Below are 137,570 nucleotides of genomic sequence, written 5' to 3'. Positions count from 1 at the left end.
GCGCGCTGCAGGGGGGGGAGGGGGACGGAGATGGTGGGCGGGGTGGGGGGCCGGCGCTGGGGCTCACCCGGGCCCGTGTGCAGGCTGAACGGGGACTGTGTGTACGTGACCATCGTCTGCGAGAAGACAGAGAAGAGCGGGGAATACACCCTGGCCTGTAAGTGGACGCTCCCGCCCTCGGGCCTCCGCCGGTTTAGGGGGTCTTATGGGGCCCTGACAGCTTGAGGCCCCAGCCTAGCACGTAACCCGGCGGAGGCCCCGTGGGAGGCGAGCGCTGGTGGGCCCGAGGCTGGGCCACCCGAGCGGGCGCCGTGTGCTCCCACCGCCCACCCAGCCAAGACCTCCTGGCCCAGCGCCCAGCCCCTCGCCACGCGGCACCCCAGTGCCTAGCTTGTGGGTGCCGGTGACGGCAGGGCCAGGGCCGCTCTGAGCCTCATCTCCACGCAGACGAGGGAGACAACAGGGTCCTGATCTCGGAGACCGACTACCAGCTGTACATCACCTTCTACCTCCTCAACGTCAGGAACGGCACCCGGACCCAAGTGCTGGCTCTTTACGGTACCGCCCGAGGCCTGCCGACCGCCTGGGGACCCGGCGGGGCTCCCTCGGACCCCCCACCCCGGGGACAGGCCCCCCCGGGGGGGTCATTCCAAAACCCCCACTCACGGCCAGACCCCATCTCAGGGGCAGGGCGGCCGGGCCGGCAGCCACACCCCGCGGCCTCCCCGTGGCCAAGGCCCCTGAGACGCTCCCACAAGGACAGTGAGGGAGCCCTCCCTGCCGCTCTGTCCTCAGGACGGATACAGGACCTGTCCCAGAGCTTCCTGGACCGGTTTAAAAGGGTCTGCAGAAGATACGGACTTGGCCCACAAAACATGGTCGAAATGAGATACCTAGGTAGGCCGTGGCTTCCCGGGACGCCCGCTCGGCCAGGCCCTGACGGGGAGCCAGAGGGCCTGGGGGGTGTAGACCCCAGGAGGCTCCTCTGAGAGCCGCTCTGTCTCCCCAGATCGGTGTTACAAATAACAGAGGCCGAGGAGACCCCGGCTGTCGGCCGGCAGTGGGTGAGCTCTACTGGGGGTGCAGGTGCCGGGCAGTGGGAGGCTGGCGGACGGTGGGGATGCTTCTCCCAGCCCAGCCCTCAGGGACCTGTGGGTGTCCTATGGGTGGCAGGGGCTGAGCAAACATGGACCCCGCCCTGTGTCACTGTCCTGGGGCTGCTGTCACCAGTGGCCACAATCTGGGTGACCTATAACCACAGATTCGTTGTCCTGCATCTCTGGACGCCAGACATCTGACATCAAGGGGTCCCAGGGCCACGGTCCCTCCGGAGTCTCCGGGGCGGGTCCTTCCTGCCTCTCCCAGCTCCCGGCGGCTCAGGGGCCCCTGGGCTTGTGGCCATGTCCCTCTGCCTCTGCGGTGACGCGCCTTCTCCCGTGTCTGTGCCTCTCCTGTCTCTTACAAGGACACCTGTCATCGGATGCAGGGCTGGGTGATCTGGGGTGATCTCGGGATCCTTACATCACACCTGTGAAGACCCTTTTCCAAGTACAGCCCTGTCCACAGTTCCTGACGCTGGGGTTTGAACACAGACACATCTGGGGGCACATGCAGGTGCCAACATGGGGGGGCTGAAGGGTGCCGGGGATCTCTATTGTCCTCACAACCTCGTGTGAACCTACAGTTATCTCAGAATAAAAGGTGAAACGAGTGTGCGTCCCTCCTTCAGGGCTCGTCCCCGACGTGCTAACAGGCTCCTTGCCCATCCCTCTCCTGCCTCGTCCGACGGGGCCCCTCCCCGCTGCCCCCGGCCTCCCCGCTGCCAGGCACAAACTCGGCCCAGTGCCCACCTCCGTCAGTGCCCGGGCTCCTGGGCCCTCTGCCCCCACCCAGGGCTCCCTCCACCGCCCTGCTTCCCCTCGGAGCAGGGACCAAGCTTCCCGCTCGCTCATGCTCCTGTGCTGCTGGGTGGGGCGCAGCCGGAGAGGGTGAGGAGGGGGCTCTGCTGGCCCTCGGCGCCCCCAGTCTCAGGAGCAGCTGGCCTTGCCCCTCCCTCCGAAAGTGGGCACAGCCTGAGACCCTCCCCACCGCCTGCTGCCCCAGAAACCCCCAGGATGGGGACACGGTCTGGACAGCCCTGGCCGGCGTCAGCCCCAACCCCAGGGGCTTCTCCCTCATGGTTCACACTTTCAGGGTGCCAGGGGGAGCTCGCCCCCCCAGCACCAGGGTCTGCCGGTCGTAGCTGAGTCAGGCTGCTTCTGGACCAGGGCTCCAGCTCTGGGCTGTGGCGGGTAGAGCGGTTTGCACCCCTTCCAAGGACAGAGCAGCTCCGTGTGGATGGGTGAACCGGGGGCGCCGGGCACTCCCACGTCCGGCCCGCCTCCAGCTCCCTGTCCGGAACCTCGGTCCAGCCTGCTGGGCTGTGGCCAGGGACACGTAGGAAGCTGCCCACTCAGCTGGGGCTGCCGGTGCGGAAAGCGGGCATTTGGGGGGTAGGCCGGGTCTGTCCGGGTGGACGCTCGGGAGGTGGTGGCTGAAAGTGCGCGAGGACACCCGGGACCACAGAGATGCACTGCGCTGCCCACAGGAGGTGCAGAGGGGGGCTGGGCCCGAGCTGGAGGGGTCCCCAGGCCCCGCCATCTGAGCCAGGCTGTGGTGCTCACATGGGGCTGGGGCTGACCTGTGGGCTCCTGCAGCCCAACCCGACCCGGACACCCCGGTGGACAGGTGACAGGTGGGCAGGGCAGCTGAGCCCCAGGGCCCGGGGTTCAGGGCAGAGCAAGACTCGTCCAGTGGAGCCCGAGGGCACCACCGAGACACCGTCATCACTGTTGGCATTTGGGGCAGCTGAGGTCAAACCTCAGTGAATGATTCCGACAAGAGCCGTGAGTCGGCCCTGGCCGGTGGCCCCGCGGGCTGGCGTGTCACCCCAGACACCAAGAGGTTGCGGGTTCGATTCCCGGTCAGGGCACACGGGGGAGGCGACTGATCACTATTTCTCTCACACTGATGCTTCTCCCTCTCTCCCTTCCTCGCTAAAATCAGTAACAGCATATCCTCTGGCGATGACGGACTCAGCGCGCTTGTGCGAGGACAGGACATGGGAAAGACGCTCGGCCACTCCGCTCCTTCCTGTCCAACCTCGCCCCGCTTTCTACCATCAAAAGTGCTGTTGTTTTCAGGTGACGAGGGCGTTGGTCACCCCACTCGCCAGCCCGTCATGTCCCTGCCAGTTAATCGAGACGCACAGGGGACAGCTGCGGTGGCCTCGCCTCGGATCCGCTGCCGAGGAAGCAGGTGGAGCAGGGCGCCGGGGGCACCGGAGGGGGTGCCAGCAGCATTTTCGGAGGCTGGGTCCGGCAGGGGTGGGGGCTTTGAAGTCCCGAATTTCCTGGCTGACCCGAGGGCCCCACCTCAGGGCATGAATTCCCACGGGGCCAGACTCCCCCAGTCTAGCCAGAGGGTGGGAAGGCCGGGGGGGCGGGGGGACAGGAAGGACAGGCCCCTGCCTTCCCACCCCAGCTGGACGAGAGGGCGGGAGGTGCCCACGCGTGTGGCCGCTTCCTTCCAGAAGGTGCTTCCTTCTCTTTGGCCTTAGATGACAGAGGCAGGAGGAGGTCCCCTGGTGGGTTTTATCCGGAGCAGCGACAGGCATGAGCACCCACCGATGTGATTCCTGGCCCAGAATGCCTGGGCCGGAGATGGGTCCCCACTCGGGGGTCTGAGAGCAGAGGAGGCTCCAGGCGTGCTGTCCCCCCACCCGTCTCATGTTCCCTCCCTTCAGTCCCAAAGCCCTGGGTGGGGATGGCCCAGGGCTGCCTGGGAAGCTGGTGGCACCCATGGGTGCAGCTGACTCTGCTGCTTCCAGGTCTGCACAGGTGCTGCTGCACAGAGACGGCCCAGGAGGAGGAAAGCACAGCCCGGCCACAGACCCCACAGGCCAACGGTGCAGGTCCAGGAGGAAGCGGGTGTAGGGACAAGGGGCGCCGAGAAAAGGGGTCTCGCAAGGTCCCGCACCCCAGTGCGCGGCAAGGCTGGTTTCCGTCCAGTTGCAGCAGGCGGGCAGTGCTGGGGGCTTGTTTGGGGGATGGCAGAGAGCTGGGCGAGGACAGCTCAGAGGAAGGTCCCTTCCTGTACCAGCCAGTGCCACCCCTTGTCCTGGCATTGTCTCTGCATCAGGCAGGCAGACCATCAGCTGGCTTTAGGATCCAGGACACCTTGGGTGCACATCCCCTCCCTGAACCTGGCCTCAAGGAATGTGGCCTACACCTGCACCTGTGCACACCTGCACCTGTGCACACCTGTCCCCTGTGCACACCTGTCCCCTGTGCACACCTGCACCTGTGCACACCTGCACCTGTGCACACCTGTCCCGTGCACACCTGTCCCCTGTGCACACCTGCACCTGTGCACACCTGTCCCCTGTGCACACCTGTCCCCTGTGCACACCTGTCTCTTGTGCACACCTGTCCCCTGTGCACACCTGTCCCCTGTGCACACCTGTCTCTTGTGCACACCTGTCCCCTGTGCACACCTGTCTATGACATGGGTGAGTCCCTGTTCCTCCTCTGGGGGCTGTCCCTTCAGACCCTTTGCCCATTTTTTATTCATTTTATTTTATTTTATTATTTTATTTTATTTTTTGGTTAACCCCCACCCAAGGATATTTTTCCATTGAGTTTTTTAGAGAGAGTGTGGGGGGAGATAAACATCCATGTGACAGAGACACATCGACTGATTGGCTGCTTGCCTCCCACAGGTGCTCTGACTGTGCCTGGGGATCAAACCTGCAACCCAGCTACATGCCCCTGACCGGGAATCGAACCCGGGACCCTTCGGTGCTGGGGCCGACGCGCTAACCGCCGAGCACACAGGCCAGGGCATTTGCCCATTTTTTAGTTTGTTTCCCTTCTCTTCCTTGGTGATTTTTAATTCCCCTTTTGCATATTGATTTGATACCCCCCTTCCCCACCCCTAACGCCAGGCATCCTCCTGGTCACTGCATCTTTGTCTTCTCACTCGGAAATACAAGACCTTCACTCTCGCCCAGTCCTGGCTCTCCAGCCGCCTGCGCCCCCTCTCCGCGGCCTCGTGCATCTGCAGGACTCTGCTGACTCTGCCTCCAACCAGCTGTGTGACCTTGGTCATGGCTCTTGACCTCTCTGTGCTTCGGGTTCCACACCTGCAAATTGTGGATAAGAGCAGCTACGCCACGAAGCTGTCATCATGAGGAACAGGTGAGTGTAAGGTACTTAAGACAGGGCCGCTCATCGGAACCAGCTCGGGGCTGTCGCAGCTGTCGCCAAGGTGGAGCGTGAGCCCTGGGAGTCCACCGGTGGCTATCGCCGGATTCTCAGCACCCAACAACGAGTCTGGCCCATAAACACCCGAATTAAATCATCGGTTGGGGTGCCTGTGCTCTGGGCCAGGAGCAAGGACACAGGGTGTCCTCCCTCGAGGTCGGGATGTCGGGACTGAGCTCGAGTCCAGGATGGGCAGAGTGACATTTCAAAGCCAGAAGCATGGGGTTTGGAGAGTGGGACGGAGGTGACCTTGGCCATGCCTGGGCACTTGGCCAGAGGAGTGTCATCGCCTCTGGAGGAGTCAGGACGGTTCCAGAATGTTCTGGAAAGAAGAGTAGCGGGAGGGACTCGTGGCAGGGACTTGCGGCAGGCCCTGGAGGTGACCCAGCACAGCACTCACAAGTGACACCTGGCTCCTGGATGAGGTGTGAACTCCAGCGCTGACCCCTCCACGGGAGGGCCTATCGAAGTGGCAGGGCCTGTCCTACCCAGATATCAGGTACGACCCTGAAGAAAACTGATGGGCAAGGCAGCCCCACTTCAGGGGTCAAGGGCGGGCCTGGGCATGGCTGCCTGGGGGTCACCTTCATGCCAGGGGTGCCCCACTGTGCTCGGGTGACAGCTGGGCACCTGCTGGGGGCAGGCATGTAACAGCCGAGAATGCGGGTTCCAGGGCAGATGGGGCCTGTGCCCTGCCCAGGCCCTGCAGGGCGGGATCTGGCACAGGGGGAACAGTGTGGGCTGGATGGTCAGGCCAGGGTCTGGGGAGGGTCTCCTCTCAGTGAACACCTGGGATGGGAGATGGAGAGGTGGGCACGTCCCTGGCAGTAGGGCAGGGGCCCCACAGTCACACCCTCCTCCCCAGCAGGGGTCCCCAGCCCAACACAGGTGGGTGGGAGGCTCCGGGGCAGGATCTCTGTGGCCAGAGGCTGGAAGAGCGTGCTGAGCAGCACCGAGTGCCGCCTCCACCACGTAATGACTCATGGTCCAAGGAGCAGGTGGATGGGGGAAGCGTGGACAAAGGGTGGGGGGCGGAGCAGCTGGCCAGCTCCCAGACTGAGGCTGGCTGTCACCATCGCCCAGCCAAAGACACGGTCCTCCCCGAATGTCCCAGCTGAGGGGGGTGGCCTGGCAGTGCCGGGGTCCTGCTGGGCCCTGTGTTGCAACCAGGACCCTCAGTGGGGCAGGAGGCAGGGGAAGGGGTGGCCAGGAAGCTGGGGAGGGGATGGAAGCTCCACCCCCAACCTGACTCCCCCCCAACCTGACTCCCCCAAATAAGCCGGCAACCGTGCATTAGAACTCTCCAAACCGCCCCTGAGCGCCACTGCCTCCAACAAGAGCTGTAATTTGGTTCACAAAGGGCCTGAGGAGAGAAGAGGAGAGGAGAGGAGGGGGCGGGAGGAAAGCTGCTCCCGGGAGCCCCATGGCTCCTTTCAGCTCCTGCCCAGCCCAGCCTAGCCCCCCACAGGCCCCTTCTTCCTCCAGCTCACCTGGGGCTCAGCTTCAGAAAAAGGGCCATCACTCCCCCGGCTGTCACGGCCCCACAGCCATCACTCGCCTGCTGTCACGGGCAGGAAGGCGGCCAGGCCCACGTCCAGGCCCACCTCCAGCCCAGGCGCAGGCACCCACACTCCTGACCGTTCCCAACACTGCCCCCCATTCGTGGGTGTGAGGCAGCACCAAGGAGCTCTGCCTGCCGCCTGCGTTGGGGCTCGCCTCTCACCTTCCGTGGGCAGCCTGGGGGAGGGTGTGGTCCCATCTCTCTGTCCCCTTTGGGCCTGAGTTGGGCTCTGAGGAAGTTGAAGTCTGGCTTCCAGACCTTCCTCCCTGGGTGCTGGGGGGAGGTCAGCACTGGGGGGGGGACGGCAGACCCCCGGGGCTCAGGGCAGGGCTCTTCCGGGTCAGCCTGGCTGGAGACACCAGGGGCTTGGCTGTCAGAGCCCCGCACCTGACCCCAGGGAGGCAGGCCCGCTCCCACGTGGGTGGGGCCCAGACAGCCCCGGAACTTGGCTCTGAGTCTCCTCCTGGGTCATGGGACCCGGACTCACGGTGTACGGCCAGGCGCTGGCCTCAGCCTGCGCCGTGCACTCGGTCGCCTCCAGCGAGCTCGTGGCACTGGGCCGGTGTCGGGGCCTGCAGCGTCCCACCCACCGAGGAGAGGCAATCGCCTGCATTGGACAACACGTGTGTGTAAACCCACAGGACTGCACGTAGGCCCGCACACACGGGCTCACGTGTGCACACATATATGTGGTCTTTTAGAAAACACTCTTCAGACCAGGGGCTGTGGGAGCTGACGTGACTACCGAGGAGCCAGGACAGTGTGGCCTGACCAGAGCCCGGCCCAGCCCCGCATGCTCTTGGGGTCTGAACGTTTCTGGACACTGGCAGCCAGGCCCATGGAGGCCCTTCCAAAGCCAGGGCTCCTGGGTGTGGGCTGCTGCCCACTGGCCACGGCTGTGCTCAGAATCTCCAGGAAGGCCACAGGGGCGTGGGGTCCTGTGGATGGTGGGCTGGGGGGCGATAGCCACCCGTGGAACCCACCTGGACCTGGGCCTCCCCGTGCCCCTCCGGTTGCACCCAGGGCCTGGGTTTGTCACGATGTTCTCGAAGCTGCAATTTCTCCCACGCCAGCTGCTCCTCACCTTGGTCTCTATGACTCACGTGGAATGAGTGGAACTTTCTGCTTTGGGGGTGGAGGGGATGCAGGCGTGGGGCAGGGCCTCAGGCAGGGGGCTCTGAGGTCATCCTCTGCAGGGAGGGAGACCCCCCTGGCCTGGAGCACTGACTGGCCTGGGGGTCATGGGAGCCTGGAGCCAAGTGTCTCTGTATGGGGAAGAGCAGGGTGAGCCCCTGGCTGGCCCGGAGACGGGTGCCTGGCTTCACTGTGGCTGGAAAGAGGTGGGGCTCAGAGCCCAGCGACCACGGCCAGACTCAGGGCCTTAGCCACCCCTCGCTGTAACCCATCCCTTCCCCTGATCCTGGGGCTCAGGAGCAGCTGGGACTGAAGCTGTGTCCACCAGTGGAGGAGGGGCCCAAAAATGGAAGCCAGGTGGCCTTTACCCCAGGCCCCCCACCATGGCCTCCTGATGGACCCTCTGGGGACCCTCAGACCAGCCTCATGGGCAAGAGGAATGGGTCCCACTCATACCCCTCCAGGGAGCAGACAGGAACACAGAACGCTCAGTCCGGGGACCCCCTCCCCGAGTTCCAGAGCTGGGTTATTCTGGGTTCCACGAGACCAACACGGCACAGAGACATAAGCCCGGGCAGGCAATGCCTGGGCTCTGAACGGAAGTGGTGCCCCCTGAATTGCATTAATCACACAGAGAAGTCTGCTTCCTCCAGGAAATTGGATCTCCCCTTTAATGCCCATCCTCTGCTTGGCACAGCTCAGCAGCCTCTCGAATTAGAGCACAGATGTGGCACAGACCCAAAATAAAACGCCTGAGTGTGCACGCGCTGCTCAGAGACCCCACTCCCCAGCTGCCTAGTAGGCAAAGAAGTCGAGGAAGATGCTGTCCACCTCGTCCCGAAAGGCCAGGCCCGGGCAGCCTATATCCCAGCCCCATGGCTCCAGAGGGCCGTCCGGGAACTCCTGGGAGCTGGGCCCTGGGTCCACCAGCAAGTCCGGTTCTGTCGTGTCCATCGGGCTGCTCCTGACCGGGGCTCCAGAGTGGACACTGCTACTTCTGCCCTCTAGTGACCCTGGAAGTAGACAGGACATGTCAGCAGAGCAGCAGGTACCCTTGGCTGGGCATGTAGGTGCAGGGTGGGTCAGTGTGCAGGAGAGGCCCATCCCTGCCCATCTGCCCCTGCTCTCCTCCCAGAAGCTCTCTGCTCCTCTGTGAAATGGGGCCACGAGGTGCCAGGACTGATGGGGCCCACGCTTACCGGTCTTGCTCAGGACACAGGAGGACGCTTCAGGCCAGAATCAGGCAACACTAAATTCTACAGACACTTGACTCACACTTGTCCTGACGCCCTTGTGGGGACACAGTCTAGACAAAGGACACTGAGGTCGACTCAGACTGACACACAACCAGCCCCACATGCTCTCTCTCGCAGACACTCCCACGTCCCTTTCCCCTGCCCTTGTGGTGACAGCTCAGCACAGGAGAAATAGCTCAAACACAGGGACGGTGTCACACAGCAAGCTGGGCCGGTCTCATCTCCCCCCAGTCCCAGCCCCGAGTCAGGGTAGCTGAGGCTCCAGAGCCCGCCCCCGATCAGGTGACCTGCGGAGCGTCCCCCACTCACCCGGCCACCACTCAGGACCGGCAGTCAGCAGGGAGGATGGTGCGGCCTCCACATCACATCCTGGCATGGACCTGGACAGGCAAGAAGACCCCACCTGAGCGCTCCCAGGTAAACCAAGAGGAAGGTGCGGCTTCCGGTTCAGGGACACCGGTGGCTCCCTCCCGCCCGCCCCGCGCACCCAGCAGATGCAACCCACTGGTTCCTGTGGGGCCTCCACCAGCTCCCGTCCCACGCCCCAGCTGGTGCTCACCAAGCACCAACTCATTTACCATCAGCCAAAACAGGAAAATTAGCAAAACAAAGTGTTTTCAAAAACACACATTAGAAAGCCACAGGGCCGGGCTTGGTTGATCTGGGCCTGGGTGGTGCAGACACAGGGAGGAAGGAGGGAGGGAGGCACAGAACCTTTCCTGGGGAGGAGGGGCTGGAAGGTGCACACTTGGCAGGCAAGTACATGCACACGCCCGCCGAGGGCCGGCCCACCTGGTGCCCCACGTCACCGCCTGGCTTGTCTCCTCAGTCAGGGGCCCGTGTGGCCCAGGCAGCTCTGAGTCTCTTCGCTCACCAGAGGGGAGGCTGGCTGCCAAGAGCAGGGAGGCCAGGCTAGGGGCGGCCTCAGGACCTGGGAGGGACTCAGGCCTGGGGTCCAGGCAGCCAGATTAGAAGGCCCTATGAGAGAAGCGAGGTGTAGGTCAGCCTTCCCACCTGAGGAGTGGCCCCCCCCATGACCTCAGCCCCTGCCCACTGAGCCCCCGGTCATGGGTCAGGACACACGGACGCAGAGGCAGACAAGCAACCAGGAGAAGGTGACTGCCCAGAGGCGAGGCGCCTGACACCTGGGGCCAGGGAGGCTTCCGGAAGGCGGTGCCCACTTGGCCTCCGGTCAACCACTGGGGCTCGGACCTGGGGGTCCTCGAGCTGCTGCGTGCCTCCTCCCTCCAAGCGCCTGTCAGCCCTGACCTCGGGCACCACCCTCAGACCAGCGCACTGCAGTGTGGCCTCTGCACCCGCGGGTCCTGTGTGTGGATCCTGAGTTTCCTGGTGGCCCCAGTCTGTCAACAGCCCTGCTTTGTCCACAGCAAGACCCAGCTCCTCCTCAGTGGGCACACTTGGGGAGTGGGAAAGCACAATCTCGCCTCCCATGGCACTTGGGGACAATGACACATGGCAAACACATGCAGGCAGCTTAAATGCTGTCGCCACAAAGAGTGGTCCAAAGAGTGACAAACAGCTGAGCAGGGGTCCAGTGTGAGGGCGACGCAGGCATCAGGGGCACCTTGTGGGCTTGTCTGGGGGTGGCATCAGGGAACAAAGGTCCCCAGGTGGAGAAGGGAACAGCCTGGGGTCCATGACTCACCCCAATACAAAACAGAAAGGCCAGGCTCACTGTCACCTAGGAACTGGCACAGGGGGACCTGCAGAGTGGGGGCTGCTCTCGGGGAGCCAGACAGCAGTGGCCACAGGGGTGAGGGGAGAGAGTGAGTCTGTGTTCCCACACTTCCTGGGGAACTGGGGACCATGCTTGTACCCAGTCACACTCACCAGGGAGGGCGACTGGCCTGTCCAGCACCTTGGCCACCCCCATGGGGGCCTCACCCTGGTTCACACCTGTGGTCGCACAGTTCGGGGGTCCGGCTGCCTGGACGGTGCAAAGGCAGAAAGAGACTCTGAACCGTTTGCAACCGTAGCCCCTGTGAGTCCCCAGCTTGGCCAGGACACTAACATGGTCACGGATGCTCCTGTCCCGGGGTCTGGTGCACCTGCTGGGGTTTCACTCGTCAGGGGCAGCTGCAAAACATCCTTCGGCCACTTGTGCCACCCCTCCTCGGAGGGGGTGACGGCCTAAAATGGAAATACAAAAATTGGACACGGTCGCCAGGAGACCCATAGGAATTGTAGGCTGTGGTTGGCCCCTAGCTGCCACGCCTGGGGTCCTGGAGACCACTCTGAGCTCAGACCCTGGTCTTCTGGCCGGGGGCTGGGAGGGTGAAGGCTGTGACCGCCAGGGGCCTCCTGGCAATGGGACTTTTACCCCACTCTGGCACAGTGGGTGAAGACACAGGGCTGGAGACAGAGGACACAGTGTCGCTCCCCAGGAGGTGCGATGACTGGTATTTGCATGAATGGAGAAGTGGCTGTGCAGATGGGAGGGAGCGGTCGGAGCTGCCCGCAGCTCGCTGACCAGGGCCCGCACACACTCACGGTCTGCTGTTCCCCACTGGGCACCATGGTGCCCGCAATCTGGAGGAACTGCACTGGCATCTCCAGGACCGAGGCCATGTCCTCCCATCGGCCATCGAACCAGGGCAGGAGGGCCCGCAGGCGCTCACAGCTCACCGAGATCCGCTTCCCGCATCTGAACAAGCAACAAGCGTCCATGATGAGCCTGTCTGGCCTCGGCCAGGAGAAAGGACTGCAGCCACCAGAAGCCCCCTTACAGCAGCCCCCGGGGGGTACTCAGGTGGAAGGACCACAGGCTGGTCAGCTCTCAAGCGGCCTGAGTCCAGGTCCACCTCAGGGCACAGCCAGCCCGGCCTGGGCCAGCACTGCGTGCAGGGGTGCAGGGGTGCAGGGGAGCTGGGTCCCAGCACAGCCTGGGGTCTCGAGGCCCCAAATGCACCACCTCAGGATGCCCAGGCCTTCAGGTCAGAGAGGGGGCTGCCCTGCCCTGAGTTTTCCTGTCTACCCTAGGGACGTGCCAGCCGTTCAAGCTGCCTGCAGTTTGGCTGCACCCACCCCACCCCTTCTAGGAGCCTGTCCGCCAGCCTCCCCCTGCGCCCACCTGTCCCTCCCGCTGGGCACGTTACAGGGCGGCTGGGCGGGACCCTCGGGCACGGGGCCTTGAGGGGCCTGGAGCCCCCGGGGGTCCTGGGGTGGAGTCGGGGCCAGGCGGGCGGACCTGCTGCTGAGACGTCGGGGACCCGGGAACTGCCGCCAGGGCCCAGGTGCGTGTCTTTAGGGGGCGGCCGGGGCGGTGCAGGACAGGGCGCGGGTGGCCGGACCGCGGCCCACGCTCCCCTCCCCCCGGGGCAGCGGGGAGGTCGGCCCGGGAGCCGCGCGGGGTGGGCCGGGGTCGCGTCCATTTGAGTTGGCGGAAGCGCCCGGCGGCGGCAGCGGGTCAGGAACCCCGGGCACCCTGGGCGAGACCCCAGTTCCCCAGCAGCGCCCCGCGGAGACGGCGCTCGGGACCCGCAGCGTCGGGCGGCCCGAGGCCGAGAGCGCACGGCTGCGGGAGGCCCGCGCGCCCTGCCAGCCCCGCCCACCCACGTGCGCGCCGCCCACGCGCCGCCCAGGTGCTGCCCACGTGCGCCTGCCCCACGCCGAGCTCGGGCCCTGGCCTGTGGACCAACGTTCCTCCCGCGGAGTTGTCGCTGCGTCGGCCCCGGAGCCCTGAGCGGTGCGCGAGAAGGGGGGGAGGGAGCGGGGGAGACGGGGGGGCGGGGGGGCGGGGGGAGGGGGAGACGGGGGGAGGGGGAGACGGGGGGCGGGGGGAGGGGGAGGGAGACGGGGGGCAGCCCGGGTGGTCCGCCTCCTCCGCACCCCGGAGCCAGCCCAGCTCCCCTCGGGCGCGGTCTCCCTGCACCCCCCCACGGGCGCCCCGGGGACAGCCCCGAGCCGGGTGCTGCCCTCAAGCAGTTACCAGCCTGTGCAGGGCTGGGGGGCACACAGAGGGCGCCCTCAGGGTGGCACGGAGACTTCCAGCGCCGAGCTGGGCAGCATGCCAAGCTGGTGCCCACCCGGAGCCCCGGCGGCCGGGGGCCTGTTGCCCAGGGGCCCAGAGGGGGGCGGGTGGGACCCCCTTTGGGGGAAGGAACCGGCGCTATCTAGGGGGGCGGGCTCGTGGGGAGGGCGCGGGGGGAGGGCTGCGGGCAAGCCTGCGGGACCGAGGGCCTGCGAGGGGCGGAGTGGGGGCCCCGCGGACCCGCCCGCCGCCATTCCCCGCGCGGCCGGCAGGGGGCGCCCGGCCCGGCCCCGAGGCTCCGCGCGCCCGTCGGCGGGACAGGGGCGCGTCGGGGGCCGGCCGGGCAGCAGCCGCCCTCGCTGCCCACGCGCGGGGCCCGCGTGTCCCGCCCGAGCGCCGCCGGCCGCGCGCGATGTCCGACCGGGGTCGCAGCCCGGGGGGCGTCCGCGGCGGGGCGCGGGCGGGGGCGCGTGGCGGGGGCCACGCCAACCGGAGCTTCGTGTTCGATGACGGCCCGGGCGCCCCCAGGTACGGTCGGCCGCGCCCTCCCCGCGCGGGGCTCCCGGGTCTGGGCTGGCGCCGCGGGACCCTCACCCCCGCACCCCGCTTCCTGGGCCGGACCCGCGAGCGCCCCCCCGACCACCGTGGGGAACGGGCGCCCCTCGGACCTGGCCGGCGGCCGGCACTCAGGCCAGAGACCAGCAGGTGCGGGGCGGCCGCCGGCCTGTGCCCTTCACGCGAAGGTGCCGGCGCGGCCTTTAGATGCGGGGCTGAGCGTCGCGGGGGCGGGGCGGACCCTCCGGAGCCTGTGCTGCGCCCGCGCCCCCCCCCCCGCCCGGGGCAGAGCCTGGGGGGCCACCCGCGTGGGGGCGGCAGGGCTGTGCCCAGGCCCGGGGCAGGGGTACCCCAGGTAGAAGCGGGTTTTCAAGGGCTCTCTTCCCAGGAGGAGCCCCGATTGAGGGGGGTCCCCATCTCCAGCCGCTGGTTGTCATCTTGGGACCCCGCTTCCCTGGTGTCCGTTTGCCCACCCTGTGCGGGAGGGTTAGCTGACCAGGGCTTCCAGGTGGCCTGGGAGCCGGCCGCGGTCGGCCACCCTTCTCTGTCCCAGGACATCAGGGGGGTCCTGCCTCTCCAGGTGACAGGCCCAGAGGGCACAGCACTCTGGAGGGGCCGGGAAGAGGGGTGACAACCCTCGGGGGGCGTTGCCTCTCCCCCATCTGCTGGGCCCCAGAGGACAGGCGCACAGGTCTGCCTCTCACCCTGTGCCAGGACCTAGGCTCCGGGCGACCCACAGGCTGCCCCTGCCCGGTGTGGCCACCCCAGCTGGGCGGAGCCCTGTCGTCCGGTCCTGTCTGGCTGGGTGGTTCTGAGGCCAGAAGTGGGTGGACAAGGAGACCTGAAAGGCGGGCAGCCTGGTTCTGAGGCTGGGTGCTGCTGCCACCCATTTTCCCTGTGGGATGTGTAAAGTGAGGGGTGGGGTGGATGGTCTTTGAGGGTTGTTTCTGGTGGGGACCAGGCTCAGGAGGGAAAGTCTCTAGCCACATGCCAGGGATTGGAGTGGTCCCTCTGCAGGACGGCCCTGGCCTGGCCAGGGTGTGGGGGCACTGGGAGTACAGCTAGGGGAGGAGTGTGTGCTCTGAGAGCGGGCTGTCCTTGTGGGTTACCCTTCCTGCTCAGCGCAAGGGTACCCCACATAGAAGCGGGCCCCCATGCCATGGGACAGTGCCCCTGTCCATAGGACAGCTTTTCTTCTCGGGGTGCAGCCCCCACACCCTGCTGTGGCAGAGGGAGCCGAGTGTCTCCACCTCAGGCTCTGTCCTGGCAGACTCTCTAGGGCGCCCCCAGAATGCCGGCCCTGACTTTAGCCTAGTTTGGTCAGTAGGCACCTCTGAGTGGCTATTGTGTGTCTGGCCAGGGGGTGGGTGCAGCCAGAGGACAGGATGCAGCCTCAGGACAGGACAGGACAGGACAGGACAGGAGGAGGGTCCTGGGCACCCCGGGGATGAGTGCTGGGCCCTGTGATCTGGGCATGAACCTGCCACCTGACCCTGAGTGATCCTCTCGGGAGTGTGGTGGGGACTCTGCACAGAGGCTGGCACAGGCAGGTGGGTGGGCGGAGCTGCTAGAAGTGTCAGTTGTGATGACTCCAGTTTGAATCCAGCTCAGTGGTGTGTCTGAGCTTCCCCCTGGGACTTGTTGCATATCTGAGGTGTGGCGAGTGCCAAACCCCTTCCCCAGAGACGCCCTTACCCCAGCCATCGCTCTTTAATTATCGTGGAGAGGAAGTGCCTCGCTCTTTGCTGTGGTCAGAGGGACATTTGGCAGCTTTTGGCTTGCCTGGGCACCAAGCCCAGCACTCCACTGCCCCCACCCGTGACACTGCAGTGTCCTTGGGACTCTCCTGGATGCTGGGCAGGGATGGGTGAGCTGTGTACACATGCATGTACACACATACATACATGTGCACATGCACATGTGAGTGCACAGGGCCACATATGCCCACTGCACATGCACACCCACACAGATGCACACATGCACACGGGTGTGAACAGGCACCCCACCCCCAGTTCCTCTGTCAATCATGGCTCTCCAGTCTCCTCAGAACATTTGACCCGAGAACGAATGATTGAAGAATGCATCTTAGGAGAGGGACCGAGTCTCTCAGCCAAAGGGGGTGTCCCTCAGTCACACTCTGGGTCCTGGATGGTCAGTCTGAACATTACACACAATGTGGGCTGCTAGAAGGAGCCGGGTGGGGGGCACTTTCTCAGGACTTCACATGCCAGGCTGAGGAACAGGCCCCTTCCCCGAGGCCTGCCCAAGGACAGGTGACACTTGGCGGGGAGAAGGCTGGTGGTCTCTTGGCTTCCTTATGTCCAGTAACACAAGTCACACACCACCAGTCTCCTCGTGGCACTGTGGATGAGACATGGCCTTTAACCCCCCACTGCCCTCCGAGCTGAGGTCACTGAGAGGTGGGGACAGTCTGTGCATCATCTGCAAGCTGGTCACTCAGAGAAACCTCCACTGACTGGCCTTTTGGAGTGGAGTTGTGTTTGGTGTTTTATATCAACAGGATCCGTGGGACACAGCTGTCCTTGCATGTGTAGACGTGTCCATGTGGGCCACGGGGATCTGCTGTTTCATGGTTCGGCACTTCCCGAGTTAACAGGCATTGGGGCGGGTGTGACGTTACCCCGAGCTGCACCAGGGTCATGCTCTCATGCCACCCCGACCACCTCAACTTTTGGAGGGACAGACCACACCCGACATCCAAGTGCCCCAAAACTTCCAGTGACACAGGCCTTCAGGCTCGGGGAGAGGTCTCAACCAGACCCCAGGGACAAGGCCAGTGAGCAGCTGCTCCCAGTCCTGCCACACGGGCACCTTCCCAGGAGGCCCAGGGCCCTTGCCCTTGGCCATCACAACAAAAGGTCAGGTTTACTTGGACTGTCAGCTCCGGGGTGGGGAGGGACGAGGCAGGAGACCAGGAGGTCTGCTCCCACCCGAGCTCATTCAGATATTCAGTGTCACAGCTGTACCCAGAGGGCGGAGGGGCAGCATACCCTGTCACCTCCCCAGGCCACATTCTGGGGGTGGGGGCCAGGCCTCCAACTTCCAGATCCCCCCCTTCCCTGTCTCCCTGAAGCAAACAGAGGTCCCACCCTCCGAGGTCTCCCACCAGGCCTGCCAAGTCTGGGCCTCAAGGCTGAGAGAGAAAACCCAAAGCAGCTCCGAGAGGCGTGGGGGCAGCAGCCATACCTGGGGGGCTCTGCCATTGAAAGGAGCTTTCAGTGAGAAGGGGGCAAAACCAGAAAAGCACAGCCCCTACCTCTGGCCGTGAGGCTCCCCGCGGCCCAGCCAGCTTGTGACTAAGGAAAAACACAATCGCGCTGATGCAATTAGGAAAATGTTATTTTTCGAATGCTGCCAGCTCCTCGGGGTTGGACCTGTGACCTGGGAAAGCAGCTCCGGGCTGGGACGGTCCTCGAGCAGCTCCGGGCAGCTGTGGGATGGGGTTGCCGACACCTGTGTGCAGCTGGTCTGGGGAGCGGGGAGCCTGGGACAGGTCCTGGGTGGGGGCTCAGGGAACGTGCCTGCCCTTCCCCACTTGAGGAGAGAGGAGGGTTTCCAAGAGCCCGCCGGCCCCTCGTGCTCCAGGTGAGTGGCCCTGGGCACAGCCTGCCCTCAATTTTCCACCCCGGGCACTGAATGTGGTCAGCAGACCCCTGCACCTGCTGGGAGGCTGAGATGGCTCCTTGGTCCCCTGCTGCCCCTGGCCTTAGGGGACGGGCCTGACAGGGTGGAAAATCCCCTCTCCCACGGCTGGTTCTACCTCCCTGGAGGGACAGAGAAAAGCCCAGGAGGCCCCACCAGGGTCACCCATACTGAAGACGTGCTTCCCCCCCAAGGGCCCTGCCTCCTCTCAGCACCGGCTGGGCTACCTGAGGGGCAGCACCGAGGGGTGGCCTGGGTTGGGCTCACCTGGATGGTCAGCTGATGCCAGAGGACCGGGAGTCCAGGGTGCTGGTTGGGGTGAGGAACCCTGGCATCTGACCTGAATCTCCCACTTGTGCTGATGGCCTGGCCTCCAATTGCCCATCTTGCTGTGGAGACGAGTGTCCCCAGGGCACTGTTAATGGACGTGCAGCTGCCTTGGTGCCGCCCACTCTAATGGGGCTTGTAGCAATCCTCTGATTTGGGGGGCAGAGGGCTTTGGGGGTGGGGAGACCGGGGCTCTGCTGGCCCCTGTTCCCACCTGCTTTGGGTGGGTAACTTTAGTGAAAACTCACTTTGATGTGGGGAGGGGGACAGGAAAGGCGCAGGAGCCCCCTGGAGACAGAGACTTGCACCCCAAGGGCTGCAGACCACAAGGGCCCTCCTGGGACCTGGTCTGGCCCCATCCTCCTGCCCCACCACTGCCAGGTCTCAACTCAGGTGACAGGTGGGCGGGGTCTCTGCTCCCGAGTCCGAGGCGGGGTGACACTGGCCCAGAGGAGCCCACCCTCCCCCTGCCGCCCCTCCCAGGTTCTAACCTGCCCGGAGCTGCTTGGCCCCAGGGAGTTTCCCGGAGGGTGCCTCCCGCTTCCTAGTCCCTCCCAGTCCCCGCCGCCGAGGGTGGGGAGGAGGCCTCTGGGGTAGAGGCGGGTGCTCTGGACCCTGAGGAACGCTGAGCAGGAAGCCTTGGCAAAGGCTGGGGGGGCGGGGAGGGCTTGCTTGGCCTGGGGGGGCCCAGGGGTGGTGTGAGCACCTGCCCCTGAGTTGGTGGTGACAAGCCTCACCCAAGCCCTTGGAGTGAGCCCAGCAAGTGTGGTGGGCACAGTGTCAGGGCAGCTCCTGGGGCTGGATGCTTGGCCAGGTGGGCAGGTGGGTGGGGGGCAGGCTACAGGGGCAGGAGGGGCAGGGCTGGGGTCTGCTGGGCTGGGTCTTCCCTGCAGCCGGGAGGATGTGCCGAGGGGGCTGGGCCGGGGGCCACGTGGGTGGTGGGTGTCTGCGCGGGTGTGGGTATCTGCGCGGGTGGTGGGTGTCTTCGTGGGTGTGGGTGTCTGCGCGGGTGGTGGGTGTCTTCGTGGGTGTGGGTGTCTGCGTGGGCGTGGGTATCTGCGCGGGTGGTGGGTGTCTTCGTGGGTGTGGGTATCTGCGCGGGTGGTGGGTGTCTTCGTGGGTGTGGGTGTCTGCGTGGGCGTGGGTGTCTGCGCGGGTGGTGGGTGTCTGCGTGGGGCGGGGGCTGCGCAGGCGTGGGTGTCTGCGTGGGCGTGGGTGTCTGCGCGGGTGGTGGGTGTCTGCGTGGGGCGGGGGCTGCGTGGGTGTGGGTGTCTGCGCGGGTGGTGGGTGTCTGCGTGGGGCGGGGGCTGCGTGGGTGGTGGGTGTCTGCGCGGGTGTGGGTGTCTGCGCGGGTGGTGGGTGTCTGCGTGGGGCGGGGGCTGCGCAGGCGTGGGTGTCTGCGTGGGCGTGGGTGTCTGCGCGGGTGGTGGGTGTCTGCGTGGGGCGGGGGCTGCGTGGGTGTGGGTGTCTGCGCGGGTGGTGGGTGTCTGCGTGGGGCGGGGGCTGCGTGGGCGTGGGTGTCTGCGCGGGTGGTGGGTGTCTGCGTGGGGCGGGGGCTGCGTGGGCGTGGGTGTCTGCGCGGGTGGTGGGTGTCTGCGTGGGGCGGGGGCTGCGTGGGCGTGGGTGTCTGCGCGGGTGGTGGGTGTCTTCGTGGGTGTGGGTATCTGCGCGGGTGGTGGGTGTCTTCGTGGGTGTGGGTGTCTGCGTGGGCGTGGGTGTCTGCGCGGGTGGTGGGTGTCTGCGTGGGGCGGGGGCTGCGCAGGCGTGGGTGTCTGCGTGGGCGTGGGTGTCTGCGCGGGTGGTGGGTGTCTGCGTGGGGCGGGGGCTGCGTGGGTGTGGGTGTCTGCGCGGGTGGTGGGTGTCTGCGTGGGGCGGGGGCTGCGTGGGTGGTGGGTGTCTGCGCGGGTGTGGGTGTCTGCGCGGGTGGTGGGTGTCTGCGTGGGGCGGGGGCTGCGCAGGCGTGGGTGTCTGCGTGGGCGTGGGTGTCTGCGCGGGTGGTGGGTGTCTGCGTGGGGCGGGGGCTGCGTGGGTGTGGGTGTCTGCGCGGGTGGTGGGTGTCTGCGGGGGCGACCGGGGCTGCGGGGGCGGGTGGGGGCTCCCGGGACGCGGGGCAGCGGCGGGGGGCGGGGGCGGGGGCGGGCGCGCGGCTGAGGCAGCGCCGTGTCCCGCAGGCGGCCGGGCGCCGGGGACGGTGGCCGCGGGGACAGCGCGCTGCGGGACGCCGGCGGCCTGGAGATGAGCGACCTGGACTCGGAGGTGCTGCCGCTGCCGCCCCGGTACCGCTTCCGCGACCTGCTGCTGGGCGACGCGTCCTTCCCGAGCGACGACAGGTAGGGCGGCCGGCGCCCCCGCGGTGCGGAGGCGCCCCAACTCCCGCCGGCGAAGTTCCCGGGGCGGGCGCGGGGCGTCTGTGTGGGCGCGCTCGCAGCTCTGCGCCTTTGGGGGACATGCCAGGGCCGGGAGCACCCCCGGTGGCCCAGGGCCAGTGGTCATTTATTATTAATTGAGGGATTGTGTCCTTCAGGCTCACACCGTGGTCACTCTTGGCCAGAAACAAGCAAAATGCACTTGAGTCTTTGGTAAAAGACCCAGCAGGAGCCTGGGGATGACCCCCAGGGAGGGCCTGGCAGGAGGCTGGGCATGACCCCCAGGGAGGGCCGGGCAGGAGGCTGGGGATGACCCCCAGGGAGGGCCCAGCAGGAGGCTGGGGATGACCCCCGGGGAGGGCCGGGCAGGAGGCTGGGGATGACCCCCGGGGAGGGCCGGGCAGGAGCCTGGGGATGACCCCCGGGGAGGGCCGGGCAGGAGCCTGGGGATGACCCCCAGGGAGGGCCGGGCAGGAGGCTGGGCATGACCCCCAGGGAGGGCCGGGCAGGAGGCTGGGGATGACCCCCAGGGAGGGCCGGGCAGGAGCCTGGGGATGACCCCCAGGGAGGGCCGGGCAGGAGGCTGGGGATGACCCCCGGGGAGGGCCGGGCAGGAGGCTGGGGATGACCCCCGGGGAGGGCCGGGCAGGAGGCTGGGGATGACCCCCGGGGAGGGCCGGGCAGGAGGCTGGGGATGACCCCCGGGGAGGGCCGGGCAGGAGGCTGGGGAAGTGCTGGTTCTCTGCCTCTTCCCCGAATAGCCGACTCGGGTAAACACCCGCGCTTCCGAGCTGCCAGCCTGGCGGAGGCGCCAGGAGACGCAGCGCCAAGGACTCCGGGCTGGAGCCTGCAGGTTCCGATGGGAACACTTTCCTCGCAGGGTGTTGGGGGCGGGGTGCCAGCGTCTGCGCCCGCAGTTTCCCCAGCAGTGCAGTCATTCCAGCCAGAGCACCGAGCGCATGGGGTTCAGACAAAGCTGAACTCTCAGAAAGGTCCCGGTGGCAGTGCAGCTGGGAAAACATGTCAGCGAGGAAGGTCAGCCGTGAGGACGGGGCACACGGGGAGCTGCTAATGCCATGGAGACGGGCGCCCTAGCCGACCTCACGTGACAGGCAGCCACGTCCTCCAAGTAGGTCAGGAGAAGAGCTGGAGCCCAGCATCTTCACCACCAAGGATCAAGGAGTTGGGGTCCAGCGAGGGGCTCGATGTTTTATCCTGTTGGAGTGAGCGTCGTAGCCATAGGTAGACCCTCCCCGCACCCTGGCTGGGTGCTCAGTGACTGGAGCGTCCTCTCGTGCACCAGAGGGTTGCAGGTTCGATTCCCAGTCGGCACATACAGGAGGCAACTGACCGGCGTTTCTCTTGCACATCAATGTTTCCATCTCTCTTCCTTTCTCTCTAAAATCAATTTAAAGATACTAAATAAATAGGACCCAGGACCACGGGACGACCCAGGGGAGAGTTTAGTCTGACTCCCCTTGTGGGGACGGGTGGGGTGGCTGCAGGCTCTCCTGCCTCCTGGGACTCGGGGCAGGGCTGGGGCTTCCCGAGGCCGAGCTGGGTGCTCAGCACCTTCCTGAGTCAGCACAGCCCCTCGGTGGCTGCCCCACTGGGACTCGGTCAATTAGTGAAAATAGCTGCCCAGAGATTCTTCTGGTGTCGGGCAGGGAACGGGCGGCCTCCCCACGTGGGCCAGGGCCTCGGGGGCCTCGATAAGTGCCAGTGGCGGTGGGTGACGCAGTCAGTCACGCAGCCCTCGGTTTTCAGGAACCGGCGCCCAGGGCTCTGCGGTCAGCCATAGGGGGTGGCGTTGTCTGCCTGGAGGGAGCTCCCCCGACCCTGGGGAGCGCAAAGCTGGTGCCGAATCCTCCACGGTGCCCGAGACCCTGGGGTTTGGGATTTTTATTGTGGTGAAATATACAGAATGTGGAATGTACCGCGAGGGACGTTTAGTGCATTCACTGCATCAGGCACCACCGTCTAGCTCCAGGGTATTCCATCAGCCCGGACAGACCTCTGCCCACTAGTGTTCCCTCCCCCAGCCAGCCTCAAGAGGGGTGCTGCCCCCTGACCTCAGCTCCTCAGGCTGGGATCAGGGGGGCAGGACCGTGGGCTCGCTGTTTTCCAGGGAAATAAAGCTACAGCCGTGAGTCACCACAGTCTCACACAAATGGCCTTCGGGGAGGGAGAGCTTTGCCCACGTGGGCGAAGGAGGCTGTTTGGCCTCTGGCCTCTCCCAGGAGCCAGGCGGGGAGGTGGGCAGAGCTGGAGCCCGCCCACCTTCCAGGGCCGCTGAAGGCCTGGAGCAGCCTCACTGCTGCCTGTGGGCCAGATCTCGGGGTGCCCCATTCCGACAGCTCACTGCCCCTTCACCCAGGAGCCAAGGAGCAGCTCAGGCCCCTCTGGTCAGTGCTGACCCTCCCGTGTGCCTGGAAACCTGGGCATGCAGCACCGTGGTCCTGGGGACAAACTCAGGGTCACAGGGTCTCCACAGCTCAGGGGCTGCAGACCCAGCCAGGCTGTGAAACCTTCTGCAGGAGATGATGACAGCCCCCCCAAGGGGGGGCTCTGATGAGGCGGAGGAGATGGGAAAGAGCTTTGATCATTATGAGGGTCCCTCACCTGCCCCTGCTTTGTAACATGGGCACCAGGCTTCAGCCCCCTCCCACTCCCCCTGTCTCCCCAGACCCCCCCCAGGAGATGCCATAGGGGGCAGGGGCCAGCTCTGTGCAATGAGGTGCAGGGATGTGGCTGCCACACCACAGGCTCGTCCCCCACAAGGAATAGAATGACCAGAAGGCTGGGGTGGGGGAGCCACAGGTGAGGAGAAAACCTGCCAGCTGGCACCTCCTGGCCAGCATCCTGGGCGCTCTGCTTCCCACAGCTGCCTGCCCAGCTAGCACCCGGCTCAGCTGTCCCAAAGGTCCCAGAGCCACAGCCCGAAGCCACATCAGGGGCTAGGGGGCGGTGAGAAGCATCGGGGGCCAGGGCTCTAGGCTCTGAGGGGCCTGGAGGACGGGGCTCCTGAAGGACACGAGGCCAGGGGTCCAACAGTGCCCTGAGGGCCCCCTTCGCCTGCGTCCGGAGCTCCTCCAAGAGCACAGGATGGGGTTGATGTGTTTCTCTGGAGTTGAGCAACACCGAACATTGTTTCACACAGCAAGCCGAGCAGGGGGAGGACAGGCCGGCCAGCGCTGCCAGGAGCCTGGGGGGCCTGAGGACAGACCCCTGCTGGCCCAGCGGGAGCAACTGTTGAAAGCAGTGGCCCCAGGCAGGGCCTTCTCACCTCCAGGTCCTTCCGGCCTGGGCTCAGAGAGGCTGGGGTCTTTGCAGGATGCGTAACCGAACCCCTCCTGCCCCCTCCTTCCACTGAGAAAAGTGGATCAGGTCCTGGCCGGTGTGGATCAGTGGTTAGAGCGCCAGCCCTCAAACCAAAGGGTCATGGGTTCAGTTCCCGGCCCAGGACGAGGCAAGTGTGGGAGGCAACCAGCCGATGTGCCTCTCAGCCATGTTCCCCCTCTCCCCCCGCTCTCTAAAAATCAGTGGGAAAAATATTCTCCGGTGAAGATTAACAACGAAAGAGGCAGATCGGGCTGCCCCTGGGTTCCCGGCGGGTGGGAGCAAAGCCAGCTCCTCCCATGGGGTGCAGGCCCTCAGCGAGGGGGTGGCATCTGCAGGAACAGCCTGTGCCCAGAGCCGCTCACCTGTAGTTGCTGATCCTGAACTCGGCAGGAGAGCTCCCCGCTAGGCCCCACGTGACTGGCGGGAGTTAGAACCACCCCTCGGTCAGGAAGTGCGCTGGGTTGCCCCTGCTTCCCTCCTGCCCCCTCGGGGCCTGCCTGCCCGGGTTTGTTCTCCCTGTCCTGGCACCGTCCACATCTTGTGACCCCCCAACCCTCCATCCCACCTGGGGCAGCCTGGCGGTAGTGGGAGGGGCCGGCAGTCTGGATTCTGAGGGTGGGCACGTCTGCTCACTGGTGCAGGACCCAGGACCCCCCCCAGGGCCAGAAGGTGGAAGACCTTCGGGGGGGTGTCTCAGCTGGGAGGGGCTGTTGAAGGAGGAGCTGGGCTGTGGAGGAGCCAAGAGGCACAGGCGGGAGAGAGGCCTGACGGGGGCGAGGGGAACGGCCCAGGGAGGGTGGGGGCTGGAGAACACGCCCAGCTGAGAGTTGGGGATGGTGGTGCTTTAGGGTGTTTAGAGAAGGGACAGGGAGCTGCTGGGGGTGGGGGGTGAGGGCTGCAAGGGGGTGAGGCAGGAGCTCAGGATTTGGGGAAGTGTGTCTCCCTGGTGGGGCTGGGGACCCCACACTTGACCCTGGCCTGAGCCATGAGGCCAGCCTAAGCCTTGCATGTGTGACACGGGAGGACACTGTCACAGTGGAGGGTGGCTGAGGGCCAGAACGTGCCCCCGACCCTTGCCGACCAGGCTGAAGGGGGACTGGCATTGGAGCAGCCCAAGCCCCACCTTGGGCCCCTGTGCCTGCTCCACCCTGGGTTCTGCCCGAGCAGGGCTGCTGAGCCCTGGGTGACTAATGGGGTGGTGGGTCCAGGTGGAATCCCCGCTCCATCCCGGGCCCTTCTCCTTCCCCCACTGTGGCTGGGGGCTGCATCCATCACAAACCTGTAGCCCTCGGAGGACACAGCCGGCTGGGAAATGGCCATGGCCCAGGCTGGTGGGGCGCAGGCAAGATTGGGGGTCTCTTGCCACCTTGGCCTCCATGCAGAACAGGACTGGATGGTGCCCCTGAGAAGTACATGTCTTCCAGCACCCAGGACTGCACCTGGCTAAAGCCAAACCCCCTCATCTCTTCCTGCAGAACCGCCCCCCCCCCAGCCCAGAGCAGCCACCTGGGTGGACAGGCCCGAGCCTAGGGTCCTCCTGGACGCCTTTCCCTGCATCCAGCCGGCTACCCCTGCCCCCAACAGCTGCCCACCATCACACCAGCCTCTCCAATGGGCCCAACACTGCTGACTCCCTCCCTCACCCAGGCCCCTCCTGCCTGAGGCCCAGGGTCCCTGTCCTCCCCCTGCTCTGGGTGAAGTCCCACGTGGGCCAAGGGCCACGTCCTCCTCCCCTAGTTCCCGGCTCTGGACCATCCACAGCAGTGGCGAGGGCCCTGGCATGTGGGCACCAGGAGCTGACCCTGGCACCAGCAGGCTGCCTCCTCAGTGTCCCTGTGTCTTGGGGGCTCATTTTTTCTCTGCCTACACGATCGAATCACAGGAAGGCCTGGGGTGAACAGCTCCTGCGGGTTCCGTGATGAGAGGCAGGCAGATTGGTGTCTTGGTTTTTCATCCTCTGGGTCCAGGGCTCATTTGCCTGGATCCTGAGATGGTGAAGCTGGTGTCCCCCACAGACTGTGTCCCCTCCCGCCCCCTGGGCCCTGAGGTGAGGAGGCGGCTTTTCCCCGGAGCCCTGGGCTGTGTGTCTCTGTGCGTCTCCTGCCTCTAAGCCAGCATCCCTGGGACTCGTGGGCATGACTCAGAATTGAATTCCTCCTGAATTAGTGCAAAGCAGAACCCAGATGCCCAGTGAGGGGGCGGCATCCTCCAGTGTCACGAAAACCTCAGGCAGTTTGGGGTTCAAATTGAGATCCCGCTCAGTCCTGACCCGCTCCCCACGACGGGTCATCTCTGTAAGTGTGGTGTCCATGTAGCTCAGCCCCGCAGACCGGGGCCTGAAGAACAGAGACTGTGCCTCAGTCTGGGGGCTGGATGCTGAGTTGGGTGCAGCGGGGGTGTCTGGTGACTCTCTCTGGCTGTGTCCTTGAAAGGTGGGGTTGGGGGGGCAGAGAGAGCTCTAGTTTCCTCATAAGGACACTAATCACAGGCCCACCCTCGTGACCTCATCTAAACCTGATCACCTCCTGAGGCCCCACCTCCCAACACCATCCTGGGGGGGTTAGAGCTTCACGTGTGAATTTGGGGGACCTGGACACTGAGTCCATGGGAGGCTAGGGACAAAGCTGACACTCACCAGGTGGCAGGAACCTTTCTTGCTTGGATCTAAAGCCCGGGAGCCAGCGGGAGCTTCTCCTTCCCTCCAGACTGGACTTGTCACCTGGCTGAGTGGAGGCAGATCCCTCGGGAAAGGGCTCTGCTCAGGGCCACACAGCTAGTCGGGGACCTTCAGGAGGAGGGGTCGGTAGTGTTTTGAATTGTGTGCCCCCAAAATAGTTTGTTCTCACCTGGAACCTGTGACTGTGACCTTTTTTAGGAAACAGGGTTTTCCAGATGTAGTTAAGGTAAAGATTCAGGGTGGACCCTCCATCCAGTGACGGGCGTCCTTATGAGGAGAGGACGCGTGCAGGAATGATGTGGCCACCTCGACGGCACCCCACACTCCAGCCCTCCCTCCTCCCCTGGTTCTCTGTGGGAGGAGGGGCACGCAGGGGGCTGTCGGGGGCTGTCCAGGCTGAGCACAGCCAGGCGGGGCCCAGGGCCCTTCTTTCCCGGGCCCCCTGACCAGCCGAATCTGAGAACCTGTGAGTGTGACCTTATGTGGCAGAGGCCTTGCAGACGTGATCGAGTTACGGATTCTGACATGGGGATTACCCTGGTGGCCCTAAATACCATCACAAGGGTCCTTCTAAGAGGGAGGCGAGGAGCGGTTAAAATGGTAAATTTTGTTATGTATATTTTACTGCAACTTAAAAAAAATAACAGAGGGAGATTTCACATAGAGAAGAGACCACGTGAGGACAGAGGCAGAGATGGGGGGATGCGGCCGTGAGCCAGGTGGGGGGCCAGGTGCAGCCCCGGAAAGCTGGATTCCAGTCCCGTGATGCTGATTCCAACGTCGAGCCTCTGGGCCACAGGAGAATACATTTCCGTTGTTGATGCCGCCCTGTCGTGTGGTCAGCTGTTACGGCAGCCGCAGGACACACAGGCCGGGAAATCTCATAACCATCTGGGGAGAATGCTGGGGAGAAATTCTGAGTAGGAAGCGAGCCTCTGGCAAGAAGCACAGGCTTCGTGAGTGGCATTAATGGGGTGTCTCCTGAGACGCACACACCCTGCACGGGGGGGGGGGGGGGGGGGGCCGGAGAAGGGGAGGTGGCCCAGGAGCCCCAGGTGGTGCCTGGTGATTGAGACCCTGCAGGTGAGTGAGTGAGGGCTCTGGATGTGGGGAGCCAGGGCTGGGAGTCCACCGGGAGCCGCATGGAGCTGGCTTGGGGGAGACCTTCCCTGTGGCTCCCAGTGGGATCCTCAGGCTTCCTCAGTCCAGGAATGTTGTGTTTTGTCTGGAACGGCCCCTGCCCAGGTGGCCCCAGGACTAGCCCTGGTGAGACATCACCCAGGATTACAGCACATGGGGCTGGGCTGCGTCCCCCCAAAATTCGTGTTGGACCCCAACCCCCAGTACCTCCGATGTGACCTAACTTAAAAATAGGTCTTTACAGGTACTGAGTGAGCCCTGATCCAGAATGACTCGTGTCCTAAAACAGAGGAAATTTGGAGATGGGTGTTGAGGGAAGGCGGCCAGCTACACGCCGAGGAGAGGCCAGGATACCTGTGCCGCCCACACCTGGACCTGGGACCTGTGGCCTCTCGTCTGTGGACAACACATGTCTGTTGTTAAAGCCGAGAAACACACACGGGGAGAAAGGGATTTTGCATTACAGTTGAGGTGGCCAGTGAGTCGACTTTTGAGTTCACCCGAAGGTTGTCCGAGTGGCTCAGTCTAGAGCCCCTGAGAGCAGAGCCGGTTCTCTGGCTGGTGGCAAAAGAGGCAGAGATTTGGAGGATCCTCGCCCCGTTACTGGCTTTACGGGTGGCGAGGCCATGTGCCACAGCGTGAGGGTGGCCTTTGGGGACCGAGCAGCCGGCAAGGCAGGGGGCACCTCAGTCCCACAACCGCTGAGAGCTGAGTTCTTCCGATGACCAGTGAGCTCGCACCCGTCTCCCTCCGAGCTGCGGGCGGAAGCCTGCCCTGCCCGCGTGATCCGGGCTTCGTGCAACTAAGCAAAAGACCAAGCTGAGCTGTGCCCGGGCTTCTACCCTGAGCACCGAGAGGAAGTGCGATCGGCGTCCAGCTGCAGAGTTGGGGTCGTTTGCTAGGCAGCAGAGACGGCACACACAGGCCCCTTGTCCTGCAGGGGGTCCGGCCGTGCCCCGTCTGCTGCCTGTCTGTCCCCCCGTCTGCTGCCTGTCTGTCCCCCCGTCTGCTGCCTGTCTGTCCCCACGAGTGTCTGCTGTCTGTCTGTCCCCACTGTCTGCTGCCTGTCTGTCCCCCCGTCTGCTGTCTGTCTGTCCCCCCGTCTGCTGCCTGTCTGTCCCCACTGTCTGCTGCCTGTCTGTCCCCCCGTCTGCTGTCTGTCTGTCCCCCCGTCTGCTGCCTGTCTGTCCCCACTGTCTGCTGCCTGTCTGTCCCCCCGTCTGCTGCCTGTCTGTCCCCCCGTCTGCTGTCTGTCTGTCCCTGCAAGGGCTTCACTTGTCCCTCTGCCTCCGGTTACCCTAGTTAACTGGACGTGGGTCTGAGGGCCTTGAGGACGGAGCTGAATGATTCAGGCAGGAGAACGTTTAAAGTACCCCTGGGCCCGAGTGCCTCAGGCCCCTCGTGTCCATTGGAGGTGGCCAGATGGACCCTCCAGTTCGTGAGGACAGCCCAACCCTTCCACTGGGCAGTTACACTTCTGGTCACCTCGAGGGGCCCCGCCACCTGTGAACATGTGGACATCAGTGCCCCCCATGGTGCACGGGGGGATCCCGGCCCCAGGGAGCCCCCTTGCTGACTGCAGCTGGGGGTCGTCTGCCTCTCCCGCTGTCCCCATGTATTAGCCACATTCGTCCACAAGGGGGGCTGCCCCCCATCGTGGGAACTGGCCTGGCCGGAGGTATAACTGACTGAGAAGCGAGTGTCCCTCCTCTTTAATCGCCACTTTTCAAAGCCAGGAGGCCTCAGGTGGTGACACCGAGGGAGTTTTCTCTCTGGATTCCTCTTTCCCGAATCCTGTATCGACCCCCATGGGGAGCTGCACAGGCCTGCCGTGGGGGGGGGGGCTGGACAGTTCCCCCTCTGTTAGGAGTGCCCATGTCCTAACCTCAACCCCTGGACTTTGCAGATGGGACGCACGGTCTTCGGGTGTGAGATGGCCCCGGGTCATGTGGGTGGGCGCCCTGTACTCCTGGGGTACAGAGAGGGAGGCAGGAGGGCCAGAGGCAGAGAAGATGGGGCGGGCGGGAGGCCCGATGACGGGAGCGCGGCCCAGCGAAGCCATGCAGGGGCCTCTAGAAGCCGGGCCAGCAGGAAAGAGTGTCCCTGGAGCCCCAGAAGGAGCCCCTGCCCACACGCAGCGTTTGGGACTCTCGCCTCCAGAATGGGGGGAGAAGACGGGTGTGTTCTAAGCCACCGAGTTCCTGGTGATCTGTTAGCGCAGCTCCTACGCCATGTTCTGATCTCCCCCCTCAGATCCTCCGTTGTTACCGCCTGGGCCAGTGGAAGCCCTTTCAGCTCGGCTCTGTTCCCTTTCTCCCCAGTGTTTTTATTGTGGAAAAGTCCAGGTAGCATTGACCGTCTCCACCACGTCTGAGTGCAGAGCTCGGTGGCATTAGGCACGTTCACACCGGCGTGTGGCAGCCACCACCGTCATCTCCAAGACTTCCCATCTCCCCAAACCGACTGTCCCCATGAAACCCTCGCTCCCACCCTCCCCCAGCCCCTGGTCCCCATCCTGTCTCCGTAGACCCGAGCCCTCCGGGGACCCCTTGAGTGGGATCCTACATGTGTGTCCTGCCGTGACTGGCTGACCTCGCTTGGCAGCGTCCCCCAGGTCCGTCTGCGTGGTGTCGGGTGTCAGGGTTTCCCTCCTTTGCAGGGCTGAACCATATTGCACCGTGTCCACTGCCGTCGCCTGCTGGGCGCTCTGAGGCTGTATCCCACCCCATTTGCTCCTTCCTGCCCCCTTCTTCACCCTGATCCCCTCCCCGCCCCCACCCCCGGCGGCTGGCAGTGCCGCTGGGCACAGGCGAGGCAAAGTGAGGACCCACCCTCCCCGCAGGGCTGCTGTGCACCAGGGATGAGGCAGCATTTACAGGAAGGAGCTTAAGTGCCTGGGAAAAGGGCGACGTCCTCGGTATCAGCCCCGCCCTGAGCGCAGCCGTGGAGCTTGAGGGTGTCCAAGCGGCAGTGCTGGGTCACCTCATGGCCGGGGCCGGGGCCTGGGGGCCTGCGGGAAACTCCTCACTGTCCCCCAAGACCAGGGACCATGGCCTCCGTCCCTCTCCTCCCCACACAGAAAACACTGGACTTTCTGTGACAAACGAAGATCGTAAATCAAACCCGTAACTGGTGCAGCAGCCACCTGAACCCCCTCCACCTGAACCCCGTCCCCCAGACATAGCCGGCGCTGGCAGTTGGCTGGTGGTCCTTCCGTGCACGTCAGTGGTCGTTCTCATGAGCTCGCCCCATACAGAACGCTGGGCATCCTGCCCTGTCACCTCACCGATCCTGGGCCTCAGGCGCCATCGGTGCCCGAGGACGGTACCTGAGGATAAGACACTCTCAAAAACATGGGACGGAAAAGACACAGCGCCTTTGGTGGACAGGCGAGCTGTCACCTGGCCATCACCTGGGCGAGTCCCCTCTCCTCCAGCCAGGGGCCTCATCTGTGAAATGCAAGGAACCCGGCAGGGAGGCCACCTGGTGTAGCAGCGGAGAGCTGAGCCCGGCCACCCAGGAGCCCTTGTTCCACTCCTTCCGGTCTCGGTCTCCTGGGGAAGCCCCTTCCCCTCTCAGGGCCTCAGTTTCCCCACTTTGCAAAACAGAAATCACTGCCTGCGGGAGTCTGTTCAGCGAGCGGGTCAGGCCGTCCCCGCAGGGCACCAGGTGTCCACAAAGTAGAGGCTTTGTCCATGGCTAGGACCTCCTGCCGGCACCCAGCCCGGGGTGAGGGTGCAGGGTACTGGCACCACGTGGGTGCTCCGGTGGACTCCCTGATAGTTTGGGGGGAGGTGGGACCTTGAGGCGCCTGCAGGAGGGAGGACGGACAGACAGCAGTTTCCCACCAGGCCCCAGGGGTGTCCCCACCCAACCCGGGCAGGCCCAGGGGTGGGAGCTGGAAGGTGAGCACTCCCTGGGTCCCCGGGGCCCACGGGTGGCTGAGTTGGGCATGTGGTCCAGCAGCCAGGCTCTGCCCCCTCTCCAGCGCTCCTGTCTGCGGGGGGAGTGGCCCAGAGCCTCCAGCTGTCACCGCGCCACTGTCCCTTCCCGGCGGCTGTCACTGTGACCGTGGCCGATATTCCCGGGTGACGCAGCCCCTCGCAGCCGCGGGCGCCGGGACCCCCCACGGGGCGCCGATGCGCACCGGGGCCTGGGGGCAGGGAGCCCGGGGTTACCCGCAGGGGGCGCGCGTCCCCCCAGCTTCCCGCCCCCCCCCCCCCAGCCGTTCCACTGCGGCGGCGGCGCGGGGAGGGGGGGCAGGGAGCCCGGGGTTACCCGCAGGGGGCGCGCGTCCCCCCAGCTTCCCGCTCCCCCCCCCAGCCGTTGCACTGCGGCGGCGGCGGCGCGGGGAGCGGGGAGGGCGGGGAGGGCGGGGCGGGCCCGGTGGCAGCTGCCCGCGCGCCTCCCGCGCGCCTCCCGCCCGCGCCCCGCGCGCTCCCGCAGGATGGCGCGGGCCAAGCTGCCGCGCTCGCCGTCCGAGGGCAAGGCGGGCCCCGGGGGCGCCCCGGCCCCCGAGGAGCCGCACGGGCTCAGCCCGCTGCTGCCGGCCCGCGGCGGGGGCTCCGTGGGCAGCGACGTGGGCCAGAGGTAGGGGCCGGGCGGGGACCCCGCGGCCGGGAGGGCTTCGCATCGCCGCTCGCACCCCGCACGCGCTCCGGGGTGCACGTTGCGCCGCGGGAAGGGGGCTGCCGGCCGGCCTCCCCTGCACCCTCACCCGGGCGCCCCCAGCCCGCCGGGGGCCTGTGGCACCTGCCCGGCCGCCTGGAGGCCGCACGGTGGGCCTGCGGGGAAGGCGGGCGGCGGAAGGGACGTGGGGGCCTGGGCGCCGTGCGGGGCTCGGTGACCCCAGCTGGAGCCTTGTCCCCTGGACACCTCACTCCTGCTGGCCGGCGGCCGCTTGGGGGAGGCAGGGCCCGAGCCTGTCCCCGCTTCGGGGGTGAGCAGCCCCAGGCCAGGGGGCCAGGGCCCGGGGGAGGGGCCACAGCGGATTGGAGCTGGGCCAGGGCTCGGGCTGCTGGGGCTGTGCCTGGAGCAGGTGGCAGGCAGGGTGCAGGAAGCCGGTTCCCTGGGGAGGGAGCCCACGGGGGCAGGGGCAGTGCCCGCCCTTCTCTGACCTCTGTGAGTTTGGGCAGGCAGAGCACAGCACCCCCGTTTCACAGATGGGGACACTGAGGCTGGGTCTGCGGCACTCACACCAGCCGGCACCTCCCCTGTGCCCGGGGCCCTTCTAGATCCTGTGAGGGAAATGGAGATGAATCAGAGCCACCCTGGTGTGGGCTCACATCGTGGGCACAGAAACCTGTGCCTGGCAGAGAGGTGCGGCCTGAGCCTGGGCAAGGAGAGCTCAGCTTCCTGGGTACAGGCACTTTGGGGGAGCCCAAGGAGCGGGCAGAGGCCTCCAGGCAGAGGGGACAGCCAGGGCCAGGGCCAGGGCCTGGGGAGGGGTGCCCACTGTGTTAGGGCTGGGGCGGGGGGGGGTTGGCAGAGACTGGGCTGGGCAGATGGCGGGACCAAGGGTGCCTGGGGAGCCTCTCTTCTGCCCCTCCCACCTAGCCACAGGCTGGCGGGGCCTCCTCCCCTTCATACCCAGTTTCCTGCTTCCCAAAGCCCCCTGGGGGAGGGCCTGGGAGCCAGGCTGGAGCGTAAGTGCTTCTAGCAGGCCCTGGAGCAGCTAGTGGGCAGCCCCAGGGAGGAGGGGGGCGAGTGCTAGCCAGGGCCCTGGGGACCAGGTTCCTCTCCTCTGTCTTCTTCCTGGACACTGCGGGGCAGTGATTCCAGAGGCTCTGGTTGCAGCCAGCCTGGCCCTGTACGGGCTTGGTTCCCTGCACTGTTACCCCTTTCCTGCAGGGACAGCAGGTGCTGAGCCCACAGTGCAGCATGGGCGCTGCAGCTGCAGGGCCACCTCCTCCAGGAAGCCTGCCCCGCTGCCCCCATCCTGTGCTGACCCTTCACGGCAGCCTCACTCAGTCCCCCAGCAGCCCGCCCTTGTGGTGCAGGATACTTAGCAGCCTCCTTTCGCAGAGCAGAGGGCTGGGAGCTGTCCGCAGTCTCCTCTCCCCAGGTGTAGGATGTAGGCTGCGGACAGGAGTAGTAGGGAGCCACAGCAGGTTCCTGGGCAGAGGAGGACTTGCAGGGTTTGTGCTTTAGGAACACAGGCCTGATGGAGCTGATGCAACCCGAGCAGGGAGACGGGTGCCCTGTCACAGGGAGCTGGTGGCTTCTGCCCTGCATGCCTGGCCTGCTCCTGGAGGGAGCCAGGGTCACGGCTTGCTGGAGGCCCCGCACTGCTGCAAGGAGAGGGACTGAGTCACAGGGCGCTGCCTGCCACTGCAGCCATGCCCAGGCCCTGCCACACCACACCGTCTCCTGGACGCTGTGGGTTAGCATCAGCCCCTCCTCGCCTCCCCCAGCCTGGGCTCCCTGTGCTTGGCGTGAGTGGGCCTCTCCTTCCTTATCTGCACCACTCTCTCCACCCGGTGTGAGGTGGGGGGACGGGGGAGGCTGGCTAGAAAGCGTTACCTGGGGTAACTGTTGCCCCAACTCAGAGCTGGGGCAGCACCAGGACCAGTGAGAGGGAACCTGAGCTAGAGAAACATACAGGATCTTTGAGAAGCTCCCAGCAACCCTCAGCTTAGGCCCAGTTAAGCCCTAGCTCTGTGCTCTGCACCCAGCCCCTCACCCCACCCCACCAGCACCTCACCCATCCATACACCAGGGTTTGGGGGGCACTGTGGGGGAGCCTACCCACCCAGAGGGCCCTGCAGAGGCTGGTGGGCATGTGTCTGTGACCCCCACCCTTGCAGGCCAGCCCCCTCCTCTTCGCTATGACCTCCTCTGGAAGGCAGTGGCCCTCTGTGAACCTTGGTTTCCTCTTCTGGGAATTGGTTGCTTAGAGGATTAAGAGAGAGCCCTGGAGCCCTCTGGAGGAGATGACCCCATGGGTACATCATCAGCAAAGAGCAGACCCTGCCAGGCCTCCACCTAGGCTCCCACCAGCCTCTCCCCTCCGCAGCCGGCCACACCCGAATCAGCTCCCAGCCTGGGCCTACCCTGAGGGGCAGTGGCATGGAGGGGAAGTCAGTGCGCTTGAGTACAAGGAGCCCTGGCCGTGCCAGGCAGACCTGAGCCCCGATTGTCTCGTCCAGCCAGGTGGCCCTTGTGGGGACTGCCCCTGGCTGCTGTTAGCTTCCTGGGTGTAAAGTGAGGCTAATGATGCCCTTTCCCGGACACGAAGGTTACTGGGTGCCTGGGTAGGCTTGGGGAGGAACAGGGACAGTGGTCACTGCCACACCGCTGGTCAGCACCTGCTTGCTTGGCTGAAGGTGGGTGGCCCAGTCCTTGTGTGCAGTCATCTCAGGTGTGGTCGTTACCCCACTGGCCTGGGAGGGGGTGCACGAGCGGGGCCCACGTGCTCTCTGCTGCTTTCTCTACACCCAGGGGGCCAGGCCAGGTCAGGGTCCCACCAGCACTGCCGGCTCCTCGCTGGGACCTCAGCCTTGTCTTCGGGCTCCATGGTCAGGGCTGTGTGTGCATGGGCGTGCCCCCGCTTCCCTGGATCCTGCCTGGGGCCTCCCTGCTTGTCTGCGCCCCACCTGGTCCAGGAGCCCAGGCTCTCCATCCGTCCGTCCACCCGTCTGTCTCCCGTGTTGACGTGTCCACTCCATGTCTGCCCCCAGGCTTCATGTGGAAGATTTCAGCCTGGACTCTTCCCTGTCTCAGTAAGTGTCCTGCAGGGGAGGGGACTACAGCGGGAACGGACAAGAGTCCTCCCGCCCTGGTGGACCCTGGGAGGAGGGCAGCTCAGGCCCACTTCCTCCCACCCGCTGGCCCTCCCAGGCGCCTATCAGAGCCCCCAGCTGCAGCGATCAGAGCCATGGAGGGAGGTGGTCTGACCTCAGCCCCTCTGAGTGCCCACTGCCATGGCCTGGAGGGTGGGCCTGCCCACACTGAGTGCCCGGTGTCTGCCACCCTCCCCCTCGCCTGGCTGCTGGCCCTGTGTTTGGAACCTCCTGCCACAGGTCTTCTGAGCCAAAGCTACCTGCCCAGAGTTCCTGGACAGCCTGCCATTCAGAGCTACAGCCCCTGGCAGGGCCCATCCTGGTATGGGGTGGGCGCACAAGGGGGCTTCCTCAGGTCTACCTGGTGTTGGCAGACCCTGGGCACAGGCAGGCAGCAGGTCTGGGCTGCACACCAGCCTGGGCCCACTCAGACACTGTGTGGGCACAGGGCAAAGATGACCCCTGGGCCCCTGGACATTTAGGGGGCCCAGGCCCTTGGGTGACCTGGCAGGGCTCGGACCTTGGTGGACCTGCTTCATGCTTGTAGAGAGGGACTGACCAGAGCCCTCCGAGGGACCTCACTGTGGCTGGGCTCAGGGAGATGGCTCTCTGGTCTGCCCAGCCTCCACCCCCTTCCTCACCAGCCTGAGAGGGTCTCACCTCAGAGGACAGAAGGGGTCAGGGCTGAGGACTGTCCCTGGGACAGGACCTCGGTTTGGTTTGTTTGGTGCTCGGGGCTTATGAACTGATCCCAGGGGCCATCTGAAGCCAGGCTCCCCACTGCCTCCTGGCCCCGTGACCAGGCCTGACCATGGCACACCTGCTCTGGACATTCCTGGGTCCCTGGCAGTGGGCAGCAGGCAGCAGTGGCCCCTCAGACATGCACAGCCCTCCCCACCATGCCTCCTGTCAAATAAAGGAATGAATGAATGAGCGAATGAGTGAGCAAATGAATGAGTGAGTGAATGAATGATTGAGAGAATGAATGAGTGAGTGAATGAGAACAGACACAGGAAGGATCCCCCTTGCTGCGCCCTTGACCGTGGCCCCAACCTGTTCGAAGGCACCTCCAAGTGCCCCTCCAGGGCCACTCACCATCATGTGGTTTCTCGGGGCCCCCAGCTCCCCAGAGCAGCTTCCTCTGAGCTTGGCCACTGGCTCTGCCACGGGGCCTTGAGTCACAGCTGGACCACTGTGAGGGAAGGGAGTGGCCCTGCAGAGGGTCACACCTCTGCCCACAGCCCCTGGTGGGCATCCACCACGTGTGTTCTTCAGCCACTGCGTGGGTTTGTGGCTCAGGGACCGTCTTTTCTAGGTGATGGGAGCAAAGGGTGTGGGCCAGCGTCAGGACTCACAGGACAAGATTGGCCCTGACCACTGGCACCTGGCACCGTCTGAGCTGATGGGTGCAGACCCCCAGCCAAGCACTTGGGTGGTCTCTCATGTAACCGTCCACCCAAGAACCAAATTTAGCCCGACCTCAGGGAAGGGGCCTGAGACACAGAGAGGGACCTTTTCATTTCTCCATAGTCACGGCACCCCCACCCCAGGTAAAAGGAGGTCCCTGTCACCGCCCCAGCCCCAGGCGAGGAGGCCGAGGCTCAGACATGTGCGGGCGAGGGCCAGGCCTGTGTCTGGCCTCCTGAGCCGAGGCCAAGCTCACTGAGCCATGAGCTCGTCCTCGACCAGGCCGACCTGTGCCTTGAACCCTGGACTCGGGGTCCGGCAACCCCCGAGGAGGTTTCTCGGTGTTGGCCAGGTCGGCCCAGCACCCAGCAGAACTGCGCTGAATTATGCTCGTGGCCTTAATCTGCTACAGGGTAAATGGTAATTTACTTTTCGTGGTGGTGCTGGAGGAAGTGCGGCCACAGCTCATGAAATATTTAAAGTGAAGGGACCTCGTGAATGCTGCTGGCCCTGCAGGCTCCACCTCACAGCCCCTCTGCGCCCAGGGCTTCTCCCTCCTCCCACATGGAGAGCACCTCCCTCCGCAGGTGGATGCTGCTGCTGAGGCTCAGGGCCCACCCAGATGGGGGCCTGCGGCCCCTGGACAAAGGGCCAAGGGTTGGCCAGCACTCTCCCCACTGAGGGGGCCTCGGGGTCCCAGTCCTGGGCTCCGGGAGGGACCAGTGGATCTAGAAGGGAACATGAGGCATGGCTAGTCTGGGTCAGTAGTCCTGACCCCACATGGCCGGGCAAGGAAGTCACTGGGCAGCAGGGGTGCTACTGTGAGGCACATGTGCGGGTGGTGGGGTTGTGAGAGGGTGTCGGGGTTGGGGTCCCTGGGGAAGGGTCTGGGGCTGTCCTGGCAGAAGGCAGGAGGAGGCAGCCAATGCAGCTTCCTGGTCTTTGCCTCAGTTTCCCAGCTTTGGGCTCAGTTGGGAGTGGAGGACCAGGTGGGGGTGGGGTGATGGCATGGGAGGCCCTGTGGGGGGTACCTCCCCTGAGGCTTGGCTGTGCCAGGGCCAGGGAGTGTCGGAAGGTTTATTGAGCTGAGTGCCCTGGGCGCTGTGGTCCCTCAGGAACAGCAAGGTCTTGGCTGTGGGGCATGTGCCCCCTGCCCTGACCAGATCGGCTTGTCTGAGCTCTGATGTCAGAGAGAAAAGCATTTGACCAGCTTCCCAGAGAGACCCTCAGGGGCCTCCCCTGACCTGGCTTCTGGCAGCACCTACAGAGGAGGGTGGGATTCAGGAGTTCAGAGGTGGGCTGGGAGCCTGGGAGGGGCTCAGGGTGTCTGGAGATTGGCCAGGGGTGCAGGTAAGCCTGAGGGACGGGGGCCCGTGTCCCTGATGTTCCTGCAGATGCAGCAGGCCTCCAGGCATGGCCACTAGGGACCACCCGACAAAGCAGTTGGCCATCAGCTTCTAGAATGTTCTGTATAGATGATATGACATGTTTTGAGCTCTGTGCCAAAGGCCACACAGGGCAGGTTTAGCCCTGGGTGCCAGCTGGGGGCCTAGGAGTACTGGCCTCCGGGGAGCCTGAAGGGCACCCAGGTTTGCCCAGTGGCTTTGGAGGGCCCAGCAGGCAGGTCTGCTGGGGGCACGTGGGCGCATTGGACACGGGCGTCCCATCCTAGGTGGAGGCGTTGACACTTGCTTCTGTCTGTCTCTCGGTCTCTGGCTCCTACAGTGTGGAAGCAGCCAGTCTGCCCGGGGCTGTGGGGTGGTCCCAGCTGAGCCTGCCGGCCCAGCGCCCCACGTCCCTCTCCTGCCCGCAGGGTCCAGGTGGAGTTCTACGTCAACGAGAACACCTTCAAGGAGCGGCTCAAGCTCTTCTTTATCAAAAACCAAAGATCCAGTGAGTGGGGCCTGCGGGGAGGGGGTGCTTCCCAGGGGGATGGGTCCAGCTATGCCTGGGGCTGGTGGGCGCCCTGGGCTATGTTGGTGGGCGGTAGGCACAGGGGCCATGGGCAGTGCCCCTCATCTCGGCTTCATGCCACTTTCCACCCAGCAGGAGATGGGGCTGGAACCTGTGGGGACCTGCTGGACCCTGGGTTGGGCCATGGCATCGGGGGCACCAGCTCAGCCTCCTCCCCTGTGGCCCCCCGGCCTTCCCCCTGGGGGACTCCTGGCCCCTCAGTGTGGCCCTGTCCTTCTGCAGCCTCTGTCTACAGTCCTCCCAGCAGGAGCTTGGCCACTCAGACCCCTCCTGGGGTGCAGAGGTCACGCCTCTGAGTCCCATCCCACAGGTGTGCTCCCCAGACCCCACCCATCCTGCCCAAGGAGGGAGCAGCGTGGGAACCCTCTGCCCCTCTGGGGCGGCCAGTTCAGGGTATCCGGGGTGCAGAGGGAGGAGCATGGGCGGGGGACCCCAGCTGGCCCAGGAGCCCTGACCGCCCCCCCCCGCAGGCCTGAGGATTCGGCTGTTCAACTTCTCCCTGAAGCTGCTCACGTGCCTGCTGTATGTTGTCCGTGTCCTGCTCGACGACCCGGCCCTGGGCATCGGATGGTGGGTGGCCTGTGGGGCTGGGGCTGCAGGGCCCTGCTGCCATTACAGAGGCCGATGGGCTTGGCTGGAGGTCTCTCCCCAGGGTCTTGGAGAGTCCTTCCTTCCCCACTGTGACCCCTGTTCCAGTGCCCACCCCCCAGGGAGCCGTGCCCTGGGCGCTGCCCTCAGGGCCCACTGACCAGCAGGCGCAGCGGGGGGAGGATGCCCTTCTGGGACGTGGGGGTTTGGCCCTGGGTGGGGGAGAGGGTGCCCCTATGCTCCTCAAGCCCTCGGGGCCCTGGGAAGGGTCCCTTCAGGGGCGGTGTGGGAGGGGCTGTGGCCAGGCCAGCTGTCTCTCCGTAGCTGGGGCTGCCCAAAGCAGAAGTACACCTTCAATGAGTCGTCTCCTGAGATCAACTGGTGAGTTCACGGCCAGCACCCTGGGAGGCCCAGGGCCCAGTGGGTGGGGTGGACGGAGGTTTACATTGCCCAGATGGTCAGGATGGGTGCCCAGCTTCAGCCCATGAGCTCTGGGTTCCCTGAGGACGCACGTTCAACTGAACCAGGGCCAGCGGGTGGTGGGTGGCACTGGGGGTGTCTCTGAAGGGCACCCTGAGGGCTTTGGGAGCTATTTAAGAGCTAGGGTGTCACCACAAGCCCGCCCGGCCCCCACCTCTGAGATGCAGAAGGTGGGGAGGGGCACAGTGAGTCAGTGGCTTGTCCTCCAGTTCATGATGCTTTTAGCCAAGGAAAGCAGGTGCCCAGTCCAGCAGTGCAAAGTGGCCCCCGAGCCACCGGGGACACCTGCTCCAGAGGATAGGACGTGTCCCCAGGGCTTGGCCACCTCCCAGGGGACGGGGGGGCACTACTCCCTGTCATTCTCCAACACCCAGATGAGCGGACGGCCCCTTGGCCTCCCGCCCCTCCCTCGGCCCCCCAGCCTTATGGAGCAGCCCTGGTCCTTCCATTCTGATGACCACCAGTGTCTTGGCAAGGACACCCCTCCCCATGTCACTTGACCTCACAGTAGCCCTGCAGGGAAACTGAGGCCAGCACCTCCTTAGCAACAGGCGTAGGAGCCCCATCACCAGGGCTGGGGAGAGAGGCCATGTGGGCACCTGGGACCTCAGAACCTGCAGCCCTGCCACACGTCGGGCAGCTTGGCTCTGGCCTCACAGGCACCTGGAGGAGTCCTGCTCCGGGAGCCTCTTCCTCCCTCCAAGGGCAAGGCTGGACGCCGCCCAGCTCACCTCTGTCTCCCCAGGGCACCCATCCTGTGGGTGGAGAGGAAGATGGCTCTGTGGGTGATTCAGGTGAGTGGGAGGGGAACCGCCCCCCCAGCCCCCCAGGCCTCCCCCTGCCCCCTCTGAGACGCCCGCCTCCCCCAGGTCATCGTGGCCATAATAAGCTTCCTGGAGACTATGCTGCTCATTTACCTCAGCTACAAAGTGAGTGCCCGGCCCGTCCCGGAGCCCCCACCGTCTTCCCCTCTGAGCCCCCCCAGTCCCTGACCTCTGGCTGGTCCTTCTCCCCACTCCGGCCTGTTTGGCTCCCAGGGCAACATCTGGGAGCAGATCTTCCGCGTGTCCTTCATCCTGGAAATGATCAACACGCTGCCCTTCATCATCACGGTGGGTGAGCCGCCGGCTGGGGCCAGGCCTGGTCCCCCTGCCGCCTGGTCCCCTCGCCCCTGACCCGTCTCCCCCACAGATATTCTGGGCGCCGCTGCGGAACCTGTTCATCCCCGTGTTTCTGAACTGCTGGCTGGCCAAGCACGCGCTGGAGAACATGATTGTGAGCCGGGCACCCGCCTCGCCTCTGCCTGCCCCCCAGAAAACCGTCCTCTGTCACCCCAAAGAGATCTGCCCTTTTCCTGGCCCTGAGGAGGAGTGGCTGGGGGAGGGCAGGGTGGGGCCATAGGAACAGGGACCCCTGGACCCAGGACCACGCGGCCCAGGCCGCAACAAACAGGCCACGGGCAGACCCTCTGCTGAGTGTGTGAGTCCAGCCATGTGGCAGAAATGTCAGCAGGCGGCCAGGACTGCGTCCTTCTGCCCCTTCACACCAGGCCCTGGGCTCACGGCCCTGGGCTCACCCCCATGCTAACTGTGCCAGGGCCTCCAATCCTGTGCCCTCGGCCCCTACTCCCCACCCCCAGCCGGGGGAGGGCCCTGGGCTCCACAGGGTTCCCAGCCTCTGCCACTGACGCCCTGTCCCGCAGAACGACTTCCACCGGGCCATCCTGCGGACGCAGTCGGCCATGTTCAACCAGGTCCTGATCCTGTTCTGCACCCTGCTGTGCCTGGTCTTCACGGGGTGAGTCATGCCCCTGGGAGGCCCCACTCCAGGGCAGAGCCAGGCCCCGGACCGAGAAGTCACAAGGCCTCAGGGGGGCTGATGGCCGGAGGCAGCTCAGAGCCCTGTCCCCAGGCTCCTCTGGGGTCCGGAAGACACGGCCTAGCTCCCTGGACAGTACCTCGGGTGGTGGCTCCGTGGCTGGGGACTGGCTTCTGGCCAGGTGGGGACCCTCTGGCTTGAAGTTTAAGTGAGAGCGAGGTCTGGGAGCAGCCAGAGTACAAGATGGGGAGCCCGGCGCCCCGCATCTGCCCATGGAACTGCCAGGGCACTTACCCTGCCTGTACTGGTGAAGCTGGTCCCCGCCTCCTGTCTTCCCAGCAAGGTCAAGGGGGCATCGAGGCCCTGGGGGGCGGCGCACTTCCCATCTCCTCTTGCTTAGCCCCCAATACACACAGACCTCAGTGGAGAGGACAGGGTGTCCTCAGGGCAGATTCACCCACTCCCTCCCAGCACCCGGTCCACCGTGTACCCCAGTGGGGTGGGGGATCCCTGAGCCCCACTGCGTGATCCCCATGGTGTGTGCTGTGGTCCCTGGGCCCTGCCATCAGCACCTCCTGGTGTGCAGACGGGCCTTGGGGGTGGGCATGTGAAGGGCCGTCCAGCTCTGTGCCCCAGGGGGCCTGGGCACCTCACAGCCTGCCTGACCTCCTGGGTGAGGACCGGGCCTTGAAAGGTGGGGTGGCCTGTGGGGCTCCCAGCCTGGGGGCCACACCGCTTCCCCCGACCCCCAGGCCCACACTCCACCCGTGCAGCTGTGTTCATATCCACACTCCCGGCAAACTGTTCAGGGGCCTCGGAATGGCCACCAGGCAGGAGGGGGCAGCCCCGGGGGAGCCCTCCATGCTGGGTGTGCAGCTCCGTGGGGAGCACTGGCTGAGCTGGCCCAGGTGTTGGGTTGTGGGGGGCTGGGGCACCCAGGTCGGCCCTGGGTCCTAGGTGACCCAGTGACATACCACCGAGTCTCTGGGTGACGGAGGTCCCATGGGCAGGCAGAGCTTTGCCCCGGGGCTCAGAGGCGGCCAGGCCCCGCAGCCCTGACCCCCGGGCTCACAGGACCTGCGGCATCCAGCACCTGGAGCGAGCGGGCGAGAGCCTGTCCCTGCTGACATCGTTCTACTTCTGCATCGTCACCTTCTCCACCGTGGGCTATGGCGACGTGACGCCCAAGATCTGGCCATCCCAGCTGCTCGTGGTTGTCATGATCTGCGTGGCCCTCGTGGTGCTCCCGCTGCAGGTGAGCCCGCCCTGTCTGGGAGGGCGGGCGAGGCCGAGCCACACAGGGCAGGAGCGGGAGCGCTGGCCCTTCCCGTGGACAGTCCGTGGGCGGCAGGTGTCTGGTAGCTACAAAGCCCAGGATGGGCTGGGCCCTGGACAGCTCCGCCAGGCACCTTTTTAAAAAAAATCCTCACCCAAGCATGTGCTTTTTTATCGATCTTAGAGGAAGGGAGAGGGAGAGAGAGAGACATCGACATGGGAGAGAAACATTGACCGGTTGCCTTCCATACACACCCCAACCAGGGAGGGAACCCGCAACCCTGGTGTGTGCCCTGACGGAGACTCAGATCCAGGACCTTTCGGTGCACGGGACGAAACTCAGCCTAGTGACGCCGGCAGGGCCGCTTTGTGCACATTTACCTACCTGTCATTTTCCTAATTTGAAATGACTGTCAGCACCCAAAGCTCACATCCAGGAGGCATGGGCCAGGTGGATGGTGTCCCCAGACCTGCAGCCTTGAATCGCCCACCTGCCTGACATGGGCTCGTAACCATGGGTCCTGAAAGTGTCCCTTCCATGCAGGAGGCTGGATTCTTAATTTTGTGGCTAAGATTTCCTAACACACTTTCACGTTTCTCCACAATGGGTCTCAGGTGCTGATGGAAGCCCAGCGTCTCGTAAATTATTCCTGGGTGTCCCGAGTGCAGACTTTGATATCCACTAATGGCCGCTTGGCTTCTGGAGCTGGGAGCTGGGTGTGCTGTGTCTCTCACTACCCCATGAGCCAACTGCGATATCCACCCTGTCTCTCCGTGGCCCCCACATGGCCCAGTGCCATGCACACCCTCGGTTCCCAGACACAGGGTGGTCAGGACACAACTCCATCCTTGCCTGGCCTCCTCGGGTCTCCAGGCCTCTGCCCTCCTCCCCTTGTCCCCTCATCCCACATGAACTGCCAGCTGCCACCCCACTCTGCTGTCTGGGGCTCCCCCATCTGCTGTTCCCACAGGGAAAGGCCCCGCTTTGATGTCACCATCACCCCACAGCTGGGCCCCAGGTGTCTCACCGGGGCCCTCAAACCCCAAGTCCAGGCCACCTGGTGCTCACCTGCTCTTACCCACCACAGTTTGAGGAGCTCGTATACCTGTGGATGGAGCGACAGAAGTCGGGGGGCAACTACAGCCGCCACCGGGCCCAGACGGAGAAACACGTGATCCTGTGTGTCAGCTCCCTCAAGATCGATCTGCTCATGGACTTCCTGAACGAGTTCTACGCCCACCCCCGGCTCCAGGTGCAGCTCCACCCACAGCCCGCCCTTCCAGGTGGTCCCCCACACCTTGGGATGGGTCAGGGGTCCCAGAGGCTGCCTGTGTGACCCCCACTCCCATGCCCTGGCTGCAGGACTATTATGTGGTCATCCTGTGCCCCACTGAGATGGACATCCAGGTCCGCAGGGTCCTGCAGATCCCCCTGTGGTCCCAGCGGGTCATCTACCTCCAGGGCTCCGCGCTCAAGGACCAGGACCTCATGCGAGCCAAGTGAGCGAGCAGCCAGGAGGCCGGAATCCCCCCCACAAGGAGGCCCATCTCTGTGTGCTGGCGTCTGGGGGGAGGGTCTTCCCCAGGTTCTAGGAGAGGCTCAGAGGAGGGGGACGGGGTATCACTACGTGCCTGGGGGATGATGCACTGTGGGCGGGTTTCTTTTAAAGATAAGCTGACAGGTGACTTGAGGTAAGAAGACTGAGTCCTTAGATGGAACTTTCCAGAACGTGTCCCACCTGAATTAATGGGGACATATGCCCCCCACTGTGGTCAGTGCCCTGACAGCAGGTTGTTAGCACAGAGAGGTGGGGTCTTGACGGGACCCACCCCTTCAGCCTCTGCCCCCAGCTCCTGATGGCCCAGCTGGAATTGTGGCCGGGTCCAGGCCTCGCTCAGATCTGTGCTTTGCAGGATGGACAACGGGGAAGCCTGCTTCATCCTTAGCAGCCGAAACGAGGTGGACCGCACAGCAGCAGTGAGTGCCACAGGCCCCCACCCCGGGGCCCACTCTGCTGCCACCCCAGCACTGACCACGCCCTCCCCACCCCCAGGACCACCAGACCATCCTCCGAGCCTGGGCCGTGAAGGACTTTGCCCCCAACTGCCCCCTTTATGTGCAGATCCTCAAGCCCGAGAACAAGTTTCATGTCAAGTTTGCAGGTACATACTTCTGGGGGCCATGTGTGCACACAGGTGCGTGTGCCCCTCCCAGGATTGGGGGGCTGGAGCACCACGGGCCCAGGAGCACGCAGAGCCGAGGCTGGGGGATGGCTGGCATGCCACCCTCACCAAAGACAGGTGGAGGGGGACCCCATGCATGTCCAGCTGTTGCAGACACTGGTCCTGCACCAGGGGGCTGAGGGTCAGTGAGGGCAAGAGCCCAGGGCAGGGGAGGGCAGGTGCATCTACTAAGCACCTCATGGGCATGCCCGAGCTGGGCACGAGGGGGCTGAGGGGCGTCTGCCTGAGGACAGCCACTGGCCTCCCTGCCTGCAGACCACGTGGTGTGTGAGGAGGAGTGCAAGTATGCCATGCTGGCCCTGAACTGCATCTGCCCGGCCACGTCCACGCTCATCACCCTGCTGGTGCACACGTCCCGCGGCCAGTGAGTGCCGCCCACCCTGCGCCACACCAGGGAGACGGGTGACGAGACCTGTGATGGAGAGGGGCATGTGGAGGGGGCAAAGGTCTCGTCCAGGGAGGGGGATGCTGGGGGGGGTGGAGATCACAAGTATGGACCCAGCTGAGGATGCTAGGCCCCCCCAGGAAGCAGGTGCTGGGGACCCTGAGCAGCCAGGTGGGGGTGGCCTGGGCTGCTGGGAACTGTAAGCAGGGTCCACTGGATGTAAGGGAGAGCGGTGGCCAGGAGAGCCATGTCTTGGAGCCAGCACTGGCTGGTGGGGCTTGGTTTTGGGGGGAAAGGTGCGTTTGGTTCACAGTACCTGGGTGGGGGGACCCGGGCAGAGCCCTGGGACAGAGCCGGGTGCTCTCCTTTCTTTGGGAAGACAAGGCTGGGGTCCCCCCCGACAGGGGCCCTGGGCTCCTTGTGGGACCTGTGCAGCCCTGGGGCAGGACCGAGGCAGGTGAGGTGGACACTGGACCAGGAGGACCCACAGGCCATGGAGGCCAGCCTTGGCCCCAAGACATTTTGGTGCCCCCTAAAATCAGACCCTTGTGTTTATGGCATTTTATTTTGTGATGTCTGTATTGATGTCAGAGAGAGGAAGGGGGAGGGAGAGAGAAACATCAGTGATGAGAGTCATGGCTGGGCCGCCTCCTGCGCGCCCCCTACTGGGGGTCAAGGAGCCCGCAACCCGGGCCGTGCCCCGACGGGAACGGACCCCGGTTCCCGGATCCCCGCGCGATGGGCCCGGCCGGGCTGAGCTGTTCGTGGCATTTTAAAACTGCCAAGGGACCCCTCGGCGCCCCGCCCCCAGGCTCAGCCAGACGGGGGTCGGCCCCGCCGGGCGGCCGCTCACCGGGACCCCCCCGCAGGGAGGGCCAGGAGTCCCCGGAGCAGTGGCAGCGCATGTACGGGCGCTGCTCGGGCAACGAGGTGTACCACGTGCGCATGGGCGACAGCAAGTTCTTCCGCGAGTACCAGGGCAAGAGCTTCACCTACGCCGCCTTCCACGCGCACAAGAAGTAGGCGCCGCGGGGGGGCGCGGCCTCGGGGTTGGACCTCAGAGTCCGCGTTTGGCTGGGGTCGGCCCGCCGCGTGGCCTCCCTTCCTGACCTCCGGCCATCGAGTGAAGCGGGAAGGGGGAGGGGGTCCCGGACCCGAGGGGAAGCCGCGGGCGTCACCCACAGCGGCCCCCAACCTTGGCCTCCGAGGATCTGGTTCCTTAGAGCAGAATAGAGGCGGCCCGTCGGTGGGGCTCCGTCCAGCCACGCCCCCGGGCACAGCATGGGTGGGGCTCTGCCCGGCCACGCCCCCAGACCCTGCGTGGGTGGGGCTCCGTCCGGCCACGCCCAGACACTGCATGGGTGGGTTCTGTCCAGCCACGCCCCCAGGCACAGCGTGGGTGGGGCTCTGCCCGGCCACGCCCCCAGACACTGCATGGGTGGGGCTCCGTCCAGCCACGCCCCCAGGCACAGCGTGGGTGGGGCTCCGTCCAGCCACGCCCCAGACACTGCATGGGTGGGTTCTGTCCAGCCACGCCCCCAGACACTGCATGGGTGGGGCTCCGTCGAGCCACGCCCCCAGGCACAGCGTGGGTGGGGCTCCGTCCGGCCACGCCCCAGACACTGCATGGGTGGGTTCTGTCCAGCCACGCCCCCAGGCACAGCGTGGGTGGGGCTCTGCCCGGCCACGCCCCCAGACACTGCATGGGTGGGGCTCCGTCGAGCCACGCCCCCAGGCACAGCGTGGGTGGGCTCCGTCCAGCCACGCCCCAGACACTGCATGGGTGGGTTCTGTCCAGCCACGCCCCCAGGCACTGCGTGGGTGGGGCTCTGTCCAGCCACGCCCCCGGGCACAGCATGGGTGGGGCTCCGTCCAGCCACGCCCCCAGGCACAGCGTGGGTGGGGCTCTGCCTGGCCACGCCCAGGCCCTGCATGCACAGGCCCGTCCAGCCACGCCCCACACGGCAGGGCGGGGCTCCGTCCGGCCACGCCCACGCAGGGCGGGGCCCCGCCGAGCCACGCCCCCTCCCCAGGTACGGCGTGTGCCTGATCGGGCTGAAGCGCGAGGAGAACACGAGCATCCTGCTGAACCCCGGGCCGCGGCACACGCTGGCCGCCTCGGACACCTGCTTCTACATCAACATCACCAAGGAGGAGAACTCCGCCTTCACCTTCAAGCAGGAGGCCACGCGGCGCGGCCTCGCGGGCCCGGGGCGCGGCCGGGGCTCGGCCCGCCTGCCCGTGCACAGCATCATCGCCTCCGTGGGTGAGGCTCGGCCCCGCGCCACCCGCCCCCGCCGCCCGTGGGCCGCCCCGCGCCGGGGCGTCGGGCCCGCTGTGCTGAGGGAGGAACCGAGGCTCGGGTGCCAGCCCCCGCCCCGGGTGGTGCAGGCGGACGGGCCCGGCCGCGGGAACCAGGGCGGCCGCCGCCCCGAGAGCTGGGCGGAGGCGTTGCCAGCCGGGTCCCTGCGCGTTCCAGGGACAGTGGCCATGGACCTGCAGAACACGGACTGCCGGCCGGCCCCGGGCGGCGGGGGCAGCAAGCTGGCGCTGCCCACGGAGAACGGCGCGGGCAGCCGGCGGCCCAGCATCGCGCCCGTCATGGAGCTGGCCGACAGCTCGGCCCTGCTGCCCTGCGACCTGCTGAGTGACCAGTCGGAGGACGAGATGACGCCCTCGGAGGACGATGGGCTGTCGGTAGTAGAGTAAGTGTTGCCCACGGGCCGGCGGCTGTGGCCCAATGTGGGAAGGGGAGTGTCCCTGTGGGTGCAGGGTGCCCAGGAAGGGGCGTGGTCAGAGCTGGCCCTGGGCTCTGATGGGTGGCAGTCCTGGTTCCCACCCACGCTCTGAGTCCTCGCTTCCAAATGGCTTCGAGGGACGTTTTGTTTGGCAAACAATCTTCTGGGGACCCCCACACCCAGGCACCACAGTCCGGCTGGTGGGGCGCTGTCCTCAGCATGGTCTGCAGAGGTCACAGGCAGGGCAGCCCTGGTGAGGTGCCATCCAGGCCTGGAGGCCACAGGCCCATCTGGAGCTGCCATCCTGCCCTCAGTCACCTGGCCTCCGGTGGGACAGACCGGTGGTGCCCTGCCAGCAGGGCCAGGGCCGCCCCAGGCCTGGGCATCCATTTCTCCCAGCGGGGCCCTGCCGTGGCCACTCTGCTCCTGGCCTTTGCTGCTAGGGTGCAGTGTGTAAGGACAGACTGGCCTTGGGGGGATGGGGGCAGAGCTGGGGGGTCAGGGAGGGGTGACCTAACTGTCAGGCAGGGCCATCTGTGGGGCCTGGCGCTGCCGTGTGGTCACTCCCGCCAGGCGAGAGGGTGTGGTGGAGCTGGTGGCCCGGGGAGGGGGAGCAGGCCATGCTGAGGCTCCCATGTCCCCCCGCCCCAGGTACGTGAAGGGCTACCCCCCCAACTCCCCCTACATCGGCAGCTCCCCCACCCTGTGCCACCTCCTGCCTGTGCGGGCCCCCTTCTGCTGCCTGCGGCTGGACAAGGTGGGTCTCTTCCTGGCCTTGTGACTGCGCTTGGATGGTGAGGACACGGTGACCAGGGCATCCTTGACCCCCCGGCTGACCCACGACCTGGCTCTCTGCCTGTGGGCTCTTCTTCCCCGGACACGTGTCCCCATCTTGGAGGCGTGTTTTTCCCAGACGTCTCCCTCGTAACAGTTCACTCACCAGAGTTGGGATGCGGGTGTCTGTCTGACCCACGCACAGGCCGTTCTCCAAACACGCTGTGGTCCCAACAGTCCTCACCGTCCTGTATGGGGACGCGCTCCCTACCAAACTCTGCACGTAGCTGCCCTGTCTCCCCGATCCGGAACTTTCCTTGCCCTCCCTCGGGTCTGTCTGTCTTTGCAGATTTGCAAATGTTTTCTCATGAGAAAACAGCTTGTGTATTTGGGGCCCAAAGTGATGTGTCCTCCTGGAGGCATCGGTGGTGATGCCAGCTCTGACCACATGTCTGCAGCTCGGCCAGGCCCCTCCGTGGTGGAAAGTGCTTTGGTTCTGCCTTTGCAGTTAGTAGGTGGCCGAGGGGAGAGGGGTGGGGGCTCAGGGACTTGCTCCTCCAGAACTCCAACCCACGGGGCCGTGTCTGTGCTGGTCCACCGATCCCACACCCCACCTGTGCTTGCCCTGCTTCCGCCCTGGAACCAACCCTCCTCCCAGGAGCCCGACTCTTTCTGGTGGAAGTGATGTTAGAAACCGTGTCTGGGCACCTGGGGTGTTACCGCACCTGGGCCTCTTGCTGGACTGAGTTAGAAAACGTGTACACACACCAGACACGGGTTCGTTTCTGCATCTGCCAGAACCACACGTCCAACCGACACCTGCCTCCCTCCTCAGCGTCACAGTCCCCTCCTGTGTGTGTGGTGGCTGACATCTGCAGCTGTTTGTGGGGGAGGCTGGGGGTCTGCTGGCTCGTGAGGCTCCTGCGGGGTGGGGTGATGACCAGTGTCCTGGCCTCCGTCTCGTGGGGGCCCCTGGCCTCTCCACAGCATCAGCCTGGGCTCCGGCACCCCCCCACAGGGCTGCAAGCACAACAGCTACGAGGACGCCAAGGCCTATGGCTTCAAGAACAAGCTAATCATCGTCTCCGCAGAGACGGCGGGAAACGGGCTGTACAACTTCATAGTGCCACTGCGGGCCTACTACAGGTCCCGCAAGGAGCTGAACCCCATCGTGCTGCTGCTGGACAACAAGTGAGGCCCTGCCCGAGGGCAGCCCAGCCAGGGCCGGGCGCAGAGGGCATGGTCACAGGAGAGCGCCCGGCTCCCTACCTGTAAACGCTCAGGTCCCCGCCTGCCGCCACCCCCGGCTCCCCACTGGCTCTGGCTTCCTCTCTGTCTCTTGATAGCCACCCATCTTTCTCCCTCATAGCTTCTCATGTCCCTGTGCTCCCCCGACAACTGTGAGCCCCAGGCCATCCCCAGAGGCCTGGCAGCCCAGAACCCAGGGTTTGGCCTGGGCAAGCCCCCTGCCAGGGCCTTGGTTTCCCCTGAAGGAAACAAAAAACAGCCCACTGGCCTCTAAAGGCCCCCAGGTCTGATATGCCCCAGTCCTCGGGGACCCCCGCCTTGTCCAGCCCTCCTGCCCCAGGATAGGCACCCACAGGACCTGCTGTCCCCACAGGCCCGACCACCACTTCCTGGAGGCCATCTGCTGCTTCCCCATGGTCTACTACATGGAGGGCTCTGTGGACAAGTAAGGCCTTGTCCTCAGCACCCGTCCACTCTGGGCAGAAGGACTCTGCCCTCTCCCCTCCTGCTCCCGGGTATGGGGAGGCCAGAGGGGGAGGGGGCCAGGTGCACCCCAGGGCTCCCAGCACCCCGGCCATGTGGTTCCCCCGCCAGCCTGGACAGCCTGCTGCAGTGCGGCATCATCTACGCGGACAACCTGGTCGTGGTGGACAAGGAGAGCACCATGAGCGCCGAGGAGGACTACATGGCCGACGCCAAGACCATCGTCAACGTGCAGACCATGTTCCGGTGAGCGGCCTTGGCGCTCACACGCGGGGCGGGCAGCCCTCCACACCGTGACCCTGGAGCCCCTGCCCTCATCCGGGACCCCGGGGTCCCCCTGAGTCCCCTCCCCCATCGAGACTCCCCTGCCCTGAGTGCTCGCCCCCCACAGGCTCTTCCCCAGCCTCAGCATCACCACGGAGCTCACCCACCCTTCCAACATGCGGTTCATGCAGTTCCGCGCCAAGGACAGCTACTCCCTGGCTCTTTCCAAGCTGGAGAAGGTGCGTGTCCCACCTCCCCTGCCCAGTCTGCTGAGCTGTCAGGCTCAGAGCCTCGAGGACTGGACCAGGGGCCATGGGAGGCTTGGCACCTGCCCTCCTCCACAGGGGCTCCAAGGCTCAGCTCCCCCGTGAGGCTCTGATTGTGCAGCCCCGAGTCTTGGGGGCCGTGGCCGGAGTAGACATCACCCCACCCCTGACAGGTGCAGGCCTGCCCCCTGTCCTGTTAGTAACCTGAACGCAGGTGACACTAAGACTTGTTTTCTCTGCCCAGACATGACCCCAGAACCTGAAATGTGTTCATTCTATCAGCTGCCCAGCAGGTGCATGTGGTCATCTCAGCACAGACCAGGGATGGGATCAGAGAGGGAGGAACTTTCTTTGGGTCACAGAGCAGAGCAGGCTCCATTCACAACATACACGTTCAGGACAAAGTTGCTAAGATCACTGAGAATTGCAGGGTGATCACGGCACAGCATTAACCCCAGAGTGGGGCCCTGGGTGACTGCCCAGGTCCTGTGCCCCGGGCCCCACTCCTACTCACAGCCCCAAATCCTTACAAGCTAGGACCCCAGTGTGACCAGTGGGGACACACAGCAAGGTGCTCAGCTCTGCTGGTATGAGTGCATGCCACATACCATGTGCACGTGTGTGCATGCACCACACACGCTGGCACACGCATGCAGCCCTCCGCCCTGGGCGCCAGCCCAGCTGAGCCCCCCCTTTCCTGTAGAGGGAGCGAGAGAATGGCTCCAACCTGGCCTTTATGTTCCGCCTGCCGTTTGCTGCTGGCCGTGTCTTCAGCATCAGCATGTTGGACACGCTGCTATATCAGGTCAGTGGATGGGAGGCGGGGAGGGCCCGCGGTGCCCACTGGGACCCCAGCCGTTCTTTCTGCTCTGCCAACGCCTGGTCCCAGTTCTCAGTGACCTGCCTCCCTCTGAGAGTCCCTCCTTGGGTCCCCTGGAGGCCGACCAGCACTGGGTGGCTTTGGGCCCTGTCCCTGCCCAGGCACAGCAGGGACTCGCCTCTCAATGTCCCCAGCTCTCAGAAGATGCTGCCCAGGTCCTTCCTGACCTAATGACCAAGTGAATTAAAGATGAGGCTGGGGAGGGCCTCCCAGCTCTGTCCGCTGGTTGAGTGGTGCTGGGGGACAGGCAAGCACTGAAGCTGGTGGTTGCCTGGTGGGCGTGTTCAGGGGATTGGGGTTGCCCCTGGATGTGGGTGCAGAGCGGCTCGCGGTGCCCGGTCTCACTGCGGCCTCCCTTCCGGCCAGTCCTTCGTGAAGGACTACATGATCTCCATCACCAGGCTGCTGCTGGGTCTGGACACCACCCCAGGCTCCGGCTACCTCTGTGCTGTAAGTGACTAGCTGGGCCAGGGCAGGCGGGCCGTTCTGAGGTGGGGAGGGAGGCTGCTGGTGACCCGCCTGGGTCAGCACAGGGCGCCAGGCACCACCTGCCCACCTGGGGCTGGCCCCACTCAGGGCGCCCACACATTCCAGATGAAGATCACCGAGGGTGACCTGTGGATTGGCACCTATGGCCGCCTCTTCCAGAAACTGTGCTCTTCCAGCGCAGAGATCCCCATCGGCATCTACAGGACCCAGAGTCACGTCTTCTCCACGGCAGAGGTGGGTGGGCGGGGCAGGCGGGGCTCAGAGGCTGGTGGGCGGGGTGGTGGGGCTCCACAGAGCTGGGCAGCCCCACTTCTCTGTGACTAACCCTCTTCATTGTAGCTTTGGGGTCCAGTCCATGTGCCCCATATGTGGGACATCTAGTGTGGCCCCTGTGCCTCCCCAGAACCACAGTGGGCGACCTGCCTTGCTGATGCCCACAGGAGGCTCAGGCAGAGTTGGGAGAAGGGCACCCCCAGGTACCCAGACTGCCCCTGGTTTCCTTTGCAGCCCCACGACCTTAGAGTCCAGGTGAGTGGCCCCTTCAAGCGTAACACCGAGGTGTCCTGCGCCTGCAGAGTTCCTCCTGAGCCCAGACCCACCCCGGGCCCCGAAGGGGTGCAGGGCCCTGGGCCACACCAGCACCAGGAAGCCAGTCCTGGGCCATGTCGGCCATGGAGCAGCTCAGAGGGCTTGTGGCATCTCCCTCCCATACAGATGGGGAAACAGGCCCAGGGTGGGAAGCCCAGGCTCCCCAGCCACACTGCCACCTGCCTGTCATGCCATGGCTCCATCCTGGCTGGTGCCTGCCCTCTCTGCTGGCCTGGCCCCATCTCCCTGTCCTCAGCCCCCTGCCTCTTAGGGTGCTGCCCAGTGGGGTCCACACATCACCCCCAGAGCCCCACATACCCACTGAGCCACACAGAGGCCCCGGTGCTTCCCAGTCCACCGTGTTCTGGTTTCTCCTGCCCCACAAAACGGGGAAACTGAGGCAGAGGGAGGCGGTGACCCTCCATGGCAAAATCAGGACGTGCAGGGCCCAGACGGGACCCACTGATACCAGGGCCCAGAGGTGAGGGTGCTGCCCCCCAGCAGATGGTGGACACTGGGCCTCGGGCTCAGGAGGGAGGCTTGCTTTGGGGCCCCCCAGATGGAGAAGGAAGACACTTGCATCCCTTGGGCCCTGGGGCCCCCCCACAGGAGGCTGGGACTGTCCTCCTATCAACAGACCAGCTCCCCTGCTGCGCCCCCTCCCCGGCCCTGCGTCCCCTCCCAGGTCCCTTGTCCTCCGGCCCTCACCACCACCTGCCTTGGCCAGTCCCAGGTTTCGGTGAGCATGGAGGACTGCGAGGACACGCGGGAAGTGAAGGGACCCTGGGACGCACGGGTAGGGACCGGTGGAGGCGGTGGCAGCACCCACGGCCGGCATGCAGTGGGCAGCGACCCAGCCGAGCACCCCCTGCTGCGGCGGAAGAGCCTGCAGTGGGCCCGGAAGCTGAGCCGCAAGAGCCCCAAGCACACGGGGAAGGCGGCGGCCGAGTGGATCAGCCAGCAGCGGGCCGGCCTGTACCGGCGCTCGGAAAGGCAGGAGCTGTCGGAGCTGGTCAAGAACCGCATGAAACACCTGGGGCTGCCCACCACCGGCTACGGTAAGGACCCGCGGCGCCGCCCCACGGGCAGGACACGGGCAGGGATGGAGGTGTCCTGGGCCCTCACTGGACACAGCCTCCCTTCTGCCCGTCTGTCCCTCCATCTGCCTGCAGGGCCAGCTCCAGGCACCGCCCGAGGCTGGTCAGAGCTCTCTGGTGTGGGGAGGGCTCGGGTCCTCCCAGAGCTGGTGCCGAACCCCATAAGGAAGGGCCGGCTCATCCCCAGCCCTCTGGGGCCTCAGTTTCCCCATCTGTAAAAAAGGGGCTGGAGCTGGCTGAGCCTGGGGTGTAGGAGGAGGTGGCCGCAGGAGGGCCAGGGCCAGGCTGGGCTCCCCGAAAGCCATGGGCACAGGTTTTGGTTGGTTACCACTGGCCAGACCCCAGGCCATCAGGAACGTAGGGACCACTGTGTTCTCATGGAGAACAGAGATGCGGCATGGCAGGGGGCCCAGGGCTACCCTCCCCCAGCCCCCCGTCAGCCAGAGCTTGGGGCATGCTGGCAGCTGGGTGAATGGCCTCGTGGCACCCACTGCTGTTCCCAGGGCACAGCCACCCCTTTCCTGCTGCTTCAGGGTGACGCCACCCTTGCCAGCAGGCTCAGGCCACCCCTCCTTTCTCTATAGCTTGTTTTGGGGTGAAGTTTGTGAGCGTGACTGAGAACAGGCCTGGATGGCTGGGCTGGCTCAGAAGACAGCAGTTCACCCCTCCCTCGCTCTGGAGACGCTCCCTCTGTTGATGGGGCTGAGGGGGCCCGAGCTCCCCACCACTTCTCAGCCGTGTCCACGCCCTGGGCTGGGATGAGGCCCTGGCTTGCGTTGGGTTCCACTGGGGCCTCTGCCATCACTCAGGCCTGGCTCTGTCACGCTCCCTCACCCTGCTTCCTGCCCTCTGCCTCCTGGGTTGGGGCCCATGAGCCCCATTTCATGTGGGATCGGCTGGCTCAGGGGTCGTCCAAGAGCTGCCCAGGGGTCACTCGGGCTGGGCCATCCACTGGCCGTACAGCCCTGGGCCTGTGGGGGACTCAGAGGTCAGGGTTTGGGGGACAGGTGACCAATAGGGCCATCCCAGCCCTGTCCCCTTCACACCCCAGCCACAGTTTACCTTTGTCCCCTCTGATGTCCCTGCCCAGGTGGGTGCGGTCACCTCCTTTCCCGGCAGACACTGATGCTGAGGCTCTCAGTGGCGTGTCTGGTGTTCAAGGCCCCATGGCAAGTATGGGCAGGTGGCGATCCCAGGCACCCACCCCCAGGCTGGCTGGTACCTGCCTGCACTTATGATCCTGCCCAACCCCCAGAGCTGGCAGAGAGGGAACCAACTTTTGCTCAGTTCAGACTTGCTTCCCCGTGTGGACGGCCCCCCGCATGCAGCTGGCCCCACCCCGCTGAGCCGGCCTGTGCGCTTGCTGACCTCTCTCTCTCTGTCTCTGTCTGTCCCTTTTCCTGTGTGTTCTGTAGAGGGTGTAGCAAACTTAACAGCCAGTGATGTCATGAATCGGGTAAACCTGGGATATTTGCAAGGTAATTCTGCTCTGGCGGACTCGGCCTCCGCCTAAGGGGGCATGTCCACCCTCCACCGATGGGCAGCCTGGTGCCGGCCCCACCCCGGCCAGGCAGGCAGATAGGGCTCCAGAGAGGGTCCCTGCAAGCGGGGCCTTGCGCGCCCAGGTCCCACTGTGGAGACCTTGACAGCCCCTCCTCCATCGGACGCTGACGACGGACTGGCCCAGAGGGTGGTGGTTAGTATCAGTCCTGACAGCCCCTGTGCAGCTCCGGGCCACCCAGTGGCTCCTCTCGTATTTGTTGTCTAACATATGTCCTGGGTCATGTCTGCCCTGACTGCCCGCCCGGGCGGGCCACCCTAGCCTGCAGCTGCCCCCTGGACTCCCGAGGACCCCTGAGTCTCCCCAGGTCTCCCTCGGGAAGCATCCAGATGGATGGTCCCCAGCCAGGGTCCCCCGCCCTCATGGTGGAGTGTGGTGAGGCCTGGGAGGGGTCTAACCTACCCTGAAACTTCATGGGCTGCCCAAGCCGGGTGGACAGCTGACATCCTCCCTGAAACCCCAGCAGAGCCCAGGCCACAAGCCTCGCAGCTGAGAACCCCTCCTTCCCTGGGGGCTCCTTGCAGCCCCAGAAGAGCTCAGGCCCCCTGGGGTGGCCCCTGCACCCAGGGGTGAGCAGGCGCTGAGGCCTCCTGGGCCCCAGGAGACATTAGTTCAGGGGGAGCTGTCGGGCAGACCCAGGCCCTGGAATGGAGCCCCCATGGTCCAGGGGTTGCGGGGGGCTGGCATTGGCATCTCCGGGGTCTTGTGCTTTCCCTTACTCAACCCTGATGGCGTTCCTGGACAACCAACCGGCAAAGTGCGCCCCAGTCGGCCCCTGGTGGCTTCCATGAATGTGGCTGCATCGCCCCCTCCCTGCTTCCGGCTGAGGCTCCCGGTCACAGGGACTCTCTGGGTGGTGTTTACTGAGAGCCCCACCATGTGCAGACACAGGGGAGCCCGGGCCAGGGCGTAAAACTGGAGGGGAGGCATGATCTTGGGGGGAAGGTGACCCCATTAGCTAGGGCTCCAGGGAGGTTCCCTGGAAAGGGTGTCGTCATAAGGCCCCAGCCCCTTCCTGACAGCCACTCTGGAAGGGAGGCACCTCAGTTACCCCAATTTGTAGAGGAGGAAGCTGGGGAAGTGTGAGAGTGTGGACACCCAGGGCCAGAGTGCCCCGTGGGGGCCTGGGATGCAGGGTGGGGTGGGGTGGGGCAGGGGGGAGCTGGTACCACCTTTGGTCATTTGCCTGCCCCTTCCACACCCCAGGCCCTCACCTGAGCACATTGGTGGTGGTGAAGCTGACGGTTCTGGGGAAATCATGGTCAGCACCTCCTGACTGACCACAGCCCCCCTGGCATTGCAGCTGGCCACCGTGCCCTCCACCTTAGAGCCCCACACACCTACAAGCACAGCCAGGCCCGGCTGGGTCCAGTCTTCTAGATTCAGGATGCCGTGGCCCGTCCACCTGGGGCCCAGGGTGGGAGGGAGTGAGACAGGCGCCCAGCTCTCAGCAGGCACCAGCTCGCACAGAGTGGCTCCAGCCTGGATCCAGCCTCTCCATTCGGGCGTGTCAACGTGACCAGCCTCCTGATGGCTGTGGTCAGTGACGCGGGGCCCCCGAGAGCGGCCTCCCTCTCTGGCCTGCGCCACCTGGGGCTGCACCCTCCCGGTGCCCATCCCCGTCTGCTCACTCCAGAAATGCATGTGGGGTACTTGGGGCCTGGCGGGGCCTCTAGCATGAGCCACCTGCTCTGCAGCCAGCAGCTCCCATTAAAGAGTCCAGGCCAAGGGTTTTGGGAAAAGAGCAGAGATAGCCATGGCCGTTGGGCAAAAGGACATGGAAGCTGGCACCTGGTGACCGCCCCAGGGTCTTTGCCTGTCCGTCAGCCCCAAAGTCCCTCCTGTGCCCTGCCTGCCTGCATTGGGGATCAGATCACCAGGAAGCCTGGTTCTGCTCTGAACGCCCCGGTTCATACGAGCACAGCCCCTGTCCCTGTCCCTGGGTCAGTGGCCCCAGCCTGTACATTCCTACCAGGAGGAGCCCGGGCACAGGTCACTCTGGGTAAGACCCCTCTGGAGGGCCGTCCCCATGACGGCTGTTCCGGGGCAGGAGGTGCCTTAGACACCCCAGACGGGCAAACAGGCCACAAGCAGTTCACTTCCCTGCCTGGGTACTAGAGCCACAGCCAGGATGGGGCTCACCCCCTCCCAGTGTTCAGCTGGAAGACGTCTGTGAGATGACGTCTTTCTCTAAGAACTGGTTCTCACTCTGCGGGTCACAGCCCACAGCTACCCAGTGAGCTGGACGCTGGGCTGTCCCCTCAGAGGCCCTGTATGCACCAAAGGGGTCCCTCCTCTGGGCCGATAGTCACATGAGCAGGGTTTGGGAAACAGGACAGAGTTCAAAGCAGGAGGAGTGGAGTGGGGGTGGCCTGCCTGGGCCAGGGACACAGCTCTGGGGTTGGGGGACAAGCCTGAAGGCTGGGTTAGGTGTGTGTGCAGGTGTGTAGAGGTGTGTGGTGTGTGTGGCATATGTGCAGGTGTGCACAGGTGTCCACAGGTTTATGCAGGTGGTAGGTGTTTGCAGGTGTACTCAGTGCCTCTGTTCAGGCTGCCACATCTGTGAGGTGTTGGCTGCTCAGGCTGAGCAAGCTGCCTGGGGTGTGGGTTGGAACCAGTACCCGCTGCCCCTCATGGCTGATCCCTGCCTGTGCAGGCTGGGGGCCAGGGGCAGGTGTCCATCAGAGGGGACCAGTCCTGGTTGAGTTGCCAGGTTGAGGAGCTCAGGCAGGATGGCCAGAAAGGCTGGGAAGACGCCATAGTCGGACAGAGCCCCTGGGTCTCCGGGCTGGGCCAAGCAGAGGTGGGCCGGGGCTGAGTGGTGACTGCCGGGGGCCTGTCTCCTCTGCAGACGAGATGAATGACCACCAGAACACCCTCTCCTATGTCCTCATCAACCCCCCGCCCGACACAAGGCTGGAGCCCAACGACATCGTGTGAGTACCACGTCCCCCAGCAGTGTGGAGGCTGTCCCTGGCGCCCCCACGCTGGGCATCCAGCTGCATGCACTGGCCGCCCTGCCTGGGGGCAGCTTTGACACCCAGGGTCCCCACCCTGCCCGCAGGTATCTCATCCGCTGTGACCCCCTGGCCCATGTGGCCAGCAGCTCCCAGAGCCGCAAGAGCAGCTGCAGCAACAAGCTGGCCTCCTGCAACCCTGAGACTCGCGATGAGACGCAGCTCTGAGCCAGCCCTGCACGAACCCACCCCCATGGGGACGCCGCGTGATGCATGAGCACAGGGACCTGGCGGCAAACCTGGCTGCCCGCCCCAGGCTGCTCCCGAAACGTGCAACGTGACGGAGAGAGACCTCACGTGGGTCGATGGAGAGACTGCAGGCGGGAAGCCTTTTTTAACCTGTTTTTACGAATCTACACGATCCATGTTTTGACACAAACGCACTGAAACTGTGACCTGGGTTGGGGCAGGTGCCTGGATGGGAGCCAGCTGGACGCTGCTGTTGGAGCAGGTGCATGGCTTGTGGGACAGGAGAAGCACGGTGCCCACAGGAGCCCGTTGCCCACACGAGCCCGCATTTTCTCCGATCTGTGGGTCCCAGCTGGTCTTAGGCACGATATGGTCAGGTTCTGGATTGCAGCCAGGCCTCAAGGGGCTTCGCTGCCAGTGGGAGCTCCTGCTCCATGCAGCGGGCGAGCTTCGGGGCCCGTCCCCAAGAAAATTAAAGCACAGGTGGCCCTGCAGCTCGGCCAGGAGCCCGAGGACAGCTGGCTCTGGAAAGCGAGTTGGCAGCCTGGGTGCATGAGGAAGAGGGTGGAGCCACTGGGAGATGCCCCAAGGGGCTCCCCAGCAGTGACTTCAGGGGGCGAGGGAGAGGCATTCTCTTTTCACGGAACCCTCTGGCCACAGCGTCGGTGGGCGCCTGGCAGAGGACAGTGCTTCCCGTGGCCTGTCCGATGCCCTTTCAACATCCATCTGAAGCACAATCAGCTGCGGGGCTGCCGGTGGGATCAGAGGTTTCTCCTCACCGAGGGAGGGCCCTGGGCGGGGCCGTCCACCAGGTGCCCTGTGGTTCCCTTGTGACTGACAGGTTTGCACGGTCAGTGCTGGAACCTTTTATTAAACAATGCTTTCTGCAAACACGAGGATGGTTGTTGGGCTCCCCCCTTGTGGCTCCGTGCTCCAGGCCTGGGTCTTTGCCCCCAGCCACCCAATTTCAAAACACCTGCTGTGATCCCCCACCCAGAACCCCACAGGGAAGCCCATCCCCAGGAAATGCCACTGGCCTGGGCCTGAGGCAGGAAGCAAGGCCTTCGTGGTCCTGGCAGCCAGGAAGCGTGGCTGGGTGAGGGGGGTCGGCTCCCTGGCAAGCCCCTGGGATGGGCACGTGGACCCCAGGCTCTTCCCACAGCTGTGCTGTGTGCAGGACTCCCAAGACGAGCAGCTGTGGGGTGGTTAGGGGGCAGGGCCACTGGGGGTGGGGTAGATGTGCACCCCACCAGCACCAGGCACTGGGGTCTTGCTCACAAAGTACTCCAGCTTCAGGAGGGGTGGGGTGGCTGGGGACTACACGGCGCAGAGGGTCCAGCCCTGAGGGAGGGACAGATGGGACTCCAAGGCCTGCCCCTCCTTCCTGGGACCCTTCTGTCCTGACAGTGCCTATAGGCCCTTGAATGGTGGTGCTGGGGGCAGTGGCAGGAAGGGGCTGGTGATTGGGGTAGTGATGGGAGCCTTTGATGGTGTGATGGGCAAGTGGACATGGGCCAGGGTGGCCTGAGGGCCTGGTGGGGTGTCAGTGGCTCCCAGGTCCCCTCTGGCACCATCACCTGCAGCAGGGTCCCACCACCTATTCTGGCACCCCTGCCCCAGCTCCCCCAGGGATAGGGACACTTGTATGGGGAGGGGACTCTGCCTGGTCACTGGATGGGGCTCCACCTTGTGATCCCTGAACACTGATCTGGGAAGATGTCCTGGAAAGTCCCCTGACTCGTTTCCAGTTGACGGGTTGGGGCAGCGGGGCGTGGGCTCCCCTCCCGCGGGGATGTATGGCACCCTCACACTGCGAGCTGTGTGAGGGAAAGAAGTGACCACCAGGCCCCGCCAGCACCCAGACTGGCCCAGAGAAGGCGGTGCCAATGTTTTGTGGTAAAAGTTCTCAACACAAAATTAGTGAGCAGCCTTTTTCTTTATTCCTCAGCTCACTGAAGGCCGTCTGCCCCAAACAGCAGGCCCAACACCATGGGGGTGCATCCAGCTAGCGCTCTCCTTACAAAGTCCACCCACCTGGGCAGCCCAGCAGCCCGTTGCAGCTGCAGGATTTGGGGAGACAGGGGAGGCTCGACCTGGGACACACATGCGGGTGCTTCGGGGACGTGTCCACGCTTTTCAGTGATAGGGAAGGCTGCTCTGCCACAGGCCGGGGATGTGGGTACTGGCCTGGACTCGGGGCATCAGAGTGGCAGCTGCTGCGTCTGCGTCTGGAACGGGAAACTGCCGCGTGCTAACGAGCAACTCTTGGGATGCTCTGCGTGCTGACTTTGGCAGGAATGAGACTCTAGCGCTGCACCAGACATGCCCAGATCCTCACTGGAGACCGTCAGGTCCTGCTTCACCAGGACAGTCAGAGGATGGGCGGAGAAGCTGCCACCCGCCTGGCTTCAGGGAAGAGGCTGGAGAGCCTGGTGCCCCAGGACAGAGCAGCACAGCTGCCTCGTGAAACGGCCCTCAGTTCACTAAAAACAGCACAAAACTCCTCTAAAGCACGTAGCGGGAACACTGGGCAAGAAAATGAGCCATGACAACCTCACACACGTGCTTAATAAAAAGCAAATTAATTATTTATTACAGTTTAGTGCTTTCTTAAAATAAATATCATAGAATATCAAACAGACAGTGAGAAACAAGCACGCCTGTGCAGAGCATGGACCAGGGTTCACGGGACGTCCAACACCAGCTTCCAGTCCCACTGAGTACAAGGCGGGGCCGCTGGCCGACCGAACACAGGACTGCGACCAGCCGCCCCTCGGAGCCGGAGAACGGGGTCCTAAGTCCCTTCTAGGGTTCGTACCATCTTTCCCCCGCCCCCTCCACCTAAAACTATGGGACAGTCATACTCATCCGACGTCTACTAACCTTCCGTTTTGTTCTGCAGTTCGAGATAGATTCAAGTAACACTCCCAAAAAAATATGTGCAAAACACAAGTGACTCCAGAATCTTCCGGCAGTCGGAGCAGCTGGTTGTCACACAGGTGCCAGGCGAAGGGCCATGGCCACGCCCAGGGAATGCTGCCTGGGAGGAGTAAGACCATGAGGCCCAGGAGAGCCCAGAGACACCCACTTACTTGGAGCTCCGAGAAAACCACAATGACCACTCGAAGGTCTGATGTCTGCGGTCACACAGAGCGACTGGCATGGGCAAGGACCACGCTCCTCCCGGGCACGCTGCTCTGCCAGAAGCAGGAACCGAGACGGACGCGTCGTGACAACAGAAATGCTAACGGAACTGCCAGCTCAGGTGACCACCTCTGGACACATGCGGAGTGGAAACCGTCTACTTCACCAACCTGTCTATTAAAGAGGACAAGTCCTCAAGTGCCGCCCAAACTCAGGAGCCACGGACCTGCTCCCCTCGCCATCCTCACCAGGCGAGCGGCACCTTGTCCGCCCGGCAGCCATGCCCGGGTCGGGGGGCCTGCCTGCTGTGAGCCCCGCAGCAGACACATGTCGTGCTTCAGTGAGCTGCGTCTTCAGTAAACGTCTTCTGAGCAGCAAGGAACAAGACCGTTTTTCAGAAACCTTAGAACTGGATATAAACGCTGGCAGTAGACACTATCAATAAATATCATACAACTTCCCAAGTGAACAAGCCCCCCCAGTACGAATTCTTTTCCTGAAGACATTCAAACACCCGGACTGGAGAGCCCGTCTCGGTCCTCCAACCTCACGAGGTCGCAGCCGCCCGCGTGAGGGGGTCGGGCCGTGTGCAAAGGGGGTGAGGAGAGAGGCCAGAAAGCAAAGTAAATCACGTTTAACTTATACTGAAGAACTTCAAGTAAAAGGGATTCTGCCACACACACATCGCTCGGCGGGCAGCCCCGGGGACAGCAGTGACCACAGCAGTCGCGGCCTGGACCCGGCGTGCGTCCCTCCACCCCTGCTCCACCTGGCACTGTGTGCGGGGGTAAGGGACGGTTTTCCTCTGTCGTCCAGAAGTCTCTTCAAAAAAGGTCTGTGACTTTGCTCACTTCGTACCCAAATGGATGAGAGTAAACATGGCCCATGGCCTCCTCGGCCTGCCCGCGCGTCACTTCCGCGTCTGGGTCTTCTTTGGCACGGCTTGCCGCTTGGGCTGCCACAGGTGGTTGTGGATGGTGAGCGCATCCACACTGACGGACATGGTCTTGGCTGGGATCAGGTTGAACTGCTTCCGGTCGGAGCTGTACTTGTACAGCTTGTCGATCATCTTCTTGGTGATGCTCTTGGGCCCCGTGCCCGTGAGCTTGTAGATCTCCTCGCTGTCGGGGTAGTAGCAGTAGAGGGCCCGGAACTGGCAGCCGGCGTCACGGAACAAGATGATGTAGTGGTTGGCGTCGCACTTCTCCAGCTCCTGCATCAAGGGAGGAGACACGAGAGCCTCAGCGTGGTTCCATGGCTGCCACCCACACAAGCAGCCCGGCCAGAAGCTAGCTGACACTCATCACAGCCATCAGCTCTGACACTGTCATCACAAGGGGGAGTGTCAGGTGCTACTGACATTTTACTTAAAAACGCTTTTCAGATTAAGGGAAAACACTTGTGAAGAGACTCGACATCATGAGCCACCAGGGAAATAAATGCAAGTCAGAACCACACCCACTGGACAGTCACGAGCAGACAGGCGGAGAGTGGCGCTGGGAGAGTGGAGACACAAGCCCTGCACACTGCTGAGAACATCAAACCCACCAGCCAGGGACTTGGCAGTTCTTCTGGAGACTAAAACACGCGTCCACACGACCTCGTCCACACGACCTTGTCCAGAGCAGTATTTGTAACAGCCAAGCAGCAGGTACAACCCGAGTGCCCACCGTGGAGGATGGCACGCACGCGCCCGTGCACTCAGTGGGGCACGATTCACCGTGGAAAGGACTGAGCCCTGACACATGCCCCGCGGACGAGGCCGGGTGGAGATTCCCTTCGTGCGACACATCCAGAGAGAGCGCGGCAGGGTCTATTCTCACTGGCAGCCACGTGGCCCAGCAGGAGGGGTCGGTTCATGGCCCCTCCTGCCCACACTTGTGTTCGTCCTCTCACTCAAAGCAGAGCTGGGGTCCCTCCGAAGACAAGGCCCTGTGGGAGCTGCCCTGTGACCTCCGACCCCCACTGGACTCCCAGGAGCTCCCCGAGCTGCCTGGAGCTTTCGTCCCCAGTCTGCACGGCCCTCCCTGCTCCTCCAGGTCTCTGTTCTAATGAAGGTCACTTTCTAGTAAGACCCACCCTGACCAGGTGACCCTGCAGCCCCCCGGGGACCTGGTCTGCTCCCCTCTATCTTCTCCAGATGACTCATCACTGTCTAACTTGCCGCCCTTGGGCGAAAGGTAGCCCCTCACCCTGTGAGCAGTTTTATGAGGATGGTGCTGTGCCTGTGTGTTCAGTCTGTGGCGGGTTTTCATGCTGCAATGTCAGAGCTGAACAGACTTGGCCCGCAAGCTGAACGGCTTCCCCGTCTGACCTTGTGGACGCACCCAGAGACCCCTGTACCACAGCCCTGCCCCCACATGTCAGCTCCACGACCCAGGCCTCTAAGTCTGTTCCCCACAGGACCCCCAGCACCCAGACCACTGCAACGACACCGAGGGACCAAGTACCTCCCCCACAGTGGAAAGGTCACCACGCACTCTAAGGTCGAGCTCCTGTCAGACCAAGGGCATGCAAGTCCTGCCCTGACCCTCTATTTCCAGCTGCCTTCCAGGCCTTTCTGCTTGCTGAGGCCAGTATCCTTTTGCCTTCGAGGGACCAGGCCTGACAGTGCTTGCAGGGTATGAACAGCATGGCTCTCAGGGAGGTGGCAGCAACACAGCACAACACAAACGACCAGCATTTCCCTGAACTTCCACTCCTCTGCGGTCCAGGCTCAGAACTGGAGCCACCGTCAACACCCCTCCCTCTCCTCCAGCCCTAGGAACCCCCACCCGCTCCTGCAGCTCCTCCTGTCCCCATCCTGACATGTGGCTATTCTTAGGAGCACAGGAATTTCCAGGCTGCGCTGTCATCTGTCTCCTCTGCCTGCAACAACACTGCCCTCAGCCACCACATGAATCCACTAGTTCCCCCACTTTCAATGTAGTATCACCCATTTTCCACCCACCCGTTCTCCCACCTCCACCCTGGGCCAGAAGGCTTCTCACTGGCCCACCACCCAGGCCCCGGCTCCGTCCTAGAGCAGCCCCTCCCATTTCTCTGTCCAATTCTGCCCGGCGAGTGTGACACAACACAGGCCCGAGCACCCGCGCTCACACCCATTCCAACCCGCACACAGTGGGCAGTGTGTAAATCATCAGAATGCTTTCTTTTAGAAAGAACCCTAACTTAACAAACACCTTTATTTTACTTAAGAACCAGTGGTAAGCTTTGACACTTACCTCTAATATGGAGTTCTTATGAGGTTCATTCACTTTTCCAGCCAGACAGCAGTGAGACACGGCGTTATGGATGATGGGCTTGTTGGACTTGCTACTGGGCTCCTTAAAGAGCTTCGGACCTATGAAAACCAGGCCAAGATTTGCAAAATTAACCCTCTGAGGCACCTGCACATGAGAACCAACAGTGTCTTATGACCGAGCAACTGCAAGGCTAAATTAGTGGCATATGTGACACTTTGAAAATGGAAGGCGCACTTCAAATATATTTGAAAGAATTCTGAGTTATAAATTTTAAAGGAAAAGACTAAATTACTAATAACTTATTCCCTTCCTAATTTCAATTTCTTTGATATAAGAACAAAACCAAACCAGGGAATAATTTTAAAAGTCTAAGGTTCCTATGTGCCAAGGACATAGGCTCAGCAGTGGGGCCGTGCAGACTGACAGGTGCATTCTGCCACCGAGGCAGCTGAGAGCCAGCAGTGCCAGGATCTCCCCAAACGGACACGGATGTGCTCGTGACCTGTGGGAAGCAAGGCTGTCACCTGTGTACTCGGCCACCGAGGCGAGGGAGGACGCTGCAGACGCTGTTTCCCAGTCCCTGTCTGTGCTCCTGCTGGGGTTGCGGCTTAATATGGGCAAGGCTTCCAGCGACTCGACCCTGAAGGAAGAGATGTCATGGCCCACATCCTCTAACCCACCACTGCCGCCGGCTGTGGAATCCCACCCTGAACCAGGACAAGCAGCAAGAAGGACCATCAGCAGTAGGGGAAGCGCCATGGCCGGTGAGCGCATGGGGGCCTGCTCCCCACGAACACAATAGTAAACCCCGGGGCAAAATGCACCTCAGTTATTGGTGTGAACAAGCGGATGGGCTGAAGGGAGCAGTGCTTGGCCTCTGCTGGCTGGGGAAGCTAGGCCGTATGTGCAGCTGCAAACAAGGGACAAGACCCTGGGAAAGAGGGAGGGGACACGGCCGGTCGAGCCCAAACCCCAGTGACAATGACAGTCTCAATGACAAGTGGTCTGTGCTGACCACAGCTAGTGTCTCAGAGCTGTTCACAAGGGAGACAGGCAGGGCTGGAGCTGGAATCCAGCTCAGATAACTGACCCCCAGAATGAAAACCCAATCCAAATGGAGTCCCTGATAAGCATTCTCCACGAAGCCCAGGCGACAAGAGGCCGCCAGACATACAAAGAGGCAGGACACTGGCTGCGGCCATGGGGTTGCACACACGATAAAGGACAGGTGGGTGTGGGGGGCCTCCTACCAGAGAAGGCCAACAGCACGTGTGAGGTTACCAAGGCCCCAGTACTCCCAAATCACTTGTCAATCAAAAGGGACTCTCAGGGCCAGTGGAAAAAGCGCACCTTAAACAACCCACGTCAAAGTGCGAGGCAACTCTGAGAAAGACACACCTTCCCCTTGGACTGTTCCCACCCAAACACACAGCCTGGACCTACACACAGGGAACTCACCCTGAAGGGCACTCAACAAGTAACGGGCCCCTACATATTGTGCCAAGGTCAAGAAAGACAAAGAGCTGTGGACTGCCGTGGACTAAAGAGACACAGGGCACATGTGGGCTTGACAGGAAACTCGGTTCTCGGGACACGACCCAACTGGTGACAACTGGGCGTGGACTGTGGAGCCGATGGGAGTGCTGGCCCGACCCTTGTGGTTACACAAGGAAGTCCCTGCTCACAGAAGACACATGCTGGAGTATTTAAGGACAGAGCATGATGTCTCCGAGTGCGTGGCAGGAGGGCAAGGAGGCCGGTGGAGTCAATGCTGCATGATGAACCCACCCGAGAGCCTGCATCCTGGAGCCCAGACCACCTCCTACCATGTCCTTACCGCTGGGTGGGTGTGCCCCCTGAGTGAACACTCTCAGGCTCGGTCGTTGCTGCGGAGGCCAAGGACAGGCTGGAGCCTGACTGGGCCCGGCTCAGGTTATCCGCTGTCAGAGAAGAAACACTTGTAAAACGGGCTCATCCCACCAGGTTTGTGCAGCAGAAAGAACCAGGAACCAGCCCTGAGTAATGTCCTGAGCTCTGCATTCCAGTCTCCCCACCCTGCAGAAGCCACCTACACGTCCCCTATCCCAGCATCCCCCTGGCTGACGGGGCCCAGGGCCATTGCCCACACCACCCGTCTGCTTACGGGTTGAGGAGCACTTGGTTCCCGAGTCACTACGCGGCTCTTCCCGGTGGACTGACTTTGGCCGTGGCTTTCTTGGCTTCGACTTAGAGTTGCCCAGTCCCTGCTCCTCTAAGACTTGCTGCTGCTTCCTTCGCAGGTACTCCTGCTTGATGAGTTCTCGCCGAGCCTTCTCCTCCTCCTTCCGTATCCGATCTTCCTCGGCTTTGCGCCTGAGAGGAAATGTCAGACCGTCCTGGTTAGAGGGACATGCCTGGAGTGGGGCAGGCACGGCCTCCTACAGTGGGGCCTAGGGACTGAGGGCCCTGCACCCCCTCCCAGAGTCAGGACCCAGCCCCGTGACACAGTTGGGCCACCATGCCCAGCGGCACACATCCCGCCACTGATGATGGGATAAACACACAAAACTCTCAGGGCTCAGGTGGAGATTCCAGCCTGAGTGGGATGAAGAGGACATGACATGAGATCATCCTGAGACATGGGGGCTGCCAGCCCAGCTCCCCGCCCCATGGAGCCAGGTTACCGGGCCTCGTCCCTCTTGAGCTCCACTTCAGCCTCCAGCTGCTGCTTGCGCATGCGGGCCTCCTCGGCCTTGCGCTGCTGCTTCAGGAGGAAGGCCGCCCGCTTCTTGGCGAGTTCATCTTCTGCCTTCTGTTCGTCCTGCAGAAGGCACGGCGCATCAGGGAGGTCCGGCCGCACAGCAAGCCCCCCCCCCGCGACCCAGGCTGAGATTCAACACAGTCCAGACTCGCTTCCTCTTTCTGACGAGTCAGCCAAAATACAAACGGAAAAGACGCCATCCGTTCAAAAAGCATCTGTGAAGCTTGTCAGTTCCCAGAGGTCTAGACTGAACTCAGACTCCTTAAAACTGCACATGTATTTCCGCGTGTGAGCCAACACCCAGCTGTCTGCTCGTCTGTTTCCACTTTAAAGCACAGATGCCAAGCAGAGCAAGCGTCTCTGCTGAGATACATCAGACGGTGGTGGTACGTCCACCCTCCCAGCTGCCTGGAGGAAAGGAGACACTTATACTAAACCCAAAGGCGTCCTCACAGCTCACTTTTCTCTTCTTCCTAACAAAACGACAAGCGGCACCAAGGGAAAAACGCTTCTAGTCTCCACAGCCATGTAGGTTCCACTGCAGGCCCGACAGACCTCGGCCTGCTCCTATGGAGCCTGTGAGCCAAGACTATTTTTACATTTCAGAGAGATTGGAAACCCACCAAAAGAAAACCACTTCGTGACACATGAAAAAGGCCCATACCCCAGGCTTAGCTGGCACACACGCTGGTGCTGGATGTGCTGCTGTGAGAGGAGCTGAGTCCTGGTGACAGACTTCAGCCCTGGCCCTTCACAGGCAGGTCTGCGGGCCCTGCTCTGAATGGAAGCTCTTTGCAACACCCTCACAACTAAAATAAAGCGACGACACTGACCACGTCGGACACAGCGCTACCTTGAACAAAGTGCTGTTTACCTTGAAGAAGAAGCCAACCCCCGGCTTCTGGTCGCTGTCACCGCTGAGGTCCACCGAGCTCTCAAGGCCCTCAGTCTGCCCGTCCTCGTCGGGGGCCTTCAGGTCTGACAGGTCCACCTCGATGAGGCTCGCCTTGCTCCTCGGGGGCCCATCCGTGGGGATGTCCTCTTTCCCCGAGACAGCCGGGGCACTGAGCCCTGCCTCCTTCACACTGATATCAACTTCTTTGAGGCTCATTTGTTCTGACAGGATGTTTGCATCTTTGGGGGAAGACAAGACCAATGCCCGCTGGTTACTCTCGTCATGGAGCCGGTAACTGTCAAAGAAGCACTTCTCGTGAGGGTCAGCCCCGGGGTCTGCAACGCCATCCCAGCCCAGGTCGGAGGGCATCCGCGGCGGGAAAGGCCGTCCATGCGGAAGGGCCTCCATGCTGGGTGTTGGGGTCTTACTGCGGGAACCCTGCTGCCTGTCCTTTGCAACCTTCAGCTCGGCTGGTCGTCCCGACCGGGAATTTCGACCCTGCCCAAGACGGGGAGGCTTGCGGTGACCGGTCACTCCAGGGGGAGAGAGTGGCTCAGCAAAGTGGATGGACACCTTGACTTTCGGGTCCTGGGCGTTGTTTCTGGAACCCAGAGCTGGCGCCACAGGGGACTTCATGAGCAGCTGCTCCTGCTGCTGAGATATCTTCAGGATGGCCTGCTGCAGCGTGCTGATGGTCTCATTGAGCTTCTCAATGGAGAGGTCACCTTCGCCCATGTCTGCCCCGTCCCCAGCCACCTCCATGAGGGCAGCGGACAGTGCTTTGCTCTTCTCCAGCTCCTGCAGGGTGGTGGGGTCCTTCTGCTTGTGCTGCTGCAGGAATGCCAGGTTCTCTTTGTCGACATCCTGACACGCACTCATGTCCTCCCTGCCTTGCTCTCTGACCAGAAATCCTTCCGTCTTGGACATGGCGCCATCGAAGTCCTCACTGTGCTCCGGCCTCAGGGGCTGGGGGCCGGCTTCGGCCTTGCCCTTCTTGACCACGTGTAGGAAGGCCGCCTTCCCCAGCTTCAGGCGCTGGCGGGCAGACAATGCCTCCATCTTTTTCTTCTGGGCCTCGATGGCCCTCCGCTTCTCCTCCAGCTGCATGTGCAGCTGCACCAGCTCAGACGCCAGGAGGCTGGCGTGGTCCCTGCCCTGCCTGTTGGGGCTCTGCTCTCTCTTCTGCTTCCATGTGGTCAAAGGGGCGGGGCAGCTCTCTGAGGCGTCGGGTGTGGTCTTCTGGGAGCTGCTTGTACTGGACTTGGTCTCACAGCTGTTGAGCCTCTGGAACTTCCTTTCCGCGAAGCTGGTCATTTTTGCACTCCCACTGGCCACGGAGACGCTGCTGACCTGGGAGACGGTGCTCAGGCAGGGGCTGGAGCGGCCACTGGCGCCATCCTTGTCCTCGTGCTCCTTCACCTTCATGTCCTCCTGCAGCTTGGCCGACTCCTCCTCACCCACATACTGTGCCATCAGCACAGGGTGGTCCTCACAGATGAAATCGTGCTCGACCTCCTCCAGGTCGGCGACGTCCGAGTCAGAGTCCTGCCTCAGGACAGTCCACGGCTCTGGGTCATGGGTGCAAGGGCTTCTCGCACAGCTGACATGGAGCCTGCCCTCAGTATCGTCATCGGTTCGGCCCACATGAAGAAAAAAGCCGTCGGCAGGCTGTCCCTGAGATAACAGATCGAAACTACTGCTGGCCAGAGGCTCGCTGCTGGCTTCCCTGGCCTGAGGCCCTGCCTTCGTGCACAGCTCTGAGCTGGAGATCGGGGTGAAAGTCCTATTCAAGTCGTGACTGACGTGGCTACCAGGAGCCTTCCTTCTTCCCAGAGGTGGGTGGCCCTCACCGGGCCTCCTAGCCATGCAGCTCCTCGGCCTCCCTTCCCCGCACTCATCCTCCTTGGCAACTGCCTGCTTCTCCTTGGCAGGCCGGAGCACGGCCGGCACCAATGGCTCCAAGAAGAAACTGTCAGGCTTACTTTCTAAGGTGCTGGCCAGTCTCTGAGGAGACCTGGCGCTTGCCATTGGGCCCAGGGCACTGCCATGGGGAGCCCCATCCGTCCTGATGATGGCCACAAGCTCTTCGTCCTCGATGTCGACGTTGTTCAGGAGGCTTTTCCCAGTGGCCCTCAGGGCGGTAGGGTGCGGCTGGTTCTGGGGGGTCAGGGTGATGATATTGGAGGCCAAACTGTCCTTGCTGATGGAGCGGGCCAAGCTGATGCTGTCACCAGAGCCGGGGTCTGCGTCGCAGCTCGCAGCGTGATGGAGAGCAAAGGGCGCTGGCTGAGACACAGGCCTGTGACACAGGGAAGAGCCATTGGACACGCGCTGTCATGCCAGAGGCGGCCCCAACAGCAAGTGACGACAGCACCAGTTACGAAGACAGACTATGAACATCACACACTTTCACTTGGAGAATTAGAAAAACCCTCCCCGAGCGAAGGCGGCCAGAGCTAGCTCCATGTTCTCAGACATTCAGCCCCCAGGACCACCTTACACCCTTAGAAACCACTGAAGACTCCAAAAAGCTTTCACTTACATTTATCGTTACCAATCAACATTTATCATACTAGAAATTAAAGTGAAACTTTTAGTCGATCAAAATTGCAGTAAAAATCCCATTACATGAAAAATGGACACATTTTCTGAAACCAGAGTTAAGATGTGAAGAGAGGCACTGTTCACACGTCTGCCGATCTCTGCGCTGCCTGGCGCGGTCCTCACCCCTGGTGCTGACTCTCAGTTGCTGCAACATCACCAGTCAAGGCGCCCTCGCCACTCTGCCCGAGGCTTTGGTGCGCCCCGGGGTCTGGGCCATGGCAGGAGACTGCCATCAGTCTAAGGAACATTCCACATGGCTCACCTGTTTTTCTTTTCTGGCCACGCTACTGCTGCTCCCTGTGGCTGCCCGTCCACTCGGGTCAAGGAACTGGACCGGTGTCGCTGATCTGAGGGTGGAAGAGCAGTTTGTGTGCTCAGTAGTAAGAGACTCATTTTATGTTATTTGAAACTCTTTCGGCACAATAACCATTTTTCATGGAAATGCATCAAGACACAGTCCACAGAGAGCCAATAATCACACACTGTAACATTCAACAGTGTCAACAGTAACGTTCAACTCAATGGTAATCTGTCCGGTCATGAAACAGTCAGAGCTTTTAAGTGACCATCAATACACGTGCGCTCTTGCTTAGGTGCACACAGAGTGACCTTCTGCATAAGTCACACAATGTACCCGATTTAATGGTATTCCCACTCTTGAGAGAGTAAGTCCTACTGCACATCAATGCACACTGACTCTACTCTGCCACAGTCTTAAACAAAACCTGGCATCATGATGAGAGGGCTTCACCTTGAGAACTGCTGTTTTATCTTTAGTGAGCTGCCTGCCGTAGAGGGAAGAGGAAAAGGAGCACTTACCCGGGGGGTCCTCTCCTGGCACTGTCCTCTGCTGTCTTTGCCTCAGGGGCAGTAAGGGATGCGATGGGCTGAAGGCAGAAGCCCCCTTCCCCCTAAATTTAGAGTGAAAAATCAGTGGTTTAGTAATCCAAGTTCAAAAACAAACACAAAAGAAACTACAGACCATCCATGAATTCATACCATCTGTGAGAAATTCACTGATTCTTTGGGAAAATTAATTACTAAAAAAAATGAACCAAGAGTACTGAGAACTTCAAACTTAGGATAAATAACCCAAAACTGCAACTGGGGACATAAGACTTCTGGTCATAGTCTGTGATAAAATGAGTTTCCAACTTTAACAGCAAAAAATGCAAGCGTAGCCCTGGCTGTTTTGGCTGAGTGGTTGGAGTGTTGGCCTGTGGACCAAAGTGTTGTGTGTTTGATTCCCGGTCAAGGGCACATACTTGGGTTGTAGGTTCTCCACCCTCTGACTGGGGTGCGTGCGGGAGGCAACCAATCGATGTCTCTCTCAGAATGTTTCTCTCTCCCTCTCTCTCTGCCCCACCTCCCTCCCTTCTACTCTCTCTGAAAATCAATGGAAAAAAAATGTCCTCTGGTGAGGATTCATAATAAATAAATAAATACAAACTCAAGTGTGCATTCCCATTTCCCGCCTGCCTCTGGGAGGGGCGGGGTCAGAGGCTGGGCAGGGGAAGACCTTTCACTACACACTCGAGTGGTTTTCCTATCACCTCTCATGAAAAGTAACAAGAAAGGGAAACAGGACAGTGACTTAACTCCGAAAGCAGACAGACTTACAGATGGTCAGGCTCCTCGGGGTGCAGGTGGTGCCTGTGACATCCCTCAGCCGGCAGCTGAGTGGGGGGCTGCAGCTCAGCTGGGCTTGCCGCTGCAGGACTACCTAGGAAGCTGCGCTTGGTGGCGTTGGAAATAGGAACAGGGGGCCGGCTGCTCTTTTGGTGTGACACAGTTTTTGCTGCAGAAATAAAAATTTTATAGAAATGTTATTATTTAGTTACATTAGCAAGAAGCATCTAGAAAACCCTGCTGCCTTTATAAGCACCAAAAATAGCATTACTTCTACTTAAAACCAAGCTTCTCCAAAAAAACTGGTTTCAGGTTCAACCAACATATTCTTGATGACTGCAAATACCTCACCAAAATTTAAAGACACAGCACAGACCAGAACAAGAAGTGGTGAGACTGGCTGGTGTCTCTGACCACCCACAGCAGCCTCCAGCGGACCAACCACCCTGGTGGCCACTGCAGCTCCAGCCTGGAACAGGAACCCATCTCCAAGGCTGTTTCCCAGGAGGTCTGAGGCAGAGAGGTGAGCGGGTACGGACACCACCTCCTGGGACACTTATGGGTGCTGGGAAGGGCTGGACTTGGAGTCAGAACAGGCTACTGGCCCTTTGAGCGAGGGGGATGCCGAGGTGCCTGAGCTGGGGACAGGGTGGGGAATACTCCTGGGCACAGCTGAACCTGGCAGTGCTCAGCTGTCCCTCTGCCAGTCTGGTGGGGTCTCACAGGGCTTGTCGGGTCTACTGAGGGGGTGAGCAGTGGGCACATGAAGCCACTTTCATAAAGTACCCGATTAAGGCCCAGTCTCCTGAGCACCTCACTGTGGGTTTTCTCCCGCTTGCTGCTGAGGAAGCTTTCTACACATTCCAGACAGCAGCTGCCTACTGACGGCCAGCAAGGATCTTCCCCGTGGACAGTTCTTACTTTATCGTGGCTCAGTTTTCATCAACTTTTCCTTTTGTGGCCAATACCTTGATACTCTTTAAAAGAAACCACAGGACAGGAACACACTCTCCCACGTCACCTCCCAGAAGCTTCAGAGTCTCAAGGCTGGCAGGTTATCCTACTCAGGTGAACATGGGCATGTCCTGCCTTGTTGTCGGGCAAACGTACGACCTTGCAAGTGGGCAAACTGAGCACAGCTGCACCTCTCATTGAGGAAGCTCCTCAGAATCCCGCGCCTCTCAGGCTCTGGTTCTGGGACAAGGATGGGTGCAGCTGCCCAGTGCGAGGACCACGTGGGAGGACACCAGATAGGGCACAGGCTCTACTCCCAAATGAAGCCATTTACATTCAGACACCATTGCTGTACAAAAACTTAGGAGGAGATTAGGGACACCTCTGAGTACTGAAACTCTCTCAGAGGAAACAGCTATCCGCTGACCAGTCGTCACTCACCATCTTTCAGCTCCTGAACATCCCTGGGTTGAACAAAGTCTGGTCTGACATTCTCAAACCACCAGAAGAGTTCAGCAATAAAAACCATAACGTTCGGCTACAAGAAAAAAACCCAGGACATGATAAGCAGCTTATTCACACATGGTTTTAAAAATGTGTTTCAGGACTAGCCAGTTTTTCTCAGACGTTAGAGCGTCGGCCTGAGGACTGAAGGGTCCAGGGTTCAATTCCAGCCAAAGGCACATACCTGGATTACAGGAGGCAACCAGTCAATGTGTCTCTCTCACATCAATGCTTCTCTCTTTCCCTCTCTTCCCCCTTTCCTCCCACTTTCTAAAAAAATCAATGGAAAAAATATCCTCAGGTGAGGAGTAACAAAAAACAAACGAATGGACAAGTGCGTGTTACGTAATCCACGGTTACCTTCAGCACTAAGGGAGCATACAGCATGTCTTCTAAGGTGAGGTAAAAGCATCTGTTAAGGTATTCATTCGAGAACTCCCTCAGAAGCCGAATGTTATACAGACTGTCAGCCATCGATGTTACCTCCTTCAAACATATATCTAATAGATAAAAAGAAAAGCACAATTATAAAGACGTTCTGCTTCATAAGTATACGAAGGCAGTGCTGATATTTATAAGGTTACGACATTAAGAGGTTTAAATATCACAGTATTACAAGTAGGAAGACCTGAGAAATCTCCAGGATCTGACCTGAACTGTTAACATCTAAAAAGCATAACAGAAATTACTCGGGATCTTAAGACTGGGCTTCCAAAATGGACAGTAACAGGGTTCAGTTTATAAAAGGAGGCGCATAAGCTGGTTAGCGTTTAACCATCAGGACCCTCTGCAGAAGTTACCTCGTGATGGGGTGGGGGGCATAAAATGAGAAATGCCAGGCCTGCCCACAGAATGATATAAAAATACGACTAATCACAAAATTCAGAGACTGTGCAGAGCAGGCGTCTCCCTCAGTCACATGGGTGGGGGACAGTTGGCTGCTAGCATCGGGGGCAGGACAATTTCCAGTTTTTGGTTGCTGTGTAGGTGCCAGGCCCTCAACCAGCAAATCCAAGCACAGGTGTCCTGGGGGCCATCAGCCAACTCCCGTGGCCGTGCTGGGGACTCTCTTGGCCTTGCGCCTTCCTCCCGCAGAGAGAAGGGTGCTTAGCAGAACCTGGTCAGGATTCCTGCTCCTCTGGCCCTGTGTAGACGTCCCTGCAGTGCTGTTCATGGCGTCCCTCACCTCTCCCTCCCACTGTCAGGCTGTGGGCACCTGGCAGGGATGCCTGGCAGGGACGCCCGGTATCACTGATGAGCACAGAGGGTCATGTGTCCCAGTCTGTGCCCAGACTCACTTTTTCTTTTAACCCTCACCCGAGGGTATTTTTTCCATTGCTTTTCAGAGAGAATGGAAAGAAGAGAGAGGGAAACAGAGAAAGAGAGAGAAACATCGATATGAGAGAGACACATCGATTGGTTGCCTCCTGCACACACCCAGACCAAGGCCAGAGAGTGAGCCTGCAACCGAGGCAGGTGCCCTTTGCTGGAATCGAACCCAGGACCCTTCAGTCCGCTGGCCGACGCTTTGACCACTGAGCCTAACCAGCTAGGGCCAGACTCACTCTGAACTTGATCTCCACCTACACTGGGTCCCAGTTGTTTCAAATCCCTGCAGCAGGACTGACGAGACCCTAACCATGCTGAGGCCTGAGGTGAGCCCCAGCGACTTCACTCTCACCCTGGTTTTCACCATCCGATTTCCCTCCAGATAAGAGGCAGCTCAGGTATGGGCACCATCCCCAAACATTTCCACACACGCTCCCACCTCAGGAGGCACTGAGGATGCAGAGGCAAGGTCCTCTCGGCTGTCAAACATTGGGTTCAGTGTGCTCAGGTGCTCCTGAGCCTCTAAGGTGTGCTCGGGGGGGGGTTCTGCACTCACCATCCAGTTTCATCTGCTCGGGGCAGTAGTAGTGGACCACGGCCAGGAGCGCGGCCCCATCACTGCCATCTCTCATCAGATCCTCCAGCAGCGGGAAGTAGGGCGGCTGCCTCGTGGACAGGTGCTCTCGGCGGTAGCGCACCTGTGGTCAACAAAGAGAGAACGGTCTCTACACATGAGGTGCCCTCACTACTCCCACGTCCCAGGCAGACTGCTCATCGAGTTAGCATGAAGCTGCTGAACAATGCTCAGAACACGGTGATTGCAGGGAAAAGCTCCAAATGTCGGGAGGACTTCTGCCTGGAACCTGCCTGTCAAGGTCCAAGAGCTGAGCTCACGGCTACACTGGTGACAGTACTCGATTGCTAACGACGGGGCCATCTCACCCTGAAGTGCCAAGGCACAGACAGGAGGAGAAAGGCACGTCTACACTGCCCAGAGCCGCTACCACAGCAGATGAGAAACAAGTTAACTGTGAACATCCTATCGCTTGGAAACCCCAGCTACTGTTCCTTTTTTCAGTACTAGCAGCGTTCACCTTGTCCGGCATTAGGAAAATACAAAATGGCATTAATATTTGGCTTGAGAAATTTCTGAAACCAGGTCAGACAAAACTGTGTGTGCTGCGTCAAGAAGTGCTGCCAGGCAGCAGGAGACGGAGGGCTCAGTGTGCAGGGTGCCCTACAGAACAAGTGCCCCTCACCCTCAGGGGAAGCCATGTGCCCCAAAGCCCCCATCACCAAGGGGCAAGTGAGGAGTGCAGACCAGGCCGTGGGGAGGGGGGCACCTGTCCCCCACAACCTGCTGTCCCGTTTTCTGCATTAATATTCACAATAGAGCATTATATTAGGGCACGTCTCACAGCCACACTTGTCCAAGAGAGGAGGCTGGCAGTCTGCTGAGGGCCAGGCCTTCTCAGTTACGCAGGGGAGGTCAACCCGAGAAAAAGGTCTCTCACAATGAAGGGTTTCAAGGGGGTCTCTATTAATAAGCCTATGGTGTAGAATCATCATACTGACAATGGGTATAAAACATCTGTCACATCCTTTTGAAATCAGGACCAAGGCTTCCTTCGTGTCACTAGGTCTACTCCGCCTCAGACTTTAACTTGTTTCTCGGGCCGCAGCAGGGGCTGACACAGCGGGTCCTGGCTCCAGCATGCAAGACACATGAGGGCATGCGCCAGGCCAGCTCCCACACGGACAGACAAACAGCACACACAGTGACCAACCACAGCATGCAGTGAAGCAAATGGTTTCTCAACTGAAGATGGATGGAGTGAACTTAGAACTAGGGAAAACATCAGTGCAGCTAACCACCTGCCAGAAAGGTCTGTTAAACCTCTAGGCCATGGGCGACGAGGCGAAACCTCGGAACCTGCTGCCCGACCACTGTGGTCCGACAGCGTGGGTATCAATCCTACGAGGAACTAGAAGGGCCATGCTCTGAGTCTCACTGCTCAGTGTCTGAAACACTCTCCTCTGAGACCTCCTTCCTATAGGACAGCTGAATTTTCTACTCATTCTCACTAAACCACATAACTGTTGTGACATTTTGCTCTTTGGTTTTCAGAATTCAAAAAATTAAAAGATGTAAACATTCATAAAATGCTTTCTTCTTTGTTATTAATATACCTCAAAGACCAAAATTATCAGCTATGAAGCAAACCAGACCACTGCTCACAGGGACCCACCTGCCAGCTTGTACCTAGGGCCCCGCCTGGGTGGCAGAATTCTGGGCTGTTTTGCAGACATTAACTAAGGTCTGCAAGAAGGCCCGTGTTCCAAAACCTCCCTTTTGCAGGCCCCACTCCTCCCCTGCAGGTGGCGCCACAGGAGCACAGCCAGGACTGGGGCCAAACCACCCCTTTCACTTTCGTCATGGGGATTCACTTCAAGCTACTGGGATTCCAGAAATCCCAGCCTGGGAAGGAAGGGTAGCCTCCCCCACCAGGGCAGGCAGCAGAAGGGCCTTTACCTGGTGGTCACCTTTAACACCAGATGGTCCATGCTAAAGGCATTTAGACATGGCATGTCACCATTAGGGACAGTCACATCAGAAAGGACAAAACGAAGTCTCTCATTCCCTGGCTGGTGTGGCTCAGTGGTCAGAGCGTAGGATTCTATTCCAGCATGTACCTGGGTTGCAGGTTCAAACCCTGGCCTCGGTAGGGGCATGTGCGGGAGGCAACCAGTTGATGTGTGTCTCTCGCATCGATGTTTCTCTCTCTCCCTCCTCTCCCCCTCCCTCCCTTCCACTCTCGCTAAAAAAAAATTAAAAAAATAAAAGTAAATCAACGGACCAGGTGAGGATTAACAGAAGAGTTGCTCGGGGTTTATCAGCCCTCAAGAGAGAACAGGCCCTGTCTTTACATCCACTTTCATCACAGAGAGTGACTAGTGTCCAAGAGCAAATGCAGAGCACTGTCTGTCACCTTGGAAACTGGCAACACCTAACTGTGCACTGCCTATGAGACACGCCTCGGAACTCCAAGCGCCCACAGCATGGAAAATGAAACCCCTCAGCCCAGACTCAGGCCCCGCCCACACTGAACCAAGTGCGGCACCAGGACACTCAAACAGGGAAACGGCAGTGCGGGCAACTGGGATGGAAGCGGGTGACTGCACAGGATGGCGTCTGATGGCAGCGGTGCAGGGGTCCACTTACGGGCACCAACTTCCAGTACCACTTGGAGGGAGACTGCTCGGGAAGCAGGAGGAAGAAGGCAGGAGAGGAGGGTCAGCGGGCCGGGCCCACATGTGGACAGACATCATACACAGGTGTACACGAAGGGACCCGTGCCCGTGACCCCATATCGAAAGTTACAGGCACTCTTACACCACCAGTCTCTGGGGGAGCAAAGAAAACTCCGGAAACACGGTACAGGCTGGGAACCAAAGACAACAGATGCCAAGTGCTCCTCGGGAGGGGCACAGTGCGTCATCTGTCTTGTCCAAGGACAGGAGGAACAAAAGTAGTCACGCATGTGGTGCCTACACATCCCTACAGCTGAAGGGGATGCCGGCAGACCGCATACACGCTGGGCCACATCGCCATGGGTTTAGGGGATGTGGATTCAGTCATACACGTACTTGGCCAAAAAACAGTATCAGGGAAGAACAGAAATGACCAGAACGAACCCACACCACCTGCGTCATTTCGTCAGCTGTGTCACAGGGCCCTGCCATAACCCCACGCGGGGCTTTAGGGCACAAAGCTAGCCTCCCAGGACCTCGTAGGCAGTGCAGAGGTCTGCAAGGTGCCGCTGGCAACATCCTCCTCACTTGCTGACTTGTAGAAGCCAACTCCTGGAACCTCATACCTCCCAACGTCCCCTTCACCCCCAGGTTACACACAGGACACCCCTGCCAGGGTGAGAGGGTGCATGCTGTGTGCCCACTGCCACCAAGGTGCTCAGGGCCAGCCTGCCGGGGCCAGGAGACCTTCCTGTCTTGTGAGGAAAGGTGAAAGTGACAGTGGTGAACATGGCTGACCCTCCAGGACAGGAGCAACACTCACACCACAGAGAAGTCCAATGGCCCTTTACCTTCTGATGAGCTGGGCTCTCAAGCAGCTGCTGTCTGAGCTTCCCTTCTTTCTCTGTTATCTCTCTCATTTTAAGATTCACCTAAAGGGGAAGAAAAAGGTATTAACAAGGCGCCTGCCTCCAGCGCTGGTCTCCGTATCCTCCCGGGGCACCAGCCCCACTGTCTGACTCTGCTTCCGAGAAGCAGGTACCTAGACGGTTACACACACGCAAGACCTAGGACTCCTTGTGACCTGTGGCTGCGCAGAGAACCAAGACGCCCCAAACGCCACACGGGGCTGCCACCTCACTTCCAGGGTGTGCACATGGCGCCGGTCCTCATCCCATCGACAGAGGTGCTGATGAGACAGTTGGCGGAGACCCCCACTGAGGAGCCAGAGGCTGGCTCATAGGTTCCCTGACTACAGAGTAACACTAAATAAACCTGAGTCATAGGCACACTGCACACTCCTTAAACAGTTAATACCACTTTGTAGAAATTAAAATACTCTCTCCTGGAATTATTAAGTCAAAAATAAAATAGAAATTGCAATTATAAAATAATACCATGGAGAAAGATACTCATCGATGCCTATAGGGTCATGGTCGGAGTTATCTGATGAAAAGGCACAGAACTGAATCTTTTATTATTAAACAAGAATATAGACAACTCATGTGATTCAAATTAAGAAGGTAGGAAAGTTGTTTTAAAAGAAAAACAGAAGAAAAATCAATATAAATAAAATTAAAAATAAATGAATTAAAACATGTATCAGCAGGTGGATAAGTGATAGAGCAAGTACCGTAAGATGTTAGTTGTAAAGTCTAGGTGGTGGGCATATGGTTGTTCTCTGTATAACTCTTTCAAGAAACTTTCCTGCATGTTTAAAATTTTCTTCATAAAAAAATGTAGGAAATAAAAAGTTTTGGGGGAAAATTAACCTAGATGGCTTCCTAATCTGGAAAGAACTTTCCGATTAGATTGGTGATATTCATGAATGTGACTTTTGATACTGTGTCATTAGAGGAAACAACCCTGGTGAAATCTACAAAACTCAGTGAAACAATTTCCCAAATTACCAATGCAGGACGCTACAAAACCATGGGTGAGTAAAAGGGCCAGGGCGAAGGCAAGAAAGAGAAACAGACTTTCATATAACAGAGTACAAAAAATTCACCCAGCCCTGGCTGGCGTGGCTCAGTTGCCTGAGCGCTGTCCCATGCACGGAAAGGTCCCTGGTTTGATTCCTGGTCAGGGCTCATGCCCAGGTTGCGGGTTTGATCCTTGGTTGGGGTGTGTACAGGAGGCAGCCGATTGATGTTTTTCTCTCACATTGATGTTTCTCTTTCTCCCCCTCTCCCTTCCTCTCTCTCTAAAAGTCAATAAAAAAATATTTTTTAAAAATTCACTTATCTAGTATTAGAATATATGAAAGAATTCTTACAACAATAAAACACAAATGATCCTATTTTCAAATGGGCAAAAGATCTAAACAGACATTTCTGAAAAGAGCTACAAATTGCCAACAGTGCATGGAAAGAGGCTTTGGTCATCAGTCACCACATCTAAACCACAATGAGACCCCTCACACCCTCCAGAACGGCTAGCACTGAAAAATCAGAAAATCAGTGTTAGCAAGGACGTGGGAAACTGGAAACCTCAGGTATTGCTGGTGGGAAAGTAAAAGGTACCACCACTGTGGAAAAGTCTGCCAGGTCTTCAAAAATTTAAACAGAGAGGATCCACATGACCCAGCAATTCTACCCCGAGGTATCCACCCAAGAAAAAGCAAAACACACCCACACAAAAACATGTACCCGAATGTTCACAGCTGTTCACGAGAGCCAGAAAGTGCACACAGGGACATGCATCAGCGGAGGGAGGAATGAAAAGAACAGTCTCTGCACACACGGAGCAGCCTCACCATGAAGAGGCTGAGGTATGATGGGCTACACGCAGAGCCGAGCAGAAACAGGACACTGAGTGGGGGAAGTCAGACACGGAAGGCCAGGTGTGACAAAATGGACGTGAAGTGTCCAGGCAGGCACATCCAGAGGGGTGGACAGAAGATTCATGGGGATAAAGGGGTGTGATAAACAGGGTGGAATTAGTGGTGACAGCTGTACTACCTGGTGAATATACTAAAAACTGATGAAATGTGCACTTAAAATAGTAAATTTTACAGCATGTGAATTATATCTCAATTTTTTAAAAAGTTCACTGACAATGGCTTCAAATTGCAATTAACCTTCAAGAAACTACCACTTGTCAGGTTTTAGTTTAGAATCAAAAAAAGATGTGCATAATTATCTGAAAAGATTATGTAAATACTTGTCCCTCTTCCAAATTAACTCCATATCCACGTGGAGCCAGGCTTTCTTCACACACTTCAACAAACAAACTGTGACAGACTAAATGAGGCGCAGGTAAGAGGACTGCGCCTTTCAGGGACCAGGTAGGGGACAGGCTTCACAATGCAAAACAGTGCCACTTTTTTTTATTTTGGAAAATAGTTATTTTCATTAAAAAATACATTATTTATATTAACATGAAATTACTTTACTGGTTTTTTTTAGTGAATTAGCAAATATTTTTAAACTTTCTTGTTTTTACTTTCTAACATGGTAAATATTGATCGATTTTTTAAAAATTCTTTAAGCCCGGCCAGGCGTGGCTCAGCAGTTGAGCATCGACCTAGGATCCAGGAGATTGGGATTCGATTCCCAGTCAGGGCACATGCCCGGGTTGTGGGCTCGATCAATGACTCTCTCATCATTGATGTTTCTATCTCTCTCTCCCTCTCCTTTCCTCTCTCTGACATCAATAAAGATATATTTTTAAAAAAAATTCTTTAAGACGCATAGTAATTTTTAAGAGTTTAAAGTGTACTTAGCACTATCCAACCCCCCCAACTATTTGGGAACTGAACTACAAACGCCTAGAGAACCGATTGATAAAACAAGACTCTGCAAATGAAACAGAACATTCTAAGGAAAATGATGGAAACCACAACATACACAAACGGGCTAGTGCGGCCAAGGGATGAGCGGCTGTGTTTACAGTGGAAATGAAGAAAGGCTTAAAACTAACTTCCTACCTTAACAAACTGGAAAGGAGAGCACATTAAATCCAAACTAAGCAGAAAAAAAAAGTAATAAGACAAGAGGGGGAATTAAACAGAACACAACTGAAGAAATCAATAAAAACCAAAAGCAGAAAACAGTGGGACATCACTCTGGACCCCACGCACACGAACAGGACAGTAAGGGAAACACTTGAACTTTATGCTAATAAATTCAAGCACTTAAAGAAAGCTGACAGATCCCTGATGTCACAGGTAAGCAAACTGACACGAAATTATGTAGAAAGCCTAAGTACCTTATGTGTGTACTAAAGAGACTAAGTTCATAACCAAAACCTTCCCAAGAAAACTCCAGACCGTGATTCCATCAAAGATTCATAAGAACAAAATAATACTCATCACACACAAACTACTTCACGAAATTGAGGGGGGAATATTTCCCAACTCATTTTCTGAGGCCAGCATGACCCTGACACCAAAACAATAAAAAATATGTTGCAAGAACATATATCAAAGAAAGCTCTTGATTCGTAAATACATACATACATACATACATACATATATATATATATATATATATTTATATATATTTAAAAATTCTTGCAGCTCGTTAAGACAAACAACCTCATTAAAAGTTGGGGAAAACATCTGAACAAACACCTAATAAGAGAACCTACACAAACGTCCCCAGTCGCTAGGGAAATGCTAATTCAACCATATAGATTCCTCCACACGGCCACCCAAAGGGCTCAGTGAAGACCAGACCCATGGTGCTGCCAAAGGGGTCACTGGAATTCTTTCCTCTCATTGGGGGAGCTCAAAATGGTGCGATCCCTTTGGGGAGTATTTTGGGAGGGTCTTCTGAAGTTAAGTGCTTTTTACATGACCCAGCTACTACACTTCTAAGTATTCACGGACAGAGATGAATATCTACCTGCGCATGGAGGCTGTGCACAGATTCTGCTTTCTTTATTCGCTTTTTTTTTCAGATTCCACGTCAGTGAACTCATATGTACCTGTCTTTCTATTTCACTGAGCATGAGGTCCATCCATAGTATTGCAAATCGAGATTTCATTCTTTTTCATGGCTGAGTAGTACTCCACTGCATATCTGTACCTTTATTAAAAAAGGTGTTTTACTGTCCCCCCCCCCAAAGAAAGAGAAGGGAAAGGGAGAGAGAGACATCGATGTGAGAGCAAAACATTGATCAGCTGCCTCCTGCACGCTCCCATTAGGGATCGAGCCTAAACCCTGGGCATATGCCCTGACTAGGAATCAAACCAGTGACCTTTCAGTGCATGGGATGACGCCCAACCACTGAGCCACCCAACCAGGGCTGTCCCACAGCTTTCTCATCCACTGGTCTACTGATGGACACTTAGGTTGCTTCCATATCTTGGCTGTTGTAAACAATGCTGCAGTGAATATAGGGGTGCATATGTCTTTTCGAATTAGTGTGTTTGTTTTTTTAGATGAATACCAGAAGTGGAATAGCTGACTCGTATGGCAGCTCTATTTTTAATTTTTTGAGGAATCTTCATACTGTATTTACTCTATTTCTTAAACTTCAATTTTACTGGTGAAAGAATAAATAAGAGACTACTTTCACCTTTCAAATTGACAAGTATTTTAAAATAATATCCAACATATGGGAAGAATTGCAAAAAAGGCACCCCCATGAACTAACAGTGCGAGAAAAACAGTACAATCTTTATCGTCAGAACTTTGGCAAAAACCAATCAAAAGCCTTTAAAAAATGAACCTCAGCTAAACTGAAACCTCTGCCCACCAGAAACATGTGGGAGTAATGGTGGGCGGGACCCTCCCAGACCAACTGAGGGAGTGCCCTCGCCGCACTCATCCAAGGCAAACCTCAGCTTACAATCGAATGCCTGGATCTACATATTACACCCAAATAAATAAAAATGATGCGAATTTATATCAAATACTGTGTTTATAGGTGGTAAGCTTATGCATAATTTACATTTTGTTCTGTTAGCTCATCCATGTTTTCTAAATTTTCTGTAATAAGCAATTTCTTTTATAAGGGGAAAAAAATAAAAGTTGTGAAAGAAAAAAGAAAAGTTAAAACTTGAACTCTGGCCACGGGAAGCTCATGCTAGGATTGCAGAAACGTAACCCAAGGCTCAGTCTGCTGTGGAAGAGTGCACAGTCCTGAGAACCATTTTTAACGAAGCACTGTGGGCACTTCCCACATGCACGGTGTCGTGCAAGCCGGGGACGAGGAAGGCCGGTGCCCACCACCAAGGGGCGACCTACGGGCACTGCCAACTTCCGAGTACACAGCAGGACTCAGAAGTCAGCCCGCTCATCCACTTGAGTCCCCAAGCCCTCATCTAGGTAGTTGCCCGTGTCCCTGACATGGCCTGGCTTGTCCCAGGGAGCCAGCATGCACACTTGGTCTGGCTGGGCCATGCTCTCGACAAATCCCATGGCCACTGACTTTTACATTGTAAGTTTCTAAGTATAGAAGGAAAAAACAGCGTTTAATAAGACATAAGACATTTTTCTCTTAATCAAAATGTCATCTAAAATGGGCCACCTCTTCAGTGCACAGAAGTGCTTAAGATAAAAAGGAATGCATCAATCTGGACTATAAACATGTCTGCATTTTCTACCATAAACTCACTAGCTCTACCCACGCCCCCTCCTCCTGAGCTTGGGAGGGACACCTGTCTGTTCTGATGACAGCAGGCATTTCTGGGGGCAGATAAACCATGGTGGCCCCTGCTCGGGCCTGGGCCTTGGCATCACACATGAAGAACAGCCACCCAGTGCACTCACCTTGTTGACCCAGAACACCATGGCATCCTCAAGGTCGTATGGAAGCTCCTTCGAGGCACTGAATGTCGAGAAGCGTTTGACACTGGCCACCACCTTCTCGATGCTGATCATCTCCACGGTGTAGGCCATCATGAGGGCGTCCACCATCGCCATGTGGGCACTCTGCAAGCCGAGGCAGCAGTTAAGAGGTGCCACCTGCCTCTCCCATGAGGCTCGACAGACCCTGCTCAGACTCAAAACTCTGCCAGAACCTGTTCCTTTTTTCTCCATGTAAGGAGACAGAGAGGCCTATCTGCTCGCCGCCCTCCTCAGGTCAGCAGCCTGGTGTCTCCCTGCTTCATCTCCCTGACAGCCCTGGGTGTGGGGGTCCTAACTTCAGGGCTGTGGGTAAAGGTACAGAGGGCGAAGAGATGTGTCTGAGGCCGCACGACCACCAACAGGTCCCTGGGCACCATCAGGAGCTCTGGGCACTAAAATCACAGGCGGCCTTTGCGCCGTTTCTTCCCAGAACCTGGGGAACATGCTCCTGACCCACAACATGTCAGTCACAAAGTCCAAGAGTAAAAAAACCACAGAACCTAAAATGCCAGTGAATGGCCTAAACCAAGGCAATGCAGATGGCACCCACAACCACTCAGACCGACAATGGTTTGGAAAACTTGCATTGGTGATTTGGCTTTCAGAGAAAGACGGGGAGGGGCTGCTTAGGGGAGAAACAGGCATCTATTTCTTTATTTGGCACAAAAATACAACATACACATGAAACAATCGAACAGAATGAGCCCAACAACTATATATCCCAAAGTCTGCATGGTGCTCACCTCCACACATCTCTGAGCGCCCCCCTTGAGACAGCCAAGAGGAGCTGCTCTTGCCCGTGACCCACCCAGAACAAGCACTTAGCCACATGTGACACAGGTACCGCCATGCACTCAGACCTCAGCCAGCTGCTGCACACTCCTGTGCACTGTCATGCACCTGACGTTTTGGGAACACTCTGCCTCATCTGAAAGCTTGGCTGCAGAGGGACTGCTGGTGACACAACAGGTGGTGCACCACACAAGTGCCCATGGCACCAGGGGCTGTCACCTACCTCCAGAAATGCACAGGACGCACTGGGTGGGGTGGGGAGCAAGGGGTGGTGCCAGGCCACTCACCATCTTTATGGGTGCCTGGCTGAGGTCGGGATCCGTCACGGGGGTGTCATCGCTCTCCATCACATAAATCCCTTTCCGGGACAGGGCCTGGATGACTGACTGGTGTCCCTGTATGGCGGCCGCCTGGTCCCCCTTCAGGATGAGGCTGCAGACGCGGCAGTACAGCTCGCTGGACAGCAGGAGCTTGATGACAGGTGGTTTGATGTGCTCCTGCTCATACTGGTCGATGTAAAAGGGGTCCCTGAGGTCCTCGGGGATGTTATCTAAGCCAAGGGAAAGATGACCGTGTGAGTGTGACATGCACATTCAAAACGCCCACGGGGACAGGGGACCATTAATAACAACAGGCGACTAACAGCATAAAAAGACACGAGCTGGTCCCTAATCCCCATCTTCTCTATTGCAGACTAGCTACTCACACACCTGGGGGACGTGGGCAATGCATGTCACAGTGACCTCACCGCCATGACCTCAAGGAGCTGCTCTCCTGACACAGGGCAGTGAGAAGCAGGCGCGGGGCCCTGAGGGGCGAGTGGGGCAACAGGGAAACCAAGGTGCAGTCAGACTAGGACTGCATATGTCCATAGCCAAGCACATCGACTTTCTCATGGCAAATCGGAGAGGACAAGGCGGCCACACACCAGGGTCTCTACAGAACGGAGAGTGCCAGGCCTGTGACGAAGGCAGAACGGCGGCACCAGCCTCCACCTTTGGAACAGGCGGCACTAAACTCCGTATGAGCCATGTCACTTAAGTGTCACCACAATTCTATCAAATCAAGACTTTCGTCCCTACGTTACAAATGAGGAAACTGAGGCACAGAGAAAGCAAGTACTGTGTCCAGTGTCACGAGAGGCAGAAACCAACTGTGAACCCCAGCTGGATCCACAGCGTTTATACCGCCTCCCATACAAATACAACAGCCACCTATGTACAGCTGGGGACAGGATGGCGGACAATCTCCCCAACAGTGTCTCTCATGCTCGCTCTGCAAGATGTCAATCACTGTCCCCCAAAGGGGGACACTGTAGGCAAGTACACTGGGAGGCTCCAAGTTAAGCTGATTCCTTTCCAGGAGGAACCCACCTTTAGCCTGCTCAGTGCTGAGACCTCCCCACAGATGCTCTGGAATAGTCCCAGCCTTAACAGAGCTCAGAGAGCCTGCACAGCACTGCCTGTCACTGCGGCTCAGTTACTCACCATCAGTGGCAGTCCGAAAACATTAAGTGAAAATTCCAGAAACAATTCATAAACTTTACGCACCATTCTGAGTAGCATAATGAAATCTTGTGCTGTCCAGCTCTCTCTCCAGGGATGTGGATCCTTTGTCCAGTGTCCCCACGCTGCAGACACTCCCTGCCCTTAGTCACTAGTAGGCGTCTCGGTGGCTTGTGTTCGCGTCACCCTGACTTACTTCATAATGGCCCCAAAGTGCAAGAGCAGTGATGCTGGCGATTTGGACAAGCCTCAGAGAACCCCCATGCTCCCTTTACGTGAGAAGGCGAGTACGGGATGAGCTATCGTGACAGAGAGACCACATTCACAGAGCTTTTACTATAGTATGGTTATGTTGTAATTGTCCCACTTTACTACTAATGACTGTAATCTCCTCCTGTGTCTCATTTATAAATTACACTCTGCCACAGGTCCATATATATAGGGAAGAACACAGGATACACAGGAGCTGGTCTCTGTGGTGTCAGACCTCCATGGGGTCTGGGACACGTGCCTGGCAGATAAGGGATGACTGCATCTGGAAGACACCAGAGAGGAATCCTGTGACACCAATGCCAACATGTAGCCCACTGAAGACAAGCTCAAACACCCACAGCCCTCTCCACACGGAGGCACCAAGGCTGGGCAGGAAGGCACCCTGCTTCTTCTCCACACACTACTCTTCACAGGTTCCACTTTCCTGAGTCATTTAATTAGGGCGGCTTCCCCATTTTCTAGCACTTAACACTTGCTTTCTTATTTCTAACGTCAGCGCAAACGTTCATGCTGCACCCGAGTTTTCAAGCACCGCTGTGCACACCTCACTGGAGCACCCAGAGGCCCTGCCAGGCTGAAGGACACACCACTGCTTAGTGGGCATACGTGGACCACAGCAGGGCCCACTCGGAAACTGTTTGGACTTCTGAAATGGAGCAGGCATATCAATAACAAAGGGCCCCCTGAGAAGCCTGGTGGGAAGAGCCCTCTTTCTTCTGGGTGTGAGCAGGGAGCTGAGGGAGGGAAGGGGGCTGGCCCAGGAACAGATGGCAGCCTGGGAGGGCACATAGAGGACGCAGGACCTGGCTGTGAATGGGACAGGAGTCAGAGGAGGACAGGGAGTCAGGGGAGGACAGGGAGTCAGGGAGTCCCACGATCCTGTTACATTTTCAGAAGCCCACGCCAGATGCCGGTGGTGGTGGGGGGGGAGGGGTAAGGATATAACAAGGGCCAGCCAGGGCTCCTGTGACAATGTCAGGACACTCCTCCTCCCACCCGCCTCCTCCTCCTCTCAAAGCTTGTCCACCTCCGGCTCCTCAGCTGGTTCTCCCTCATTTCTTCAAATACAAAGGGGCGTTTTCTGCCTCACTGCCCAGATGACCCAAGTCAGTCTCATGGCTTAAAGACCACGTGTGGATGGTCATCCCAAATGTACATCCTGATTCCAGCTGCTTCCCTGAGCACCTTTACCCCTCTGCACCTGGAAGTCTGCTGGCCCTGGAGCCTAGTCTGCCTACAAGGGAACTCCAACACATCCCAAGCCTGCCTCCCCTGCGCTTCATCTCAAGGTCAGCTGCTCAGACCGAAGGCTTCAGCATCATCCACTCTTCCCTTCCTGCCAACCCACTGGCAACTCCAGCTCACTTCCCCTTTGAAATGTATCCAGAAAATGAGAGCTTCCCATCACGCCACAGCCACCCGCCTGCCACTGCCTCCCTTAGTCCAAGCCCCCCCTCACTTGGATGACTGATGGGCTCCCTTCTAGGAGGGCCGAGACCTGCAAGACCAGGAGACATAGCTCCTTGCAGGTCATGGCTCTGGAGGGGACGGACATAGGCACTAGTGGAGGGCTGGCCCCAGGAAGGACAGGCATGCACGGCACAAGTGCAGAAAGACCCAGGCCACCTAAACAGAGAGCAGCAGCCACGGCTGTGAAGCAGGCTTCCTCTTTTCCACAGGTGGCCCTTATCAGAACTCTCAAAATAACACAAGTTGATTCATGTGAAGTTTTAAACAATTATGGACATGAATATGGGAATGAGAAGCATACAACTGACTCCCATCAGTCTCAGAACCGAGATACATGGGCCAGGGGAAAACGAATCACTCACTCAGGACAAGAGCCAGGCCTTTCACCAGCCCTCCTAGAGCAGGTCCCAAAGGGCACTGGCCTCGTGCCCAAGGACCGGCCGTGCCCTCCTTGGCCCCTGCAGCAGTCCCTGCCCAGTAATGGCTCCGTCCCTGCACGACTGGCTTCCCTAAGGCCCAGCACTGTGAGGACTTTCTGTGCGAAGCTCTGAAGGTGATTTGAGAGAAGGCCACTCTATAAATGCCTTGGACCGCTCTCGGGGGGGGGGGGGGGCTCGTGTTCACCTCCCCTACAGCCCAGAACATGGTGGTTCAGGGTTACCCATGATCCAGAAATTCTCACTGAGCACCTGCTGTGGCCAAAATGCTCCACACTGGGAGTCAGAGGGTGAGATGACATCACTGATCTCGGAGCCGGGCCTTTTCAGGCCACCCACTGAAAAGTCACCAATTTCCACACAACGTGGTGGGTGTGGGCGTTCTGGGGGGCAGATGAGCCATCCGACCCAGTACTGGGGGTGGAGAAGGAAGCAGGCAGGGGACATGAGGAAACGATCCTAATGAGACTCCCAGGAGACAGCAGAGCTCAGTATCCCAGGGAGCAACCAACTGGGCATGTCACTCACTGGCTGGTTCTGCAGATCCACAACCTGCCCACACCGAAGGGACCGAGGAAGCCAGTGGATAAGGGGCTCTGAGGGAAAGAACATTCCACATCTGGTGACACTAGCCTTGAGGAATGAAGTAAAAGCAGACAGAGGAAAGCAAAGGAAGTCTGTCCTAGCAAACTTAAAGGAGTTCTCCTAACAGGAAGGAAACAATGGCGGGACCTGGGGACATCGGGAAGGACGCACGATGGAGAGGCGGCAACACGGCCACTATGGCAGGCCCTCCTTGGAGTTTTCTACATCACACAGGATGACACACAGCAGCACCTTCAGATACGCAAGACAACAGTGTTTGAAGTGGGCAGAGCAAAAGGCCCTCAGTGGAGGTCTCCACACCTCACGAGAAATGGCAAAACGCCAGTCGCAGCTGCAAGTCAGATGTCTGTATTTTAACACCCGGAGCAACCACTAAGAAAACTGCAGGAGACACACCCCAAAACAACATAACTAAGTCACGACAGAACTCTGAAAAACAATCTAGTAACTCACAGGAAGGCAAAAAAAAAAGAAAGAAAGAACATGAAACAGAGAAAACAAAAAGTCACTCAAACCCTCACGTAGCGACAGTTACGTTACATGAAAACACTCTGAGCACACCAAGTTAAGGACAGAGCTTGGCAGAGCGGATAGAGCACACCACCCAACTATATGCTGCTCACAAGAAACTCACTTCAAACTCAACGACTTAGGTTGGTTGGAAGTAAAGGGAGAGACTGGGCTACACCAGGCAAACACTGCTTGTTGTTGTTGTTGTTGTCTAAAAAAAGGAATGGCTACATTAATATCTGGTAAAATAGAAAATTCCTAGAGACCAAAAGGGACATTACATGATACAAAAAGCTTTACAGGAAGACTTTACAATCCTAAAGGTGTATGCACCAAACTACAAAACCTCACAACAGGAGGGAAAATGGACAGAGCTGAGGAGGGAGAGAGACATCAACAGGTACAGTTAGGGACTCCAACACCCTAGCAGCAACTGGCAGAACTGCACCAAGGAGAGACGCGAACACCACAACCAACCAACAGAACCTAGTTGGCACGTGGAGAACACGCCACCCAACCACAGAATACACAGTCCTTCAACTGCCCAGGGAACTGTCACCAAAACAGACCTATCCTGGACCAGGCAAAGAATAGAAATCACAGAGTGAGTTATCTTACCATAATGGAATCAGGCTAAAAATAATAACAGAAAGACAGAACAGGGAAATTTCGATACTCGGCAATTATACGTCTAAATGATTCACGGGTCAGTGAGGAAGTACCACAGGAAACGAAGGAAAACAAACAACTGAATGGAAGTGAAAATACAACCTATCAACATCTTAATGCAGCTAAGGCAGTACTGTGTGGAAAACCCACAGCACTAAATGCTTAGACTTGAAAAGAGCAAATCCATCATCGTAGTTCCGACCACGAGAAACTAGAAAAGGAGCAAAGTAAACCCAAAACAGGCAGGCCTAAGGGGGGCAGGTGTGGCTATAAAAGGCACCAAAAGAAGTCCTTGTGGGAATGAAATATTCTGTATCCAGACTCTACAATGTCAATATCCTGGCTATGAGGTCACATTATGGTTTTGCAAGAATTGCGGAAACCAGACGAAGGGTGCCCAGGACCTCTGCATGATTTCTTAAGACTGCATGTTAATAATCACCTTGATGACCAGTCATGAGTACACACATTTCCATGTCCGAATGTTACTGACCAGTCATGAGATAACTTGTGTCTGCACTTACATTAATTTAAGTAATTTTAAACACCTTGCTGACCAGTCACGAACAGAAAAGTAGCCGACTGCACAAGCGAGTTCTGGCTCAAAATAGCCGGTCAGCAAGGTGTTTTTAACATACAATTATCTCAAAATAAAAGTTTAATACAGTTTTTTAAATTGGCCAACAATCCGAAAAGACATTTCATAGAAAAAAGATTCAATTGTCCAATAAGTATATAAAAAAGTGCTCATCATGATTTATCATCAGGGAAATACATACCACAACCACAGTGAGCTCACAACCCATTCACTGAATGGCTAAAATTAGACTGACGATGCCTCGTGCTGACAAGGATGCAGAGCCACTGGAACTCTCACACTGCTGGTGGAAATGAAAGTGACACAGCCACTATGGGCAACTGGGAAACTGCACTTTTACATGACCCAGTAAGTCCATGCCCAGGTATTTATCCACGACACACAAAAACATATGTCCACACAAAGACTATATTCATCACAGACACAAAATCTGCCCCCAGATAGCCCACCTGTTCCAACCTGCTAGAAGAATCTTGCCAGGCTCTCTCTCTCACACCACCCCTAACAGGGAAAACTTCCCAGGCACACATCGCGAAAGAGCCCTAGCCAGCTTGGAACACCACAGACAATCTGGCCCAGACTATTTTCCAAACTAATCACCTACTATTTCAGTCTACAAATCCTGTCACAACAAGGCCAATCAACTCAGTGCCCATGAACACTTGTACACAGAACCCGGCCTGACGCCCTCCCCTGTACTCCTGGAGGGGCACCCAAACCTTACCCATCTTTCAAAGCCTATCACCCGTGAAGCTGCCCCACACACCCCTTCCACAGCGACCACAGCCCCTGGAGCCCAGGCACGCTGGCCCCACTTGTCCACCTCACCCTCCCATATGGAAATCAGGATGCCAATTTTTAGTCCTTGCATTATTTCATTTTCTTCTGTGTGTGACAATAGTTCATATGAATTTTAAACAACTAAGGAAACAGCAGCCTTTAACTCCCACCCTTGTGTTTCCTATAGTGCAAAACCCAATTATGCAAGACAGTCATGCGATTATTACTGGTTGAATGACTGTAATACTGGCCCCATCCTGGCCCCTTCAGAGTCTCTGAAAAGATGACAGCAAATTGAGTTTTCAATAGTTCTACTAGGAGTAAAAAGAACCTGGTGCCTGTGATGTCACACGACATGACCACAAAAAAAGCAACAGCAGGAGAAGCCTCTGAGCTCTGAGGATAAATGTGACACAGAAAAGTATTAAGGGCTTTTTTGAAGAACATTTGCACAAATTTAACATCATGAAGCACAACAGAGTCACTCAAATTCGATGGATTGGGACAGTCTGAACTTAAGAAGGTGATCTCTGTGTTCTTTGGTAGTATTCAACCTGTGGCACCAGGATGGGAAAGAATGTGTGCAAACTGGTCCATCTTCACAAATATACACCCACCCATGCAGCCACCAGGTCAGCATAGAGCAACCTTTCTATTATTGGTCCAAGGGTGTCTCCAGCTCCTCTGCACATCTGACTAGCAGGTGAGTATTGACCGTCCTGCAGACAAGGCACAAGTGGGACAGCCGTGACCCCTGACCTCAGGACGCCAGGCAGTCCTCAGCAGCTGAGCAGAAGGAAGGCCACTTGAGACTAGCCAGCCACCTGACCCCACAGAATCTAGTGCCACTGAGTGCGTGCACCTAGGTTGCTCTGTGACCTCCCACCTTAGAAGCACCCGAATCCCTTGCTGAGAATAAAAGACTATTAAAAAAATACAAACTGAACTCATAAACCAATAATCTGAGTGAATCCCCACGTATTAAAAGTGACAGTATGCTATGAATGAGGGCTTCCCCGAGACTCGCAGTGACTGTGTTCCTGGTAGCTCAGGGACAAGACCAGCAGTCCGCTTCCATTTCCGGTTCTGGGGCCTGCCCAGAGGTTCCGAGCCTGCGATTCATTTAAACCAAATGTCACAACGACAAAAAGTAGTGACCTGGAATAACAAGGGATTTTGCTCCTAATATCAATTAAGCCAACAGACTCCTAGCTATTCTTGTGGTCTATGTGAGAGCAGCAGTGCTCAATCTCAGATACCCCACCCCGTCAATGGTGCAGAAACCCAGCCCTCCACACGGGGACTGCCCACTCACAACAGTTTCCAAGTCGGCAGTTAACTGCTCCAATGGGAGAGGGGGAGAGAGTGTCAGCCCCTCATGAGCAGTGGGCTCGGACAGCCCCATGCCCTCTCTGTCCAAGTTGGCTGTGAGTGAAATGGGAAGGTTGACCCTGGTGGCCCCTAAGGTCCTGCCCCGTTCCCGGTGGCTCAGCTCCATGGTGAGTTGTGGTGAGTCTCAACTGGTTTCCAGGGCTCCTCAGGGCAAAGTCACCACACTGTGCACATAGCAACATGCTTGCAGATAGCTGAGCGCCTTCTAGAGTTTTCCCTGGGCTGTTTTTTCAACATTGTCCTTGAGCGATAACAAACCCTATTACTCAAAACCCCAAATGAAGACCTAGATATCTGTAAGTTTCCTAAGGTCGTGGATGAAAATAAAAAACCAGAAGCACAGTGGCCCCATCCAGCACTCTAGTCTATAGAACAGACAGTCTTCAAATCACCCCTTTAAACTTCCTTACCAATTTACTACAACTTTCACCCCGAAAGAGGTCATGAAATACTCCAGCTATTAATCCTTACAGACACTTTTAAATGGATAGGTTTCAACATGTCCAGTATGTTATTTCTAAAGAAATAATTAAAACACTGTCCATGAAACAAGAGTTATCCCCAAAAAGGAGGAGCAGGTTCTAATATCAGCACAAGACTGCCCACAGTTCCTGGCTGTGGTCCCAGCGATGAAGGTGGGAGGAAACGTTCTGCACAACCATATGCACCTCAGGCCTGGCTGAGGGTGAGCTTTGCTACGAATGGCCCGCTCCAAGATCCCGAAAGGCAAACCCAGGAGAAGGCAGTCTCAGAGCACCTGGCCCTGCAGCAGCCGTGTGCCTCCCATTCCTGCACAACCGGAAAGACTGTTTGGTCTCACGGAGCTACTTCATGCAGTCGTATAACAAGTCAAACATTTAAGCCTCTTGCATCACCACACCCCCCAAAACTGACTTACAGTTAAAGTGTGCAGACAGAAAGAACCATGTCTGACTCACTGAACTAAGCTGGAGAGGCACATGGAGGCGTCCAGAAAAAGAAACAAAGAATGGCCTCTGAATTAGGAAAAGAGTTTAGAGGGAAAATCTCTACCAACCTACCAAAGTTCCTACCCACCCTGTCTCCTGAAAGCCCGGGCCCCACTCTGGGGAGTGGTGAGTCTCCCCACGGCGGGATGTGACCCTCACATGAACGACACAGGTGGAGTCACTGCAGCTGAGCCAAGGCGACTCATCTGTGGTCATCTAAATAGGGATCTCCCAAATTTCTAAATGTAAAGGGGTTTTCAACTAGAAAAAATGTACACCTGCTCCCCTTCCAGAAGCAAGGCAGAGAACAGAAAAGCAAAAATGAATGGAGGCCAGGCCTCCTAAAATCAGTGTGATGGGCACCCCGCAGCCGAGGGATGGTGATGCCAGCACCACGCAGTGCAGTTCAGTTCAGTCTTCCATCCTCAGCGGCACTCTTCTCCCGCTCCCAGATTCTATAAATACTGCCTTTAGTAATGTCAACACTGGAAAGCCTATTTTAACAACAGTTTTGAATTACTTATCAGTTGAGTCAACAGGTATTAAGAGAGCGATAGGTACTGGAAATAAAACCAGTCGAACCCAACACTAACGCTGACAAAGGCACATGTTTACTTCCAGACAGCTGGCAGACCCCACGCAGGACACGAAGCCCAGTACAACAGGACAGAAACGTAGGCACCCGGCTAAAGAAGCTGGAGGGTAGATGGGGAGAGGGAGTGACCCTGGAGCCTGCATTCACAGTGCATCACTCCCAGAGCCCAGTGTTTCCATGTGCAGAATCTTCACACACGGGAGGGGACGTGGCCCAGGTGCCCAGCAGCCCGGCCCAGGCGCACACTGGCCGTGGAGCACAGGCCGGGGCAGGACTGGGTGCCTCCTGAAACCCGCCACAGCAGCACAGGGCAGCGGGGGAGCGGGGAGGCCAGCAGGCAAGAGGCTGGGAAGGACGCGTGAGCCCCGAGATCTCAGAAAACTCACTAGGAAGGTGCAGAACACGTCCCCCTGCACGACGCAGGTTCGTGATGAATTGTAAAGGAAGGCACAGCCGGGCCAGCACCGGACCTGAGCCGGTGTGAGGGGAGGCCACAGGCCCCGCAGAGGTGAAGGTCGCGGCTGGATACCCCCGGCCCCCCGTGTCCCTCCCCGCGCCCTGTCCGCAAAGTTTCACACATACTCTTCACCGATGCCACCTCTTCCCCCCAAGTCGTGCACGTGGCAGCGCCTCCCCAGGTATAGACAGTCTGTGGGTTGATAAGCACAGCTGAAAACGCAGAATAAGGGGACCCCCCCCTGCGCTAGGGCACCAGCCTCAGACGGGCGCCGCGGGGTGCCGCCGGCTGCGGGGCCGCGTCCTCTGCCTGGGGGACCCTCACGCAGACCCCACGCAGGACGCCAAGGCCGGTGCAACAAGATAGAAACGCAGGCACCCGGCTAAAGCAGCTGGAGGGCAGGTGCGGGGAGGGCCCGACCTGGAGCCAGCATTCACGGGGCCCGTGCGCCTGGGCCGCTGCTGGGCGCGGGAGCCCCAGGGAGACGCCTGCTCGGCGGGGCCCCTGCCCCCCACGCTCTCCGAGGGCCGCCGCGCTCGGGCTGCCTCCCCAGGACAAAGGCCGTTTCAGAAAACGCTTCCAATTAAGAGCATGGGCCGGCTCGGTAGGAACTGGATTCCGTGCCCGACACAAAGCACCTGAAATGAATGGGGAGCCTCGGGCCCGGCCATCACGGGAACCACCTGGGCCGTTCATTCCGCGAGCCCGACGGGCGCGGTCAACCGCGGGGCTCCCGGGGCCCGAGGACCGGGCCTGACGCCGCTCCGCGCGCCCCTCCGGCGGGGCTGGCGCGGGGCCGCGGCGTCCGGCGTCTGCGGCCTGGACTCGCGCCCTGACCCGCCCGCCCGGGAGCGGCAGGGAGGCCCGCCGCGCCACCCGCGACCGCGACCCCGCCGCGCCCGCCCGCCCGGCCCGCACAAAGGCGGCCCCGCCCGCCCGCGCGGCCCACCTCGGCCGTAGGCCTTGGCGCAGATCCACTGCAGGTTGGCGGCGATCTTGGCGCGCGCCGGGTCGTAGCGGTCCAGCGGCACGATGTCCGCGGCGCCGTCGGGCGCGGCCTCCATCCTCCTCCAGCCGTCCCCCGCCGCGCGGCCGCCCGCGTCCACCATCCGCGCGCTCGCGGCGCCGGGCAACAAAGGCGCGGCGCGGGCCGCGTGGGGCCGGGGCTGGACACTCGGGCGCGCCCGCCCCGCCGGGGCCCGCAGGCCGCCCCGCCCCCGCGCCCGCCGCTCACCTCAGAGCCGCCGCCGCCGCCGCCGCCGCGGGTGCGGGTGCTGCTGCATGCTCGGGGCGGCCGGTCGCCCGGGGCCGGGGAGGCGGCGGGTCGGGGCGCGGGGCGCGGGGCGCGGGGCGCGGGCCGGGCGGGGGGCGCGCGCGGGCTCGGGGGCGGCGGCAGCGAGGGCGGCGGAGACCGCTGAGGAGGCGGCCAACCGGCGGGAGCGCGCGCACCGCCCAGGCCCTGCGCAGGCGCAGGGGGCGCGGACCGTCGCCCCGCCCCCGGCCGGCGCTCGCCCCGCCCCTTTCCGCAGGCGCATTGGGCGCCGCCAGAGGCCACGCCCCCGTCCCGCACTCGCCCCGCCCACTCCCGCAGGCGCAATGGGCGCCACCCGAGGCTCCGCCCCTTCCCGCGGGTGCGGGGCGCGGGGTCGCGCGGCGCGGGCGGCCGGGCCAGGGGGGTCCCGCAGCAGCCCTTTGTCTTGGCCGCGCCTCCTCCTCCCGGCGCTGGGTCGTCGGGACGAGCGGTGAGGCGCCACCGGCGGAGCCGAGCCCCTCGCGAAGGCCCCCGCGTCCTTGGGGGACCCCGCGGGCCCGCCCCGGCGCAGCGGGCGGCGACCCGAGCCCCGGAGCCGCGCCGGGGCCTCCCCCTCCCCACGGCAGCGCTGACGGCCCGGGACGGCCCTCCGCAGCCGGGCTGAGCCCGGGGACCCCCCCCTGGGAGCGGCCCGGGGGTGCCCTCCCTACCGGAGCCGCGCCGGGAGCCGGGTCACCCCCTCCCACCGAGGGTCCCGGGCCCCGGGGACCCCGCCCTCCCCCGCAGCGGCGCTGGCAGCCGGGAAACACCCGCTTGGAGCGCCCCGTTCCCCTCCCCCTGCAGCTGAAGGCCGGGGGATCCCCAGAGCCTGCTGGGAGCGCGCCGCGCCCGGGCCCCCCGTGGCCGCGCCCGGGGAGAGGTGGGCTGGCCCCGCGCCGCCCGGTCCGCGAGCTGCGGGCCGCACACGTGCCCCTGCGGGGTTGGCCGCGCCCTGGGAAAGGCGGGACCCACGGCGCGTGTCCCCCCGGGGCGGGAACCCCGTGGAACCCCGTGTGCGCGGCGCCCGTCTGAGGCCCTCGCAGCCGCGCAGGGCCCCGGGCTCCCGTGCCGTCCACCGGGGCCAGGGGCCAAGTCCCGAGGGCCGCAGGGGGCAGCGCCCCGGGCAGGCGTCCTGGGGGCGAGGGCCCGGCCAGCCCCGGGGTTTTCCGTGCCGCCGACCCCCCGCTGAGTTAACCTGAGCGGGGACCGGGGTGGAAGTGAGGGCCCGCCCCCCACGGGCCTTCACGCCCGGCTGGTGGGCGCGGTGGCCCGGGCGCCGGTGGGGCGCAACCAACCCACGTGCCCCTCTCACCGCCGTGTCGCTCCCCCTCCGTCCCCCTCCCCCCCTCTCCAGAAACACTCAATGGGAAAGATATCCTGGGGTTCGGCTTAACAACAAAAGGCGCCTTCAGGTGCTGCCGCGGGCCTCCCGGCCGCAGCGAGAGCACAGCACCAGCCGGCGGGCAGGTCCCGTGGGCGCCGGGCGCCGGCGGGGGGTCGTGGGGACCTGCGGGGAGCAGAGCCGCGTCGTGGCGCGGGCAGGGCAGACGACCCTGAGGGGGGAGCCCAATGTGCCCGAAAGGGAGGGGCCGCGGAGCCCGCAGCCCGGGGGCGGCACGGGTGGGAAGTGGGGCTGAGGGCAGACCCCGCGCGGCGAGAGGCCGCCGTGGAGGGACCGGGAGGATGCGGGGAGCGCTGTGCTCAGCTCCCGCAGCCTCAGACTGCTCCGAGAAATGTAACTTAGTAAGTGAAAGGACAGAGCAAACCTGCGGCCCAGCTTCAAGACCAGCCCCCAGCCTGGCCATTGCAGGTCAGCTGCTCAAAGAGCCCACGGGCTGGAGGAGGCCTGGGCAGCTGAGCCTGCTTATCCCCCACCCGTCCAGCTTCCCCAGGGACTCAGTCCTGCCCTCTTACCCTGGCCTGGCCCATGCTGTTCTCTGGCCACCCTTCCATGTGCTCCCCCTTCCCAGATCAATGGTTGAGGTCCCCATGGGTCCGAGCTTCACTGCCAGACCTAAGGCTCGAGAGTAACCTCTGAACAGGCCCAGCGGGGCGTTTCACCATGGCTGGTGGCTGGGGACAGTGGGGCGCACACCAGCTTCTGGGCACACCAGCACTGCAGGGTGAGCCCCGGGCGCAGCAGAGAACTGGGTGCAGGCCCAGCATGGGGAGGCCCGGCCAGCAAGGGCTCCGTCCTCGAGGTTACCATGGACCCAGCGACCCCACAGCTAACCAACCACTAGGAGAAGCCTGTGGGCACTTCCAGTGAGAAATGTTACCTTGAATGCATGCAGGAGGGTCAACCACCCCTGGCTCAGACCTGGCCAACTACCAAACACCATGATACCCCAACATTGGGCCCAATACAGTTCCTGGCCGGTCCAGAAGGTGGGGGCTCAGCCTCCCATCCTTTCCTTCATTACCACTCCCCCAGGGAGAAAAATGCTAATTTGACTTAAATCTAATTAATTGAATTAATTAGAATTTCATTTCCCCGTTGGGAGAGAATTTAACACGAAGGGAGCCGTGTTGGGTGGGTTGGGCTGCAAAGGACCTCAAACCACTGTAATTCTTCACATTTCTCTTGCCTCCCTTCCCCCAGGGAGAAGGAGTTTTTGCCCCATGAGGACAGGATCATCCCCTTGGAGGATGCATGGCTTGTGGGCACCAGGGCAGCTGCAGGCCACTGAGGCGGGGTTGGCAGCGCCCCGTGGGCCCAGGAGCTGGTCCCAGCAGTACCTGTGATTCAGTCCTTGCGTTGCCAGTGGCCTCATGACCGCCACAGGCCTAGGCTGTGCAAAGCCAGCCATGCGCTTCCGCGCAACCCTGGAATCCTTCCTGGCAGACCCGCACTAAGGCTGCCCCCTTCCAGGGCACATCCTCACCCTTCCGTGAACAGTGGACCCTACAGAGCCATCCCAGCTGCACCCCAGAGAAGAGGGTGCATTGTCAGGCTGAGACTTCACTTTGTACAGTTTTAAAGGCACAAATTACACAGGTCTTGGGGATATATAAATGAGTTATCTTTCCTGTTTCTGGATGCATTATGGGAAGGGCCACCAGAGTTCCCAGAGGCTGGCCATCCCTCCTACTCTAACGGAAGGGGGATGAGACTCTGAGATGTCAGTGAGGCACCTTGAGGGTCAAGTTGTGAACACATCTTCCTGCTCCCAATGGCTCAGCAGAAGCTCAGCAGCGCATATCCCAGGGCTGCCTGTGCCTCGGGGCCACAAGAGGGAGGCAAGAGAGAGGACGGTGGCTTCCCTGTTAGATGGTCTCTCCACCTGGGGCTAGGAGTCCAAGGTGAGGTGCCTGGAGGTCCCTCCTGAGGCTGAGGAAGGCTGCTCCAGGCCTCTCCCAGCTTCTGTGGTGTCACTGCCCTGGCATTCCTACCTTGCGGTGCCTCGCTCCAGTCAGCCTCCACCTGCACATGCCCTTCTCCCTATGTTCACGAGGCTGCCTCCTTACCGGGCATGGGGACCAGGACCCACCCTAATGACCTTGCTTTAAGTTACCTCTTTAAAAGCCCCATCTCCAAGTGCAGTCACATTCTGAGGTCCTGGGCTTTTGGACTTTTGGAGGGACACAATTCAACCCTGACATTTGTCTACGTTGTGTGAGGAATCCCAGCACAGATGACACACGACACACAGGATCACCCTCCAGGGCTCCAGTCCCCCAGTCCACCTGCTCACACCTGTCATCCCTGGTGCTGGCTCCCATGTCTGTCCTCTAACCTTAAATCAGACTTCTGGGAGCCAAGAGCACCGCCAGTGGGAGGGCCTGGAACCAGACCCAGGTCTGTCTGCTTCGCTGTCCCCACCCACCCAGCACCTAGTGCCTGCCGGAGCTGAGCACCACATACACCCTCACTGAAGAGTGGACTATGCCTCCTCTCCATTGGGGGGGGGGGGGGGCTGTGCGGCCCCTCTGTGCTCCAGACAACCTCCTGTCTACCATCACCTGGGCCACCTCGGTCCCTACTGTAGTCTGCTCTTTGCTGTCCCCCTTGTCCCCTCAGGCTCCTGGGGATGGGTGAGTTAGGACTTCCCTGTGGTTCCCCCAAAGCTCCTCTCTGAGACAAGCATGGGCTCCCTCCTTCCTGGTCCCCCAGCCTGCCCCGTCCTCACGCTGTGGACTTCCCATCCTGCACCATTGGGTAGGGCAACTGGGCAGTGGAGCAAGTGGACACTGCTTCCTGCCAGAGCCTCACACCAACCCTAGGTTCTGGCCCCCGTGGCAGGACGGGGAGGGCGGAGGGGGGGATGCATCAGAAGGGATGTTGGCATATGTGCCAAGTCCCGTCACCCGAAACCCATTGCAGGTCACCAGCCCTGAAGTCAGGGGCCAGCTCTTTCTGGAACAGTCGACTGTGGCCAGATGACCCCCATGTACCTCATACCCCACTGCTCCTGGCAGAACTGCTTGCTCCCTCCCCTTCTTTGGGACCTTCTGAATTTTGGAGGCAAAATGCTCCTGAAAAGGGTCAATTCCGCAGATGTGCCCCTGGGGGGGGGGGGGGCTAGGGTCTGTCCCTGTCAACTGGGGCAGACACTCCCCACTTCTTTGGGGCCCATTTGACTTAAAACAGCCCCTCAGTTCCCATGGGGACTGTGTGCAGGGAAGGCCACTCTGGGGGACATTCCAACAGCCGCCAGGCCCCAAGACCCGTTATCAGCCGCTGCCACTTTGAGAGCATGGCAGATGGCAACGCAGGAGGGACGGAGTGGATCTAGGTTTAGCGCCAGCTGGCGGCTCCTGAGCTCCTGGTCCGGGTGCAGGAAGGAGAAGCTGGGCAGCCATGGCCTCAGACTCCTGCGGAGGCTGCCAGGCTTCTGTGCTTCATGTCTGAAGGGGTGCTGGCCACCAAGGCCAGACTTCTGCTGTTTCCAGGTGTGTGAGGTACAGGATTTCTTCAACCAGAGCCCACAGCCCAGCTGCTCCGACAGCGTCCAGTCATCTGAGAAGCGGCTGCCCTGTACACCCATGTGCCCATCTCACTGGGGGACCAGCAAGCCCCTGGGGTCCCACCAGACCTGCTTCTCCATAGTCTGAGGGACTCAGGCCCCTCGGGCCATCCTAGACTCTGCTCCAGGTGCAGGGCTGAGCCCAGGCCCCTGTGGACTTGTTGGGAGCAGCACTACCCACAGGGCAGAGTCCCAGGGAAGAAATACAAAGACACAGGCAGAAAGCACCCTGCAGAGCCCTTTCCCCCACAGCTGCAGGGGCCTCTGTCTCCACAGGGCTGGGGAGATGTGAGTCTCGACCTTTAAAAATTATTTTAATATTTCTCTCCAGAAGTTTTAAATCTGAATCTCAAGAATGGAAAAACCTTGATCCATGAAAACAAGGGTTTTCCTCCAATATCCTCACTCAGCTAAGGTGCGTGAACACTGAGCTCAGGCTCCCTGTGGCTCCTGCCCCTGCTCACGGCGGCCCAGCAAACCTAGGTATGGGTCGGGCAGGCGGTGCTGCTTCCAAAGAGAAGTTTAAAAAAACATGCTTGCCCAGCTGGGCTTGGCTGAGTGGTTGAGCTAGGATTCAGGCGATTGGGGTTTGATTCACAGTCAGGGCACATGCCTGGGTTGCGGGCTCGATCCCCAGTCAGGGGTGTGCAGGAGGCAGCCGATCAATGACTCTCATCATTGATGTTTCTCTCTCTCCCTCTCCCTTCCTCTCTCTGAAATCAATAAAGATATATTTAAATAAGTAAAAAATAAAAAAACATGCTTGACAACCAACTCCTTTAAGCAATAATGAACAGTTAAAAAAAAAAAAGGGGGGGGGTGTCTTGCTTTCTCATTCTAAATTATGGGCAGTTTTTTAGTGGCCAGCCCAGGCCAGGTAGGTCAGTTGGTTGGAGCATCATCCTGATGCACCAAGGCTGCAAGTTCGATCCCTGGTCAGGACACAGGCGTCAACCAATGAATGCATTAAAAAGTGGAACATGCCCTTGATTGTGTGGCTCCGTGGTTAGAGCACCGGCCAGTGGACTGAAGGGTCCTGGGTTCAGTTCCAGCCAAGGACACATACCTCAGTTGCAGGCTCGATCCCTAGCCCCAGTTGGGGCAGGTTTGGGAGGCAACCAGTTGATGTCTCTCTCTCTCTTCCCCTTCCACTCTCTCTGAAAAAGCAATGGAAAAAATATCCTTGGGTGATTAAAAAAAAAAAAAAAGAACAAATCGATGTTTCTCTCTCTTGCACACGCTCTCTCCCCACTACCTCTTGGTGAAATCAATAAATTTTAAAAAAGCGGCCAGAGGCAGGCAGGGCCATCTGGGGTGCTCCACCTCTGCATCAGAGACCCAGGATGGGGAGCCCGGCCCAGTGACTGCTGGTCCCTCAACAACAATGAAAACAGGACTTTGCCAACCCAGCGCTGGAGCTGTGGCCAGCACCCAGGTGACGACGGTGAGCCGCCAACTGCACTAAGAAGGCCAACATCCCACTCCACTGGCATTAGGGTAATAATCACACTATGGAGAAGACAGGAAAGGGGTTTATTCACGGAAAAAAGTCACCGGTAAATCCTCTACTTGACTGTGTGCTTGAGGTTAATACTGAGGACTGGAACGTGCCACCGACCCAATAGCAGGTGACTCTGAGCAGCGCCATTGGGTCCATACAAGTAGCATTTTAATAGCCCACAGGGACCCCTGGGAGGCAACCCTCCTGCACAACTGCCTGCTGTAAACACTGTCGGAGGCTGGGCTGCGCCGGGCACACAGAGGCACAGAAGTCTAAGTGGTAAGATGAAGCAGGACACCAGGCCGGGCTTGGGGTGGGGTCCAGACAGGATCCCCTCCAGCCCTGGGCCCTGTCCCCTCCTCAGCCCAGCGGAGCCAGGGGGTCTTCACACTGTCTCCACAACTGGCTGAGAATTAAGAGGGCCCATCGGGGACTGCCCCCTCCCAGTGGCCCACTGGGGTAGTGGAGAGTGCAGGTGCGGCCTACGTGCGGTTCATGGTCTGGAAGATTCTGGAGATCTGCAGCATGACCGGGCCCGTCTCTGGGTCGTTCATCCACTGGGTGCTGTTCAGTGGGTTCTCAAGCATGTCTTCAAATGCTGTGGCAGAACAGAGCCAGCTGACTGAGCAACTGCACCCTCCACATGCATATATGCACACACACGCAAACACATACATGTACGCTGGAGACACTTTCTATAGCTGCTTAATGCAGAGGTAGGCCCAGGCAGCCCAGGTCACCCCAAGATTCCCGCTAACCACCACCCACAAAGTCTGAACTGCTCATCAAGCCGGCAGTTCTGAGGCCAGAGGACAGTGTCTTCAGTCTGCAGGGAGCGGCTACCCGTGTGCTCACTGGCACACTGATTCTGGAAAGCAATTTGGCAACAGCTATCGGGAATCTTAAAAATAGGGCCCATGACTCAGTAATTCCACCTCCAATCTGCCCTGACAAAGTAATCAGATACGGAAAAAACTTACATATAAAGACATTTTGCAAATACGATAATATCCAATTGGAAAACTCAAAAGTGTTCGATCTCAAGATCATGACTTTAAAGAAACAGCACAATAAAAATGTAATTAAGCCCGGCTGGGCGTGGCTCAGTGGTTGAGCGCCGACCTGGGATCCAGGTGACAGGGGTTCGATTCCCGGTCAGGGCACATGCCTGGGTTGAGGGCTTGATCAATGACTCTCTCATCATTGATGTTTCTGTCTCTCTCTCTCCCTCTCCTTTCCTCTCTCTGAAATCAATAAAGATATATTTTTAAAAAAACACAAAAAAAACTCAGATTTTCTAAACAGCTTTACAAAATTCTTTTACCAAAAACCACAGGTGCCTTCCAGCAAAAGCTCCAAGCCACAGCAGCCCTGGCTCAGGGAAGGATGGGTTCCAAACCCTGCCCCCCAGCACCCGGCACGGGGCCCTCGTTCACAGGCTCTGTGGAAAGCATCTTGCCACGGGAGTTCCCAGCTACTCAGGATCGCATGGGACCATGGCCATTCTGTGTATGACCTGAGGACTCTGTCAGCCCCAAAACAATCAGTGGGGGTCCCCCTAATGAACATCCTCTGAAAACCAGCTAAAAAGTCAGAAAGCGAAACCAGGAAGCTTAGCACCAGGAGAATGAAACATAAGTCCAGCCAGTCGTAAGAAGGGCAGTTCCAGAAACAGGGCTGCTTCCACAACCAGCAAATAATCCCAGAGGGGAAGGGGCTGAACAGAAGGACGGAAAGAGTCTGACATGAAGACATCAGATGAATATTTACCTGAGGAAGGGCTTTCTTCTGCATGTTACCTTGTGGATTTCAGAAAAGTGCCGCACAGAACAAAAGGGCAGATTAAGCGTCTGCAGCGACAAGGGCAGGCATTCTACATGCAGGACGAGCGATCAACAAGCTCCCAGGTTAGCACCAACACGAAAACACGAGACACGCAGAGGCACGCGGGACAGAGACATGCGAGTGGCCAATAGGACGTGCCGTGTGCCATGGGGACAGCTGTGGAGTGGCAGCAGAGCTTAAAATGACCGGCCAGGGGCTCAGGCTAGGCATCATCCTGTACACCAAGAGGCTGTGGGTCCCATCCCCAGTCGGGGTGGGTACAGGAGGAACTGATCTGTTTCTTCTCTCTCCCCCACCTTCCTCTCTCTCAAATCAATAAACACATCCTCGGTGAGGATTAAAAAATAGAATAATTGTTTTAAAATAAATAAATAAAGCTGCGGCCAGTGTGGCTCAGTTGGCTGCGCATCATCCTGGCACCTAGAGGTTGCTGGTTCGATTCCCGGCCAGGGCACGTGCCCAGGTTGCTGGCTCGATCTAGCATGGGGCGTGCAGGAGGCAGGGCTCACATTGACGTTTTTTTCTCTCTTTCCCTTTCTCCCTCCCTCTCTCTAAAAAGCAATAAAAATATCTTTTAAAACAAGCAAACAAATAAATATAAATAAGTAAAAGCATCAGACAAGTTCAAACACAAGCTTGAGGGAAACGGGTGGCTACAGAGGTGCCAGGCGGGACCACAGCACAGATAGGCGTTCTCTCTGGGTGGCTCTGAGACCACAGGGGGGTTGGCAGGGTGCAGGAGCTCTGGAGGTGACAGCCCTGCGCCTTGAATGTCCTGCTGTGCTGCCATAGGTGATGGAGCCCATGGCTTAGGTCCACTGATGGAGCCCCACAAAGTAAACCCATGTGCTAGTCGCCACAGACAGGGAGAGCCATAAAATCAACATGCATCTAAACTCAGCATCTAAACTGGAGGGAAGAGACTTTCTTAATCTGACCAAATATATCTTCAAAAATTACAAAAGACGGACGGCTAATCATATCTCGATGGCAAAGACCTCAAAGACAACCCTCCAGAAGAGGCTCTGGAAGACCCCACGAGCTGAGTCTGAGCCTGAGGATGCTCCAGGGCAGAAGGGGCCACAGGGCCCAGCACAGAACATAAACTCACTAAAACCAATCATGGAAGTGCAGAATTTGTGCACAAGCAGAAAAGCCCCTCCCTACCTCACCCCACACACACCCTCGGACCCTGACACTGCAGGGTTTTCACTTAAAAATTCATGTCGTAGCCTGGCTGGCATGGCTCAGCAGTTGAGCATCAACCCATGATCCAGGAGATCGCAGTTTGATTCCCGGTCAGGGCACATGCCCGGGTTGCAGGCCCGATCCCCAGCAGGGGGCGTGCAAGAGGCAGCAGATCAATGACTCATCACTGATGTTTCTGTCTCTCTCCCTCTCCCTTCCTCTCTCTGAAATCAATAAAGATACATTTAAAGGAAAAAAAAAGATTTACATCCTAAATGAGACAGACACGTCAACGGCATTACAACACAGGGTTTCTGGTCAGTGAAGTGAGGAGTCAGAAGCTAGGAAAGACCTGTGTGCAGCATGTGCGAGGAATTCCTTGAATAAATACGGAAAACAATCTAACAGAGAAAAAGGCCAAAGGTCGGGCTGAAGGCCTTTCGGAGCCAAGGTCCTGGGAGGGCTGACCTTCAGAGGGCTTAGCCTTGAAGACTAGGCAGATGGCAGAGTATGCAGACACCTGGGCCTGATGGGCGGCGAGTGCCCTCGCCTACATGCTGGGGCCACTGGCTCTGAGGATCGACGGGGTGCTGAGTGCTGCACCCCTCCTCCTGGGACATAGGCCCCCATGCACACTTCTGGGGCCCTAAATACCTGCCCAGAGACCCTCATCTGTGTACAGGGGACAGGCATGAGAATGACCAAAGCACTGTGTGCAAGGGAGCAGCGCAGGTCCTGCTGACAGCGAATGGAGCTGCCGTGGTGCCTCGCTCAGGGAAGCCCTGGCTCTAGGAAACTGAGGTCACATAGCCACAGGCGTGCCCAGACACGGCCCACTTACAGAGCAGGAGCTGAACACAATTGCCTGGGAAACGTACACATGCCCAGCACGCCCAGGGACAGCAGAGCCACGAGCAGGCACTCTGGAGGGAGGAGGGCGGTCAGGGTGCCCAGAGGCTCAGGGCCTGAAACACTCTGAGCTTTCTAAATACTGTGTTTTCTAAATTCAAATGGGAGGGGCACGCTTATTACTCTTACTACTATTCTTTAAAGTTACAAAAATTGTATATATATGTTATGCTTTGTACGTACATTATATTTCACGGGCAAAAAATGCTAAAGAAGCCCTCACCGTCAGCAAGAGCAAATGCAAATAGCCCTCTGCCCACAGTCTGGTCAGCTGGGTGCGGCCGCTCTGCTGGACCTGGATGACCCATTATGTCTGGTTTTCAGACATGTGGAGTCATCACACAGGAGCTTGTCCGCCAGGAGCAGAGCCTGACTTTCTGGTCCTACAGTGACTCAGGCAGGAGCCACACAAGGGGGCCCAAGTGCTCAGGGACACTCCTGGGTGTGGGCTGAGGTGTCTATCACTCAGGAACATCTGCAGTTCTGGGTGGGTCCCACCAGGCAGCGTAAAGAAGACACACGTACCAAGTAGTGTTTTTGGGTTGGTGAGGCCCAGCTGCACGACGGGGTTATCCAGGATGGCTTGAAAGAGAGGGCTGTTGGGGTCGATACCCTTGTCCAGCTCCTCAGGGGAGGGCTTCCGGTCCCCCAGCAGCCACTCACACTACAAGGCAAGAGGGATGGGCGGCCGTCAGCTCCTCTGGGCCCACTGTCACCATCACCATGACTCTTCAGTGAGTACAGACACTTCTGACACACAGCCACTGTCTCACATGACACTGGCTCTGCCTCCAGAAGGGGCGTCACCAGCCCTGAGCACCCTCAGGCAGTGCCATCAGCACTGCTGTGTGTTCACAGAGTGGGGCTCCATCTCAGAACTGCTCTAACAAAGTAAACAGGTTACACACTCAGAGAACCTGTACTTTTTTAGAAAGGCAGGCCCAGAATCCCCTCAGTATCTAAAACACTTCACACAGTTTGAACCATCCGCCCCATTGTTTCACTTCAAAAACACAACAGCGGCCTGCCTGTGAGTCACCCACACCCAGAAAGCCACCCACCAGTGAGGCGGGATGACATGCACTCAGATTCCGGCCAGTACTCACAGCAGCACTCTGCTGGTTGTCGCTCACTCTCAGGGCATCTATCACCTCCTTCTCGTCGAACCCCATCTCCATCAGGGAAATGACGGCCTAGAGGAGAAACCACAGGCCCCTTAATGCCGCGGGCACTGAGACAGGGCAGCAAACCCAAGGAGCCCGAGTCTCCTGGTGGTTCGGACCCAGTTTGTGAGCATGACTTAGCAGAGGGCCTTTAAATTAGCACCACAGGATGGTCTATTTCACAATTGCCTCCTCACAGGTTTCCTGAACCACTGAGGGACTAAAGCTGGGGAGAGGGAGGGTGGCCTGCCCTGCACAAGACCAGACCAGCAGGGATGGGACACTACTCTCCACGGTGCCAGAGGTGCCGGACTCGCAGCAGATCCTACAGGTTAGCCTGTGGTTGTATGGACAGACCCGAATCTACAACCCACTTGGGCGTAACCAGGGGCCCTGCCCGGGATGAGGGTGTCAGAGAAAGGCCAGGCTTCAGTGCAGACAAAATGCCACTGTAATTTGTGAAAAGGGATTTTCTTCACATTTTATCTTTAAAAAATGAAAGTCAAATTATCTTTAAATATATTTAACAAGACTTAAGCCTTCATGTGCTAAACACAAGCTAATCCTCAGAGGGAACGATGGCTAACAGGCCCTTTTTTGGAGGGAGATGCATGTTTTCACTTTACTCTTGACTAGTACCCCACAATCCCAAGAAGCTCAATTTCATTTTAAAAAAAGGTCAAGGTTTCATCAAGTTTCCAAGGGCTTCCCCTAATTCCTTGAAGGTCAATCCACGCTGTTCTGAAGTCCCTACTGTCTTCTTTCTTTGACTTCCCACCACCATTAACGGGCTAATTCTGATGCACAGGGCCCGTGGGCACAGACACTGCCCCGTGCAGACCTGGCCTTTCCTGCATGTGGCCTGGACTGGGTGTCAGAGGTTCTAAAGAGAACTCAGGAAGGAGTCTGTGGAGCCCAATGGCTCTGTGAGCTCAGAGCCAGCACCTCCTCCTCCTCCTAAACTCTTCCCTGGCTCTCTCAGTCCCTCCAACTCCAGGCTTGTCACTGAATGACAGGAGAAGTCACATATCAGAGTCACACAGAATTGCAGTGACACCCAGGGAAGCTCCCCCACTTCTCATGGGAGCACCCGAGGGCTGCGCATCTGCACACAGCACACTCGTCCCATCCACAGCTGGGTGGAGGGGTCTCAGGGCAAAGCCCTGCTCTCTAACCCAGTCCAGGAACTAAGCTGACGTTGAAACCCTCACTGGACTGCTCTCCCGACCGGCACGGATCAGGGGGAGAAGGGCAGGTGCCCAGTCCTCAGGCCCGAAACTCATTTACAGCTGCTCTAAAAGGGAACAGCCAGGGGACGTTTCCACCACACAGGGAAAGGGAGGGCAGGGAGCATGGAGCAGGTGTGGACTTGGAGAGGAGCGTGTTAGATCAGACTGTGCGGACGGGACACCTGCATGAAAGGTAAAGATGGAGCAAAGGCTGACCTGACCAGGAGCAGCCCCAACAAGGACTTTGCAGGACCTCGCAGGACCCCGAGAGTGGCGACCCATCCCAAGCAGGTTCCTGTACCAGAAACAACCCCAGTGACCTGGAGACACAGCTCCTTCTGGGCCAGACACACTTCCAAATGCAAAGGGGACTCACAGTAAGGAAAATCCTCAAGTGACAAACACAAAGGAGGAACAGCAAACTAGTTAGGGGCAGGGGCACAGTGTCAGGGCCTGGGGGTGGGGGTCTGATGTCCACACAGGACAAAGACCTTGAGTCCACACAAGGTGGGGAGTTGGAGTTTAAAACCAGGACTGTGAGAAGGGCCTGCATCCCCAAGAGAAGAGCTGGACACAGCATGTGCCTCTGCAGAAGAGAGGCCACCCGACTACATTGTGGCCCAAAAGCCCTGCCAGATGGTCTACACAGAGATGGTCCTGGCTGCAGGTCTCACTCAACCCACAGGAGCCAGCTGTGAGTCACCCGAGGTGCGCCCCAAACAAGCAGGCCACGTGGGATTCCTGCGGAAATACGAGCCACGGGCAAGCCTAGGTGAAGCCTCACACCGAGCTGCGCCCAGCAGGGCCGGAGCACAAGACTGGAGCTGACGCATCTGCAGTGCGAGAGGAATGGGCTCAGGTGAGGGCAGTGTCCAGGGAAAACGACACCTCATAAAGGGGCAGAGCTGGGAATAAGAAGAGGGGCTGCAAAAGCATCAGAAATGAGGGGACAGTGAGAACCATCCACGTACAGCCAGAGGTGCCCTAGACCTTAGGTCCCTCCCTCCCGCAGACCCCACAGCTACGCCCCCAAGGCAATCCCACACGGTGTGGATCCTGGCCTCGGGGGTGCCTCCGTGGACCACTGAGGCTCACAGGCACTGGTAACACAACCAGAATCTACTGCAAGTTCAGCAGGTGACATGTGTACTGTTCAGGAAAAGACAGCCACCGGGACTCAAGAGAGGAGAACTCCACCTGAACTCTGGGAGCGGAGCTCTGCCCCAGCCGCACCCCCCCCCCTTTCTCAGGGCCGGCTCCGCTCAAGGTCAGGGCCAGGCTCAGGCACAAGCCTACACGGAGTAGCGGTGGGTCTGCCCGGGGGACCGAGGCGCAGTGACGCCTACCCGAGCATCAGCCCGAAATGCCCTTTTCCTGCGGATCCTCTTGAAGATCCCGGTGAGCTCATCTCTGGGCTCCTCATCTTCGCTGGAAGCGGCAGCGGCCTCAGCCGGAGCTTCAGCCCCCGCTGGGCCTGGCGAGGCTTGGCCTGGAAGAGGTGTGTCTATGGTGGGGTCGTCCGCATGCTCAATCAGCCACTCCATGGCCTGAGGTACTGACATGCTGGAAGGCAAAGAGAGACGTTCCAACATGCCCAGGCGTTGTGAGGGCCTCGCATTCCCCTACCCACGAGAGGAGGCCCTGAGACGATGTCTCCAGCACAAGCTGCTGACCCCCTGCACTGAGAGTCTTCACACAGGCACCTGTGACACTTTGGCCCTTGCCCCAACTGCCCCAAGGCCGTGGCCAGAACGCAGAGACCCACTTTGTAAGCAAAGGGAACCCAGCAGTGAGGGACAGGTGAGAGTTCAAGACCAAAGCAAACGGAACGTGGCCACACCCATCCTCAGCTGACAGACCATCTTAGGTCTGAATGTAGAGGTGGAGACGAGTGATTAGAGACAGGAAACTGCAGGGGACTGTTGCAGACAACATGCACCCACCTCTGATCACCAACGCCCCTGCTAGGAACGGGCTTGAACCTGAGTCTCGTAAAGCACTGGCCGTCCCCAGCGAGAGCGAGCCGAGTCCAGTGTCCCGGACACAGACGCCCAGCCCAGCTGCTGCGGGCCTTGTGTTAAAATAACTCACGCGCTAGAGACGACGCAGGGAGGGAGTGTGGGGAGAGGGGTGTCTCCTGGGAGACCCAGGCACAGCCGGAGCCCACGCCCAGGGTGGTGGCCCCACGTACTGGCTCAGCCGCAGCGCCTTGGCCGCCCTGCCTTCGGGGAAGCCCATCTCCGTGAGCTGCCTCAGCGCCGCCTCGTCCACGCGCTCCTCCCCGTCCTCGTCCAGCATCGCTGTGGGAGAGATGCGGCCAGTGAGCCTGGCCCAGCCGCCACGAGCGAGCTCAGGGCCTTGTCTGAGCACCCGGGGTTTGTGGATTCCGGGGAACCTCAGAAAACCCGAGGCACACCTGCCAGCTCGCACTGGTGCGAATGGGACGGGGCCACGGGGTTCGCCAGCACACATCCCGAGAGCAGACACAGCCCAGGCTGCCCAACTCCAGGGCTGTGGGGAGGGGACGCCAGGCGCGGTGAGCGCGGGGCTGAACTTGGGGCATCGCCACCCTGGGCTCGCACGCACCGTTGGCCTTTGTAAACAATTCCACCGCGCCAGGGCTCAGGGCTAGCAGCTTCTGTGCCACCTCAATGAGGGACAGCAGGATCTTCCGGAGCTCCGTCTGAAACTGCAGGAAGGAGAAGGGGCCTCACTCCACCAAATGCCCACAAGACCGCTGGGACCTGCAGCCACACTCCCCATTAAACCCCAAAATCTGTGCGTGAGACTAGGTTGCTCTCACTCAAGACCATCAGGAACTGACGTAAGCTGGTGAGAGGAAGAGGGGGCATCTCAGGGGAGCTCTGGGCGGAGGGGGAGGGGCTGTCAGCACAGAGCTGTGCACGTAGCCTCGAGGCTGGTGACAGAGAGAACATAGAGGACATCGCTCCACTGGTACCATGGATGGCACTGGGAACCAGTTGTCCCCTATCCCACAAGCCTCAGCCATTATGTGAGAGACACCACGTGGCGCAAACACACACACAGGCCAGGAGAGACACAATGCCAGTGGTCACCGCCCTGGTCACCATGGAACCCTCTGGAGGAGGCTCCGAAAGAGGCTCCCTGCTACAGTGGAGTGGGGCTCGTGGTAGTGCTGGGACGGTCTACGGGAGCCCTGGGAAAGCACTTCTCCTTCACTTACAACTTTCCAAAGCAAAGTAACCAAGAGTCCTATCAGATCTCTATCGAGGTGTCTGCCAAACTCAGGACACAGCCCTGACATTTAAGCATCTATCCTGTCTTTGGATGTCTTCTAAAACTTTACCTCGAAGAAATATTAGGTTTATAGAAAAGTTGCAAAAAGTACACCGAATTCCAGTGTCCCTGTCACCCAGCTCCCCAGTACTTTTAGGAACTTCTGAGCCAGCCCACAGTGGTGAGTACCCCGTCCAGTGGCGATGAGGACCACCTCCTCCCCACACCCCCCACGCCAGGCAGTGGTGGTGGCTAGAAGGGCCTCAGCAGCACTCACGTCTCTCATGCTGGTCTGGACCACGGCCCGGTCCATGTTGCAGGAGGGCAGGCTGGCGGTGGCTCGGACGATTGCGTCTTTGTCTGGGGCTTTCTGGTCTTGCTTTTTCTACACAGAAACGTAATCAGAGCCAGGAAAATTAACGAGACAGCTAGAATCAGCAGTTATGTAAGCGGAGCAACCAGAGCGCTGACCGGGGTCGAGTCAGTTCTCTCCGGGAGCTGGGTGTGGGGAGGGTTCTGTGCACCCCTCGCAAACAGAGAGGTGATGCTCAGGAGGCAGCCCCACCTCCTACCTAGAAGGTGGCCACGCAGGACGAGAGCAGCGTGGACACTGTCTCTCGTGCCACAGAATGACCATGAGCGGGAGCTGCAGCTGGGCTGGGGCTTGGCCAACCTCAGAGGAACCACAGACCTGCAGTCCTGCCCAGCCAGCTGGAAACACACACTCACCTTTTGCTCCTTCTGGCCCTCCCACCCCCACCCAGGTGAAGGTCAAGGACCCACAGTGAAGCCACCAGAGGCACCACCGCCAGGCAGAGAGCAGCCTGTGAGCCTTCTAGGGCTTCTCACAGGGAGGGATGCAGGTGGGATAGGAGGCTACCCATTCTTATTAAAGACATATAGTATTACTCGGCTTTTTTAATATGTGTTACTTTCACTCAAAATTAATAATTCACAGAACATGTGAACATCTCACAACATTCAATCTGCAAATACGTGCAGAGAAAAGGGTGCTGCAAGTGACAGAGAGCCTGGTGGAGGCAGAGAAAGGCTGTCTGACCCCACAGCTCTCAGAAGTGCCCAGACTCACGAGGCGGCTGAGGCAGGCCCAGGTGTCCCCCCGAGATAGGCTGAGCAGTTTGTGCTGGGGCCGGCTGTAGTGGTAGATAAGAAGGCACCCAAAGGAACCCTCCCTTGCTGCTTGTCCCAGAGGAGACCCTGAGGCAGCGCCATGCCCTCAGCCCATGCCCAGCTGAGCCGGGCTGCTGTCTCTGGGTGAACACTCTCCCTAGCAATTCAGAGCATGAATAAAAAACATCTCTGAAGAAAGGAAAAGTGGTGAAATTAATGCAGCTGCCCCTTTAAAACAGCACTTGGCCGGGGCCCAGGCACAGGACCTGACGTAAGACCAAATACAGGCCTATGGACAGCAACCACTGTGCACAAAGCCTTCTACCCTCAGCCTTTGGGTGGCTGATACATGAGCGAACACCAAGGCTTCCGAGGGAAGGCAAAGGTGCACACGGATCCCAGGGACCCCAGACTGTCCCCCAAGGGGCAGATCAGACTGCGGCAGGGCCCTGCAGGAACTCAGGCAGTGCAAGCCGACAAGCCCCCATTCCTCCAGGGTGAGAAGAACGTGCCCCCACTCCCTCGTGTCCTCCTTGTGTGGGGATGGCATCAGTGATGTCCTGAGCTTTCTGTCAGCACAGGTTCAGGGCACCCGGTGAGCTTCCCAGGGGTGCAACACGCAGGCCCTACCATGAGAACCCCCCACTCCCCCCTTCCCCGCTCCAGCCCAGACACGGAGCCAGGTGTTCCAGAACCGGTCACATGACCAGCAACCACACAGGCTCCAGCCACCCAGTTCAGCCAAGACAGAACCCCCTTGTGCCACATCCCGTCCATGAACAATGAGTACACAGGGCGCTTGTTTCTGGAGGGTTCAAGTGGGGGGGGGCATTCACTAACACAGATTTCCAATTCTAGACGTTGAGACTCACCTTTTCTTCTGCAGAGACGTCAGCCATCTTAGGAAGTGGAGACGGAGCACGCTTTTTTATTAACAACAAGACATCTAGAAAAAATTTATCAATGGTAAGACATCTAGAAAAAACATGTCCATCAAGCTGGTTACTGTATTATGTCCACGAAATCGCTGGGGGACCCAAGGACAGAAAAGCAGGGGCTCCTCTGGGTGCTTCCTAACTGGGCGTCCACACAGCCCGTCTCCCCTCAGTTCTCATGTCTGCACGCCCCTGGCTCAAACGCAGGCACCGGGCTTGGTGAGAACCCGGCTGTGGATCACCAGAGGTGTTCGGTGGCCCAGGAGGCACACATAGCTCAGCCCTGACAACATGCAGAAAACTGGTGGAAATCTTACAAAGTTTTCTCTTAATGGGCCATTTGGAAGTCTGTGAGGCTGGAGGCGTGGTCAGCCACAGCCCACAGTGGGGTAGGCTCCCACCTGGCTCTGATCTTGACCACCACACTCGATGGAGGTCTGTAAACACTTCCCCTGTTTTCAAAACAGATTATTTAAGGGAACCCAGGACCAAAATCACACTTTGAATGAGATACAGAAAACCAAGGTTTCCTCCCCAAGCACCTTGGGACAGAGTACCATGAGCACTGAAGGGACATGTGCGCAGGATGAGCGCCTTTCTCAGATGCCTGGGACAGCCGCCAAGACCGTCCCTCAGCCTGAAGTGAACCCTGCAGCAGCTCCTGCGCTTTGCTTAGAAACAGAATTTAAATGAAGCTCAGGGGTGTTTGCTGAGATGGATGCTGCCTGTTCACTTTCAGCTTCCCTGGTTTCCACAAATACCCCATCTCACACCCTGGTTTCAGTGAAGGGAGGAGACCTGGGTTCTTGCTCAGACCCAGTGTGAACACTGACTTGCTGAGGGTGCCTGGCCTCTGGCAGGCTGCTCCCACTGCTGCCCTGAGACTCCTACCGTGGTCCTGGATGTTCTCCTCCAAGATGGTCTTGGCGTCACTCAGCACCCTCTCTGATGCAGCGTGGATTAGCTTGTGGTGGGTGACACTTTTGGGGTCTTCTAAGCTCCCATGAGCACACTGGGGGAAAATCAAATAATTAGAGATAGAAAAATAAATAAATCGTAACTGTAATAGACAGCCTGGCACCCCAAACCACACCAGGAATCTCATGCATTTCTTACTGGGTAAGAAATGAAAGCATAAATGAAATCAAGGAATTCTGGCCAATGATAGAAGCCAAATGAAATGCCACAATCCTGACCCCCTAGGCCAGCAATCTGTCCCCCAACCCACGAGGATCCTGAAACAGGGTTGCAGCCTGACAAGAAATACCCTGCTGGTAATTAGTGGCAATGCCAATCCCTTCCCTCTGGTCTGGAAAGATCTGAAGAGTAATTTTAAAATGAAAATAGCAGGTCCTTTGTGTCCTGAAAATCCGAAGCTCTAAGTACGATTTGTCTACTTGTTTTTCTCTCTCACACAAAAGGCAGTGAGAGACAGTGGAGAGAGAAGACTGGTCCACAGAGAGCAACAAACGGGGGCCTGACCACTAAATGCCCACAAAACCCCAAAAGACACCTGCAGTCAGCTCAACCCTGGCTCACCAAGCAGTAGCCAGAGACCCCAAAGCAACAGGTGCCATTGGGGGCCTCTCCTGGAAGATGGAGGGGACAGACACACAGTGCATCTCACTGACCAGTGCCTGGAGCCATGGAACACAGCAAGGGATGGGAAACACTGAAGACCTTGCCCAACGTGGAAGGCACTGGGGGCAGCAAAGGAACAAGATAGAACCAGCAGTGCACCCTGATGCACACGCATCCCTTGCCCTCCCGCACCCTGAATCTGCAGCCCCCAGACCTCTGCCATCCTCTGCTAGACCCTGCTTGTCTTCCCCACCAGGGCCTCTGCAAACAGCACGCGCTGTCCATGGTGGCATGTGCATCACCACCCCCGGATGACGAGTTCTGCTCTCTTCTGCTTTCTGATTGCTGGGCAGCTCATCATTCCGAGGAGCGAGCGAACACTGACACCCCGGGCGTGGAGGTTTGGGAGCACGCTGTGCTGGGTGGCATGTTCATGTACGAGCTGCTCACCTGCACCACCAAAGTGGCACCCATCACACCAGACACAGCACCCACCTAGCCAACTGTGGCCCTTCCCATGAGCCAGAACCCAGGCTGAGCAGAGAGGGGTACACCTGAACACTCCAGGTAAGACCCACAGACATCTCTGCAGCCAGGGCAGACACCCTTCAGCTCCAAACAGAGGGAACATCTCCTTGCCCTGTTGCTTCCCCAGTCAGATGGTGGAATATGAGCAACAGAAAGCAGCAGCCAGGCTCTGTTCCCTGGGTGCTCTGAGCACCTGCCAGCTGCATGGCCGAGGGTGGGAGCACTGTCCAGGCAGGAGGGTACTGCAGCAACACTCAGAACGAGCCCCAGCCCGGGGTCCTGGTGGCCTTCCCCATGTGAAGCTGGACAGACCCCACGGGAAGTTTCCTCGTCACCTTCCTTGGTCACTACAGGGGCTTAGACAGCAGCACAAACTGCTGACCAGAAAAGAAGAAAATCTCGGCATGTACTTCACCTCTCAGCCCAGCATTTAAGAGTCACTAGAATTTTCAGTTATCTAACAACGTTGAAACAGAGGAAGGGATCGTGGAGGCCTCAGGGGCCACCATACATGCCCTCAAAACTGGCAAGGTGGGCGGGGGAGGGTCAGTTTATAGTAAGATACACCCCCACCGTAAGACAGCGCATAGAACCACTCGCCTCTTCCCTAGAATTCGACAGTGGCTCTGCTCCCAGAAATACTAGGTGTGCTGCTTCTAATTCCACTATGCAAGCCAGTTGATTCAACAAGTTCAGAATATACTCTATAAACCACAATTTCCCAAAACAATCCTCATACTGGTTCCTGAAAAAGCTGTACTCCACAGCACATCACCGGCACGCCAGGAGCAAAACGTGCGTGCGGGAGTCACCCACACGACGCAAGGTGGCTTCACTCAGCCTCTGCTCTCAGCAGCATGAGCAAACCAGGGTACCGCCCAAAGACCCCACAAAGCCCATGTTAGGGAGGCTCTGACACCTTCCAAGCCTGCTTCCCCCCCAGAACAGAATTGGAGTTTCTCAGACACTTGCTGTGCCTTGTCATTTGAAGATACAAGTTCACGTGACCTGGGTCCTAGCAGGTGTCACGTTGTGGACTGCAATGCCACGGAATGTTTGCTAGACACAAACACTACTCCAGCACACCATGGGTCATTTTCTTAAAATCATTAAGTACCTATGGAGCTCACACAGGATGGTTCCCTTTGTCCCTTCCTGTGTCCCAGGCCAGGGAGGCTGGACACCACCACGGGGATCCCCATTTGTGTAAAACCAAAGGGGCAGTGACAACAATGGCGTTAACTTCTTTCGGAGTGATGGTAATAACCCTCCTTAATAAAGCAACATCGCCCAGGAGAGGGAGGGAGGAGGGAAAGGGGATGCCAGCTTAGCACGCACCAGGGAACCCCAGGAGGCCAAACATGAGCTCAGACACACCCTGCCTCACAGCAGCACATTCAGGGACTGGTTTCCAGGGTGACATTCAGAGGCACAGCCTGGAATTCCCTCTGCTCCCTCAGGCCTCTGGTGGAGAGCTCGGAGGTGGGAGTACTTCCTGACAGCTCAGCTCTCAGGCCCGATTTATGTGAAACTCCCCTGGGGTGAGAGCCTCCACACCTGGAGAGACTGCAGAGTGGGATAAAACCTCAATCTGAAGTAGGATAATGCCTGAAAATTCCCAAACAATCCATCTCAATACCGATTGGAATACTAAATATCAGAAACACAATAATTACCATCATATTGAACCAGCTGCCTAATTGACCCCCAGTGCTCCTGAGACTCAGCAGCAAGCATCTGTGGATCCATCAAACACTCTTATTTCCTGTTCCTGTCCATAAAACAACATTATAATAGTTATATAAGTCCCTACCATCAGTGAGTTAAATAATGCCTCATGGGTGTGCCCCCAGACCCCCTGCCTGCCTGGCAGGTGGCACGCCATCTCCCTGCAGTTCCGGACTGCCAATCTATCTCCATATATTCCATTAACCCATACATTTATTTGGGGCCCATTAAGAGCCCGGACATGTGGATGCAAACCTACCCTCGAGGAGCTTCCTTCCTGGGTGGGGGAGGGCACAGCATCTCGTGGCCTGACTTTCAAGTCCAGATGCCCACTGAGCCCCCAGCCTTCTAGCCTAGTGCTGTCCCGTGGTTATCCAGAGGGTGAAACCACACGGAATAGTGTGGTGATGGGGGGTGGGGGGTGGAAGAGGGTATAGGGGAATAAATGGTGATGGCGGGAAAAAATAAATAAATAAACATAAAGAAAGAAAAAGAAACCCCACCAACTGGGTCAGAAGAAAACCAAGAGAGTGGCCAAAACGGCCCCTCTGCCTGGATGAGAATCACCAGGGCCAAGTCAGCAGCGGGGCGGCTACAGAACCATCCTGGCGAGCAGTTACCATAACTGGAAGTTCACGTGGGGAGGACACTCAGCATCGTGTTAACACAACACCCTGACACAAGCACAGACATGTAACTCATCACGTGGAACCAACACTGGGCGGCTGGGGCCTCCTTAACCTAAACTCCGAGGAGGAAGCAGGACATCAAGCTACCGATAGAGTTTCTTGGGCAGCGAGAGCCCCAGGCAGATGTCACCCTGGGGACCTCGCTGGGTGGAGACGTGCACAGAGATAAGCCATCAAGAGCTGGCTCCAAAAACGAGCAACCTAGGGAACTACCTGTACAAGGACTACTTCACGTGAATAAACTTTAACAAGTGGCTCCGGCGAGGAGGTCCTTCCCCCCCGGACCTCCCCGCTCGGTCCCTTGGAAGGCCCCGGGGAAGCAGGACACGATTCTAAGTGTTTCCAGCCTCGAGGCGACCCCGCGGCCCGCCCGCCAGCGGGAAGCAGCCCCAGGGGGCCGGCTCTGCAGGGAGGCCAGCGGCCACCCCACTTCTTCCTCGGGCACGAATTCCCGGCCCCTGGGGAGCTGCTGAAAAATCAGGAACCTCACCCCAACGGCAAGGAGGCACGAGCGCTGGAAAACCAGGGGGCCCTGCCCGCGGCGACCTCTCGCCCCCTCCCAGCCTCAGTTTCCCGACCCGCCCCTACGTCCCGGGGCAGAAGCGAGACGGGGGCGGGGCGGGAAGCGCTCGGCCGGGCCCGGGAGCGTCGGGAGACGCGGGCCGGGAAGGGGCGGCGGGCCGCGGCCTCACCTGCTTCAGGCAGCGCTCCTTGAGCTGCTCCACCGAGGTGTCCTCGGCCGCCTCCTCCAGCCACTCGGCGCCGTCGGACGCGCAGATGTGCAGCCGCAGCACCTTGCCCGCGAAGATCTTCTCCTCCTGCACGAACATCGCGCCGCCGCCGCCCGGGCCTGCGCCCGCCGCCCCGGCCCTGAAGGTCACCGGGCGGGGCGGGCGGGGGCGGGGCCAGGCCGCCGCGCGCTCGCTCTCTCGCTCTCGCGGGCCGCCGCCGCCCCGCCCCGGCTCCGTCGGCCGGCCGCCTGTCACTCGCAGCGGCCGGAGCCGCCGCCTCACCTCGCCGCCTAGCCGCCGGGGGCGCGCTGTCGCTTCTGCGCCGGAAGTGCGTCACAGGGCGCGCCGGGGCGTGCCGGGAGATGTGGTTCTCCCGCTCCCTCCTCGCTTCCGCCGCCGCGCAGGAAGTGCGTCACGGCGCGCGCCCGGGGCTTCCTGGGAAATGTAGTTTTCCTGCCTCTCCCTTCTGCCCGCACCCGCCTGCCTGCGCCTTGCGGCTCAGGGCCGCCAGCCACGCGGGGCTGCTGGGTCCGCTGCCCGTTTCGGGGCGGGCTCCGCGCGTCAGAGACACACGGGATCCGAGAGCCAGCAGGAAAACACGCAGCGTAAAATACTGCAACGTCCTTATATCGACTGCGTGGTGAAACAGTAGTTGGGCGGTATTGGGACTAAGTGAAATATATTGAAATTGATTTCACCCATTTCTTTATGCTTTTTAAAGAGGGGCTTTCTTGCCCCGGAGGGTTGGGCTCAGTGGTTAGAGCGTCAGCCCCTGGAGGGTTAAGGGTCGTGGGTTCGATTCCCGGTCAAGGGCATGTACCTTGGTTGCAGAGTCCCGTGGACGTTTCTCTCCCCCCCGCCCCCCTTATGGATCCTTGGGGGAAGGTATCCTCAGGTGAGGATTAAGATAAGTAAGAGGTGGTTTCTAGAAAATTTTAAATTGTGCATGTGGCTGCTATTGTGTTTCTTTTGGGGGTTGCTGCTCTTGAGCAGAGTTTCTCAAAGTGTGGTCCCGGGACCAGCAGCAGCCCCTGGGGCCTTAGCCCTGCAGGGCCTCCCGCCTTCCGAACCTCCTCTGTCCAGTTGCCCAGCCGCTGACTACCCTCAGGCTGGCCCGTGGGCGCCTGCAGAAAAGGAAGCTGCCCAGGGGCTCAGTGCAGGCACTTCCTGTGGGGTGACAGATGCCAGTGCTGCCATTTGGGCCCCGACCCAGACCCGGGCACTGACCTGCACTCCCTCATTTCACTCATTCCAAAAACCTTTTCTGAGCAGAGATGAATGCAACACAGGTCCTGTCCTCAGGCTGGCAGTCTAGATGGGGAGCCCGGCCCGCCCCACATCCGTCACCTTCAGACGTCCACTCTTCACCCCCGTTTTTACCCACGTCCTCGGTTTCCCCGCTTGATCATTCTGACCACATCCAAATTCAGTTTGCCCAGTGTAGTGTTTACTAATTGCTGCCATGAGCCAGACCCACTGCTCACTGAAAACACAGTAATGACTGAGGCTGGAGGCCAGGATGCTGTCCTAGGATTCAGCCTCTATGCAGGAGACAGAGGTGCTGACCTTCAATATACAGTCTCAGAGGACAAGGGAGACCCAGGGCCAGCAGGCAGGCTGTGGGGTTGGGTAAATAACAAAATCAAGAATAGCACGGCTACTCCCAGATTGGGTGGCAGGGCCCACATGGGTGCCACCACCTGGAGGAGGGGGAGGTGGGGTGGGAGGCCTGCTGAGCTCAGCCCTGCACATGGTTCCCTGGTTGTGCAGGGGGACATCCACGTGGATGTTGCTGGGAGACACTTGAATGGAATGCACAGGGCTGAGTCCAGGAAAGCTGGCAGAGCCCACCAGGGCCCTGGCTCCTGGCAGCACCTACAGTTTCTGGGAAGAACCTGAGCTGCCAAGGGGACGACCCCCCTTCCCATGGTCTCCCCACCCACCCTGACTCAGCTCCTGGACCCTGAGCAGCTGTCAGCCAGGTTGGGAAGGCTGGGGAGGGTTTCCTGGCAAAGGGGACTCAGGGCTGGCCCAAGGGGCAGCGGCTCTGGTTCTTGTGAGACCACAAACCTTCTTACAGCAGCCACTAGCGGCTCCTCAAGGTGGCCACGAGAGGGCAGGGGCGAGCCGTCGTCCTGCTGGGGCAAGCAGGTGACTGGGAAGGAGCAGGTGACTAGTCAGCAGTCTCCACTCATCCTCGTCAGGGCCCCTGCTGGGAGCCCGGGAGCCCATGTGTGTGCCAAACTCTGGGGACACAGCAGCTCGGTCCCTACCCCGAGGGGAGGTAATGGAACTGGAAGTGAAGGATGACTAGGAGCCCACCAGGCATGGGGGGGGGGGGCTGAGGCACCCCAAGAGGAAGCAGCCCACCACCCCTGTGGTTGCCAGGCTCTGGTCCCACCCCCTGTAGTGGGAGACCCCAGACCCAGAGAGAGGAGGGGCAGTGTCTGGTCACCTATCCTGTTCTCAGCAAGAGCCAGCACCAGGCCCCACTGCCAGGTCCTGGCCCCACATCCTGCCCCAACCTCCCCCCTCATCTGGCCTGCAGCACCACCTCCAAGGGTCACCAAATGGAGGAGTGTCCTGGGGCGGCTGGAACAGAGTCACACAGACCAGGGGCATCAAACAACAGGAATTTACTCTCTCCTGGTTGTGGACGCCAAAGGTCCAAAACCCAGGTGTCGGCAGGGCTGGTTCCCTGGGAGGCTGTGAGGGAGGGTCTGTCCCAGGCCTCTCTCAGCTCCCTGTGTCCCAATCTCCTTAGTGTCTGGGTCATCTCCTCTTCTGAGAGGACACCAGTCGTTGGATTGAGGGCCACCCTCCTCCAGGATGACCTTACCTTGAGATCCTTAACTAATCACATCTGCAAAGACCTGATTTCCATATAAGGTCTTTCTGAGGTTCCGGGTGCACTTGAGTTTGGGGGGCATCCTACTCATCCCCGGACTGAGAGGTCTCTGGCATTTACTAGTGTGGGGTGTGGTCCTGGCAAGCCTTCTTCCAGCTCCCAATGCATCCTCTGGGTTTCGGGGGAGGTCGGTGTGGCCTTGAGCGGGCAGGGCTGGGACAGAGAGATGCGGAGGCCTCGGCAACCAGGGAAAGTCGAGTGGCCCCAAGGTTAATTAATTATTACATTAAACGCGCCCATTAAGGCCCCGCAAACAGGAAAGTATTAATCACACATTTCCTCGGAGTGACAGGTCCATTTCCCTAAATCCCTCCGCTGCTGACTTAACCAAATGATAATCTCCCGGCTGCTGCCACTTCCCGCCAAGTCACAGCTCATGAATATTCCAGTGTCGCAATTTGCTTTTTAAAAGAACAGATTTATTATTTCATTTTTAAGTTTGCTGTCATGAATAGGAATTTTCCAGGCCCCCAAATAATGGAATGGCGATGACTGTTCTGGTCAGCTGGACAGGTCCCGGGAGCCAGTCCTGCCCTGCAGGGGACGGGGTGGGCGTGGGGGGTGCCAGGCCTTCCTTCCCTGGCCCGTGGGAACACAGCTGAGTGAGCAGCCAGTGTGCCCCTGCCCAGCCCTCAGCACTGCAGGCGGTAAGCAGGTCCACTCTGGGCCCGTGCATCTCTGCAGCCTCACAACGGTCCCACCATCTCAGCAGGAGCCCCTCCACTGCCGAACCCACCCGGCTGCCCCTCCGCCAGGCTTGAGTTCAGGATCCTCCTGGTGCCCCCAGACTCAGGCCACCGGGGTGGGGTCAGAGACTAGGGCTCCCTACCCACCAACCCCCACCCCAGCCATGTTTATTCTGCCCCTCTGTCCCCGACGACAAGTCCTGTTATTTCCAGGACCCCAGCCCCTCGAACGGGGCTCGTGGGAGCGCAGGTAGCTGCCAAGTTTTCAGTTGTTTTGAATGAATGAATGAACTCAAACTGAGCCCGGCGTGACAGGCTCCCCCTGGAACCCTGAGCATTTACACAGCTGGTCCTCGGGAATTCCTCCCGGGGATCCCGTCTCGCCCCCCTTTCCCTGGTCAAGGTGGGGTTTGGCCGTCCAGGGCCTCAGCGCCCTCTGCTGGCAGCCAGTGTGGCACGCGGCCGGGGGTGGGACCGACCACAGCCACTCCTCCGGGATGGGTGTCTCCCAGCACCCAGAGGCCCTCCCCTGACCCTCCTCACGCGGAGCGCCTGCGAGCATGGGTAAGTGGTGCCCGTCGGTGACCGCAAGGGGCGCGCATAAGGCATCAGTGCCCCTCGGTGGAAATGACTGACTCAGGACCAGAGGAGTTTACTGTGACCGGGCGTCTCTAACCTTCCCGGGCATCTCGATGCGCACAACCCGAGTGGCCGGGGCCTCCTGAGGCCTGGTGTCTGGAAGGCTGCCTGCTCTTTGCTGAAGTGGCATCTGTGCAACTTGAAGCGATTTGTCACAGGGACACCATCAGCCTTCCAGGAGGGTCCTCAGGGGGCAGAGCTGGCTCATGCGTGAGTTCTGCCCCCCGCCCCCCACCGAACGCCAGCAGCACACCCCCTTGCTTCCCTGTGACGGGAACAATGAGCTCTCCCGGGAGCCGGGGCCACCCTACCCCAGGTGAGAATGTGGTACAAGGAGAGAACACAGGTGGGAAACCAGACCCCTCCTCTCTGAGCCGGCTCGCCTGCGGCGCCCCTGCCTTGGGCACAAATGGGCACCTTTGCTTCCAAGAAGACCCAGTGGCTGTGGGTGGAGTCAAGAGGCCCAGAGTATATAGAATTGTACACTTGAAAGCTATAGAATTGTATTAACAAATGTCACCCCAATAAATTCAATATTAAAAAAAAAAAAAAAAAAGAAGCCCAGACAGGGGCTGGAGCCTTCCCAAGGTCATGGGGGGATCAATGCAGGGAAGTGGGACCCCGACCCCTGAGGGCCTTTTACAACATCCCTTCCCTCCTATGGGGTGGGGTGGTCCTCGGCCCTCAGCGTTGGGAAGGAACAGTCCCCCCGTTGCCAGGGGAGCCCTGCAGAGCCAGGCGTGCAAAGTCCTGGCAGGTCTCAGCAAGCACCTGCCTGTTTCCACCAGAGCCAGGAGCAGGCGGACTCCAGAAGGCCCAGCACCGCCGGCCTGGGCCAGTCCAGAGGCTGCCGCCCTGCCGTCAAGGTGCGGCCGGGCCTCTCTCCGAGGTGCTGAAACACCCCTGGCACCTGGCCACCCTCCTGGCCGGCCTTCCTCCCACCACAGGCTGCCTGCGGGTTCCCGTCCCGCCTCACTCCTCTTTGCCATTTGCATCTTTTCATTTTTATGTTAAAATTGTGGTGCAATGCACATAACACAAAATTTACCAATACGCCCACGTTTAAGCGCACAGCTCAGGGGCACTGGGCACGTTCACACTGTTGCTGCTGCCACCACCATCTCCAGGACTTGCTCTTCCCAAACTGACACTCTGTCCCCATGAAACACTCCCACCCCTCCCCAGCCCCGGCCCCCGCCGTCCACTTCCGGTCTCTGGACCCGAGTCCTTAGTGAGCGGGATCCCACAGGAGTGTCCTTATGGGACCGGCTTCTTTCACTCAGCACGATGCTTTCGAGCCTCACTCGTGGTGCAGCGGGCGTCAGGACTTTCTTCCTTTTCAGGGCTGAATGATGTTCCCTCACGTGCATAGGTCATATTCTGCTTATCCGTTCCTCCGTCGGTGGACACTCGGGGTGTTTGCACCTTTGGCTTTGTGACCAACACTGAGAACGTGGCTGTGCCGAGGCCCCTCAAGGCCTCCTTTCAGTTCCCAGGGGGATGTACTCAGCAGCAGAACTGCCGGGTCATTCTATGCTCAAATTTTTGGGGACCGCCACACCGCTTTGCACAGTGGCTGCCCCATTTTCCCTTCCCACCATCGTCGCACGAGGGGTCCAGTTTCTCCATGTGCTGGCCGACGTCTGCTGTTTTTGGTTTCAGATTAGTGTCCCATGGGTGGGTCCTCATCTTCGTTTGTGCCGCGTGGCTTCGCGTTTTGCGTTACCTTGTGCTTGTTCCGAGGTGGGCGAGTGGTGGCTGAGATCCCGCAGATGTGGGTCTGAGAACGCCCCTCAACGCTCACCAGCCGCAGGACCTTCCGCTGTCCGGCTGAAGCGACAGAGGCCCGTCCGGAGAAGCCTGGAGCAACCCTGAGAGCAGGGCCGTGCATTGTCGCGGCTGACGGACGGATAGAGCGTTTGAGGGGCCTGGCCTGCGAAGATTGCACAGCAGGTGACCGGAGAGCTGGGAGGCCCCAGAGACAGGCATTGGCAGTGGCCCCCCCACTGCCCACCATCCCCTGGGGCGGCGCATGGGGACCAGGAGCTGGGCCGTCTGTGGGAGCCGGAACCGTGGGGGCAGCTGGTGGGGGCCCCTGTCCCCTCACACGGTCATCCACCCCTGCAGGCCGCCATCCGCGGCAGTGACCTAATGCTTCCAGCTCTGAGATAATGGCCCTGAAGACACACAAAGAGCTGGCGCTTGGGCGCCCAAGGCAGGAAGCGTTCGGCACTGTTTCTGGGAACATGAGACATTTAAGCGACTTCCTTGCTGAATATTTCATGATTTACATTAATGGCTTTCTGGTGTTTTTCATAACAAAACTCTCCACATTATGACGGGTTAAAATGTGGTTATTCCGGCCACCCTCTCTCTGAACACCCGCCCTCCCCGAGCGCCAGGCCCACTCACCCCCTCCTTGGGCCTGGCTCTCCCCCCGAGGCCACAGGACCCACGCGTCCTAGACAAGGGCCCACTCCTCTGGGACAGGCGTCGCTCACCTGCTCATCCACCCGGACGGTCCTGCAACCCGCAGGGCCTCAGACGCAGAGACGGAGGCTTGTACAGGGCTCCCTGCCACAGGGAGGGTGGGGACGGGCCTGAGGGCTGGGGCTGGAGGGACCCACACAGGCCCTGGCCCAAGGTCACGTCTTACCTGGCACCTGCCCCAGGAATATATATGTTTTAATTAACTACAGTCCACACTTTACTCAGGTTTCCTTAGTTTTTACCTTGTGTCTTTCTCTGACCCAGGGTCCAGGACCCCGCACGACGGTCGTCACGTCTCCGCAGGCTCCTCTGACAAGTTCTCAGACTCTCCTTGTTTTCGGTGACCTTGACCGTTTAGAGGACGGCTGGCTGGGGATTTCGTAGACCGTCCCTCCGTTGGGGTCCGTCTGGTGTGTTTCTCATGGTTAGACGGGTGGATTCAGGGGACGCAGACCACAGAAGCGAGGGGCCCTTCTCGTCACATCCCGTCAGGGGTGCGCGCGGTCACCTGCCGCGTCACCGCTGGTGTGACCTGGTCACTGGCTGAGGCCTGCTTGCCAGGAGTCCCTGTGAGGCCACTCCTTTCCGTATTTCACTCTCTGGAAGGGTCGCAGCCTCCCTGCCTTTTTAAGGACAAGTACCCCCAATGTTTCCCCTGACCGGCTCACACCTGTCAGTTCCCAGGAAGGTGCCCTACCCACTGGGGGGGTGCACACCCCAGACGCCGCAGAGGGGCTGTCCCAGGCCCTCGGATCGGCCTTGGCTGACGCCTGTCCACACAGCGGCCATCAGCTCAGCGGTGGAAGTAGTTCAGGATTTTGAAGGACTGTGAAGGACCCTGCATTCCAAGCTAATGTGACTTTATCCTATAGGTATTCGGTGCCCGTGTCAGCTCCAGAGGTGCCGCTCTCCCTGCCCCTGCCCCCGTCCCTCCCCAGGGCCTCAAGCCCCTGCCCTGCCCCTCCAGACTCCTGGGACCTGGCACATTTCGGGCATCCAGGCTGCCTGGAGCCCCTCTAGGCACACGTGTGGCCTCACCCTGTCCTCACCTCCTCCCCGTGCTGAGCGTGGGCCCAGCTCACAGGAGCCGTCAGCCCCGGAGCCAGGGGTTTCACCCCCATTTCGTGGGCAAGGACAGAGAGTCCCTCCTGGCCACACAGCCATCAGGTGGTGGAGGCAGGATGTGTGCCCAGGCCACTCGCCCTCCTGCCCCCAGGGTGTCCAGTCTCTGGGGCAACCGGCCTGGGCGGAGCGAGCACTGCGGGGAGCAGAGTGGAGGCACCCCCCTGGCTTTGCCTGGCTCGTCTCTCACGTGGTCACCACTCCCGCCCTGGGGGACAAGGCCGACGAGGAGATGGGAAACGGAGGCACAGAGATGGGTGTGGCTGCACTGGGCGGCTCCTTGAAATTAATTGGCTCCCTCCCACCCCTGCCCCAGGGAGACCAGAGCTTTCAGGGAGGGGGCAGGACTCTGAGGGGTCCCACCCCACTCAGCCGATTCTGCCACGGAGGGGCCTCCCGGAAGGTCACGGGGCTCAGGTGGGGTGGCCCTGGGAGGCTGGCAGTCTCCCCTCCCCCAGCCTGGCATCGCTGGACGCAGCCCTGGGACTGGCACAGGCACTGCATTCAGATCAGGTCCCCGCCGAGGAGGTGGTGGGAACGCAACGTTCCCTTGGTGCCCAGCCAGACGGCCGCCCGGTCCTCTCCTCCGAGGGCACTTTCAGCAGCAGCAGCTGGGCTCTTGGGCACTGCCCACCCAGACACACACTGTCCCCAGCCCAGGCCCCCAGGAGCCCCCCTGGCCCGTAGGTGAAGGAAGTAATGAAGACAGGTCCCGCCGGCCCCGATGCTGGGGTGCCAGGAGCCCCACAGGGCGTACGCCTGGCCCCCAGTGACCTGCCTGGGCTGGGCTGGGCCGTGGTACCCGGCCACCCCTCCGTCCTCAGGGTCCAGTCGGGCCCCGGTCTCAGGCCTGACTGGGGCTTGATGATGGCTCTGCCCCCTTCTCTACCTCTCAGGGGACACCTGTCACTGACTGTCCCGGCCGAGCACCGGCGTGTGGCCTTCCGAAGTGTCCCACGGTTGCTCCCCAGCACAGGGGGCTGAGCGGAACCCTTCCCGGTGGTCACGCGGCTCTGAAGCCTGGCTCCTGGACCTCTTCCGCCTGCGCCTGACACACTGCCCTCCTCCTCGCTTCCCACCCCCGCCTTGCACGGCCAGGCTGGTTCCGCCCGGGGCCTGCCTCACACGGGACACAGGGCCTTCTCCAGAGCCCTCCTCCGGCGCCTCCTGGCGGAGGTTCACCTGGGTCACCTTCCGGGCCTGAGGGTCAGGAGCCAGACCAGAAGGTAGGCATGGAGGACGGGGTGGGGCTTGTCCAGGAAGCAGCCCCCCCCCCCCCCCCCCCCCGCGATCCCAGCTTGTCCCCTCCCCCATGTGTCCCCACCATGGCAAGAGGACAGTCAGGCTCACCCAGGCCACCCAGGGAACAGGAGCCGGCCAGAGCCGGTCCCCTGTCCTCCCATCCCCTGCCCGAGACAGGGCCCCACCCTGGCTGTCCTGCCCCAAGACCAGGGTCCCCGCGGCAGCTGCCCCTCGGCCTGTCTTCCGCCTCACACCCCAGTGGCCTCTGTGGTCTCCCAGGCTCCAAACACTCCCTGGGTGCTGCCGGGAGTCCCACAGGCCCCCTGCTCCCCCCACCCCGCCCCCGCACCGGTGTGGACAGAGGCCACATGCTGCCGCTGGCGCCTGCGAGGGACCCAGAGCGCGATTCCTAGTTAAACAGAACACACACTGGGCTGCGGAGCCACTTCCCAAACCGATCGATTTTGAAGCACAAACATCGCGTTACTGCCACTTGTGCACGTGGCCGTACAGCAAGGACGGGGGCCCGGCAAGGAACCCGGAAGCCCCTTCCTCGGGCGAGGCCGACTGCGCCGGGTTTACCCGCACGGGCGCCTGGGCCTACTCGGATTAATAAAAATAGTTAATGTAGAATCAAGATGGCTTGTCGGTAATGCCAAGAGAACCACATTGCCTATGTTTTCATTACTGGGCAATTTGAAGCGGGAGGAAACCATGATATAAGCTGCTGTATAAATGACAGAGACACCCATTCGCTTCCGCGCCCCGAGCGCGAGCTCGCCCGACCCCATAACCATAATCGACTCGCCCGCCTCTCGCGCGGACGCCGAGCCGGCTCTGCCAGTGGAGCTTAATATCGCCTGCTCTCAACAGCACAGGGAAGCGATTAAATAAGAAATAAATTTGGCTGTCACTGCATTTAAAATCAAATCAAGGGCCATTTGTTAGCCCAAATGAAACGGCCCCGTCCCTGCCCGAGCAGGCTGCTGTCTGCCGCACCATTTAGAAACGTGTACGTAGCCAGCTCCCCGCGCAATCGCCTGCGCCACACCATCATCTTTATGGGGCCGCGCGGGGCCGCCGGGGGACCCCATAAACGCGCGAGGCATTTTAATTTAAAGTTATAGGTGTGAGGCTGCGCCTTGTCTCGGACCCGCCGAGCCTCACGGGTGCGACCACGGAAAGATGCCGTGGCTGAGCCACACGCCCTGCCCCCGCCCACCTGCCCCGGAGGGAGGAGGGCCCGTGACGGCTCCACGACGCTCGGGGCCTTCCCGAGAAAGCAGGGCCAAAAGGTCCCCAACAAAAATGGTTTGACAGGGTTTTAGCATTTCTAGGGGTCGGGTTCCAGGAAATGCACTAAGAGCCCCTGGCCCTCCAGCCCAGGACCGTGCCGGAGAGGACCCAGGAGAAGATGCTGAACCACTGGGCGCCCGTCTCCCAGGCCCAGAGAACCTGTCCAGAGCCCAAGAGGAGCAGGAACTCGGGGCGGTGAGGGGTGGCGTGGCTGGGGAAGTCCTGTGTGGCCCACCTTCAGCCCCAGGACCCCCCGAGCTGTGGCTGGACCAGTGTCCGCTGAGCAGATGCCAGGAGCAGGGCGGGAAGGGGAAGACCTGAGACACGCCTGACTCGGCCAGTTGCTCCCAGGTGGGGAGACTGAGGCCCAGGGGAGGCTTCGGGATCAGACTGGACTGGAGCAAATGCTGCCCTGCCCATGGTGACTGTGAGCCCAGCCCAGAGCCCTGACGTCCCAGTCCGACCCCGCAAGGTGGGGCTGCCGGGAGGAAGAATTCCAGCCACACCTGGGGCAGACGTTAGCTGAGCACGGTCCTGGGCCTGGACCAACAAAGGTGCCACCCAGGGCAGCCATCAGCCCCTAGCACATCTTGTGCCAGCTTCTGGAACAGCAGGACTCCCAGAGCCCCGGGTCACCACCAGGCCTTGACAGAGGCCAGTCCCCTCTCTGACCTCCACCCCCAGCTCCAGACAGCCCTGACTTCTACCCCACCCCAGACCGAGCCTCCCCTGAGCCTACTGAGCTGCTGGACACAGTCACAGGAGGGTCTGCACAGCCCACATCACCTCGGCCCTCCCCAGGGTGGACACTGTCCACCACCGGAGCTCAGGCACCTGTCCCTGCTGGGCTAGACACTTCCCGGTGGACTCCCTATTCCGGGGCCACCCAGAGAGTGTCCATGAGTGTCCGGGTCGGTGTCTGCCCAGCACATGAAGGTTAACGTCACCTCGTCAATGGCTCGCTGCCCTATCACGAGGGATATAAACTTGGAAATTAATGGCCTCACCTTCGGAAGCGTCTCTGCTCCTGAAAGGAAACAGGGCCAATATCCATAATCAAGGAGCTTATGTTTGACCAGATTCCTTTTGTTAGTTCATTATTTCCATTTCCCCTCCCTCACAAAGGTCTTTTTATGCATGTTCTGGCCCTAATTTTTTAAATGCTCAAAGGAAAATGGATCTGTCCTCCGCCCAGAGCTCTATCTGCAGGTGTGGGACGGGGCCCCTCGGACACGACCCACCACCCTGAACAGCTCCTGCCCAGCGTGGTGCAGGGTGACCACGGGCACCGGCGGGCTCAGACCCTTGCAGGTCTCTGGCAGCTCCGTCCTCTGTCCCACCCACTGCTGGGCTCTGTCCCCCCGGGTGACAGGGGAGGGGGCAGGTCATCACCCCCTTTCTGTGAGTGGAGAAACTGAGGCCCACAGGGGCTCCAAGTGGAAGAACAAAGACTAAACTAGGCCCAAAGACACCCAGCCAGGGCTCTTCCCCAGCCCTGGAGAGCAACCATGGAGTCTAATATGCTGTGTTCACACGTGTGCACGTGCGTGTGCACATGTGCATGCGGGGGCACAGCACTCGGGAACCACCTACATCGTGTCCTGAGCCCTGAGCCCAAGGCCAGCCCAAGGTCCAGGCTGCCTCCACCCTGCCTGGCAGCCCCCATGTGCAAACAGAAGTGTCCAGGGCCACCTCCGGGTCACCGGGCAGCTTGCAGCCCCAGCAGGGGAGCTGGCCCCTCCCTCTCTGGGCTCCAGGCTGCTCTCAGGCCCCTGCCTAAAGCAGGTTGGGGTGGTTTTTTTTGCCAGAGAACAAATCACTGTCTCACAATAATCAGGATGAAGAGACACTTAATTATGAGGCCACGAGACAGCACAATTGTTCATTATAAATTGTGCAACCCAGTCTCGAAGGCCAACCTGGGGGACAGCTTGGAGGCTGGGGGGCTCCTGGCGAGGGTGAGGGAGCTAAACCTCTCCCTCCAGCCAGCCAAGGGCCTGGCGTGGTCTGGACTGCAGGGGAGCCTGCGGAGCTCTGCCCCCCCCCCCCCCCCCCCCCGGGGCTGCCCTGCCCCAGGCCCCAGGGTCTGACGGGGGTGTGTCTGAGCCAGGACCTCAGGCCCACAGGGGCCAATCCAGTGGTGCTGACACCCTTCCTGATGGGACTTGTGACCCTGAATCACCACCAGGGGCTACGGCCCTGAAGGCCGACCAGTGCTGGGTGGAGCATCCTGTGCACCTGCACAGCGCTGACCTTAAGAGGTGGCCTGTCCCTGAGGCTCTGTGACACTGCTCCCTCCTAGGGCCCCTCAGTTCTCCCCAATGCACCAGCTCCCCAGAGTTCTGTAATTCCTCCAAAGGTGCCCATGAGCCCACCTCACAGGGTTGGGGGGGGTCCTGATTCCTCCTGGGTCCCCGGGGGCCTTAGGGGCTGCAGAGGTCGCTGGGGGCTGCGAGGCCCAGGGCGCATGGGGACAGCCCTCCCGGCCCACTCGGAGGGAGGACTTGAGGAGCCCCTGCCAGGCCCGGCAGCTTGTGCGAGGCCTGCCAGCCAAGCTGGTGGCTGCACTTGGCAGGCGGCTGCAGAGCAGGAAGGGATGTTTGCAGACTGCTGGTGACAGCTTCCCAGCTGAAAGCTGCCGGTTAAACAAGTGAGCAGAGAAGTGAGCAGAGAAGTGAGCAGCCGGACCCAGCAGCAGAGAGGGAGCAGGGAGACGCGGAGGACGCCCCCCTGCCCCTCTCCCTCTGCCTGGCCTGGGGTGCCCTCCCCTCCCAACTCCCACTTCTGGGGATGGTCAGCACCGTGGGCCCTGGGACAGATCAGAGGTCAGGCCTTGGACCCCTCTGAGGGGGCTTCTCCCCACTGTCCTCCCTGGGGGCTGCCAGGCTGCCTGGGCTGGGCACCCTTGCCCAAATTTGGGCAAACCCTTCTTGGTCTCGCATCTCCTGGCACTGCCCTCTGTGAGAACCCCCATCACACTGCGCAGTGGTGGGTGCCGGCTGCCCGCCTGTCTCCCACAGAGGGGAGGGCCCGTGTGCCTCAGTCTCCCTGAGTGAGCCCACGAGTGTGTATGTCCAGCCGTGGAAGGGCTCTGCCACCCCCAGCCGGCCCAGGGTGCAGGAGCCCGACTGGGCACAGGCCTCAGTACCTGTGGAGGACAGCGAGGGGAGTCACAGGGAGAACTGGGGAGGCTCCAAGGGCAGCCAGAGGGTGAGGCGGCTCCAGTGTGGGGCAGGGAATGGAGTGGGCAGAGGGGGGGCGAGAAAGACAGGAAGGAGGGGCCGGGCCTTCATCCTGGCCTCAGTTCTCTAATCTGCAAGCTGGGTCAGCAGTGGCCCATACAGTGCAGGATGCCTGTGGCCCATGTGCCCACTCACACGGGACAGTCTGCGGGGTCTCGTTCTTTAAAGGGCTGTGTCTCCCCAGCTGTGCTCATCCCTGCCCCAGGTCCTGTGGACAGGCGGGGGCTGGGCAGGACTAATCCCCACAGCTCGGAGACCAGGGAACTGTACCTTAGGAGGAAGCGCAGAGCTCTGGGGAGGTGGCCCCTCTGGGAGGGCTGAGGATCCCTCTTTAGAAATCAGGGTACAGAGGCCTGGTCCGTGGCCGTGGTGGGCAGGGTGACCTCTGGACCGGTGCTGTGCCCAACCCAGGGCTGGACAGGGCAGACAGGTGCTGAGCTCACAGCCAGAGGAAGACACAGATCCCAGTCCAAGCTCACGTGACACCACTTGGGGATGTGACTACCTCTGCCCCCTCTGAGGGATGCCCCAGGGAGCCACCCTGAGTCTGGCCCGGGGGGCCTGTTTGGTAGATACCCCTCTCCTGGCTCTCCGCCTCCTTCACCCGGGTACTTTCCTGGAGGTGCCAAACAGGGAGAGGCAGGTCCCACGCAAGCCAGCGCTTTTCAAGGAGGAAACTGGTGCCGGCCCTTGTCGAGGGAGGCCTGGCTCCAGGTTTCAGTCCCCCGCCGGACTGCTGCTCCAGCTACATCAGGGCCCCAGCCCCCTGCCCGGCCATGCTGGGCACCTGCAGGAGGGCAGCTGGGGCTCCGACCCACCAGGCCAGGTGGCCCACAGAGGCCGCTGGACTCACCGAGAAGCAGGTGATGACCCAGTTTTAGGTTCAAACAGATCGATGATTAATAGCACAACTGCCCGTTACAGAAACTGAGCAAGGGCCTTAATCTGGGGGGGGGGCTGGGCGAGTTGGTTCCCTCCAGCCTGGAGACCCAGGGCCCTCCCCTCCGTCTTGGGAGGGACAAAGTGACCAGATTTATCTCTGCCACATGAGATCATGGTGCACTTAGCAGCTTCCAGCCTCTGGTTTGAGGGGAAGTGGGGGGGGGGTGCTGGGGGCTGAGGTGGGCTGGCTGTCCGGGTGTTGGGGGCTGGCCTGCTCCCAGAATCAGAATCATTTCCTCCCAATCTCCACTGGGCTGCAGGTCTGTGCAGGGAGGAGGAAGGGCTTGGAAGGGAGGGGCCCAGGCCCATAAGCGCTTCCCTCCCTCCCAACTTCCCCTGCTAAGTGCAGCTTTTGTCCCCAGACCCCATGTCCAGGGGTATCCCCTTGCCTCCCGCAGCAGCAGGCTCCCCTCTAGGCCTGGCCTCTCCCCTGCCACTGTTCCCCAGACCCCCAGATCAACCATCTACACCTGGCCGCACCCAATTCCTAGTGGTCTCAGATAACTCCCTCTCCTCGCTGAACCTCAGTTTCCTTTCCTGCGAAACGAACAAAGTGAGTGCCTTCAGGAGGACATGGTGGCATCGGCCACGATGGCCGGGCGGGGCTCCGCCAGGAGTTGCCGTGCGTCCTGCAGTGAGGGCCCAGCCACAGGACTGCGGAGGCTGGAGATCCCACGAGGCCGCAGCCACGGGGCTGAGCTGGGAGAGCCAGCCCACCCCTCCCAGCACTCACACAAAATCCCTTCGATTAATGCCGGGAGGGACTGGACCTCAGCCCTTGACGAGTAATCGATGGGTCGCTAATTTCCATACAGTAACTGTCTTATTAAATCTAAATTTAATGTGCTTTTAGAATCCTTAATTTAAAGTGTTACTGCACCCACCATCTGCTCCGCTCTCTAAATACAAACGCAGGGAGCACATGACTCAGAGCAGCCCAGAGACCGAGGCCCGACGACTCGCACAGCTGTCCTTCGGGGCTGCACAAGCCCAGAGCCAGCTGAGGGGTCCGACGGCGAGGAGGGTCCCCTGCTGGGCATTCCGGGCCCCACTCTGGCCAGCGCAGAGCGGCCCTGGCTCTGGGTGCTGGCCAGGGTGTCCCACAAACTCATCATGGTGACTGTGGGCCCCACAACACTCCCACCCTGTACCCTGGACGCAGAGCCCGGGGGCAGCAACTCGGCTTCTCCTCCAAGTGCCAGGCCCACCCAGGGAGCTCCCCCCACCCCAGGGCCTGGGCCCAGACGCTGCTGGAGGGACCCCTGGGAGAAAGCAGCACAAAACAGACCCAACCTCCGTGGGGGGTGAAGCCTAGAAGTCCAG

General features: G+C 59.9%; 5 protein-coding genes across 8 annotated transcripts in view; 2 read left to right on the top strand and 3 right to left on the bottom strand.

Annotated features, from left to right (window-relative positions):
- Positions 1–1,711, top strand: part of LCN9 (lipocalin 9) — a 3,262-nt gene extending 1,551 nt beyond the window's left edge. Inside the window, exons 3-7 of the mRNA XM_081151240.1 lie at positions 84–157; positions 448–558; positions 796–897; positions 1,010–1,064; positions 1,466–1,711. Of these exons, the coding sequence (XP_081007366.1) occupies positions 84–157; positions 448–558; positions 796–897; positions 1,010–1,026 (304 nt within the window). The 3' untranslated portion in view covers positions 1,027–1,064; positions 1,466–1,711. The remainder of the gene's footprint in view (positions 1–83; positions 158–447; positions 559–795; positions 898–1,009; positions 1,065–1,465) is intronic.
- Positions 1,712–8,793: 7,082 nt separating this feature from the next.
- On the bottom strand, positions 8,794–11,942 carry SOHLH1 (spermatogenesis and oogenesis specific basic helix-loop-helix 1; the record flags this gene model as incomplete). Its single annotated transcript, XM_081151727.1, has 4 exons — positions 8,794–9,011; positions 10,436–10,710; positions 11,287–11,405; positions 11,766–11,942. 4 exons carry the CDS (start codon positions 11,940–11,942, stop codon positions 8,794–8,796), a joined length of 789 nt encoding a protein of 262 aa, XP_081007853.1.
- Positions 11,943–20,025: 8,083 nt separating this feature from the next.
- KCNT1 (potassium sodium-activated channel subfamily T member 1) lies at positions 20,026–59,756 on the top strand (the record flags this gene model as incomplete). Of its 3 annotated transcripts, XM_081150804.1 has the most annotated exons (32): positions 31,763–31,905; positions 34,995–35,036; positions 38,317–38,396; positions 38,948–39,047; positions 39,390–39,446; positions 40,291–40,339; positions 40,415–40,474; positions 40,583–40,657; positions 40,737–40,820; positions 41,248–41,342; positions 42,438–42,618; positions 43,727–43,891; positions 44,002–44,138; positions 44,553–44,616; positions 44,693–44,801; positions 45,138–45,246; positions 46,137–46,286; positions 47,301–47,533; positions 47,747–47,972; positions 48,657–48,762; positions 49,798–49,970; positions 50,401–50,472; positions 50,622–50,756; positions 50,902–51,013; positions 51,744–51,845; positions 52,287–52,370; positions 52,515–52,643; positions 52,917–52,937; positions 53,725–54,055; positions 55,510–55,572; positions 58,507–58,591; positions 58,720–59,756. In XM_081150804.1, 32 exons carry the CDS (start codon positions 31,763–31,765, stop codon positions 58,838–58,840), a joined length of 3,693 nt encoding a protein of 1,230 aa, XP_081006930.1. In that variant the 3' UTR covers positions 58,841–59,756. The 3 variants fall into 3 exon arrangements, with proteins under 3 accessions (XP_081006932.1, XP_081006930.1, XP_081006931.1); XM_081150805.1 differs by lacking the exon at positions 34,995–35,036; XM_081150806.1 differs by lacking the exons at positions 31,763–31,905; positions 34,995–35,036; positions 55,510–55,572 and adding an exon at positions 20,026–20,120.
- A 1,670-nt stretch (positions 59,757–61,426) lies between these two features.
- Positions 61,427–98,202, bottom strand: CAMSAP1 (calmodulin regulated spectrin associated protein 1). Of its 2 annotated transcripts, XM_081151139.1 has the most exons (18): positions 97,956–98,202; positions 87,034–87,296; positions 85,877–86,038; positions 80,009–80,089; positions 79,129–79,161; positions 76,462–76,603; positions 74,937–75,076; positions 74,514–74,610; positions 73,110–73,287; positions 72,309–72,400; positions 71,752–71,836; positions 68,865–71,184; positions 67,914–68,050; positions 67,394–67,602; positions 67,088–67,190; positions 65,775–65,890; positions 65,230–65,348; positions 61,427–63,218 (listed from the first exon to the last, which is right to left on the bottom strand). In XM_081151139.1, the coding sequence occupies exons 1-18, from the start codon at positions 98,113–98,115 to the stop codon at positions 62,916–62,918; spliced, it is 4,740 nt and encodes a 1,579-aa protein (XP_081007265.1). In that variant the 5' UTR covers positions 98,116–98,202; the 3' UTR covers positions 61,427–62,915. The 2 variants fall into 2 exon arrangements, with proteins under 2 accessions (XP_081007265.1, XP_081007264.1); XM_081151138.1 differs by lacking the exon at positions 79,129–79,161 and having other exon boundaries at positions 97,956–98,184.
- A 6,578-nt stretch (positions 98,203–104,780) lies between these two features.
- Positions 104,781–121,962, bottom strand: UBAC1 (UBA domain containing 1). Its single transcript, XM_081152323.1, has 10 exons — positions 121,642–121,962; positions 117,315–117,435; positions 116,361–116,434; positions 114,635–114,742; positions 113,686–113,788; positions 113,291–113,399; positions 112,446–112,662; positions 109,814–109,900; positions 109,233–109,371; positions 104,781–105,363 (listed from the first exon to the last, which is right to left on the bottom strand). The coding sequence occupies exons 1-10, from the start codon at positions 121,777–121,779 to the stop codon at positions 105,248–105,250; spliced, it is 1,212 nt and encodes a 403-aa protein (XP_081008449.1). The 5' UTR covers positions 121,780–121,962; the 3' UTR covers positions 104,781–105,247.
- Positions 121,963–137,570: the final 15,608 nt, after the last annotated feature.

This window comes from Miniopterus schreibersii (genome assembly GCF_964146895.1).
Source record: "Miniopterus schreibersii genome assembly, chromosome: 11".
Lineage (NCBI taxonomy): Eukaryota > Metazoa > Chordata > Mammalia > Chiroptera > Miniopteridae > Miniopterus > Miniopterus schreibersii.
This window is presented reverse-complemented; position numbering and strand designations above follow the sequence as displayed.

Bases quoted from the DNA above. Each gene is read 5' to 3' on its own strand.
- UBAC1 (XM_081152323.1), bottom strand. From the start codon at position 121,779: ATGTTCGTGCAGGAGGAGAAGATCTTCGCGGGCAAGGTGCTGCGGCTG. The intron at 114,743-116,360 runs GTGAGTCTCAAC...GTTTCTGTGTAG, and splicing joins ACGTCTCTGCAGAAGAAAAG to AAAAAGCAAGACCAGAAAGC. The intron at 109,372-109,813 runs GTGAGTACTGGC...CTTGCCTTGTAG, and splicing joins ACAACCAGCAGAGTGCTGCT to TGTGAGTGGCTGCTGGGGGA.
- CAMSAP1 (XM_081151139.1), bottom strand. From the start codon at position 98,115: ATGGTGGACGCGGGCGGCCGCGCGGCGGGGGACGGCTGGAGGAGGATG. The intron at 72,401-73,109 runs GTAAGTCTGTCT...CTCTAAATTTAG, and splicing joins CCCGAGGAGCCTGACCATCT to GGGGAAGGGGGCTTCTGCCT. The intron at 71,837-72,308 runs GTAAGTGCTCCT...TTCCACCCTCAG, and splicing joins GCCAGGAGAGGACCCCCCGG to ATCAGCGACACCGGTCCAGT.